Here is a 121896-nt window from a genome sequence, read left to right as displayed (position 1 = left end):
ATGATCTGATGGATAATAATAATATATGTACAACCACACTTTTATGCTAACAGGCTAAATGAGACCGTAACTCCAGAAAAACAGTGGAGTTTGTATTAAATGGAGTTAAAACTTAATGTAAACAGCATCATGTGTGTAATACTAAGGTTATGTGACAAGTGGGAGCAATAGTTACACTAAAACAGAAAGAAACAGCATGAAGTGGTACCTGCGAAGAAATATTATCAACAATCAGAATAGGATTTCTATGTAAATATAAGGAAAACAAAGAGTAATGGAAATATCATCTTTATTATTTTCCCCAACAACTTATCATGTTTCATGTCAACAATTCCTCTGTTCCTGAGTTACTGATACAAAGAGATTTTCTTGCCACGTCTTTGCCGTTCTGCTGTGCTTTTTGAAAACAAATTTAAAAGATGTTTCATACAATTTACATTGCTGTTGTACAATGGATCATTTATCTGAAAATCAAAGTAAGAATTCTTGTCAGTCAATAAGATACATATGTCAGCCTCTCATTGAGCATCAGCTATCATCCCCCTGTATGATCACTCTGTACCATCACAATCATCACTGACATCTGTATCAAAAACAACATGTTTTTAACTGAAGGTAACAACACATTTCCATTACATGCATGTGTATTTCAGTCATCTATGGCGCCAACACAGAAAGACATGACCAGCAGTAAAATATTCCACCTCAGAGAAGCAGCTTCAAATGTGATTACCAAAGTTATCTGCTTCTGTGCTTATTTTTCACGGCTAACACTACGTTTGAAGGTCATGGAACGAAGTTCTTGGCCTGCCCTACTTCTGCTTGCAGAAATTGGGCGTAAAGACGGCGAAGGAGATGGGCTTGTCGAAGGTGAATCCTGTTCCAGGCTACTACCAGTAACTGCACTTTTTTCACGTTCTTTACGCTGCATACTGAATCTTCCCATACCTGGTCTGTAGATTTCGATACTTGGTCGATCCTGCAAGGAAAATCAATTTTGCACATGATTTCATTTGTTCTCATTTGGAGAAGAAATTAATTAAAACTTTTATTCTACACTGGCATAAGCTATGCCAAAAATGCACTTCTAAGCAGAAAGAACAACCAAGGTATTGAAACTAGCCTGTCAGGATGTTTATTATTTGTGGTTTTCATCTCTTACCCTTAGGAATGCGGGATTACAACTCCATTTAAATTCTATACAAAGGAAAAAAATGCTAAAACTGTAGTCCTTTGTTACAAAACCCAACACAGAAGACAGAGAATGGCCTCTCCATCCAAACAGAAAAAAATTAACTAGTACACACAGTCCCAGCCTGCAGTTCTTTCCACTATGTTTCATCATTCTATGAATCCTTCCATTATTTTCATCATTCCCTGCCCTCCTCCAAAATCATTCCTACCCTTCCAAATCTAGACCACCATTGAGTCCGGAGATTTAAACACAAGCAATCACTGAGTTTGTAATTATGTGACAATCAACACTTCACTTCATCTTAAAAGTATCACAATCATTATTTACACTTTATAGTAAAATTAGCACACAGAGGTCTTGAATGACAGTGCTACCGAAAAAAATGTCTGTGTCCAAAAAGTAGAATCCTTATCTCAAAAGACAGACCAAATGACACAAAGAAACAGGTTTCATGCATGGGAATATTTTATTTGATGTTAAGCTGACATATTGTCTGATTTACTACGAGCTGAGTCAAATGAAAATGTAAATATATTCCTTTTTTAATTTTTATTGTACACGCATGGTGCAAAACTGTATCTCTCTACGGCATAGTCTCACCCATGCCCACTGAAAGTTCATCAGCTTTACAAAGAGCCTAAATTGTTGTATAAGAGAAATCTTTTGGGGTCTTCATAATCACATATGCTCCATGTGGCATACCTTTCCAATAGAGTGGCACTTCTTCCAACCCAGTGCTTCTCCGAGTGGATCAAACATATCAAAATAAATCTGGGAAAGATGTGGTGTTGAGTATAGTTGATGCTGAAGACACTCAAAATTCTAGTCTGCTATTGTTGTTAAATGGCCCATGCAATGTCAGGTTGCAACACAACACCTGCAGACCACAATCTACTTTGTTTCAATCTGACTGCAGATCAAAGATGATTTTTAATGTCAGCAGTTGCAAAGTTTTACCAATTTAAGGCTATTAGCGCCATTTTTTTATTTTTTACTGCTACACTTATAATTTTTATTTGACCCTCCTTCATGGAAAAGAAAGTTATTTATCATTTCGTGTTCAGAAATCTAGAAACAGAATTTTTTCAACATACCTTAACAATGAGTATTTCCACTTTGAACTTTTACATGTGTAAACTTAACCTGTGAGCCTGGGCATACACACTGGCTCTTCATATTCCTCATATGAATGTTAACAGCATATGTAATAATTGCCATTGCATTATACACTTTACTCACCTTATTTCTAATTCTTCGCTCAGCACGAGGATCTCGCTTACTTTCTGACTCTGTAATATTGCCAGATGCGTTCCCCAAAGTTGTGGAAGAGACTGAACTATCATTACTTTTTACATCTCTGGATTTGTTCACAGACTGGTCATCTCTCAGTTCACAGTTTTCACCAGCAGACATTTCATTTTCATTTATATTCTGCACACTGTCTGCTTCCTGGTCTTGATTTTCTCCATTCTCTTGATCTAGTGTCTGTTCTTTTTCTTCCTTGCAGCTGACTGCTTCTTCATCTGTGTTAATGTTATGGCTGTCTGTATCATTTTCACCACAGTCGGGAAGGAGCATGCCATTTTCTGGGTTAGTACTTCCTTTTTGTTCATTATTGTCATCAAATTGGTAGGTTTTTCTGTCTTCAGCCCTGCTAACATTCTTGGAAACAGTCTCTTCAGTTAATAAATTGTCCGGTTTATCAGTTTTTTCATGCAGTACAGTATCTATGCCCTTGCTGTTTGAATCAATACAAACATTAGTAAAATCTAGTGAATTACTTCTTTTCAGTGACTGACCAGCTTTTGTTTTTATATCAACAATTATTTTTTCATTGGCCTTAACTTGAGATGACTGGTTACTGCCATGTCCACCCACAGAACTGCTCCTCTTCACAGATTTCTTGTTATCCTGCTGACTAGCTGCTCCTTCAACAATGTCTAATTGTGCACTGTTATCTTCAACACCAGACACTGCTTCCTGTTCAGTTTCTTCATGACACTGTTCCTTATTTTCTTTGTCCTCTAAAGCACCATCAGTAGGCTCTCCAGGGTCATCGACTAGTTTCTTAGCACTGACGTCTTTTTCTTGAACTTTGCTGTCTATAGATTTTTTCCTTGTCTCTGATTCACTATGTGAATTAGATGACCTCCTGTGTTCATTACCATAGCCACTCCTCTTATGTTCTCCATCTTTTCCATATGTATATCTGTCATGTCTTCTTCCTTCATTTTCTCGATAACTTCTCCTGTTTTCTGACTCTTTAATATTTTTATCATCTTTGCTACTGTGTCTTTCACTACCACCCTTTCTATCTATATCTCTCATTTCCTTATAAGATTTTCTGGGATGTGTGTCCTTTGAAGAAACAGATTTATCGAGCTCTTGACTGGAATGAGCATCCCCAGATTTTGTATTCTGGTTCCTCTCATTTACAACCTTCTTCCGTTGGTCATCTAATAATTTTCTATGTATCCTCCCTTCAGCAAGTTTTTGTCGTTCATCTCTGTAGCTTTTTGGCCCACTTTCCCGGCTCTTCACATCACGTGTCCTGTGAAAATTGATTTACTTTTAGTGACAGGAAAAAAGACATATGAATGAAAGGGCTGTGTACAAGCGCAAAATTATCACAAACATTAACATATCATAAGTCTTGTTTTTCTTATTGATGTGAAAACACTCCACTTAACATCTTCCGTGCCAGTTTTTGTTGGCTTTTATAATATGCAGTTAATGAGTGCACTACAGCTGCCCATTTTCTGCTAATTAGTAATGATATAAAACTTGGGCTGGCTTGTTAAATAAATACAGAAAAGCCCTTCCCTTACATAGCAATTTTTGCAGGAAAAGGTGAGACTTGATGGCTTCAGATTTTCAAATCAAAATATATTTGTGTTATAACTTACAGAGATATTTGCAGCAGCCAAAGACCCGAAGGAAATTAAACTATGAACAGCACACTAGGGACAAATCTACAAAATAAAAGCCATTCAAAATCTTATAAGAATCCAACACACCAGCTTACATTACAGCACTTAGATACTGTTCTATGGTGGCTTCTAAAAGAGTACATTTAATCATGAAAATGGAATAACACTATTCTCAAGACTTGAAGAAGTGGAGAAAATGCTAAGTGTGGATTGGTCAAATAGTTAATTACGATTTAGAATTCTTAACATTCATACGGACTTTTTAATGTTGAAATAGTAGGCCCTCTTGATGTTACATTCCTATATGGTCATAAATGAGTGAGAATTACTTCCAAGAGCTGTAAGTTACCGAGTTGAAGAATATGCTACAGCTGCACCATTGTCTCCACTAAAATCAACAGTGTATGCAGTTTGTAATTGTGACAGTAACTTAAGAAATGTACACACTTAACAAAAAGAAATTATTTACAAAACTCTAGACATTACTTCAATTTACTACAGAGCAAGGTTAAAAGACTCTCTATGTCTCTGGATGGTAGAACAACCGTGCACTGCAGCTTGAGAAACAAAAACAGTTCTTCATAGATACATACAAATTGTTATCATTAGATAAGAGAAACAAGATACAGCATTTAAAGACAGGGTCTCACTTTTGCTAGTTTCAGCTTAGAATAAGTCAGAACAATATTTTTCCATAACTCACAGAAGAATCATACTTTCACTGCTTGCTCAATGTGAATAGTGCCACAGAGATACCCTATTGGTTCTGCTGCTCATACTGATAAATGTTCTCCCATCAACTGTTTCACAGACATCCCGTGACAAACTGCTGCTTCGGTGGGCACCAATTATAAGTTTTCCACCTAGACGAGTTCTTACCAAAAGTATAAAACATACGTCACTTCTTACTGCTTCTGACTGAGACGTTAGTTTTGTAGGCTCATGCCATTAAATACAATCTGCCTGTGACTTAACTCAGTGCTTACCAAATGACAAGGCTATCAAGTAACTTACTATGTGAAAGGAAACTTATGCATTAAGCAAAGTTATGTCACAGCCAGTAAGGGAAAGTACAACACTGGTCATCCATTGAAAGCTGCCTTGTTTCCCAGAAGTTCCAGCAACATCTGGAAAGTCTGACACACTTCCAGCTTCTGGGATAGTTTTATTAAGGAAGTTATTGAAATTAAATTAGCAAGTAACCTTACGAATAGAGATGGTGGTTTTTGTTTAAATTCTGTCTAGAATCCTGCTGTCTCACTTGTCAAAAAACTGAGGGACAGAATTTAAGCAACCTCATCCATTGATTCTTAATTTCACTATCGATAACTTCTGACACTGGTCATCTTCACTTTGTGATGGTGCTAGTGTTTACTGTGTGTGTGTGTGTGTGTGTGTGTGTGTGTGTGTGTGTGTGTGTGTGTTATCTTTACGGAGTTTCTCTGAAAACCGAAGTTTTAAATTAGCTTGCACAGTGCTTACTTGCTGTGGTTTTGCCTTGAAAATGGCAGGGTGTGCTCTTGTCAAAACATTGGCAGTTATCGACAATGTCACCTGCCTGCATTCCTGTAAGGTCCTTGGATGTAATACTTTTGATAGCATTGTGTACTGCGTACATTAGAGGACTGATTTGGAGACAATAATTGTTTTTATCACCATGACAATGTACCCTGTCTCAATGCAACATTTGTGAGGCACTGGGTTATGGACAATAACATTCCTGCAATAGACTGGTCTGCCCCGAGTCCTGACCTAAATTCAGAGGAATATGTTTGGGATGGGTTAGAATTTTGACTTTGCTTCAGACCCCAACGTCCAACTTTACTACCTTCTCTGGTTTTTTGAGGAAGAATGGGCTGCCATTTGTTGACAGACCCTCACTTGAAAGTGTCCTCAGCAATGCTCAAGTCACCATAAATGTGTAGGGTGGACACCCACCCACTAACAGGTGTCTTGATTCTTTTGACCCAATAGTGTTTTGCAAAAGGGTGAATGAAAATGTTTTAAAGCAAACCTTCATGACATCATTCAAAACTTGAACAACAACAACACAAGAATCAGGGACTTCTGTTATAGCTATGACTCTTGGTGTTCTAATTACATTATTCTTGAGGTGTTCTCATGTTTGTGGAATTGGTTCGCTGCTTACGTAACTTGTAAAGCTTTCGCTGATTTTTTGTGCTTGAAACATCTGTACATTGCTTTTGGTATATTAATTGGTGTTGTGAAGGAGTGAGACCTAGATTTTTGAGAGATAAGATGCAGAATTTATTTTGATATCCACAATCACTCTTGGTATCTTACAGGAGATAGCCACAGAATCTTTCAGAAGTGCCCCAAGTATGACTTTAGCGAGTGCCTGCGTTTATTTTTTACTCATCCACAGATTCTTGATCAGTGTGGTGTGTGCATATTAGTGGAAGAACACTTCTCGTTAAGAGTCTTGGAACGTCAAAGATCAAGGTCAATAATTCTCTGATGTGAAATCCACGCTGGAAGAAAGTTTTTATTTGTTGTTGAAAATTAAACCTACCTAAGGGTCACTATTGACTTCCTTACTCTTTTCAGCATTCTGCATTGGAAGGAAGGAAGATCAGGGTTTAACATATCATCGACAATGACGTCATTAGAGACTAATTCTGCACTGCAGTAGTCTAGACTGTTTTGAATCAAAGACATCCTCATCCACTTACCTAATTATTTATGATGGGTATTTTTCGCTTCTAAAGAGAAATGAGCTTTCTGTGTTTTATATGATTAAATCATGTTAATGATTCCAAAATAACTGATATTGCAATGCTGCATAAGGACAGTATATCTAGGGATTCCAAAATCCTCCAGCATGGCAGTGCTGGCTGCCCAGAATCAAAAATTCTGCTTACCTTATTGCCAAGGGTAGACAGATTATCAACTGGTGTACATTTCTGTAGTGACTGATTCCATACTTAAAAAGCAAAACAGAGTTATGAGTTAGGCCACCCATTTGCAGCAAGCTCTTCCAGTTCTGCTCCATGGGGCGGGGACACCAGCATGCACCTCTCAGGTCACCAGGGACAGGCACAGGTAGTATAGTGAAACCCCTATCCCACATTTTCATGCAGTTCAGATTTTAAAAAACGCAAAATAGAGGAAAATGAAGAATTGAGGAAAAGATGAAAACCCCCAAAATAAAAGCAAAAACATGTTTAATTGGCATATATGACCAAAAATTGTAATCCTCTCCAATACATTGTATAAAATATGTATAAGTGAAGGACATTAAATATACAAGACAATGTTTATACAATAATATGAGGTAACAAATTTCATCAGTTTTTAAAAGATCTCAGATGTGTAACAGCAAATAAAAACGCATCAAAGAACTGAAACTGATATCCACGTAAAAGGTAGTCAAGCTATTTTCCTACATAATATGAACACAAATTATATGTCAAAACACACTTTTTGTGAGCTCTTTCCTTTGAGCTCACACAGGAAAAAGCAAAAATTGATGAACATGGTGAATTAAACCAAAAACTGTGAGGTATGGTGAAAGGCGTTGGAATCTAACATGTGGTGGTGTGTGGTTTCCTTCTGTAGCTAATGGTAAAGCAGTATACTCTGGTGACAAGTGCAGTGACCTCTAGTGTACTGATTGTAAACTTTTCCTTGTTTATTGTGCTGAGTGGATGAAGTAGAGTGTTGTTACGCATTGCCAACACACACTGTTTGCACTTCAAACTCGTCGTTTGCTGTAGTGTAAACACAGCTGTTTTTGTGAAAGCATGTATATCCACAGAAGTTTTCCTTCACATACAGTACTTAAATATACCAAAGAATAGGAAATAAAGTTAAATGTGCTGTGATTTCAGTGTTTCTCTAACCCAGCAATCCATTACATTGACAGCTATCTGCCTGCCATCACAATATATTACACACCACTGAGGACTGCAACAAAGACAAAAAATGGCTCTCAGCACTATGGGACTTAACATCTGAAGTCATCAGTCCCCTAACAAAGACAAACAAGCCATTATACAACTGTTCACTGAATACACTCAGTTAATTGTAATGCTGCACATTCCAGATTCTGTCGACAGGTTCCAAACTCCACTACTGCAAGTAAAATTAATGCATGGTATTGAAGGGCATTAACTAGATAAATTAAACCTAAGTGGAAACTGCAGTAACTCCATTTGCTATAGCTTGCTGTTTATCACTCTATATGCTAGAAGCCACCACATTAGCATGACATCACCACGATATACAACTATTGGCTGCAGGTGGAAAACTAACATCCGAGATGTTACAAACATCCGAGATGTTGTAACCCAGCAGTTTTCACTGTATTTCACAGCTTTCAGTTTATTTTATCATATAGGCTATAAATTTTTGCTATTATCAAGGTGAACATAAAATAAAAGAATACTTAAAAAAATAAAAAAATATGGCGGTAGTGTGTTGGAAAATGGCTCTTAATTACCTTGTACATGATTAGCAAAAGTGATACTCTCTTCAATTACATACCCTACTGTATTACTAGTGGCAAAACTCTTCCTAAGAGGTCTTGTATCTGATGTACAATTTTGAAATTTTTTCTAGTTTGTTTATAGAATGTGATTTGGTTATGTCAATTGACATATGAGTGTTGGTAAAATTGCTACCTAGGAGGAGAAGAATTAAATTCTGGCATCAATTCACTTATAACTTGTTCAATCACTTCAATGTCAATAGGAAGATAACTAGACGAATTAGAGTGAGACATCAGCTACAACATAGAATCGAGCTAAACCTACAAGGAAGGGACGCAAATTCGGGAATTTTTAGCATTGATCACATGGGTTTTTCACAGGGGCTACAAATTTCTGGTGCAGAATCAGATAGATATAATAGGAGATCCTAAAATCGAGGTTCCAATGTATACGCTATGTGGCAGGCAGCCCTACTGCGCTGAAGAATTTTAAGATGATTAACGCAATTAAGCGGAATCACTATCAGTCTAGACAAACTGTTCTCAGAAACTTAAAGAAAGGAAGCCTTAGGATATGTATATGCTGCAGCCTCACTGCTCGCACCTTGCTCCATCTGCTGGCACATCATACCTTGCCACTCACTGGGTGCCTCAGTCATGTACACTGCAGCCTCGCTGCTCACTGCCTGCTGGGAAAATTATCCTGAAGTTGTTCACATACTGAGCAGAGTACTAGCAGAGGCAAACATCACACTTCTGGAGTAACCTCCAAGCAGCCAATCACGGCTCACATTTTAAGACATATGGTAATGGTCGTAATACGAAACACAAACCAGCTCGATATCATCGCTCGGCAAGGATCAGAGCGAGCAGTGATGGTCCAAGTTAAATGGACCAGTAAGACACAGTGGGTTTGACTCATCATCGCCATACCGTGCTTGTGAGCAGTAAGGTAGAGCAAAAATGCACCGTTACAGCAACATGTGGGCTGGCGATGGCAGCACAAATCACTGAGTCACATTGTCAAAACTTCCTTAAAAAGATATTGGTGACTAGGCAGAGTAAGAATGATGATTCCACATATGAACAGTGTATTATCACCATCAAGAAAAACACAGAAATTTGTTATCTGTCTGAACATAATGAATTTTTTATTATATTTTGTATAATATAGTGCTGGGTGTATGTAGAATTCTTTGTGACATGAATATCTCAACTTACAAATGCCATTAACAATACTTATAAAAGACTAACTTAAACTGTACTGTCTAGCAGATTCAAGAAAGATACCCTGAATTTCTAGATGATTGTGGAACTGCTGCTTAAAACTGAGGTCACCATCAACATTTCAAGGGTGTCCAGAGCAACAAGCAGAACATATTTTAGATGGCCTGTCTTAGTTACCTCACCCTACATAAATTTCTACAGTTACTGCCTCAAGCTTGTTGGTGAGACGGACAAAGAAATAATATATGTATCTTCAACTGTTACTGCCATTTTTCCCTTAACTCTGTATCCACATGTTGTCTGATGGTTTAAAATCAGTTTCTTGCAAGCACAACAAAGTGCCCCCCCTCCCCCCCCCCCCCCCCAAATGCAAATAACTTAATTTCCTGCATATGATTCAGAAAACCTTTCACATTTCACTTACTGTTATATTGGTTGTTCAAAAAGAATTGTCCTCTTCATTTTTCTTTTTATGTGAAGCATCTGAGGAAGGATATGAAACAAAAAGGGCACGTGTGTGTTCATCTGCATAGGAGTCAGGTTCATCATTCGAATGCGATAGTATTAGTTACCATACATCTGATGATTAACTGTTGTTTTTATTCTCTACTAGCTGGGTACCTGGTGTCCAAGTATGTATTTATTCCAGTCTTCTGTTTGTCCATCTCCTCTTTCACTTCCTGACTGTCCTCCTTCCCTCTCCACCTTCTTCTCCCCTTCTCTGTTTATTTCGTACTCCTCTTTTCTCTATCCATTTCCTTTTCTCACCATCCACCTCTAATACCACTTTGTATATCTCCTCCTCTTTCCACCTCTCTCTGCACATCCTCCTCCTCCACCTCTTCCCCATCTCCCCGTCCATCTCCTCCTCCCCCTTCCCCTCCTCCTGCCCATCTCCTCCCTCCTCTGTCTCCACTTCTTCCTCACCCCTATTTACCACCGTCTCCACCTCCCCCTATCTCCGACCATCTCCTCCTTCCCCCTTCAGTTTCATTTACATGCAGCTCACTGTTCGTGGTGTCTTATATTCTGAACTGTGTGTCATGCAATGAAATAATTTTACAGACACATTCAGCGGCATGTGTAGATACTGTATGCATAAAGTGTTGGGAAAAGAATTAGCAGCAAAGAAGTAATACATTGAAACTTCTACCTCAAGTGGCAGTTTTAGTGCACCAACAGTGAAAACATAGATATCTATAAACTTATTCCTTCCATCATTTTTTGGTGAATACTCATGAGAAAAAGTTTTGTAAAGATATGAAATTATGTGTAACTTTACATCTCCACTGCTTTGATATGTTGGTGATTCTTACCTCCACAATACTTCTTTCCAGGCAGTAAGCAACATTTGCACCAAATTTGGTTTGAATTGATCCATTAGTTTAGGAGGGTATGTGGAACAAACGAACAAATGAAGATACGTACATACATACATACATTTTTATAACACATATGAATGACTTGCTCTTTACCAAGGCATTTTGTTTTTGTTATGGAGTTTTAGGTTGGGAAGAAAGAGCAACTCTACTATGCACATCAGGTTTTTGTTTGAGGCTACTTCCTGCAAAATAGTACCCACATGGGAGGAGCTGTTCCTGATGCATTTACATCTCTACAGTTTACAATATCTTTACTTACACTAAAGCACTGTACCTCTCTGATATTATGGGATACTGGCACAGGCTCATGGTCCTCTGGCAGAATGCTGCTGTTTCTACCAAGTGAGTGCCATAGGACAGCTGTTTAATAACTCTGAAACTGTAAGATTTTTTCCAAAACACCTTTTCAAATGCTCCTGTTCTCTATTTATCACAAAATGAATGTTATGACACTCTTGTACACAGTAACATTCAGTAACTTTGATTTACTTATACCATTTTCTGGAGGACTAGCTTGTCAATTGGTCCTTGTTATTGTGGATTTTGGTGCTCTGTGATGATCCACCAAAGCTGTGGAGAGTTTGGTTTGGCAGAACCCATAAATCTTAACATGAGCAGCTAAGAGGAAGACAATTTATCCCAGTCCCCATTCTCTGAGACACACAATGTTTATCAGCATGTCTCATGGTGGTCAATGACACATGCCCACATTCAACAGTACTAGAGAACTGGTGGCACTTCAGATTCAGGAACCCAAAGTGCTAGAAATTTTTATATCCCCACTGAGAATGTTGATGCTGATGCTATAGATGGTGTTAGGACAAACAATCACGCCACTCTTTGGACTACTCATGAAGATCATGACAAATATATTTCATGGCTAGAGCCAGGGGCTCATGTAGCTGATTAAACATCACCATGAAGTGATGGGCAAGCAGTTCATTAACTTATACCAAACTGTTTGTCAAACATCATATTAGTTCCTTATTTACAAGCGGCCACTGTTATTTCAATTTATTTTGGAATGCTTATACTAAAGTGTACGGTTATACTAAGCAGACGACAATTTTGGTAAGTGCCTTCGAATATGATTAGGTTGATAACTTTTGACAGTCAAGTTGCATGCTCTTTTTATTTAGTGTTGCCTAGAATCTACACCCAATAACGACTTTCACTATAGAATATAATCTTGTGCATCTAGCCGCACAGGAAAGTGGTGAGAAGACCTTTATTCCATGAACATTAACGTGATCAGTTTCTTGATTTTTGCTGCCAGCAGTTAAAATAGCAACAACAGCAGCAGTAACAACAACATTAATGAAGGTGATTAAGCAGAAACTGTCAGCATAGCTTGTTCCATCTTACTTATTTGAAAGTTTTCAAATATTATTGGGTTAATTATTTACTCCATTTTCTACTCTACTGTGAAGCAAAGAAATAACATTGGTTCAACCCATGAAAGAGCTTTACAGTTGTCTTCAAATAACTACTTACATGAAGTAATCCAGAAACTAATATCACTCTTAAATCCTAGTAGCATTTTATTTTGTAATATTTGACTTACTAATCAACCAACCCCTTCAGGCATCAATCTCACAAAGTATAAGCTGGACTACATGTCAATCAATATCGTAAGAAATCAGATCAATCTCTCGCAGTCTTGGTCACAGACTTACAGTACCTCAGTTGGCAACGCTACTTTTTTTTTTTTTTTGTAAAGAATTCACGGTATGCTATGCTTTGTGACTGTCTTCTTGGTCCTTGACCTATGCCTCATTGACATTGCCGAAAAAGCTCTGTTGTGTGATGCAGCACCATAAATGCAAAAAGCAGTTGGCGATGACATAGAAATTGCTCGTAGTTCTAAAGAATAATCAAAAAAATGGCTCCGAGCACTATGGGACTTAACTTCTGAGGTCATCAGTCCCCTAGAACTCAGAACTACTTAAACCTAGCTAACCTAAGGAAATCACACACATCCATGTCCGAGGCGGGATTCAAACCTGCGACTGTAGCAGTCGCGCACTTCCAGACTGAAGCGCCTAGAACCACTCGGCCACACCGGCCGACAAGAATAATCATTAATCATTGAATGACAATAGTTCATTATCTTCTGGTTCACACAATATTGCACCAAAATAAGTCAATGGCATGTGAAACAGTTGTTAGTATGAAAATAGTAGTATCAAAACTTCATCATCATTTGATGCTCTAAGCATTGAGCAAATAAGACACTATCATTCCTATTTAACAGATGTGGCAACTGTTATGGGCTGCCTCCTCCCAAACGTTAGCGAACAGACTACCTAAGCACTGATAATCTTGATGATGAGCATCCTAAACTCAAAAACAACAACCACTACATTATCTCTATAGTTGAGGTGAAGTGTGCTATGTATGCAACAGGTAAGGACACTGATAGACACGTCTGTAAAAAATGCTATTGATAGCATTTCCCCATTATCTTTCACTGTTTGTATCAGAACTTGTGTGTATGATATTGTCACAGAAGAAGCTGAGTAGCACTGTGGTGAAGTGGATATGATACTAAACTGTTGCATCAAAGGTCGTGAGTTCAAAACACACCTGGACCATACAATTTTAATTTCTATATTCAGTTCGAGTACATTCTAGAAGTATCCACAAATGGCAAGAATCATTGCACTGGAATGTTCTGCAGTTGTATATATACTGTACGTGTTCTGGCCGGAGACAGTTCGCTCCACGCTCTTGTATGTGCAAGTGCTGAATAAACCTTCGTTACGTGAAGTTAGTGTTCGTAATTCATCTACTTCCATCTTCCTCTATGTGACACTATTCTGGTGGAGATGTTGGGCATTGGAACTTGTGATACCACACATTAGTTATGACAGAGTGGCTCCCATCAGGCCACGACAGAGCTGCCATTTACATGGCGAGAAACCTGAGTTCAATCCATTTCAATAGATCGCAATCTATCGGAGACAGAAGAAGAAGAGGACATCACGATGACAGCAACCATGTGCCAACACATGAGACATCCTTCCGGGTTCTCTGGTGACGATGGCCAAGATCCAAACAAGTGGCTGAAGGTATATGAGTGTATAGCCAAATTTAACAACTGGGATGACACCGTGTGTTTGGCTAATGTGTTTTTCTACTTGGAGGGCACTACCAAGCAATGGTATGAGATCAATGAGGAGAAGTTCACAAGCTGGCAAGGATTCCAGGCAGAACTGTGCAAGTATTTCGGTGACACACAACGACAGAAGTGCAAGGCTCAAGATATTTTAAAGTGCAGGGCACAGCATCCAGGAGAAACGACAGCATCCTACATTCAAGATGTCTTGGAGCTGTGTAAAATAGCGGATCCTCGAATGAAGGAGGAAGATAAGGTTGCACATCTCCTGAAGGGTGTTGCTGAGGACATGTACCAGGCCCTACTCCTGAAAGAGGTTTTGACAGCAGACAACTTCTTAAAATGGTGCCAGTATATCGAGACAATGCATCAAAAAGGAATTATATGCAAGAAGTTTGAATGGCTTCCAAACGTCGTATCGATGTCTGTTGTGGAGGAAGAAACTAATTTCACAAGTATTCATCAGATAGCGAGGGAGGAAGTTCAGAAGGCACTTGGATTGCACGACGAGCAAAAAACAGAGACGTTTTAAGAGGTTATAAGGGAGGAAGTGGAAAAGACATTGAACCCTATCTCTCATCCTTCATTTCCTTTTACAACGGTAAAAAAGTCGAGACCCAGGCGAAGTCACATTCCTACAATGCCGCATGAGGAACCTGTTTGGGAACCAAGAAAGACTGATGTCTGGAGGACCCAGGATAACCAACCGGTATGTTTCCACTGTGGATGACCGGGATATGTAGTGCGCTATTGTTGAGAAAGGTGGCAGATATTTGATGACGCCCACGCCAGAAGACCGATCTTAGCCGACGCCAACTCCGGGAAAACAAAGATGAATAAGAAGATGTGGGTGCAGGATGACATAGGTCACCATCACTACAAGCTACCCGCTGGAGAGGACGCTCCCCAACATGCCGATCAAGGTTTCCATCGGCGTTTAGAAGCTCCAGCCCATCACCTAGCCGCCGCAACCTGGAAAACACCTTGGAGGTGAGGCCGCCAAAGAGAAAAATCCTCCACCGTCAATCACTACAAAAATGATAGGAAACTACGTCGATATCCTAATGGATAGCCGACCAGCCCAAGCTCTTGTGGACTCTGGAGCATCATATTCAGTCATTTCGGAGAAGTACCATTACCAGTTGCAGAAAACCATATTTGTGATGGCAAAACATCTCTGCTGAAGATGGCTAATGGGAAATATGCAAAACCTACAGGAAGATGTGTCATTTGTGTGGGTATAAGTGGCCATACACAGCCCTTAGAATTCATCATCTTACATGATTGTAGTCATGACTTCATTCTCGGATGGGACTTTTTGAAAGTTTCTCAAGCTATTATAGATTGCGGTTGCTCGAAGATTATGCTGGACGAGATGAGATACGGTGGACAGGAAGATGCGTGGAGACTATGTGTACTGGATGAAGTGATCATTCCTGCAGTCAGCACTAGAAAGGTAGCTGTCATGTGTCATGCCATGCATAAACCCATGGACCTTGTAGTGGAATGTAAGGGAAGCATAACACTGAAGAATAACTTGGACACCCCAGCCTCTGTCATTTCGTTTAAGAACGGATTCGGTGAATTGTGGATAGTTAACTGTCGCCGAGATCCACAGATCCTTCCAAGACACACGTGCGTAGCAAATGCTGAGCCATTAATTGCAGAACAGCTGAATGCCGTAGAAACCTCCCAGTCTGTGGGCGAAACTGGCACTACCACTATGAGACAAGATCTTCTAGCTCGACTATCACCGATCTCACTAAGGGACAACAGGAGAAGCTACTTGCCATTCTTCAAGAGCTCTCTAAATGCTTCAATCCACAGGAGAGGAGCAAATTAGACAAATCGATGGTGACACACTGGATTAGCACTGGAGACCATCAACCAATAGGCCAGAGACCATACCAAGCATCAGCAACGGAACGTCAAATAATTTGCGATGAGGTAAAGAAAATGATGAAGAATGACATCATTCAGCCTTCACCAGTGGTTCTCCTCAGGAGGAAGGATGGCAGTTGGCGCTTTTGTGTTGATTACAGGAAACTTAATGAGATAACTATAAAAGGGACCTTTATCCTCTTCCATGAATTGATGATACACTAGATTGTTTGAAGGGGGCTAAGTTTTTCTAAACCATGGACATGTACTCCGGATACTGGCAAATCAATGTAGATGAGGGTGATTGTGAGAAAACTGCATTTGTCACCCCGGAAGGCCCTTATGAGTTTAAGGTGATGCCGTTTGGTTTGTGCAATGCACCAGCAACTTTTGAACAAAGATGTGTCTTTGTCATTTAAATGACATTATAGTGTTCTCAGGGACATTTAATGAACACATAAAAAGACTGAGGGCTATTGTTAAGTGTCTCCAACAAGCCAGTCTTAAACTTAATCCAAGAAAGTGTCTCTTTTGAGCAAAAGAAATCAAAATACTTGGGTACCTTGTGTCAAATGACACAGAAAAGGTAAGAGATATAACAGAATTTCCTATTCCTAAAAGTATTACAGGTGTGAGAAGCTTCCTCAGATTGTGTCCTTATAACCATTGTTTTATCAAAGACTTTCGTATCAAAGCCAGGCCACTCCAAGAGTTGTTAAAAGCTGATGCCAAATTTATCTGGGGTGGTGCTCAACAAGATTCTTTCAATGTGCTGCGAAAAGCTCTGACGACTGACCCTGTACTTGGTCTGTATGATGAGAGAGCACCTACAGAACTACACACAGATGCCAGTGGGTATGGGATTGGCGCTGTTTTGGTGCAGATTTTGTATGGAAAAGAAAAGGTTATAGCCTATGCTTCTAGGACACTTACAAAGGCCAAGAGAAACTACTCAACTACAGAAAGAGAATGTCTTGCTGTTATCTGGGCCATGTGCAAATTTCGACAGTATCTCTATGGAATGCCATTCACAGTTGTTACAGACCATCATTCACTTTGTTGGTTGACAGGTCTTAAGGATCTAATAGGACGACTCACCAGGTGGGTGCTATGTCTTCATGAGTATGACATTACCATAGTGTACACAGGTGGAAGAAAACACCAAGATGCCAACTGTCTCTCAAGAAACCCTGTGCAAGATCATCAAGAATTTGATGAAGATAGTGACTGTCTCGCTACACTCCAGGATATCTCAAATTATGTTTCCCTTAAATCGGTCAGAGGATGTGAAAGGACAATTTAAGGTAGTTAATGGATTACTTTGCAAGAAAAACTTTAATCCATTTGGAAAGAGGTGGCTACCGGGGATTCCTAAACACTTGCACTTAGATGTTGTACAGAAATTCCATGACACGCCTGAGGCCGGGTTTAGGATTTATTAAGGCATATGATAGGATCCACAAGAGATTTTTCAGGCCAGGTTTATTTAGGAGTGTCCGTCACTATGTGTCGCACTGTCGAGAGTGCCAGACGAGAGAAGCAGTTCCTCAGAAACCACCTGGCCAACTCATACCAATTCCACCAGCCGAAATGCCTTTCCAGTGTGTTGACATTGACCTCCTCAGATGATTTCCAAAGTTTGCTAGTGGCAATAGATGGATTATTGTTTGCATTGATTATCTGATGCATTACGCCATTACAGAAGCCGTGAAAACATTCGAAGCATTCGAGGTAGCCAAATTCACTGTGGAAGGCATTGTATTAAAACATGGTGCCCCAAGGTCGTCAATTACGGACTGAGGAAAAATTTTTTAATTGAATCTTGTGACAGAGATAAACAACATTACTCATCACATGACGACTGCCTACCATCCACAAACTAACGGGCTTACTGAATGCCTTAATAAGACCTCGGCCAACATGCTATCAATGTTCGTCAATGTTGAGCAGAGCAACTAGAATGAGGTGCTACCTTTTGTGACATTTGCCTACAACACCGCCAAACAAGACACCACAGGATTTACACCATTTTTCCTGGTGCACGGGTGTGAGGCAACGACGATGGACACTGTTTTTCCGTTATGTCCTGATGACGTGGACGACGACTACATCAGCCAGGTGTTAACCAGAGTTGACGAAGCTTGGCAGTTAGCTTGACTCCGCACACTGCAGGCTCAAGAAAACAATCGCCGAAGGTATGATGCGAGCCACCGCCCTGTTGTCTACCAGCCTGGTGACCTTGTCTGGACCTTCACTCCTGTTTGAAAGTTTGGTCTCTCCGAGGAGCTCCTTAGGCGTTACTTTGTACCTTATAATGTTACAAGACAGTTGTCTGATGTTACTTATGAAGATGAAGATTTCGACCTCGACGCAAGATGATGGATCGGAGATATGGTCCACGTCCTTCAAATGAAGCCCTTGAAGGATCCTGCAACCCAGGGTAAATTTGAAGCTCCAGCGGCAGGCAACAAGTGGAAAGGTAACAAAGAATGTAGCAGCAAAGGAAGTTCTAAGAAGATCACTGCCCGGGACGAACATCAGTCATCGAGAGTCGGAGTATGCAGGACTGATGACTCGTTCCCAGACTAGGAGGATGTAACGCCGAGATGCTGTTCTCTTAAGGAGGGAGCAATGTCACAGAAAAAGCCGAGTAGAACTGTGGTGTAGTGGATATGACACTAAACTGTTGCATCGAGTTCAAAACTCACCTGGACTGTACAATTTTAATTTCTATATTCGGTTCGAGTACATTCTAGAAGTATCCACAAATGGCAAGAATCATTGTATTGGAATGTTCTATAGCTGTATATATACTCTATTTGTTCTGGCCAGAGGCAGTTTGCTCTGCGCTCTTGTATGTGCAAGTGCTGAATAAACCTTCACTAGGTGAAGGTAGTGTTCGTCGTTCATCTACTTACACCTTCCTCTGCGTGATAATATGGTATACAGTGTATTTTTCAAATATGTGCAATTGCTGTGCAAATTCATACTTTATTCTCAGTGATAAACTATATTTGATTTAAGACATATTCTTGATAGCTTTCAAGTGTTTTGAACACTGTGCACAATACATTTCACAGTAAATCAACAGCTGCAAGCTGAACCTGTGGGTCCTGCAAAATTTTTTCAGCCATATCTAGTTCTGAAAATGCCCCTAACAGCAGTGTAAGTTCACCTGTAGTTAGTACAATACTTCCACCTTTCTTTTATGACTGCACTGTGAACATAGTCTTTACAAAGTCTACTCCTGTGGCGCAATAAAGTGTTGTGTGCACATTACAACTGTAATGTGTTCCATTTTGTTGTGCCCTTCAGTAGCAGTATAGTGAGATGCATGTACTTAGACAACTGCAAGCCAAGGGATGGCCTTATGGCGGGACCTGGTCTAAAACCGGTGGACATTTACGTAAATAAAAGTGTGATTGTAGACTAATGATTTTTCCTGACTGTGATGGTTGCTGTTCCAATCAACATTATGTGGGAAATATGTTACTAGTAATTACCACTGTACATGGAAATGAAGTTGGCTTAGTATTAAATATATATTATGGAATGTACAGGTATAACTGGTTATTATTTGGGGTAAAAGCATGCCTCTCATATGCCAAAGACATTTGGAACAGCTCATCCAAATAATACCACACTGTGTAAACTGCCTAGATGATATCACAGGAGCAGCATGTTACAAATTTAGAAGTTTCTTTCAATAGATTGCAGTCTAACTGCATTCACAGTCAACTGCAAAATAAACTTTCTTTGTTTATTGTTAAATATTTAAGCCATAACCTCAGCAAAGTGCATCTTAAGCCAGTGGCTAAGTACATCACAGAAGAGAAGAGTCTGCGAGACCATAAAAATGTAAAATAATACAATCCATCTGCAGTAAAATGGCATACAATGGAAATTTTATACCTTAGGTCACCAAAACAGAGCAACCATTGAACTGGTTGTGCAAAAAAGATATCGCCTTTTACTGGTCCACAAACTGCTAGAAGGTCTTCATATAATTAAGAAAGTGTGTTACATTTGCTTCTGCCTAGCAACCTTCATGCCATTTAAAGTGCTTGCATCATGAATAGGTGCACTGCAACATGGTACCTGCACACTGTTGATGCACTGAATGCTGATTCCATTTAACAATTGGTGGTGTATGCCTCTAAAACATTATCAATGTTGCAATAAAAATTTTACCAAATCAGAAATGGAGGCACAAGGCCTTAATTATGGAGAAAAAAGTTTCATTTATACCACTAAGGGACCAAGTCCCACCTGATTATAGGCCATAAACTACTGATCTCTCTGCTCAGCCTTCAGTCAAACAAACAGAGAGATCAGCACAGCACCTATGGATGTAGGCCTTGTTTCTTTGTAATTAGCATGATACTCATTACATGTCCAACTCTCAACATTTCGAGGCAGATGCACTCTCCCACTTGTCCAGGGCACCCGACTACAATTTTGACACATCTGAGGCACTGTGTTACCAAATAGAAGACAAGATACAATTGATGTGAATTTCTCATAATCGCTGATGAAGCAGCTCAATTCATGAGGCAAGATATAGCAATCTGAAGAGTGAGATTCTGTTCTATGGAAGTGACAATTTTTTTCTGTATGACACCTATTAAATATCAGCACTGGAGTATTACTGTGGAATACAGATGAAGCCTACTGCAAGGATTGTTCAGGCCCAAACAACATGCCCATATGAAGCTGCTCCTGTTAAGCCTTTATACGCATGGCCTAAACCACACCACCCTTGAGAGTGGGTAAATTTATATTACAGTGGATTGCTCAAGAGGGCAATTTGATTCTGTTCCACCAAATGTCCAATTCATGGGTGGTTCAACAGTGTGATCTGATGAAAAACATGATGTTGTCAGTGTCATCCAACATAGCTTTGACAAGATTCCTCGGCTATTTTAGGTCCAGCTATGGCAATGTTGTCAGCCCTGTCGTATGGGCCCAGACATTGGATGCACCCAGGCCAGAGCCCACAGATGAGGCATCATCATTACACAGGGTTGCACGTTTAGCTCAACACCGGGCTGCCATTATCAGCAACAAATGTTATAAGTCACAACTTGTCAGAGCCAGGATCTGCCAACACAATCAGCTCCAGCCATAATACTGAGAAGAGCAGAAACTTCAGCAAGCTCACCCAAAGCTGAATTGCTACACACATGTACCACTGCGTGCCAACTCCCACTTAGCCCCCCTCCAACCACCTTTCCGTCAGGTATAGGCTCAGGTCCACACATTCATATCAGCCTCTTCATTACTATAACCACTGTATGTGGCACAGGTCAGAGTGACACCTAGTTGTTGCCAGCTGTTGTCCACCTGGCACGTCACACTGAATGTTCAATATTTTAGAGGAGATACAGGCTTAGACATAAAACATGGCTGCTGGCCATAAAGTGCCAATAAAACAGGGCACACTTCAGAATTACAAGTTCTTTGTACAATCTGGCAACACTATAGGTTACCAAAGTGTCTGGAGGAAGTGTAGCCTTCCACTTGAGGTATTACAGTCCTGTATCTGCTTTCAGTCTAGTGGTAAATGTTTGCAATGTACACAAAGTCGTGAGTTCTAGCCCATGACTTCATTTATTATTTAAACTGCATTGTAGCTGTCTGCTAAAGGTAGCAATCTCACAGAACCTCAAAGATAATTTGCTTCACTTTCTAACCTACCAGTAATAGCAAAACTTTCTGCAAAAGAACTCGTGGCTGTGTCAAGATCAGGACAATTTAAACTCCAGAGTTTCCTCACTTTACAGTGGCAAGCGGCCACTGCCACTCACAATCAACCACTTAACAATGGTTGACATCCTAACAGGTGAAAATGGTGTGGAGTATCTTGAGCGCATTTCTGCTTTCACACTGGTATGCATAAAATTGTTTATTGTTTTAGTTTGATTTTCCACATGAAATAACTTTGATAAATAAAGTGATCAGTGTGCAGTACACACCACATGTTGGTTGCTATGAGAGTTTTCATCAAGTGTCATTTTCTTATCTGAAGTTCTATTATATGTCTTGCTATTAAAAATTGGAATCTGTACACTTGAGTCTTATGAAAGCCATTTAAGTGTTATAAAATAGTGTCACAAGTGAAAAAAGGTGTAACATTTGCAACATATTCACTTTGAGTTTAATGGAGAGATACAGGCAGCGAGGCACCCCAAAAGCATTTGTATTGTGTGTGGGGAGAGAGCTACTCGACAAAACACATCAGAAAAGGGTCTTCTTGTTTCAAGAAAGATCATTCTGGCAAGAATGATTTTCCACAATTAGGAAGTCTTAACAATTAAGATATGTGATGAGCTGTGACATTTGCATTCAACAGGCTCAGTGCAGAGACTGGTGTAGGTGTAACACTCGCTTAATTCAAAGCAACAAAAATCAAAGCATTGAGTGTTACTGTATTTTTGCTTGAATGTTATCTGTTTGCTCACTGAACATTCCTAAGCCACATTATAAATGGTGACGAGTTTTGATGGCTTTATGTTAATGTCTTAAGAAGAAACTAATGGCTGGGCCCTAACAAAACCCATCTCATCCCGTAAATAGTATTTGAAGAGAAAATATTTTGCACCTTTTGGCACAAAAAATGGTGTTGTGCACAACAAATTCCTCTCCAGGGATATTTCATTGCAGCTGGCGTTTTGCCAAAAACTGAGACATCTTTTGGTTGCATTATAAGAAAAACAACCAACAAAACCGCATGAAGTATTGGTACTACAAAAAAGGAGTTAGTTTTGCAAATGATCACTCTCGCACATTGTTTCATTTGAGCTTGTGCCCTCAAATGTTTAATGTTCTCACTCCTCACAAAAATTCCTTTCTGGTTGAAAATGCAATCTAATCAGACACCTTTAACTCCGAATGAGTAGGTTTCTGCAAGTGTGGAATTGGTTAACTAAAGGAGCACTGTCAGACTGTTTTACCTAATGTGAGAGAATATAAAATGCTGTTGAAATATGCAATGTACTAATACAAATGGCTTACAACTTAGCATCATAACCTTACAACAGAGGCTTATTTTAATAAAATAAAGTATCAGTAACATGAGCATGCCTAAATCAAAATGAATTAGTAAGACATTATGCACTTTGCACTTTGGAACGGTCTGTGTTTAAGTGCTGCCTGTGTCATAGTCAAGTAGTATGGAAATTTGACTGTTGGGGTAGATGCATAAAGAAGCTCTATTAAGAAATTAGTTAGTATCACAATTTCATAAATAAAATTGTGCATTCACAAAAGCCAGAAACTAAGTTGGCAGAAACAGAAACAGGAATTATCAAGTTTGCAGTATCGTAAGTTTTGTGCCCTTACTCTCTGAGGTACTGGAAGTAGTGGAAGGACTTATGATTGAGAGTTTTTAAAATATTTCCTTATTGATTTTCAATCTCGCTACTTGTAGCTCTGTTACAGGGATAAAACTTGAATTACAGCATGTAAAGAAAACATTTATTAAACTAGCATGTGCCACATCATTACGAAGTTTCATATTCATGAACTGTAGAACAAGTATTGATCTATCTAACGTAAAGTAGGTAAAAAACTGACCTCCATCACATAATGCTACAGTTTTGACTTTATGTGTTGGAAGTGCTCTGTTATGTCACATTATGAGACAGCTTGAAAGCTTAAGTAAGTATGTGAATCAGCTCCGCAATTTACAAAAGGTTGCTCATGCCTGGCACAGAGCACAATTACTAATAATAACTAGATGCACTGTCTACAAACAAACATCATAAATAACTAATCACAATAATTTACATTTTTCACTGTTAAGTGTCCTGAAAACTGAAAAGCTGATTCAATTTTTGGAGAGTCTCCACTGGTTATACCGCAAACATTATGAGCAGCAATATGTCTTTTGATTGTTACAGATTTCGAAAATATTTTCTTAAGAATACTGTCACTATCCCCAAAACAGAGGAAAACAAATGAAAAGACAACAACACAGCAGTAATAGTAAAACATGAACAAACACAGAGACATTAAAAGGCTATCAATAATATGACCTAAAAAGCAGGCTAAGAAAGCTTTGGAGAAAATTAATGTAGTAAATGTGTGCAATTCAAGTTTGATTCCACATTCTGCTATCACTAAAGGAGGAACAGTTGTCATCAGAACATGGAACAAAGAATGCAAGATGCTGACAATAATGCCTACAATAAATTAACCTTAAGCAAAATTATCATTCAGTTTATAAATACTGAAAGAATGAAAAGTATCATCTACTCATAAAGATTGCAATATAACCATTGCTTATGCTTTGTCAATGAAAGAGGAAAGCATCTATTGTATATTGAAGAACTTTTCTGCTTGCAGTGTTAAGATACAGAGAGAACCTGAAATAACAAAAAGTTTACCAACCTGAGCAAGGGAATAATTTGTTATGCAGTGCTTCACATCAGTGCAGACTTTATTAATTTAATCCCTGATGGTTTCATATGTACAACAACTATGGGCTGTCAAGATGTTCATATCAGAATTATCAAGGTGTAATGCAATGGTCTACAAGGGCAGATACCTTTAGTATGTGCCGATACTAACCACACATGCTTATTCATGATGTCCAACTATCACTATGTTGGATTATAGCCCTGACTCAAGTTTTGGCCTGTGTAAGAATTTCTCAACTGTGGGTGAATAGCATTAATACCCCGGCAACAACCACAGATACATTATATGCCAATAATCACAGCAAACTGCCCTAAGCTTGTGTCTTCCTGCCAATGAGCGTTTTTTTTCCACAGCAGACTGTCACTTCGTTGTGGAGGCGATGAAGTGTTACAGTGCTGAAGATCGCTGTGAATGGAGACATCTAGCTGAAGATGTGACTGTACAAAAAATGAATGAAAAAATGAGGTCACAACACAAAGCAATGAGTTATCCAACAAATGGTGATGACAATGATGGGCGGTCATGAATTGAGTGAGAACTATATTCCCAAAGTCATATTATTCAGATTGATGCCGATTACAAGAGACATTGTTTTCAAGTTGATGTTGAGGTGTGTTTTGCGAACAATGGTGCCCAATTTAAACTACAAAGTCTGCAATTTTTAAATTGTCAAAAATTGCTCTAAGCACTATGGGACTTAACAGCTATGGTCATCAGTCCCCTAGAACTTAGAACTACTTAAGCCTAACTAACCTAAGGACATCACACAACACCCAGTCATCACGAGGCTTTTAACTTGTCATATAACATATAATATTATGTATGAAAGGAGGTGCACAAAGAACCATTATGCTGCAAAAATGATACTACGATAGGCCTGATGAAGTATGAAGCAAGCTATATTGACTTATTTCGTGAAAAATTGCAGTTATGATCTATAAGTATGTTTTTGAGTGAACCACATTAGAAATATGTATTACAGCTACATGTGAGAAATTATGCCATTGTAAAGGTGTTATGGAAGTTTTATTTGCAATTTCTGTAAAAGTAACAAACAAAAGTTTGCACCATTGCAGAGGTGATATGTAGGCCTTTAACTTTTCATTTTTCAGCCTTTAGAATCTGTAGAATGTCTTGTTCTAGTCAAATGTATACTTCCCAGAAAGTCAGATGATAGCAATAATGGGTTAAGTAAATTTGCCACAAGCTATACACAACTTACGGTTGTAGCCAAAATTTATCTTTGCTCCCCCAGACTGAAGCTTACATTTAATTAGTCTTAACAACATTACACATATTGCGTTAACAGTATCAAAATAGTCATTAAAGACAATGGAGAAGAAATTATTAACACTGACAGTTAATGTAAGTGCCAATGACATTTCATTGCACTCACTAACTGTAAAATACGAAAACCAATGACATCATTAGAATATGAATATTTCAAGGCACATGTCACCAAAAGAACTTAAACATTCTCTCATTGCTATAGTAAATTAAGTAAAAGATGGGAGAAATCATAATTTGCTCATAAAATAATTTTTTGGCGGTCAAAGAATTAAGTTTTCTAACTCAATGCCATTTGCTGTACAAGAATTGTTCAGATTACTTCATTAAAACCACAAGTAAATATCTAGTGAACAAAGTAAGATAATTCAGCTCCAGTCCTGAAAGTTCATCAACTAAGCATTCTTTCCTTAGTCATCATTTTGTGATGCTGCCAAGCCATGTCAAATACAAGTAAAACAGAGTGCAGAGCATTCTATTTATTCAAATAAGAAGTGGTCAGTATATTTTAAAAGAGTGGAACCAGGAGTGCAGCAAACTGATTGATTAACTAGATAAAACATAAAGAACTTGTATAGTTACTGCCATTTCAGCTACACAGCAACCCGTAATATTTGTTATGCAATTATCTGCAGAATTAATGTAATTATAACAATGAACTCTGTTGTCATTTTTGTTTCATTAGTAGCTCATGAATTGAAGGCTATGTTTGTTAAGTCATTTCTCCAAGCACATCCGATGTTACCTGAATGACACCTTTCCAGGATGTTGGATTGGAAGACGAGGAGCAGTAGATAAACTTCATTACTGGTGGCCTCCCAGGTCTCCAAACCTCACACATTATGACTTTTATATGTATAGTTACATAAAAGACTGTGTTATTATCCCCCGCCCCCTTCCTAGAGCCTGACACTCTTGAGTGTCTGTGCCTTCGCACCGTTGAAGCCAGGAATTCAATAACGAAAGACCAGCTGCTTCGTGTGTGGCAGGAAATGAGCCACTGTTTTCATATTTGCCATGTAACACAAGTTGCTCACATTGAATGCATAAAAATTTGAACTTTTGTCTTTACAGGAACGTTGTAAATTTTTTTTTTTTTTTTGGAATAGCCCTGTATAGCCACTGGAGACACTCTACAAATGCAAATGTTGGGTGAATAAGCTTCCCAGTTTACAGGATGCATATGAGAGAAAAATAAAAATAACTGTGGTAATTATCAATTTGCGATGTTTAATTTACAGTTGGAGCATCTGAGTATTATTAGCCAGTACACTGTGAACACTAAACCTAGTTATGGAAATGGAAATAAAACTCGGAGATATATTCTTTTCGTTTTCTGGTCCTCGGTGGCCACATCTTTCAAATGCAAACTATAGTCACTGATGGCGTTCAAGCAAAAATACAGTAATACTGACTCATTGACTTATGTTGCTTTGAATGAGGGTGGTTTGAAAAGTTCTTGGAATCACCATGAGACGTCAACGCTTGAGCAATGACTTGTTCACGTGATATTCATTGGACTGTTGCCTGTAAATATGTGCCACCTCAGTGCTCTTGGAAGAGAGGTGTGGCGGTGATGTGGCTGTTGTTGTTCCTGCGTAGTGATTTGCAAAGATGGGGGGGGGGGGGGGGGATGGAAATTGAGATTAAGTACTTTGTAATGAAAGGTATGAAAGCAAAGGACATTCTTGACAATTTCCAGAATACATAGGAGGACTCTGCTCCTTCATATTAAACTGTTGCCATGTGGACAAAGGAATTTAAATTTGATTGGGAGAGCTTAGATGATGATCCGCGCAGTGCTCAGCCACGATGAGTCACTACTCCCTATATCATTCCAAAAGCCCACAAAATGGACATGAAGGATTGCCGAATTGAAGTGTTTACCACATTTTAACTGAAGAATTAGAAATGAACAAATTATCTGCAAGATAGGTGCGCCTGCACACATGTGCTGTCGCCATGGCAAAATTACACGAACTAAGGTATGAATTGTTTCCACACCCACCTTATTCACCTGATATGGCACTGTCAGACTTCAATCTCTTCCCAGAACTGAAAATTTTTCTTTGTGGACAAAGATTCACTTCAAACGAAGAACTGATAGCCAGAGTTGACACCTATTTTGCAGGCCTAGAGGAAACTCATTTTCAAGATGGAATCGAGGCACTGGAACATTGTTGGTCCAAGTGCATTAATCTACAAGGAGACTACATTGAAAAATAAAAAAAGGTTTCAGTGATGTAATTACTGTTTTTCTATTCCGTTCTGAGAATTTTTCAAACCACCCTTGTATTTGAGCTTACAGTACTCCCACACCCAACGCTTCCACCTAGCCTATTGAATGGAAATGTAACCATTCATGATATATCTCAATTATAGAGACTTTCTGAAGGTGGAAAATCATTCACATCAGAACGTTCTTCTTGAAACAATGAAATCCTACTTGAATGTGGTTTGTCTGACAGCACTCTCCCCACACACACTAAAAATGTATTGAGCTGCTTCCACTGCGTGCACCTCTTCATTGAACCCAAAGCAAACAATATGTCATAAATGTTAGACCTCTTTCCCATTGAGACTATTTTGTAATACTTAAACAACTTTCATAATCCTGAAGCATGAAAAACCCAATACTTAACTGTTTAATGCATACTAAAATTCAAATAAGAAAATGACACTTGAAAAATATAGTTGTAGCAATCTATGCATCCTGTGCAATAGTAAGGTGTTCACTCAATTTGTTGAAAATCACTGTAGTAGCATGAAAAACTCTCGAGTATAAACTGTTCTGATCTTCATACAGCCACAAGCTCTGTTGTACGAGGTTACGCTTTTACTGGAGGGGGCTAGAAAGCAATGCAAATCATCTTTCATGTTCCAACAGACTGATACCTTTAGCAGACAGCCAAAATGTGTTAACAATGAGGGAATGAGTGGAATCAAACTTTGTGTTTTACATTGTGTCACAGTACAATCACAAAGCTGGTGGGCTGGCCGCCAGGATTGACATCTTTCACTCTAATGCCCAGTCCCAACACTGAGATATCACTCAATCCTTACTGCATGATCACAGTGTCATTCTGCTCCTTTGTTTGCCAGTCCAGGGCAATGTCAGGAATAAGACCTATTTGGCCCAATGTAGTCATTAAATGTAGAATTGTTTTTTGCCCCAACTTAAGGTAATACAAATACGAGTGGTAAAGGTTTATGTTAAGGCAGTAATACATTCAATAGTTGGAGCCAAATGCTCACTAGTACAGGTGATATGTTCCACAGCTGGAGCCAGATGCTCACTATTAAGATTAAACATAACTGTGCAATGACAGGCACACAGTTCACTTTCTTGTACAAGACTGTTTGTTACACGACATATTAACCTGCAGTTTAAAATCCAGCTGTGTTGTTTGGATTTGCTTTGTATGGTTATATGAAGCTCGAGGTAACTTGGATCCATGACTTTTTATTTGATCATGCTTACAATTTCGCAAATTGCTCATTCCTTCTATTCATTGTTGTCTGGGGCTCACTCCTAATCACAGTCTTACTGCTGAGAATAATGAAGTTCATTCTGGACTATACTTTTGTGTATCCATTAACACTGCTTTTAACCCATACTTATGTAGAGCTGGTCATGTTTCCCAGAGTAAATCTGAAGAAGTGGAGAAAATATCTGGTTAAGAAAGAAAGTGAAGAAGGACCAGGTTGAAGGAGGACAGAGGACAAAATAGGGAGACTGAAAATACAACCCTAACATCAAATGTTGGGAAAAAGAACCTTAATAATGAAGAACATCTTGAAAGTGAAAAAGGCTGTGCATGAAAAAACAAATACTAAAAAATAAGCAGAATACCATAGAGTGACCAGTGAGAGATTAAGAACGGAACAAAGACACAGGAGGACTGAAGGAGTAAGTGGAGGAGTGTGGAGTTGAGAGACAGCAGGGAGTGAGACTAGCAATTGTCTTATCTTTGTGCATTGCAGGTGAGTAAACCACAACTGAGTGAGAAAATCGTTTCTATGAAGTGCCGAAAGTGTGCCCCAAGCCTACGCAACAATAACTGGAATTTTAAGATAATTTAAGAACATTAATGCTCTAGCACTTTAATTCAAGAGTATCTTGATTTTCAAATGCAGGCCTCCTTAAACAATTAAAATTTGAAATAAAATACAAGCATATAACCAATTACTGACGGCACAGCAAATCAACAGCAACTCAAATCTCTCTCCAAAACTAACATGAAGTATTGAATCCATGAAACAATTTTATCATAACAGCAATGACATGTCTTAATGAACAATCTATTCTTCCTCCATACCTTTAACTCTGGTATGTATTTACATGCTATTATCTATTCTTCAGTTTCTTTAAAATATTCATTTCTAGCTTTTTCCATGTTCACTTCTGTAACAGTTTCCTCCTCCTTTGATTATGATGATAATATAAAACGCTCTTATTTGCAATAACTGTTACCTGTTGTCTGGTACAGGCCTCTCTTTCTTTTTCTCTTCTCGCTGTTTTAATTTATCATCTTCTCGTCTCTTGCTACTCGGTGGTCCCTGAGGCAATGGTGACCATTCTTTCTCCTTCACCTCCTTCCCACTTTTATTGTCTTCATTATCTTCAGTTTCATGACTGCGTAACACCTGCTTGTAAAATCATTGCCAATAACATAAACAATACGTGATGTCAAAGATAACTGTATTTAATACAATAATGTGTTTCTTAAGAGAAATCACAATGGTATGTCCTTACTGCAACTGCTGTCATAGTACTACGAAGTTGATGTTTAACACTCATAATATACCTCCTTTTGTACTAATGTGATATGCAGGAGCAATCATTGCATAGCTAATCTCTGGTAGCAGAAATATCCTTTTTTTTACTTTACAACTATAATCAACCAATCCAAATGGTTCTGACAAATGTGCAACAAATTTAATTTTAATGTTAACTTTCAATGCAGTTTTCTTCTTTGACACCTAAATATTAAGCTATGCTTTGATCAAAAATAATAAATGAAAGTAAATGGTGCAGATGTATTTGTCGAGCAATAAGTTGTTACTGCCCAAACCTTTAACTTGCTCTGAGTGCCATGTGTATGGCCAACCACCTGAGACCGAGTTGCCCTTGTGACCTGTGTATCTCCCTGTGCTGAACATTTCTGGAGCACTACATACGGCAAATGATGGTACCCCTTTGGAAAATGGCAGCAAGGGATGGGAAAGGACACCAGGTGTATTCAGTATGTATGCCTGGGAGGGGCCCATTCAAAATGTTGAAGAGGCTATTCCGACAGCCACTGAAGGAACAGGGTACAACCAGCTGTAGTTTGTGGCACACATTGGAACAACTATGCCTGTCATGTGGGCTCTCAGGTCACACTTTGGTCATTTCAGTGACTGGCAGAGAATATTGAGAAGACCAGCCATATGCATGGAGTTTCCATGAAACTCATAATTTGCAGCATTGTCCCCAGAGCTGACTGTGGCCCTTTGGTTCTGATTCAAGTGGAAGGAACAAGAGATTTCAAAGATTCTGTGACAAGTTAGACGGCAATGTGCGCCAGGGGGTTGTCAGCTATGTGGTCCCCTAAATGGCTCTGTTGTGCACTAAACATCAGATGCTGCTACTCAGGCAACTGACTATGTCTCAGATGCACACAAGGGATTTTTAGATTATGCAACTATCCATCCAATCCAGATAATAATAACTGTACCAAACCCAGAAGTATCAACAAAAGAAATGCCTCCCACAGGTGTGAGTATTAAAATTCTAATGATTAACTGTCAAAGTATTTGCAACAAAGTGCCTGAGTTTGAAGTGTTCCTGAGAAGCAGCGAAGCTCACATAATACTGGGTACGGAAAGCTGGTTGAAACCTGAAATTGATAGCAGCGAGATTTTTGTGGAAAATTTGGGTGTTTGTCAAAAGGATATGCAAATGGGAAATGGAGATGGTGTATTTGTCGCAGTAGGGAAACTAAAATCTGCCGAGATAGAAATTGCTGCTGCATGTGAGACTGTTTGGGAAAGACTCAGTATCATGGATGGGCATAAAGAGATAACTGGATCCTTCTACCACTCACCAGACTCACTTCATGATGTAACCAAAAACTTCAGAGAAAATCTCAGTTCACTTGTAGATAAGTTCCCCAATCATACTACAGTCTCCAGCGAAGGTTTTATGTTTCCAACAATTAATTGGGAAAATTACAGTTTTGTTAGTGGTGTGCAAGATAAGACATCAAGTGAAACATTACTAAATGCCTTCTCTGGAAACTACCCAGAACAGACAGTTAGGAACCCCACTCATGATGGAAATATATTGGATCTAATGGAAACAAATATACCTAAACTCTTTGAGAGAGTCCACATCAAAACTGGTATTAGTGACTATGATGCTGTTGTGGCAACAATAATTACCAAAGTACAAAGGATAACTAAAACAAGCAGAAAGATATATACGTTCAGCAAGTTAGATGAAAAATCGGTAATGTCATATCTCAGTGAGAAACTTGGAACTTTCACCACAGGGCAGGAACTTTTATATGAACTATGGCACAATTTTAAAAGAACAGCTGACCATGTGCTGGATAGATACGTATCCAGTAGAACAGTTCATAATTTGATGGGACCCTCTACAGTATACAGTCACTGTAAACAAACTTCCAAAGAAACGGGAACTACTGCATAATAGGTGTACAACAAAGCAAAGGGCTATAATAAAGAGATGCTGAATAAAACGGGTTTTGCTGTCAAGAGAACAATGTATGATGACTTCAATGACTACCACAGCAGAATATTACCAAATGAGTTTCTGCAAAACCCAAAGAAATTCTGGCTGTATGTAAAGGCTGTTAGTGGCACCTAAGTTAGAATCCAGTTGCTAGTAAATCAGACAGGAACTGAAACTGAGGCTAGCAAAGCAAAAGCTGAAATGATTATCTCCATTTTCAAATGTTCCTTTACAAAGGAAAATTCAGGACTATTTCCCCAATTTAATCCTTGTACCACTGAAAAGATGAGTGCAGTAAGTATCAGTGTCAGTGGTGTTGAGAAACAGCTGAAATTATTAAAATTGAACAAAGCTCCAGGGCCCAATGAAATCCCTATGAGATTCTATACTGAATTTGCGACTGAGTTAGTCCCTCTTCTAACTATAATCTGTAATACATCCCTCTAAATAAAGCCATTCCCACTTCTTAGGAAAAAGCACAGGTCACACCTGCCCACAAGAAGGGTAGTAGAAGTGATCCTTAAAACTACCATCCCATACCCTTGAGATTGATTTGTTGTAGAATCTTAGAACAAATTCTGTGCTCAAACGTAATGAGGTATCTTGAACAGAATGACCTCCTCAATGCCAAGCAGCATGGACTCTGTAAATATTGGTCATGTTAAACCCAACTCGCACTTTTCTCACATGATGTACTGAAAGCTTTGAACCAAGGCAATCAGGTAGATGCAACCGATCTCAATTTTCGAAAACCATCTGACTCAGTACCCCCCCCCCCCACATACATTTATTGTCAAAAGTATTATATAGCGTGTAAAATGAAATTTGTGACTGGACTGAAGACTTTTTGGTTGGGAGGGCACAGCATGTTACCTTGGATGGAAAATCACTGTCCGATGTAGAACTAACTACAGTTGTGCTCCAGGAAAGTATGTTGGGACCCTTATTTTTCACATTGTATATTAATGACCTTGCAGACAATATTAATAGTAACTCAGACTTTCTGCATATGATGCAGTTACCTATAATGAAGCACAGTCTGAAAGAAGTTGCATAAGTATTCAGTCAGATCTTGATAAGATTTCAAAGTGGTGCAGAGACTGCCAACTTGCTTTAAGCGTTCAGAAACGTAAAATTGTGCACTTCACAAAATGAAAAAGAATAATATCCTCTGGCTATAATATCAATGAGTCACTGTTGGAATTGGCCAACTCATACAAGTACCTGGGTGTAACACTCTGCATGGAAATGATATGGAATTATCACACAGACTCAGTTGTGAGGTAAAGCAGGTGGTAGACTTCTGTTTATTGGTAGAATACTTGGGAAGTGCAGTCAGTTTACAAAAGAGATTGCTTACAAATCACTCGTGCGACCAGTTCAAGAATACTGTTCAAGAGCCTGTACCAAATACGACTAACAGGAGATACTGAACGTATACAGAGAAAGGCTGCAAAAATGGTCAGAGGTTTGTCTGATCCATGGGAGTGTGTCACAGAGATGCTGAAAAACCTGAACTTTCTAACTCCTGAAGATAGACGTAAACTATCCTGAAAAAGTCTGTTGACAAAGTTTCACAAACTGGCTTTACATGACGACTCTAAGAGTATACTAACATCCGCTATGTGTTGCTCACATAGGGATTGTGGGGATAAGATTAGAATAATTACTGCAAGCACAGGGGCAATCAATCAATCATTCTTCCCGCACTTCATACATGAATAGAAGTGGTGGTGTTTATATGATTTCCCTCCTATAAAGAGGTGATGTTAAGCTTCCTTAGGTTGCCTTTGTTTAGTCTAAAACATCATATTACATCACATATGGATAAATGAAGTATTCCAATCATTTGTGAGATACAGTGGTTTATAGTGGATCACATTAATAATTTTTCCAATTTATTTCTGCAGAATGAGTACCACACAAACAACAATAGCTTCATATACAATTTGTTATTTATACTATAGAAAATGGATTATTTACTCACTGGAAGAGGAAAATTTACATGGCACACATATTATGGGAAGGCAAACAGTGCAGCTACAATAAATTAAGCTCTGGATATGCATCTATACAAATTACAACTCTTCCATCAATACTTTGTTCACAAAGCAAGGACTGCATTTCATACCTTGTCCAAATTAAAGCCACTATCACAATTTATTAAATGTTCCACTAATTGAATCTCAAGTACTTCCTTGACCGGTGAGTCCCAAAATGACAATGTGGCAGCTAAAATCAACATGTTACTGTAGATGAAAGAGTAAACCACATCTATACAATGCTCTACCACTGCTGACTTGTTCGTTTGTACAATACAGGTTCATAGCTGGTGATCAATGGATCTCCCATGTTGATTGGTCAATGAATGAACAGACACAAATCTGTAAAGGAATCTGCATCTGTTTTTAGATGCAACAAGATATCTTTACATCTTGTTGTTGTTGTTGTTGGTGGTGGTGGTAGTGGTGGTGGTTTTAAACCTAAAGACTGATTTGATACAGCTCTCCATCCTAGTATTTCATATGCCAGTCTCCACGTCCCTGCATAATTACTTCAGTAACATGCATCTGAACCTGCTTACTACATTTCAGCGTTGGTCTTCCTCCCTTAATATTTACCTCCCACACTACCTATCTTATTTATTTATTCCATGTGATCTGATGGTACACAGTGTGTTACAGATGTCAGAAAATATCAGTTAACATTGTTAACATATATTAACATAAAGTATCCTAATGTATTATACTGCAAAGATCGGTTAAGTTTACTTCACTCCATTGCTCAGGATTTTCAATTTAACATAAATCGCAAGATTACTGTTCTAGGTATTCATTTATAGAGTAAAAACAGTGACACAACAAGTACGACTTCAGGGCTTTGCTAAATTATATGTTGTCTTCGATGGACTTAATACTAGTGGGAAGATTGTTGAACAGTTGGAGGCCCATGTGGAAAGCTCCATTTTTATACAGTTGAGTGTTTGTACGTAAAACATGTAGATTTGAGTTTTTCCTGATGTTGTGTTTATGTGCCCTATCAATGATTACTTCTTTTAATCAGGCTGTGCCATAAATTTCTTTTTTAACCAACCGAATTTGACATTTCTTCATTATTTATTCGATTTGCCATCTATCCTCAAGCATTATTCTATAGCACCACATTTCAAACTCTTCTATTTTCTTCTTGTCCAAACTGTTTATTGTCCATATTTCACTTCCCTACAAGGCTACAATCCAGTCAAATACATTCAGAAAATACTTCCTAATATTTAAACTTATATGCAATGTCAACAGATTTCTCTTTTTCAAAAATTCTTTTCTTGCTACTGCCAGTCTGTATTTTACATCCTATCTATTCTGGGCATCATCAGTCATTTTGCTGCCAAAATAGCAAAAATCATCTATGAGGTGCTATCTAAAATTTTCAGGACTGGTGCTGCCATCTGTTGAAAACCTCACCTTTGGACTAATGGTCATCATCACCCTCGAAGTAGTTCCCATCCGCACGTACACACCGTCCCAGCACTTCTGCCACTGGCCGAATGTTTTATGGAAGTCCTTTTCTTTGAGGGTGTTTATCACTGCCAGCAGTGCTTCTTGAATTCTCTCTAGAGTGTTGAACTGATGTCCTTTCAACTTTAGTTTCAGTTTTGGGAATAGCATGAAGTTGCAAGGTGCCAAATCTGGTAAGTACGGTGAGTGGGGCACAACCGACGTGTTGTCTTCTGCCAAAAAGGTCCTGGTGAGCAAGGACGTGTGACAGGGCACGTTGTCGTGATGCAACAGCCAGTTCCCTTCACGCCAAAGTTTGGGCCATCATCGCCACATGTTTTCACAGAGCCATCACAGTAGTGCGCGGAATTCACTGTTTGGTTGGGTGGGATGAATTTTTTGTGCACCATTCCCTTGGTATCAAAGAAGACGATGATCATGCTCTTCACTTTCCTCTTCACCTGTCTCACTTTTTTGGGTCTTGGAGAGTCCTGGCTCTTACACTGGGATGATTGTTGCTTTGTCCCCCAAACACTTGTTGAATCATTACAAGGGTGTCCATAGCACTTTTCCCGAGATTCGCACAGAATTTGATACATACACGCTGTTCTGTTTGCAGATCCATCGTAAAATCGCCACACATCAAACACAGAGTATTACAGAAATCACTGTGGATACACAACATGTCCTCCCAGCTGAATGCCACTCCGCACACTGACCCATCAGATATGCAGCTCTCGCCAGCTAGCGGTGCAAAGATCTACTACTACTACTTTTCAGATGGCAGCACCAGTCCCAAAAATTTTGGATTCCACTTCGTATTATTTTTAGTCTCATTTCCTAATCTGATGTCCTCAGCATCACCTGATCTACATTACGTTACATCTGTTTTACTTTTGTTCACATTCATCTTCCAAGATACTATACTTTTTGTTTCACTTATCTCCCAGGAATTTTTACTACAGTAACAATGTCATTGACAAAAACCTCAAAGTTATTATTTCCCAGAACTTCAATTCCCACTCCAAATCTCTTCTTGGTTCGCTACATACCTTTATCAATGTACATGGCGAATAACATCGGGGATAGGCTACTTCTCTGTCCCCTTCCCTTTCATGTCCTTTCACTCTTGTAACTGCAATCTCTGCGTTTTATCCCTGCTACCTACAGAATTGCAAAGATTGTAGTCAACATTCCCAAAATCTTTATCTAAATCTACAAATGTAATAAATGTACCTCTGCCTTTCTTTAACCCATTTTCTACATTAATCACAGAGTCAGAAACACATATTGTGTCCTACATTTCTCTGGAACCCAAACTGATCTTCTTTGATGTCTGGCTCTACCAGTTTTTTCATTCTTTCCTAACTAATTCATTTTAGTATTTTGCAACTATGGCTGGCTCCTCCCAAAGGATCTCAATAATGTCGAGGGAATTTTGTTTACTCCAACTTAGGTTTTTCAGAATTCTGTCATTACTTTTCACATTATTATATCTCCCATCTCAGCTTCCTTTACTTCCAGTTTCCTTACGAAAATGTTGTCTTCCAGTTCATTTTCCTTGTTTAGCCCTTCTGTATATTCCTTCCATCATTCATTTATATGCTTAGTCCTGCTTTTCAATCTGAGCTCTTGATATTCATACAGTCACTTCTCTAATTTTTCTATGGATGGCATCCATTTTTTCCGTATTCAAACATGTTTCCACAGCCTTGAATTTGTCCTCTAGGTGTTCCTGCTTAGCTGATTTTCACTTTCTGTCAGTCTCATTTGTTGATGTCTGTACTTCCTTTTGCCAACTTTCCCCAGTTATATTCCATATCTTGTATGGTGTTACAGGATTTAATCTGAGGTCAAATGTTTGCTCTTTTTGTCTTCTATTGCCTTCACTATTTGATCTCTAAAAGCTACTCATTTGTTTTGCACTGTATCCCTTTCTGCAGTCACAATCAATCGTTGTCTAACACTCCATTTGAAACTCTCAACAACCTCTGTTTCTTTCAATTTATCCAGGTCTCATCTCCTTAATTTCTTACCTTTCCACTGCTTCTCAGTTTCAATCTGCAGTTCATAATCAATAAATTATGGCCAGAGAAGGCAAATCATCCCCTAGAAATGCTCTTCTGTTTAAAATCTGTTTTTGAAATCTCTGTTCAACTATTAAGTAATGTATATAAAACCTTTTGGTATCGCCATGTCACTTCCAGATATATGACAAGGGTGTGCAGAAAAGTAATCCAATTTTTTATCCTGTTCTCCATACTATTTGAGGTATTACATGTCAACTTTCCCACTTTGCTGATGCAAGTTGCAACTCTCTGCTGCTAGAGGGGTCTGAACTGCAGCATGTAACATGGTACTGTGTAACGTTAACTATGCTGGTGTGTGAGAAACAGGGTGCTTCGTCCACACATGGAGTACCCCCTCCTTCAGCATGACAATGCCAGACCACACTTGAGTGCTGCTACATCTGTAACAATCTGATGCCTTGGGTTCACTGGCTTTAATCATCTTCCATACAGTCATGACTTGGTCCAATCCAATTTCCATTTTTCCCCATCGCCACGGTGACTGTGTTGAGAAATAAATGATGTAAAGAATAAAGATGTAGATTGTTAATTAAGTTTGTTTTATTTAAAAAGCTTTAACAGTTTACACTGTGTTGAGAAATAAATGGTGTAAAGAATAAAGATGTAGATTGTTAATTAAGTTTGTTTTACTTAAAAAGCTTTAACAGTTTACACATAAAATAATCGGAGATGTTACTTCAACATGCCCTTGTATCTTCTTTCATGGTTGTTAAACAAAGCATTAACAACAATTAAATTAAGCTGTGCAAAATTCTATCTGCAGGTTCCCCTTCATTCCTTTCCCTCAAACCACATACTCATACCATTTTTCCTTGTTAATTTTCCTACCACGAAATTCCAGGCCCGTCATTACATCAGTTAAAAAAAAAAAGATTCTCTTGCCTTGCACAGCCTCATTCATCAGCTTCATTAGGTGTAAACTGCCTATCATTTCATAGTTATGGTGATATTTCATGATTAAGTATGCTACTCTGCAAAACTTGAAAAGCTTGCAATGAGAAATAGGGCTCGCTATGAGTTTGCATTTGGTGCATGTTAGGTCACACAAAAGTCGTACCAAATGGAATAAACATATTGAATTATCCTTTTCTCTTGATATAAGAACTATATCTATCTCCGATCTTGAGAAAATTGATTGTATGCTGTGCATTTACTTCCACTCACGTGCAGAAACTATAGAGTGAAAGTGAAATATTCATAACATGCCTCATACCTCATAAATGGGTCAAGACATTAAATGAGCTTTTGGCAAATGACATCAAGCAAACAGAGGATATTTTGCCATATAGTTAACATGCAAAACTTTCTTATCTACTGTGCTGTGTGAAGGAGGGCAGGAAGATTACAGTTTAACATCCTCTCAACATTGTAGTTTTTGCCCGCATCTCGTGGTCGTGCGGTAGAGTTCTCGCTTCCCACACCTGGGTTCGATTCCCGATGGGGTCAGGGATTTTCTCTGCCTTGTGATGGCTGGGTGTTGTGTGATGTCCTTAGGTTAGTTAGGTTTAAGTAGTTCTAAGTTCTAGGGGACTGATGACCATAGATGTTAAGTCCCATAGTGCTCAGAGCCATCGTAGTTATTAGAGACAGGGCACAAGCTCATATTACGAAAGGATGGAAAAAGAAATTAGTTACACACTTTTCAAAGGGACCATCCCAGCATTTGCATGGAGTGATTTATGGAACACCTAACTCTGGGTGGTCAGACAGGGATTTGAACTGTCATCCTCCCACAGAAAGTCCAGTGTGCTAGTCATAACACCACCTTACCCAGTAGCAATATATAAGAAATTTCAGATCTTTTTCAGTGAAGTAATGAAATTATTTTAAGGGCCATTGACAGCTGGTAAAATAAGAATTGGTATGGGTTTGCAACAACATAAGTGAAGAAATTACAAGTTTATTTTTATACTGAGGATGAGTTATTCATTTGTTACTGAGCACATTTCTCCACGAGTGTTTGTTTGATAACAGATTGTTTCAGGACTTTGTTACAGCTGCAATTGCATTAGCATCTTAGAGAAGTGAAACCTTGTAAACATCACTGTGTTTTGGTTAATGAAATGATTCTACATGGAAACAAGAAAAAGGAAACAATGTTTACAAGTAAGGTGAAAATAAACTGCAGCTACCATTGCAGTTTCTGTGTAATCCTGTAACACAGTGTGTTTTTAACAATAAACAGTTTACTTGTTGGATTACTGACCATACTAGCATAACCTGTTAACATGGTTGTTTGCACACTTGCTAGTTGTATCTTACAAGTTCTGCTTGTGAATAACCTTCAGCTGCTGAACCGCACCTCCCCTACCACACAGCAACTGCCCACAGTGGAGGCGCCTCTCTCCCCCCACCCCCACTATAACTGCCCCCACCAATACCACACAATCTGCAGTTGAGGCCAATTTATTTAATGTGTACCTTAACCCTAACAGTTTTGCACATATTTGCTTTAGTTTGGAAAAACATATACTCAGCTGGCCAGAGATTCTACGCACTTTGTTAATTCCCACTAAATCCAACATCAATCTATTAGTTTTCATTTTAAATTCACTAACCTACCTAACTGATAAAAGAGTCTAGCTGGACACTTTTTTTACCTTCAGAATATTTTACTCAAGAGGATGCCATGATCATGAAGCCATTCGCTAGAGCTCCATGACACAGGAAAAGTAGTAGCTTTTGTTTCCCCTTGCCTTCAGCCACTCACAGTACCAGTGCAGCAAGGCCATGTTGCGTGATGTTAAAGGTCAGATCACTCAATCACCCAGCCATTTCTCCTGCAACTACTGAAACGGCTGCTGTCCTCTTCAGGAACCACAGAACCACAGGTCGGTCTGATGTCTCCACAGATAATCCTTCATTGTTGTTGCTGTTGTTGTTGCAACTATAGTACAGCTACCTGTATCGTACAGGCACATGAGTTACCACACCTCAGTAAAGTGTACGGTTCGTGAGGGCCCTACCTTTTTATTGGCCTGAATTTTGACAAAGGTATAAATAACTTCTTTGATTATGTGTTCATGTCATTTCACTGTCAATTTAAAGGTGAGTTTTATGAATGGACTGATAGAAATACCACGACAGGCCCTCTGTCCGATCTGGTGAGTAATTCACTTATTGGAACTTTGAGGACAAGGCACTGAACTTGGCAAGACTCCAACCAACAACATTCTGTAGGTACAGGAATAATACATTTGTGGTTATGGCCTCACATAAAAGATGGATTTCATCAGTTTTTGAGGCATCTGAATTCCATTAACGCAAGTATTTAATTCATCCTGGAAATCGAGAAGGATGATTGGTTCCGTTCTGCCCCCCCCCCCCCCCCTTCCCCGCACACACATACATATCTCTATTTACATGTCTGCAGTTTCCATGGCCCTTCACAAACTGCTGGGGTCCTTAAAACTTTGGTGCATAGGGTACATACGAGTTTCAGACAACGACACTCTGCAGCTTTGAGTTCTTACTCCTAAAGAGCATCTCTGAAATGAATGGATATTCCCAACAGATTCACAAAACATTTCACATGAAACCAAAAATATGTGAAACTGTAAACACTGATACACTATCAAAAAGACAAAAATATGAGGGCAAATCAAGTTAATTGCATTTCTGCCTTAAATGAGTGCACTTTCCTCAGACGCAGGTTGTATCCTAGCAAACACTGTGCAAAAGTATTCTTCCACCCTCCTATAAAGACTGCATCTATAATTGGTTCTGTGAAGGATATCTTGTTGCGTCAAACAGGAGGTATTACCAGATTCCTTGTGAGAGAATACAGACTGACCAAACACAACCAACTATTGGTGTTAGACGCCTTGAATACCATTGATAGACCTGCTTGCTCAACCAGACAAGTCAGTAGCAGCGAACTTTGTGCAGACATGGCTACTACATGGACTACAATGACATGAAGATTTTAGTTTCCACCAAATCAATTTGGCACTCAGTGTCTAAGGAAGCCACAGGGATACAATTTTTAAAACATTTAATAAATTGCAATAGACATTTTCATTTGGACATGGCTTAAAGTCTGGCCCCTGCTATAATTAAAACAGAGAGAAGTTGCTATGGTGTTGCCATCAATGAAGATAAATTGATAAAGGATTCAACCACCTGAGTGCTTTATCCATCTGCTACTGGGGAGGGTCTACACATCTGCAAGGTGTACATCTTTGCCACTGACTAGAATTTGTGTTGTAAACTTGGCTGTGTAGTACTCCACGGTATTGCATATAAAACCATTTATGGTACTGTGTTGTCAACCTCTCAGGTCACTTTAACGATGACCGGAAGATATTTTGTTGAACTATCAACTGAAGGGTTGGAATCTGTGGGGCTACACACCTTAAATTCAATGGATTATTCAGTATACCATAAAAATGTACAAATACACAGTATAATAACAACACAAGTGTTTAGAGGTTAATCAACACATCTCAAATTATTTCTTGGCCACCAGGTACTGCAGCTCAACTTCCTTTGATGATCTGATGCTTATTTTCAGTTTTTTGTATGTAACATGTAACACAGATGTCTAAGAATCCAAAATATTGAACATCTCCCATTTGATAATGTTAGTATAGTAATAGGTATACAGACTGCCTTAAAGACCGAGATGTCTGTGTGCATAAACTCTCTTTAAAAGTGTACATATGTATTCTGAGCAAAATATAGGTTGCCTCTTACACACAAGGTTACAGCAACCAGCCACTTTTTACAGTGTTATTTATTTATTTAAACAGTAGTGCTGTTACTGATTTTGAACCGATAGGGTCATCTTCAGATGTCTAATTAACGTTTTACATTAGATTTCGTCTTTTGTTTCCCCAGCTGATGAAACTTCCTTGGGGTGGTGATGTCCTACAACCGAAACAAAATGTGCGGCAACGTCTTTTTGATTGCAGTTGTGCCTCATGACGATTTTAAGTGTTGTAAACAAATTATTATTTTTATTAAATGAAAGTTGTTTTGGTTACTTACAATGGAGAATCTGTGACACTATGTTCCTGTGCAGGTTGCTTATCATCTTGCAGCATCAAAAACTGTATAATACACAAAAAAGTGCATTATACAGTTTTCGATGCTGCAAGATAATAAACAACCGGCACTGGAATGTAATGGCATGGCGTCTTCATTGTAAATAACCAAAACATCTTCCATTTAATAATAATAACTTTTACAACACTTAAAATCATCATGAGGCACAATTACAATTAAAAAGATGTTGTCTCACATCATCTTTTGGTTGTAAGGCATCACCACCCCAAGGAAGTTTCATCAGGTGGAGAAACAAAACACGCAATCTAATGTAAAACGTGAACTAGCTGTCTAAAAATGAGCCTATAGTTTCAAAACCAGTAACGAGCTGTTTAAATAAATAAATAGATAGATAACATTTTAAAAAAGTGGCTGGTTGCTATAACCTTCTGTGTAAGAATCAACCTATATTTTGTACGCAGCTATCGACTCAAAATGTCTGTTTTTTACAAAATAGCATTTTGAGCAAACACTCAGAATATATTTTGACTGGGCAACCTTAAGAGGCTAATAATCAAAACGCTGTTTGTGTGGGAATAACTTTTGTACAACAAAATCAATATTTATAATTTTTGTTTAGCTGACTTATTATACACTATGCCACACATTTTATGAACACCGCACATAAAATTGATATTACAACATATGAAATGCCTGGAATGTTTTTTGTCAGTGTAAAACTTTTCAGCTGCAGGGAAGTTTTAAAGTCAAATATTTTAAGTGTTCTAATACTTTTATATCACTGTATGTATATTTCATCCTTCTTCGTTTATAAAATGGGTCAAGTTAAAAACTTATTTTGATGTTAATTTTCTTTTCGTTTTACAAAAAATTGTCAGTACTTGTCGGTGAAATGAAATATGGTCAAAAGGCAGAGCAAACACATAGTAGCAAATTGTAAGTTATTCATGCCTATGTGGTTTCTTGGTACACTGCTGAAAGAACTGTATTTGTGCCCAGTAACATACATCTCATGGTGTTTCCATTTAAAATAACATTTCTAAAAACCTTCCAACAAACGGCTGCTCTAGGGAACAAATTTCTAAAAGTTATCTTGCCAAAGAATGATGAAAATTGCTATTGATATTTCTTTGCCCTGCGAAAGCATAAGCATGAGCATTGAGGACACACAGAAGCACAACACGGAAAAGAAATGTTACATCATTTCGTGATCAGTCAATGTAACCCCCACAGCACGTCGAATCAGCCACCTACATCAATACTCAAGTTGCAATCTATAAAAACATTACAGTCTATTGATCTTTTTATCAATATTCCTGTCAGTCTTTTCCATCCTAACAATTTCTGTGGAATAAAAGACAACACTGTACTTCTCTTTTGTCAAACCACTTTATGGAATGCATCATATTAGTTGACATCAGTTCTCTTGTAGTTTTGGCATATTGCATCTATTCTCATGAACAGTACCACATGTGAGTGTGAAGCTAGTGGGCCACATCTGAGTTTGAATACTACTTGCCAATAAAGAGCTTGTCCAATTCAAAATAGGTCTAAATGTTGCAATTATTTCATTACTTTTTCCCAAACTGTAGAACTGCATTTCCATTGTTGTGACTGTGTATACAATGGAATCTGGGAAATTTAGCCTTAAGGCCAAATATCATAAACATAAACCTCTTTTATTTGCATGGAATAAATGAACGAAGTCTATCTGACCTTTGAACAACATACTTTTATCACTGCAGAGTTTTGATGTGTTGAAAACTACTGCAGATAGCTCTTCAGTCTTTATCAGAGATATTCTAAATTTGGAATAAACTATTTTCTCTGGTACTGGTGAAATTATCATTGAAGTGAAAACTTATCTGACTTTATAGAAGGTCTTGGGACAAAATTTTGTTGAAAAGTGGAATGTTTGAAAGTATCTCTGCTGATAACCACTAATTTTCAAATTTCCCACACAAGCCATGGAAGGGAATTGTCTGAAAAAAATTCCATCAGATCATCTGTCAGAAAGATCATTAATAAAAAGATGCTGCATGAATCATTCTCTAATTAACATATGCATTCTAACAGTAACCATCACACACATGCATAAATAGGTGTAAATAAGTTATTTTTCTCAATTAAGCCTGATGGTATAAAATTCTCTTCTCAACATTATTTCAATACCACTTCTAGGCTCTTGAGATTCTGAATAAAAATCAGCTAAATCTCTCATAGAAAGGGCATATTGGTGTGTGGTATACTGATGTAAATGGCTCAGGATTGGTACTCTGAGATTCTGTAGAACTGTCATTAAGTTCATCTTATTGTTTCCTACAGTGACTTTCCAGGAGTTTGTCCTCTGCACAACAATAGCAAAGTTTAATTTTTTATGTAAATATGTAACTCATTTTAACCATACAGAGACCACAAGATTAAATGTTAGTATACACCTCAATTAAGCAGCCCAAACTTTGAACATTTACTGGGGGCAGGTGGACAGGGGCGACAAGGCCAAGGGGGGAGGGTTGATAGATATTTGAAGTTGCTTGTTAATGTGTTCACAGTACATAGGTACCAGTACAGCAGCATATCTTAAGATACCCAAAGTGCCACAGTGCTCAGAGTTGAATGATATGGCACATCTAAATGCATATATACCACCAAAAATACCTACAGCACACGTGAAATGGTGTATGTGTCAGATGTGACACACCATAACATTCAAAGGATTAATAATTTGCTCTTTATTCATAAGAATTACAATGAAGAAGCTATTAAGAAAACATAATCCTGACATATTCCATTCAAAAACAATCACTGAAAACATTGCAAGGAATTACTCATGACAGAGTTACCAATCATTTAGTCATAATTTGCATTTTGTCCAAGTATATGGTACCCACCTATAGACAATCTATAACTTATTTCAATAAGTGCTTTTAATAATGTATATGTTTTTTCCCCACCAGCTGCTACGTTTAGCAACTTGCTAAGTTGAAATTCAATTCGGACTGTAAAATTCAGTGTCCATTTACACGTGGAACAGTAGCAAAACTAAATTCTATGTGAAAGCTACTTCCCATCGCTGTCTTCACTCACATTTGATATGCTCAGTACAGTACGCATCAATACCAATCTTTCATAATTTTCGCTAACACATTACAAGGTGAGGCAGAGAAAGTACAGGTTTTTCCAATGGGTAGAGCACTGGAAGAAAAAGGGTGCAATAGTCATTCCTGTCCAGCAACCACCGCTGTAGACACTGATGTTTTAGCTCAGTAAATACTGTGCGTTTAGAGAATAGCAGTTTCTCCCTGAAAAAAAGTGAATCTGTGATGATCGTCTTCAGACAGTACTTCAATGCTACCCAGTAAGAGTGACAGCAGACTGCAACATGCTACTACAATTGGCAGATTTGCTCCAAAGTACAAAAAATGAGACAAGAGTGGAAACTACACTGCTTTACATAAAGCAATGAAAATCCAAGCAAGTACAAGCAGTGAGAATTCTAACTGTAGCGTTATGCATGGCAACATTCTGTGGCTTTATACATGTCAGGGTGGTCCCTAAAGTAGGTAGAAGTGCACATACAGTGAATTGCACTTCCACGTGTAGTTGAAGGCCACTGAATTACATAAAGAATTTTGCTCACCACTTTAAATGGAATAATACCTTACTGATAATTAGTGACAAAGCAAATATTCACCTGACTTGTGCAGAGAATAAACAGACTTGTAACCCACAACAGCTACACCAATGACATCTTCATAGCCCCAAGGTGACAATATGATGCAGCAGGTCACAAATTAGGATAATCCTGCAGTACGGTTTGAAGAGGTGGCTGTTTTTTTAACAGTTTCATCCACATGCTATAGACTTTGTGTAAACACGTTTTTTTCTGTTCTTTTTTCCCCCAATGGAACAGTGCAGCAATATACACAAAGATCACAGAGGATGGAGATACAGTACACATTCTCCCAAACGATAATCAACAGATGTGCATGATTCTAACACATACCAGATTAAGTTCATTATTTATACTCAAGAGGTAATCTGAAAGTTAGGATGTATGCAGCACAAGCAAAACCACAAAGAGTAGGAGACTAAAAAAAATGTTGTTATTCAGGACCTGGTGGAAGCACCAGTGCAAACATTAAGAGTGATCAATAGATAATTTTGCACAATGGTTATGAATTTGTGTCTCTTAATGACTGATGATATCTTAATTTTATCATTTATAAATAACTCACAGTGTTCCAGTTCAAGCTACATGAACATATCTTACTTTCTGTGTATGTACATCTGTATTTTTTTTCTTTCTTTTTAGATAAACCAAGTGCACATGTTTCAAAACAGCACGTTTCTTCTGCCCCACACTGTGTAAATCTGTTTTAGTTACAAGAAAATACTCACTTTCAAAACTGACTCTCCATCTTTCCGTCGTTTTTTTTCTTCATCCTTAATTCTCTTACGTTCCATTTCCTTCCTGCGCCTTTCTTCTCGTTTCTCATCACGTAACTTCTGCTGCTCTGCTCGCCTCTGTTTAATGTATTCCAGTAGAGGAGTTGTTGTTATTTTAGGTGCTGGCTCTGTTAAGTTTTACTGAAGTTTTACTTCAATACATTAGTTGTACAAAAACCTAATTTTTTGCCCATGCAATATACAAGAACAATGAACATCTATCACATTCTGAAACATATCTGACATCAAAAAGCACATAAAGGTCATCATAATGGCCATGAAGAAAATTATCATCTATTATTACCCATAAGATGTACCACACACAGAATTACATTTATCATCATAAAGACTGAGAAAGAAACAATGAGATGCAAACAACGTAACATTACTAAAAACTTACTTTTATTTCAACTGGATAACTGAACAGATACATCAGCCATACAAAAAGGAAATACAGTACTATAGGTGAGTCGGCATAAGCTGACCCCTGACAATTGCAGTGGACTGGGTGCAGCTGCTTCGCGTGTCTACCTCTTCAGATAATGTAACGTGATTTTGTAAACATCTCTATGGCAAAGCCTCAGTGTTGTCACAACTCTGTAAATAGCTAGTGTTTATGTCGAAAATCATTAGCACTTTGTAGTTGAAAGCTGGCAACAGTGTTGCAAGCTGTGTCAGGACTCTTCTTATGCTGTCTTGACTATAGATCAAAGGGATAGGGCCATTTGAGCGTATCAATACAAGACTTCTGCTTTTAAACATGAAATAACGATGACAATATTTATTTTGCTCCTATACTTATTGTTTATTTTTAAGATGTAATGGGTCAAAGTAGATGTATGGTATAAGTAGGTTCAATATTTCCAGACCAAATAAAGGCTGATTCACACTGAAACATTAACATTAATACAGTAGCTGTGTGCTGAGTAAAAGGTATAGTACTCTACTGTGAATTGCCTTTTTGAGCATTTTTGAGAACTTGAATAACAATTATATTGCAATTTAGTTATTGATTTCATATGTTTCTTCTATACAATGTAGAGGTCTCACCACTAACTATTTCAGTGTATCTAGTAAAAGATCTGATAAGAAGGATGTGTAACCCAAGTAACTAAGTCCCAAGCTAATGCAGAGTGTAAAAATTTTCACTATGCTACATGGTATGTGACTGAAAACACATGAATCCATATGCCTCAGTGAGCTAATAACTCTTTCAGTTCCCTTGCTATTTCTATACAGTACCTCCAGTTCCAGCTGTTGCTACAAAATTGTGTTCTTGTAAGAACTCTGCTAAACTCATATTACTAAGTAGAACACAGTGAAAGTATTTTCTCACTGGTCACTGTGTAAGCTGAGATGAGAAATAAAAGTTAAGCTGTTATATCTGTGTTTTGTGAAGCAGTTTTGGCAATGCTTGCCTAGAGGTATGCTGGGACTTCAAGAAGATCTGTCAACATTCGATTTTAAAAAACCCATTAGGGAATAGCACACACATTTCATCATCTTGAACTGGCTGTAGCCCTTCACATCCCAGTAATAGAATAATATCAGGGCATGAAATATATTTAAAAAGTGGTAGCAGGGAACTAGAGGCAGCTTCTGTAGATTGTAAAACACAGTCGCTTTGGTGGCAAAAATTTAAGCTGAACTTTGCCGTTAAAATCAACCATAACTCAACTTGAACTATGTATTCCAAGAAATGATGGAGAACAGCAAACAAGCTGTGAACAACACTAAATAGTTAATATAACTTATGGGAATACAGCTTGATGATGCCTTCAATAACCACCAGTATTTTGACAGGTGCACATCCAGTCATATTGGACGACACAAATGCAGCAAGGAATGGGTGCACACCTATCGAAATATCAGCAGTTGTCGAAGACGTCACCTGGCTGCATTCCCTTATGTTAACATTATTTCACAATATGTACAAGATTTCAATTTTGACACAAAAAACACATCACATATTGCTTGCTTCTCATAAATTATCTCAAACTATCTTCTCATTAAGCCAACATCGATGCAGTGTCAAACTACAGCTAGTAAAGGAACAGTGTCCTGTCCAGTTCTTATGCTCTCCTTAACATTGTCTGAGGAGAAGGATTCATTTTTATGTGATAATGCCAATGAAAATAAAATCTTGGATGAACAGACAGTAAATGTATTTATACACTTTTGGGACAGAATATTCTAAGTATAGACACATTGCAATAAGGCAGAAAAGTAATTAAATTCTCTTCAAATAAGAGGTTTACTTACTGTCTGGAGGTACAACCACATCAATAGTCTGCTTTGATGAGTTGGCTTCCTTTTTCTCTCTTAGTGTTTCCAAAAATGCAATATATTCAGGATCATCTTTTAATGTACCTGCTTTTAGATCTCTCTTTTTCCCCTGACGTTTTTTGGGTATCCTTTGAAACTGTGCAAACTCAACAACTGCTGGATATTCATTCCCTGAAATAAAGATGATTATATCAAATCAAAATTACTCTTGCACAGTTTTCTTTGGAAATGATGACTTTTTTAACACAATGGAATGAAAGGAAAAAGGAACTCCACAATCAAGCCTCAAGAACATCACAACATCAAACAATTGCAGTGTGATTCTCTTCCCTAACATGACACATAGCATAGGTATAGAGAGGCGTGGGCCTAGCTCAACCCTAGCCATGTCAAAAGGCTTGGATGCACCCTGCACTAATCCTCTTTCCAAGGAAGAATCCATGTCGGGACCAAGAAATAAAGCCAGATAATCCAGATGGTAGTCAGACACACTGACCAATCAGCCACACAGATTAACGATGACATAAATGTTGTAAAAGTAATTGGTGCTCTTTTCTGGGATTAACAATTGCTTTGATAAACAAGAGTATATCCTTCTACAAAAATCTTAATTTAGTTTGTGTATCAAAAACCAATATTCTGGTTGATCACAACTCTCCACATAACCATGAGGTGCATGAGTGACCATTTTCTCAAGAAAATGATGTATATCAAAAGAATGAGTGTCATGAATAACACATTTTTATCAATGTAACTTGAGGCTACTGGCTATCCCTAGGTTGGAAATTTTATTCCCAGCTATTGGAATTGGATTTTTCAATAATTCATCAGCACCATTCACTCAATAACATCTGCTTGCTGTCAAACTAAATGTGTGATGAGCAGTTGGATTATCACACAGTAGACAAAATGTCTGCACAATCACTGAGGAACTGGTTGCAACAGAAAATCGAAAACTGAAAGGTTTCAAGTTAGTTTCTGTAATGAAACTGATCTTGCCTTTATACAACTGATAAGGAATAGGAAAGTGATTCACAAACATGATTATTCAAGGGCTAATTATGAAAATTGTCCAGAACCCCATGTTAGAGAGGCACAGTAGGAAAAGTGTTGGGAAAATCAAGAACAAAATGAGAGGAATATAAGGATGACTATGATTTAATAATACACACATGCCAATATCATTAGAGACTAAGCACATACTGAGATTTGAAAAGTATTGGGAAGGAAATCACCTATGTCCTTTACAAAAGAACCACTCCGGCATTAGGCTTACACTATTCAAGGCATCCACTGAGATCAAAGGTTGAAATCTGAGGACCTTTGATATTTAAAGCAATGAAAAGAGAAAGGAAGGGCTTGTTGAAACTATACAGACAGATGAGGTAAGTACTGACACTGACATAAGTCGAAAGAATAACAAAAATATGAAAGGACAGATGCTACTCACCACATAGAGGAGGCACTGAGTGGCTGACAGGTGCACAATGAAAAAGACTGCTTGATATTATTCAGTTATCAGTCTAAATCCATAAGAAGTACACAACAAAACACTTACACATTCGTGCAAGTACAAGTCACACACATATGATCACTGTCACCTCTGGGTACTAGGTTTTGACTGCAAGTGCATCTGAGGTGAGCAGCAATCTTTGCTGGGATGGGTTGTGGGGATTCAAAGAGGTTTGGGGCAGGGAGGGATACAGAACAGGGGAGGGGAAAGATGCCTGTGCTTTTTGCAGAAGTATGCAGGGAAGTGGTGGGTTCAGGATAGTGGGTATAGGGATAGGGCAGTGGGGCAGGGCAAGGGAGAGAGATAGAGAAGGGGAAAGGATTACGCAGGCACTGGCAGGACATACATTGTGTGTCAGAGAGGGAACAAGTAAGGGGATACGAAGGTGGAGGGTGGGGACTACTGAAAGACAAGGACAAGGGATAACAGGAATGAAGGATATGTTGCAGGGAGATTTCCCACCTATGCATTTCAGAAAAGCTGAAGTTGCTGGAAAGATTGCAAAGGTTGTGAAGCAGTCGAAGTCGAGCTAATCATGTTGGGCAGCATCCTTAGCAACAGGGTGGTCCAGCTGCCTCTTGGCCATGGGTTGGAAGTGGCAAATCATCCTGACAGATAAAGTGTTGGTTGTCATGTACATGTGGAATACAGTACAGTGGTTGCAGCTAAATTGGCTGATCACATGGCTGCTTTCTCAGGTAGCTCTGACTTTGATGCAGTAAGAGATGTCTGTGACAGTGGATTAGGTGGTAGTAAGAGGACATACAGGAGAGGTCTTGCATCTGGGTCTACTGCAGGGATAAGAGCCTTGGGGTAACAGGTTGGGAGCAAGAATGGAACAGAAATGAAGACAGATACTGTGTAGGTTATGCAGGCAGTGGAATGCAGTTGAGGGAGGGGTGGTGAGGATATTTCTCATTTCAAGGCACAAAAGAGGAAGTCGAAAAAGTTATTGAGCGGTACTGAATCAAAGGAGCGGTGCTCCTATGTGGCCCAACCAAGGATATGCGGAAATGATAGGTGACCAGGGAGACAAGGTATGGTAAATCTGTTTCTGGACTTGGTATGGAGGATGAATTTAAGGAGTGAAAGACATGTACATTAATTCTCAGATTACAATAAGATGGGAGCTGTGTGAACCAAGCACATTCTGTAAATTAAGTTCTCATCTGGCACACTATAAGGCACTGGTATTTATAGGAAGAAACGAAATTTTTGTCACAAAGAAACAGTTCTGCATCATGCCAAGCAGTGATATAGAAATTGAGAAGTGTGAACATCTATTTGAGACTGACATAAATATGGAATGCAAAGTTAATACTATTGGGTCGAGCTTCTCACCCAGTAGGGCTCAATAGTGATGGGAAAAACTGGATGAAAACAAAACACTAATCTGGTTGTTGGAAAACAAACAACTCATTTGGTTGTAGTTTTATGCATCAGTTGAATTATTCATTTATTCTTTGAAGTGAAACTAGTCTGTGGGGGCAACTGAATGAAAACAACTGATTCAGTCAGTTGGACTACTCTCCATTCTTTTGAGTGAAACTAGTATGTGAGAGTAGCCGGATGGAAACAATAAAATCAGTCAGTTGTAGTTTTATGTGCCAGTAGGATGATTATAATAATAATTATTATTATTTTATTTATCATTTTTTTAAAGCAGTCTGTGGGAGTAAGCAACTGAATTTTTCATTCTTTCTTCTCGAGTGAAAACAGTTAGTAGGTTTCCTGTCAGTTGAACCACGTATTCTTTCTTTCAAGTGAAAGCACCCTTTAGTGTTATATCTGACTGACCTCCTTCTGAGTGAAGCCAGCCTGCAATAGTTTCATTAGCTGAACTCAAGCAGTGCTATATTACGCCACCAGATGGTAGCTCTACCCCAGGGGTAAGCAAAAACATCTCTCAGGGGGTATGGTGAAGTTACTTCATCTCCTCCCCCCAGCCCCCTATAATGCTACAGCATGAGTGCTCTTGTTCCAGGTGCCATTAATGCTTAGCTAATTAAGCTCACATATCACTGGGGTAGGCCTGCCATCATTTATATTGATGACCCCAGACAAAAACTTCGAAAATCCCAGCCATCTGAGTTAAATAGGATTATTTTCCCAGACACATGCAGCCTGTAAACGATAAGTTGGCCAATGGCCCTCGGAAAGTGGGGCATGAGAGGGGTAAAGCTCCCTCGCTTGTGTTTCAGTGCTGACAATGTCAGTGGGTGCTCACCTCCTACTGATCAGCAGACATAAATTACACACAAAGGTAACAAGGATTTGTGAAAGTGCATTGTGAAGATATTCATGTTCAAACATAGTACTCAATTGCTATAAGGAATATGAATGTAAATTAAGTCGGTTTTAATACAGCTCAATGAGTAGAAGGAAATGAGCTTTAAAATATCCAGTTGTCTGGTGGACAGGACAGTGTCATGGTACATGTTATTGCCAATATTCAGCAGCTTCTCACTGTCTCAGTAAAAAAGTATGGAAAATACACGATGTTTAAAAATGATCTTTACAACTCTAATCACATTTTTCAGAAATGGGGAGAGGTAGAAATGTGCAGCTTGCAACATAATGTTTATACACACCTAAGGTTCTAGTATCTGCTTAACACAGTTTACTGTGTTAAGGCAATGATATTTTCAACCAAATTGCGGCACATTAACATATTTACATATTGCAAAAAAGTCTTAATGAAATGTAATTAATGCAAACTATCCTCTTACTTTGTCACAAAAAACATATTAATTTATATTTTATTGGTATCTTGTAAGTTGAAGAAGTGTAAGCAGATATGCAGTATTTATCGATGCTGTAAATTTTCTTCAACAGCATATGTAAACATTCAATGCAAGTTTCGTCATAATTCCATCTACACTCATTAAATCTCCAGAATGAGGTTTTCACTCTGCAGCGGAGTGTGCGCTGATATGAAACTCCTTGGTAGATTAAAACTGTGTGCCGGAGTGAGACTTGAATTTGGGACCTTGCAAGTGCTCTACCAATTGAGCTACCCAAGCACGACTCACGACCTATCCTCATAGCATCAATTCTGCCAGTATCTCGTCTCCTACCTTCCAAACTTCACAGGAGCTCTTCTGTGAAACTTGCAGAACTAGCACTCCCAGAAGAAAGGATATTGTGGAGACATGGCTTACCCACAGCCTGCAAGGTTCGCAGAAGAGCTTCTGTGAAGTATGGAAGGTAGGAGACGAGGTACTGGCAGAATCGAAGATGAGAGGAAGGGTCGTGAGTCATGCTTGGGTAGCTCAGTTGGTAGAGCACTTGCCCACAAAAGGCAAAGGTCCCGAGTTCAAGTCTTGGTCCGGCACACCATTTTAATCTGCCAGGAAGTCTCATTAAATCTGCTTTAGTAGTTTCTATAACAAGCTTTGTTTTGTCACTACTCCATACATTACTTACTTGGGAAAATACCCTTTCAGTAGCAGCATACTGATACAGGTGATATGAACATCTAATTTGGGTGAATTGTTTCACAATTATTAAATCCAGAATGAGTAACTGTCCTGAATTACTTTTGAAAATATTCAGGATAGAGCTAGAAAAATCATGACTGTCACAAAAGAGGGAGAGGGAGGAGACGGATGGTTACCTTAAATTTATGCGCCATCTGTAGCACACAGGATATCTAAAAAATATTTCAGTTCCATGTCTGGCCTAATGCTTCCTCGTTAACCTGTGTTGTTGCTGCTCTGATGCGAACTCACAGTTCCTGCAGGCTCTCCCCTCCTCTGCCCCTTTAAAAAAAACTGTAACGGGGTTCTGCAGGACATGGGTGTCAGATTTGGTCTGTACAACCATTCCATACATTGTGCCAAATGCTAGATGGTGGCCAGTCAATAACTAACATGGAGGAGGGGGGAGGGGGGGGGGGGGGTTGACAGACAGTGTCTGTACCTTCCTACCCATTTCTGTTTCAGAAATATACATGATCAAAGTTGTAAAGATCATTTTGGAAAAGCCTTCAGGTGTATAGGAGAATCTAGTGTGATAGCAGCCTAAGGGCGGATGACGAGAAAGAGCTGCTGGGGGGGCATGCAGGGACGAGGTGGAGAAAGGGTAGGACAGTTAGGTGCAATAGGGAGGTTAGACAGAGGGCAGGGAAGAGAGGGTGGGCAGTTGGTGGGGAGCAGAAAAGGAGAAAGTAAAAAGACCGGGTGGGTCAGTGGAATAGAGGGGTGTGTAGCATTGGAACGAGAACAGGGAAGGACCTAGACTAACAAAGGTTGGGGCCAGGAGGGTTATAGGAACATAGGATACAGTGGAGGGAGAGTTCCCACATGCACAATTCAGAAAAACTGGCGTTGGTGGGAAGGATCTAGATGGTACAGTGTGTGAAGCAGCCACTGAAATGAAGAACATACACTCCTGGAAATGGAAAAAAGAACACATTGACACCGGTGTGTCAGACCCACCATACTTTCTCTGGACACTGCGAGAGGGCTGTACAAGCAATGATCACACGCACGGCACAGCGGACACACTCAGGAACCGCGGTGTTGGCCGTCGAATGGCGCTAGCTGCACAGCATTTGTGCACCGCCGCCGGCAGTGTCAGCCAGTTTGCCGTGGCATATGGAGCTCCATCGCAGTGTTTAACACTGGTAGCATGCCGCGACAGTGTGGACGTGAACCGTATGTGCAGTTGACGGTCTTTGAGCGAGGGCGTATAGTGGGCATGCGGGAGGCCGAGTGGACGTACCGCCGAATTGCTCAACACGTGGGGCGTGAGGTCTCCACAGTACATCGATGTTGTCGCCAGTGGTCGGCGGAAGGTGCACGTGCCCGTCGACCTGGGACTGGACCGCAGCGACGCACGGATGCACGCCAAGACCGTAGGATCCTACGCAGTGCCGTAAGGGGGCCGCACCGCCACTTCCCAGCAAATTAGGGACACTGTTGCTCCTGGGGTATCGGCAAGGACCATTCGCAACCGTCTCCATGAAGCTGGGCTACGGTCCCGCACACCGTTAGGCCGTCTTCCGCTCACGCCCCAACATCGTGCAGCCCGCCTCCAGTGGTGTCGCGACAGGCGTGAATGGAGGGACGAATGGAGACGTGTCGTCTTCAGCGATGAGAGTCGCTTCTGCCTTGGTGCCAATGATGGTCGTATGCGTGTTTGGCGCCGTGCAGGTGAGCGCCACAATCAGGACTGCATACGACCGAGGCACACAGGGCCAACACCCGGCATCATGGTGTGGGGAGCGATCTCCTACACTGGCTGTACACCTCTGGTGATCGTCGAGGGGACACTGAATAGTGCACGGTACATCCAAACCGTCATCGAACCCATCGTTATACCATTCCTAGACCGGCAAGGGAACTTGCTGTTCCAACAGGACAATGCACGTCCGCATGTATCCCGTGCCACCCAACGTGCTCTAGAAGGTGTAAGTCAACTACCCTGGCCAGCAAGATCTCCGGATCTGTCCCCCATTGAGCATGTTTGGGACTGGATGAAGCGTCGTCTCACGCGGTCTGCACGTCCAGTACGAACGCTGGTCCAACTGAGGCGCCAGGTGGAAATGGCATGGCAAGCCGTTCCACAGGACTACATCCAGCATCTCTACGATCGTCTCCATGGGAGAATAGCAGCCTGCATTGCTGCGAAAGGTGGATATACACTGTACTAGTGCCAACATTGTGCATGCTCTGTTGCCTGTGTCTATGTGCCTGTGGTTCTGTCAGTGCGATCATGTGATGTATCTGACCCCAGGAATGTGTCAATAAAGTTTCCCCTTCCTGGGACAATGAATTCACGGTGTTCTTATTTCAATTTCCAGGAGTGTAGTTTTGGGCAGCTTGGTCCAGTTGTCTGTTGGCCATGGTTTGTCGGTGGCCATTAATGCAGATATACAGCTTGTTGGTTGTCATGCCCACATAGAATGCAGCACAATGGTTGCAGCTTAGCTTGTACATCACATGACTGGTTTCACAGGTATCCTTGCCTTTGATGAGATAGGTGATGTTAGTGACCGGATTGGAGTAGGTGGTGGTGGTGGGAGGATGTATGCGGCAGGTCTTGCATCTACGTCTACTACAGGGATATGAGGCATGAGGTATGGGGCTGGGAGCACGGGTTTTGTAGGGATGGAAAAGGATATTGTATAGGTGTGGTGGACAACGGAATACCGCTATGGGGGTGGCGGGAAGGATACTGTGTAGGACACTTTTCATTCCAGGGCATGACTTGAAGTAGTTGAACCCCTGGCAGAGAATGTAATTCAGTACCTCCATCCTGGGTGGTACTGAGTCATGAGGAGAATGCTCCTTTACGGCCACAGAGTGGGACTTTGGGGAGCGGTAAGTAACTGGAAAAATAAGGCAAGGGAGATCTGTTTTTGTACAATGTTGGGGGAGTGGGAGTAATTACAATCTGCATATGCCCAGTGGGATCCTCAGCGTATTTTGAGAGGAATCACTCGTCACTGCAGATGTGACGCCACAGGTGGCCAGGCTGCATGGAAGGGACTTCTTGATGTGGAATGGGTGGCACCAGTCAAAGTGGAGGTATCATTGGTGGTTGGTAGATTTTATATGGACAGAGGTGCTGATGTAGCCATCTTATAGGTGTCCAACATCGAGAAAGGTGCGAAGCAGATTATAATGTATTAAAGTCTGCCTTCCTTCCCCACCAATTTAGAGATGAGGCCTGATAGTTCACAAAATTTCACCACTCTTGTTACACTGGAGTCAGTACCTGCAATGATGGTGAGCAGATCTCCATCAATACTGAGGGCTGCCCTAATGTCAGTATTTAGGACACACATTACCAAAATATGTTTAAGTGAAAGTGGTACACCACGAACTTCACAGAGTGGTGGATACTCCTCCCAGAGGAGGAAGCCATGTGTTAAACAGCTATGTCCAATGCGCAAACTGGTAATCAGAACCTCCTTAAAGTGGTGAGTCTGACATGCCATTGTGGTCAATTTGAGTAACCGCAGTTTGTTTTCTATCATCTGCAACCATTCAGTCTCCCACTGATGCATGATATGTCTTTCAGAAAATGGGATGATGGCATGCAACAGGATGGGACACTGATGGACAGCAGCATCTTGGCATACTTCCTTGGTGGCTTTGTTGGCCATGTCATTTCCCTGTAGCCTGATGTTGCCAGGTACCCAGCAAAAGATTACCTCCTTGCCAAGGTGTTGGAGCCGCTGTAAGGAATCACGGAAGAGCTGAATCAGCTGGTCTACTAGATACACTTGGTGAAGTGCTTGCATTGCACTAAGTGAGTCAGAACAGACAAGAAACCTCATACGGTCATGTCTGTGAACCATCTCCAGTGCCATCAGAATGCCATGTAATTCCACATCATAATTTGTGAATTGTTTAGGAAGATGCACTTTAAAAGCTCTATTATGAAAAATAGCAAAACAAAAGAGGACATTTTCTTGCTGGGATCCATCTGTATAAACAAGAATAAAACTGTGGAACATACTTAAAATAGATGAAAACAAAGTCGTAAAAAACATAATCTGGAGTACAAGTTTTCTTGTACTGTTTCAAGCTTAAAATCACTTTGGTCCTCTGAAGACATCAAGGCAGCCATGGATTTCATCCCTGAGTGTGTATTTTGGTGCCTAATAGACCGGAAAAATTTTGAAGAATGGAGGTCAAACCCTACAAGGAACCATCACATAAATGCCGAAATGTGTGAGACTCCTTTTAGTCGCCTCTTACGACAGGCAGGAATACCTCGGGCCTGTTCTTACCCCTAGATCCGCAGGGGGGGGGGGGGGGGGGGGGGGATTTGTGGAGAGACTGGAGGTCCTGCTGGATTTCTGGAATGGGGTCACTGTGGCACAGTTTATAGGTGGATGAATCTGACAGTTGGTGGAGTCCTTGATTGATCTATTCATTGATTGACAGATGACTGATGGTTTAATTGAGAGGGTTTATGGGACCAAATGGTGAGGGCACAGTCCTACGATTCTGAATTTACTCACAGAAGAAAGAGGGTCCACTAAAAGTGGACAAATCTAATCAGGTGAGTCAAATTATAAAATAATTAAGTTAAAACACACACAATAAAAGGCATAAAAGCTGAGACCGAACCTAAAAACTCGAAAAAAGGGGCTGTTTTTCCATGGGGGAGTAGCTGTGGAGTCCCAGAACGAGAAGACATGAAGAGAGATAGTAACCAAAATCACCCTTCCTCTGCTCCATGAGTAAAGCAAAATCTTATACCTTGGAATAAAAACCACTTCCACAGAGGAAATCAAGGACAAGTTCAACCATCCATGAAATGTCTGCTGATATTAAAATTAAGGAATGGGGAAGACTATACTTAGCACTAAAGGCTAAAAGCAGGGGACATTCCACCAATACGAGGGATACTGCCAATCTGGCTCCACAAACACACTATGGGGTTGGTTTGTTACACAGGAGGAAACAATGGGAGAACCTGGTATGACCAATGCGTAGACGGCTTAAAACAGTGGACTCCTTGTGAGAGGAGCAGAAGGAAGAACACCTAACTGCAGTAGACTCCTTGATTGTGCAGAGTTTATTACTATGAGCAGTAGTGCACCAGATGTGAGATTTGACATAGATCTGCAGATTCACAGCCAGAATCATGAAAAGGAATATGGGTTAAGTATCTGTTGCTGTAGCCAGGTGGTCAGCCTGTTCATTCCCTGGGATGCCCACCTGACTGGGACCCAGAGAAAGACAAATGAGCAGGCAGAAATGCCAAGGGCAGAGAGAAGGTCACGGATAGCAGAGACCAAAGGGTGATGAGAGTAGCATCGATTGATAGCCTGGAGCCTGCTCACTGAGCCTGAACAAATCAAAACAGTGTGGAGAGAGGCCTGAAAACAAAACGGAAGGCTCTGTGAATGGCTAGAAGCTCTGCTGTGAACACACTACATGATTCCAGCAATAAATGATGTTCTAAGCCAGTACGAGACATGAAAAGCATATCCCCCATTATCAATTGTCCAGGAACCAGCAGGGTAGAATACGGCAGCACCCTGGAACTCAGCAAGGATGACACATAGAAAACGCAGCAAATTGTAGGGGCGATGGAGACTTTAGGACCAGGAAAAGGCCGGTCCTAATCCATGATCTATACACCATCCAAAGGGGTGTATGCAAGGAAATACACGGGATGCATTCCTGTGAGTGGAGATGGAGATCCTAACGAGAGGATGTGAGATGCATTCCAAGCGGCAATCCCACCAGTGGGCGGTTGTGAGAGGGAGACATCCCTCGTTTGCGAAGAGGACAGGGTACATGGACTGGCCAGGAAATTGGCAAATGGCAACTGCATAAAATACCAGGAGTTGGCTCTGTCATATTTGTAGAGGGAGAATCTCCATTTCTGTGAGGAGACTGGCAATGGGACTAGTGGGAAAGGCACCAATAGCCAGATGCACCCCACAACAGTGAACAGGGTAAAGTAGTTGCAAAGTGGAACGAGCTGCTGAGCCATAAACCTGACTACCATGCTCTAGTCTGGACAAGACCAGAGTATGTTAAAGATGGAGAAGAATGGTATGGTCTGCACCCAAAGATGTGTGGGCACAGAGGGGGAGAGCATTAAGCTTCCACATGCATGTAGTCTTTAGGTGGCAAATATGGGCAGCCCTGTTAACTTTTTATCAATAATAAGGCCCAAGAAATGGGACTGTGCTACAACATCAAGGAGCAGGTCGCCTAAATAAAGTTCTAGATCAGGGCATACTGTGAGCCAACAACAAAAATGTATAACCTGCATTTTAGAGGGAGAAAAATGGAAGCCATGGGAGATTGCCCATGCAGAGGCCTATCGGATGGCACCTTGGAGCCGCACTCAACAGATGCTACTGAGTGGGAGCTGCACCAGATGCAAAATCTTCAATGTACAACACTGGGCTAACCACAGGCCCAACAGAGGTGACATGCCTGCTGGTGGCTATGAGGAAGAGTGTGACACTTAACACAGAACCCTGTGAGATACTGTTCTCCTGAAACCGAGGTGCACTGAGTGAAGTGCCAAATTGAATCCGGAAGAGCCAGTGCAATAAAAACCCTTGGATAAAAATTGGAAGCGGGCCACAGACGCCCCAGTCATGGTGGGTAATTAAAATTTGATAACACCAAGCCGTGTTGAATGCTGAATGCAGGTCAAAGAAGACCACGAAAAGGTGCCGGCGGTGAGTAAAAGCCTGTTGGATGGCTATTTCCAATCTGAGTAAATGGTCAGTTGGAGGTCGTCCTGCCCGGAAGTCACAATGATATGGGGACAAAAGGCCCCAAGATTGGAGTACCCAACATAAACTGAAGCTAACCATTCTCTTGAGCAGTTTACGAAGTACATTCGTCAGGCTAATCAGGTAGTGGCTGTCTAGAGATGTTGGGCTCTTCCCAGGCTTAGGACGGCAGTAACTACACTGTCTTGCCTTTGTGACGAGAAAGCAACTGTGAGCCAAATGCGGTTGAAGACCTTTAGGAGATGTTGCCTCAGGAGAATGTCCAAGTGTTGGATCATTTGGTTGTTGATGGAATCTGGGCGTGGGGCCATGTCTTGTGAAGAGGTAAGAGCCTGCAAGAATTCCCGTTCAACAAAGGGTTCATTATAGGGCTCAGTGGGGTGCGGGCGGAAACAGAGGAGTGTCTGTCCAATTAGGCATTTCTGCCAGAGAACGGTAGGAAGAGGACGCTGATGCCATTGCATAGTGTGTTGCTAGGTGTTCTGCAAGGACCAATGGATCAGTGGACAGAGCGCCTTGGAGGTTAAGATCCTGGACAGTCCACTTTTGCTGGTGGCCCAGAAGGCTACGGAGCTTTGACCAAACCTGTGATTAAAAGGCAAATGTCCCCAAGGAAAAAACATCGTGCCCCCAGCATTCCTTTTTTACTCTACATAATAAGGTAACGAGCCTTAGCATGAAGATGCTTAAAGGCAAGGAGGCTGGTGTTAAGGGCATCTCTTAAATCGTTACAGTGCCCGTCAGTGGTCCTGATAGCAACTGCTTCATACTTGGTCCACTACGGTACTGGTCGATGACGAGGGACACCTGTGGATAGGGGGACAGCAGTGCCAGTGGGATGAAGAAAGTGGCAGAGATGTCTTGCACGATGACATCAATGGAACTCGAGAGGGAGGTGTTGAAGTGCACAGTGGATGTATATAAAGGCCAACTGGCCTGCAGAATGCACAATGTGGGGGCCTGTCTGCCTGATGGCAGCAGGGGAATGATAGAATCACCAGAAAATAGTCACTGTCACAAAGGTCATCATGGGATGACCAAGCTAAGGAAGCAACGAGAGCAGGGGAGGAGATCGTGAGATCAATAGAAGTAAAGGTGCCATGAGCAGCACTGAAATGAGTAAGGGAACCATCATTGAGGAGAGACAAATCGAGGTCTGAAATAAGTTGGTCAATCAGGAGACCCCTACCCATTGAAGTGGCACTCCTCCACAGTGGGAGTCCACAAGGAGGAGAAATGGGAGTGGGAGTTGCTGGATTAAGGTAGATAGTTTAACGTAAGGAACCTGCCTACCTGAAGGAAGGTAGACATTGCAAATGGTGATTGCCAGAGTTGTTTGCACTCTAACCACTATTGCTTCCAAGTTGGTACATAGTGGGATTCAGTCCCTAATGACATCAGAGTGAACCAAAGTGCACACCACGCCAGATGCTACCTTGGGGCCAGCTGGAGAGTGGTCATCACAGAAAAGCGTTTCTTGAAGAGCAAGAAAGAACACAGAATAGGAGGAGACAAGATGTTGTATTTCTGGTAGTTGATGGTAGTATCCATTGCAATTCCACAGGATGATCATATGGCACGAGTCCACGTTAGACATAAAAAAGCCGAGAAAAAGTCATGTCACTCAGTCAGTGGTAGTCACCAACAAGGATGGGGTGACATCCACAAATAAGATGTGAGACTCAGGTTGCGAGGGGGAAGATGGCGCCTCCAGGGGCACCGGGGAGGGGAGGGAAGGGGGGGGCATAGTCTTAGGACTTTTCTTCTTCTTTTCTTTCAGAGGTAGAAGGGGAAAGGGCATGGAGGGAGTACAGGCATCTTCAAGATCCAGAACTGAAAGAGAACAGACAATCTTGGGGTGCACAGATAATGTCTCTCGTGGTCAAGAGGTGGTAGGAGACTTCTTGCTTGAGAGAGGAGCCCGATTGCCAGCCCGTGCCGAAGAAGGGGGCACTTCTTCGGCTGGGGAGGGGGAGCGGCTCCCAGATGAGAGGTTGTGGAAACCGCAGGGGAGAGGATGGGCAGAGGGGTACAGGGCTAGGGTAAGGAAGAGGTAGGAGGGGGGCAAAAGTTAAAGATAGTGACTCTGGATGGAGTCTCTCATATTTTTGGCGAGCCTCAGCATAAGACAGGCAATCCAGGAACTTGTATTCTTGGATCTTCTTTTTTCTCTTGTAAGCCGGACAATCCGGCGAGCGAGGGGAGTGTCGGTCCTGACAACTGACGCACACAGGTGGCAGAACACAAGGGCTTCCCTCAGGGAGTGGGTGTCCACAGCTACAACACAGAGGGCTCGGCATACAGCAGGAAGACACATGCCCAAAATGCAAGCACCGAAAGCACCATATGGGTGGTGAGACGTGCGGCTTACATCACATATGTAGCACATAACCTCGACCTCCTCTGGGAGGGTATCCCCCTCGAAAGCTAGAGCGAAGGTGCCGGTATTGGGGGGGGGGGACATTGTCCATTGTCTTTGCGACCCTTCTGTACATGTCGAACAAAATGAACACTGTGTCATTCCAGGTTAGCTCCGATTCCTCATCAGTTTGCAGGATGAGGTCCCTATGAAAAATCGCTCCCTGAATGATATGCAGAGACTGGTGGGGAAACAGACACCGGGAAATTGCCAAGATTATCACAGGCATGAAGAACTGCGGACTGGGTGGCAGAAGCAACTTTGATCAACAGGAGGGCCCTACCAAATCTTACTCAGAGACTCCACTTCACCAAACATGTCCTTGATATTTTCCACAAAAACAATGGCAGTGGCTTTGTCCCCATCAGTTGTAGTACAGACGAGGTAGTAGGGAAAGTGTTTCATCCCAAGATGGTCAGCCTGGCCCTCCTTCCAAGGTGTAGCGAGGGAAGGGAAGGCTGCTGGGTCATACGAAACAGCATTCAAGGATCCTACACCATTTGAAGAGACAGCCATTTGAGAATGGCCAGATCACTGTAGCTTGATATGCTTCATGTGCCAAGCATCTTCCCAGATACCACCCAATCCGATCTGGGGCTCTCCCCATGGGTGCCATCCAGCCACAGCAAGGGACGTCTGGCACGGCGGCTGTTTCTGGGAGTTCCAAGACAAGCAACCACTCCTTAGCATACATGGGAAGGAACAGTTCAGGTATCAGTAGTGTGATCCCTGTGTTGCCGGGGGCTCAGCCAGATGGGTACATAACAGCCCCACCACTTGGACTGGCTCCTCATGCTGGTGATCTGGCAGCGTGGAAGGGAGAGGAAATGGAAGGGGGGAGAGGAATCCACACAGTAGATGCTAGGGAGGGAGCACTTCCCCAAATGTCTCACACTAAAAACAGAAAGTTTAGAAGTGGAGATCAAACATCAAGCAAACACCTAAACACCAAAAAGGATGAAAGAACAGACAGAAGGAACGTAACTGCAAGCAATACAGGGAACCAGGTGGATAGCCAGGTCGATATAAATCAGAACACCGTGAGAGGGGACGGAGAAAGCAACAGGGAAGGAGGGAGGACAGGGAGGGAGGGCAGGGTGAAGGAAATGCAGCCAGGGAAGGAAAAATTGTTTGCAATAGCTCGGGGACCCATGTGCGCCGCATTCGATTCACAAAAGAACCGTGAGCCCCCTGGGAAAGGGGGTGAGGGTGGGGTAGTGGGGGCGCAGTCCTCCTGCCACATAATCTTTTTGCAGTTCAAGACAACAGTGGTGGAGCCTCTGTCAGCAGATAGGATATTAAGTTTGGGATCAGTTTTTAGATGGTGGATTGCAGTTTTTTTCTGTGGATCTAATGTTAATTCGCATGTTGAGGGATTTGGGGAAAGACGGTGATGCAAGGCTCAAGGTTAAGAAATTCTTGTAAGTTGACAGGGGTGTGATTTGGGGGCAGTGGGGGTAGGTCAAGGTTGGATAGAGAACTGAACTGAGACAGGCAGGCTTCAACATTGATCTTTTGTTGAATCTGACTGGTAGGGTTGGTGGTGAAAAAGTGTTTCCACTGTACGGACCTGGAGAAGGAGAGAAAATCTTTAAGAAGTCCTGCATGTTGAATTTGGTAATGGGACAAAGGGTGAGGCCCTTGGAAAGGACTGATATTTCTACAGGGATGAGGCGTTTGGAGGAAATGTTTGTGACTATGTTCCAGGTCTGCTTAGGTTCTGGATTCTTTGTCGTGTTGGGTGGGAGTATTGGAGGGTGGGTTAAAGGTAGTAGGTCTGCCAGACAAAGTTTGTCAGTTGTGAGGGGATGTGGGGGAGGTTTGGAGGTGGTTGTAGAAACAGTGGAATGTGGCAGTCCAAGGTAGGAGTAGGAAGTGAGCACAGTGGAGAGTTTTCTAAGGTGGATTCAGCTGCCAGAGACTGTGGTCATGTGCATGTGTGTTCATTTGCATGAGTGTGTGTTTCGTCTGCTTTGAGAAAGGCTTCGTTGGCTGAAAGCTTATTCTGTTGTGTGAAAGTCTTTTTGTTGTGCCACCTGTGACTCAGCATCTTAGCTGTATGGTGAGTAGCAACTATCATTTTCACAATATTGTCACATTCCATCCTGGATTTTCCACTGCCTGACAGCTTTTCTTCCACCCTAAACCAGTGCTGTTTTTCTCTGTTAGTATTTTCTAATGAACTAGTATAACCAATGTTCATCCTTCTTTCTCTTCGTTCCTGTGTTTCTCTTGTCACCTTACAAACTGCACTGCACACACAACCCACAAGCCACAATGTAACAACCATCTCACCCACGGACAACAGACAGCTACAAGACCAAGGAGATTGATGATGCAGCATCTTATATCCTACATTACTCCTGCTGATATTAATAATCCTTTACCTTGAAATTGATCTCCCTCCCTGTGTCACTCTTCCATATTTTCAAACACCTTTCCTGTGCCACACAATCCCCTATCACATCCTACCAACCCCTCCCCAACCTGTCCCCTTCTCCTCTGTATTCCAGTTTGCACCTACTAATTTCACCTAATCCAGTCACACATGCTGTCCCCTTCTTCACACTTATCCACCCACAGACCTGCAACACACAGTAACTTTTTTTAATTATATTTTTTCTTTGATCTCTTTGTGACTTCACACCTTTTGCTATTAATGTAATCTCTCAGATTTCTTCTTGTTTCCTCTCTTTACATTCTATTCGTGATTTTTCTCACACATTTGGGTGTTTTTTGAGAACTTTTTCAGACGTAATTTTACGTTATTTACATATTTTTTCGCATTTTTTCCATCACCATGGATCCTTGCTCCTTCTATCTGCATCAATACAGAACCATTTCCTTATCCGTAGCCAGAACACAGTCCCACATACTGTTCCTGCATTGTTGCTTGGTTCATGGCATCCCCCCCCCCCCCCAAAAAAATGGCCTTACCATAAAATTACCCATCTCCTTCCTTCTACAATGACCTCCATCTGTTCAGATTCCATAAAAACTTAGCCCTCACCAATACAGTCCTGTAAAACCACATCAATCAAGCCCAAACCTCCTTGCAATACATTCTCTCTAACCGCAAAATTATTGTGCTATGAAATCTCAATGACTTGTATCTAATTACACACATTGAAACTCTTGCCCTCCGGGAACTAGATCAGCATGCACAACATCACCTCAAAGAAATGCTGCATCCTGCTCACTTCCTGCTCCCACCTTGGACTACCACTGTCTACCGCCTCTACAATAACCTCCAAACCTCCTCCACATAGCTGACAAACACTGTCTCACAGACATACTACATTTATTCCACTCTCCAACACTCCCACCACCATACAGAATCAAGAACCCAAACAGACCAAAAACACAGTCATCAACATTTCCTCCAAAAGCCTTATCCCTGTAGAAATATCAGTCCTTTCCAAAGGCCTCACCTTTTGCCCCACTCCCAAATTCAATCATACAGGACTTATTAAAGGCCTTTTCTACTTCTCACAGTCCCTACAGTGGAAACACTGTTTCGTCATCAACCCTACCAATCACATTCAACTGAAGACCAATTCTGAACACTGCCTGACTAATTTCAGTCCTCTATTCAACTGTGACCCATCCCCACTGCCTCCAAATCACCCCCTGTTAAAATTCCAGAATGTCTAACCTTGAACATTGCTTCACCATCATTCCCCAAATCCTTCAACATGCAAACCAACCTTAGATCGGCAGAAAGAACTGCAATTCACCACCTAAAAACAGATACCAATCTCATAATCCTACATGCTGACAAAGGTGCCATCACTGTTGTCTTGATCCACAAGGATTATCTGGCAGAAGGACCAGCTGTCAAATTCATTCGCCAAAAAATGCACCACAGTGATCCCGTTCCAGAAATCCAGCAGGATCTGTTGTCTCTCCTCAAATCCTTAGGCCCATCCAATAATATCTTCCAGGAGTCCATCTTGCTCCTCACCCCTACCACTACCCTGCACTCCTACCTTCAACAGGCTTCCTAAAGTCCACAAACCCAACCACTCAGGACAACCTACTGTGGCCGGCTACTGTGCCCCCACTGAGAGACACTCTGCTCTTGTATACCAACACCTTCACCCTATTACTCGCAACCTATCCTCCACCGACTCCCCTCAGTACCTACTCCTTTGCCATACGGTGCCCAGCTCGTCACTATTGATGTCATCTCCCTTTACACAAACATCTCTAATGCTCTGGCCTTACTGCTATTGAACAATACCTTTCCCAACACCCAACAGATTCCAAACAAACAACCTCTTTCCTAGTCGCCATTATGAACTATATCCTAACCCATAATTACTTCTCCTTTGAAGGTGTAACCTACAAACAATTCTGGGGTACAGGTATGGGCACCCACATGGCACTATCCTATGCCAATCTATTCATGGGTCATCTAGAGGAAACCTTCCTAAACACCCAGAATCCTAAGCCCACTTGTTTCAGATTAACTAGTGTCATCTTTGTTATCTGGATTGAGGGTGAGGACACGCTATCCACATTTCTCCAGAACCTCAAATCCTTCTCCCCCATTCGCTTCACCTGGTCCCACACAACCCAACAAGCCACCTTCCTCAATGTTGACCTCCACCGCAAACATGGCTACATCAGTACCTCTGTCCATATCAAACCTACCAACCACCAACAATATGTCTACTTTGACAGCTGCTACCCATTCCATAACAAGAAGTTCCTGCCGTACAGCCTAGCCACATGTGGCTGTCGCATCTGCAGTGACAAGCGGCCCCTCTCAAAACTCACTGTAACACTGTAATTACCTCCCCCTCACAACCTTGTACAAAAACAGATCTTCCATGCCTTATCTTTCCAGTAACTACCACCTCCCAAAGTACCACAGCCTGGTCACAGAGGAGTATTCCCTTCATGACTCAGACCACACAGGACAAGGTACCGAAATATAAGGGGTGTTCAAAAAGAAATGAGCCAGAGGCATAATTACAGGAACCAGTGCCTGTATGTTAGAAGTATTGACCCTGGCTGTTGAGACACTTGCCCCACTGTGGCACAAGACAGTGAATGGCTGTTTCATAAAATTCCCAGGGCTGCGATGTTAAACATTTCCACAGGTACAGCTGGACATCATTGTCAGAGGTGAATCTTTTGTCCCTCAGAGCCATTTTAATGGGACCAAAAACAGTGTAATCACAGTAAGAAAGGTACAGACTGCATGGAGGGTGGCTGAGAACCTTCCATTTAAATTTCTGCAGGAGTGTTGCGAATGTGTTGGCCATATAAGGCTTTGCATTGTCGTGGAGCAGAATGACCCCACAGGTGAGATTACCTGGTCATTTCGATTTGATTGCTTGGCAAAGGGTGGTCAAGGTTTGCGAGTAACACTGGTCCAATGCTGCAGGAAGTGAATCAGAAAGGGGTCATCTTGGTCAAAGAAGAACATCAGCGTAACCTTTCCTACAATCGTGTGCATGGCCTTGGATCTTTTTTAGTAGTTTTGACCCTGGATGCTTCCACTGAAGACTGTTTTGAGTCTAGTTGGAAGTGATGACACTGTGACTCATCTCCAGCCACCACTCGTGCCAGGAATGCATTCCCTTCCCGAGCATAGTGCTGCAGATGAGGAAGACAGTGGGCCATTCGACATGCTTCCTGGTGTGGTTGAAGACTGTGGGGCACACACTTCGTGCATGGGCAGTTATTCCTTCATGATGGTGTGAACATCTCCAATGCTCAATTCGACCACAGCAGTTATGGCTTTCACTGTCATTCGGTGGTCCTGGGTAATGAGTGCATCCACCAGCTAGACGATGTCATTGGTAATGCAGTGTGGGGCTCCAGACAGTGCATCATCAGCTAAAACACCTGTCCTTCCCTGAAACACTTGTGCCATGCCTTGACCCTTGCAAGGGATATGCAGTGTACACTTGCGACATTCGATGACAAATGTCCATTCTTCCTACTCCTTTTGCTGTCAGGAAACCAACACCACCTCTTTGCTCTTCTGTTGACGCCTCCATGTCACTGCAATACGACTGGCAGTGTTGGATGATTTATGCATGCTGCTGCTAGCTCTGTATAGTCACGTGATGTCCACATGTGCCATCTAGCAATGGGCTGTGAACTTCCACACTCTGGTCGGAACCAAACCTCATTACACATGCCACATTATTACCCTCCTGTCACCGGTTTGCACATTCCAGACTCTGGCTCATTTCTTTTTGAACAACCCTTATATATTCCCTGCCAGCACTTCAACTACCTCCTATTGTGCACTGAAATGAGAAATGTCCTACTCACTATCCTTCCTACCACCCCTACAGTGCCACCCTCTGAACCTATACATTATCCTCATCCATACCAACAAAACCACTGCTCCTAATCCATTGGCTCATGGTTCATATCCTTGTAATTAACCTACCCGATGTGTCCTACACATTCTCCCACCACCATCTACTTCAATCTGGTCACATACATTACCAATCCCATCAAAGGCAGCACTACCTGTAAAACCAGTCATGTGATCTATAAGCTAAGTTGCAATCAATGTGATGCATTCTCCATGGACATGACAACCAACAAGCTCTGTCTGCACGAATGGCCACTGACAAACTATTGTCAAAAAACAACTGGGCCACCCTGTTGCTAAGCATGCTGCCCAACAGGACTTTCTTGATTTCAATGACTGCTTCACAGTCTTTGCCATCTGGATCCTTCCCACCAACACCAGCTTTTGCGAGCTGCACATGTAGGAACTCTCCCTGAAGTATATCCTATGTTCCTCTTGGCTTCAACCTTTGTTAGCCATTGTCCTTACCCATCTAGATTCTTCCCTGTTCCTGTTTCAATGCTACACAGCCCTCTATTCCACCAACGCACGCAGTCTTTTTAATTGACTCCTTTTCTGACCCCCCCCCCCCCCCCGACCCTCTCTCCCTGCCCTCCGTCTAACCTCCCAACTGCACCTAGCTGCCCTAACCTCCCTACACCTCGCCCTGTGTGCTACTGCAGCAGGACTTTACCGTCTACCGCCCTTCCCTGCTTTCCCTCACCCTCTTTGCTCCAGCCCCTGCCTTACCCTCACCCAGTTGCCTCTCCCATCACACTCTGCTATTTGTAGACTGGCTTCAGCTGGCAGAGACTGTGGTCATGTGTGTGTGTGTGTGTGTGTGTGTGTGTGTGTGTGTGTGTGTGTGTGTGTGTGTGTGTGTGTGCGAGTGCGGTGTTAGGGGGAGGGGGGTTGACAAAGGCCTTATTGAACAAAAACTTACTGTGTGACAGTTATTTCGTTGTGACTATCTTCGACTTCGCATCTCAGCTATATGACGAATAGCAACTATTCTTTTCAGAATGTTGCAAAATTATAGCTTTTCCCTTTAGTGAAATATATGTGTGCTCAAAGCAACATTCAATAAGTTTGTTAGAACATGGGTACAAGATGTAATTCAACTTATTAATTTTACGGCATTATTTTAAAAGTGTGACTGCTCGCTGTATGCCAGAGTTGGAGGGCAAGAGCCATTTCAGTTCGATTCCCTATAACGTCAAATTTCTTTCACCAGCTAACCTGAGCATGGTTCTTATGTAGTTTTTCCACATTCGTCTAGGTGAATGCTGAGTGAGGTACCCATTTAAGCCTCATTTACATGACACAAAAACACTTGCAATGTGAAAAACTTATCTACTTACGAACATTATTACATAGATACATTTAAACACATTTAAGACTACCTTTAGAGGTACCCTTGCCTAGTGTCGTAAAGATTATTGTGTTTCGACTATTATTAGAACTGCAAAGTTTGGAATTTATAAATTATTTTATTCATTTGTACCACTTCATAGGAAAAAAATACTGCATGTGATTCTGACGTACCAAAAGCCTGACGAAAATAAAGAAGCCTTAAATATTACATAAACATACGTACTTACGAATGACAGTCATATATACGAATGGAAGAAATCTTACAAATAAGTAAGATGTGATCCTGAAGATAAATTCATGCAATATACTATATCTGCAAAGATGGTTCATATAATGAAACAATATCAGTCAAAGAAATTCAAAGGACTTTAATGAATTACGACAAATACTTTATGTGAAAAAATATTTCTTACAAGTGGCAGTATATGATTAAAATGCAACTGATAAAAAAAAAACCATATGTGGTTTATGTCCATGTCATCTCAGCATTTACTGAAAAAGAGTGATGAGTGGGAAGACAGAAAGAGAGCTTCAATAAATCAAAAATAAATATTTTCATAAAAATCCTTTTAACATACCACATTTTTAAAATGGATAAAATATATTAAATAATTTCTCCTGATCTCATACAGATTCCTAATGCCATGCAGATAGTCCTAAAAATTTGTGCTAGTGAATTTTTAATAGGTATAACAATACTTGTAAAATTTAAAATGAAAGGCACATGCAATAGGTAATCAACGCATGAATAGTTCATCTAAGTCACTAACAGTTTTACTGCAGTTCAAATGACATGAACTGTTCAGCGGTTTTTCTGAATGACAGTTATTCTCCATACTCCTTACTATTATCTATTCCATGCATCTCACGTTTTCTGCTTTAGTTTTACAATTGTTGCCATAGCTATTAAAAACCCACAAGCACAAATTTTCAGGTCTATTTTTACAGCATTAGGAATTTGTATGGGGTGGGAGAGATTATTTAATACTTTTTAGTCCAATACAAAAATGTGTAATATTCCTATTCTTAGTCTATTGTGGGTGAAATTTATCAACTAACTTCAAAAATTTTTATGAGGTTAGAACAGATGTATCTGGTAATTTTCAATTTATTTCAGTTTCTTTTTAACCGGTTAAACCAATATATTACGTCCTCCAACATACATCTCATTAGAGAGAATTGAGCTCACACAGAAGCTTAGCAGCAATCATTCTTAACAGTGAAAATTTGCGACCGGGACAGGAAAACCAGGAAATGGCAGTGGTACACCAAATACTCTCTGCCACACGTAAGAAAACAGAGTGAATTAATACAGTTTTGTCCTCCAGTTCTGAGCTAAATTTGAAAGTTTCAATTCTTTAGCTTACCGAGAAGTTTATTCAAAATCAGTTGCAAAATTTGTACTGCACAGACAGACAGGCCAAAAAATAAATTACTTTCCACCACATACTACACTTGAAAGTAAGTCAGTATTGCAGTGTAATCCAGTTCTGAGTTGTGTTGAAAATTTCAAGTTTCTAGCTTATTGGGAAGTGGTTTAAAACCAACTGCAAAATTTGTACCAAACAAACAGACAAGAAATCGATGATAAAAATGTGTTAAAAAGTGATTGTTCATTTATATATACATAAATTTACAGTACAGCAACGGATATTAAACTTTTAAAACAAACCAAAATTGATATTTAATGCCACAAGTATGAAAGTTCGTATTTAAGTAAGTAAATGCATACATTTTTTCATCTATATCTCTTTGAAATAAGATTCTTTATTTGTTTGAAAAACATTTGTCAATCCTAGTCTTGGTTCATGTATAACCCAAAAGGCTGAAAAAGTGTGTAAATAAAATCACTCAAATAAGGAGACTGCCTGAAAACATATGGTCACAACCAACAGACTCGTATCAATCAGTTGTCCTGCGTCGAATGAAACCACTCAAACCTGGTGAGTGAGTGAAAACATTTATATAGGCCTAGCTGACATGGCCGCATAGACTATTTTCATTTGACTCATTAAACTAACTGAATGAAAAGACAAGCAACTGACCAATCAATTGTCGGTTGTCCCCTCACCAATGTGTCATTCTGGTATGGGTCACCATAAACAACTTGATGCTGGTTGCAGCCCAGTTGCACTCAATGTGTTGTTATTTAACATTCGTTTTATATTCAGTGGTGTATTCTGCTCCACTCAACAGAATTGCATAAGCACCTGCCATTTATGCTGCATGCTCTCACCCCTCGACCCCCCCCCCTCCCCAAATGCTTTTATAAATTTCAAGAGTGACGTGGTTTCTTCTGGGAACCTTGAAATGTGACCCACCCTGACTACTACTCTCCCCATGACACAGACAACAGCTTCCTGCTTTCAGCTCTCTTCAAGGTAGCAAATGATGCAGAACAAAAAAAAGCCATAAAACAATGGAGAAATGGTTAAAGGTGTTATACCTAGGATTAAAACATAAATAAAATGCCAAAGAAGCTAAAATAACAGCATAGGGAAATGAGACTGGCTGACAATATACAATATCCAAGGGTGAGCCAGTCTGTTAAATACCTCGAAGGCACTGAAACAAAGTGAAGCAAGAAATGCGAGAAAAGAGATAAAATAGCACCATAGGGAAATATGACTCACTGGCCACTTACAAAAAACATGGGTGAGCCGTCACCCAGTGTTAATGCGTTATGGACATCTTCCTAAAATTCCTGGAAACAAGTGTGACACATCACAAAATCTTAAAACTCTAGTCACATTTGTTTGAGTGTCACATAAAACAGATGGCAGGTTTGTTGGTAAATCTGCCACTGCCTTCTGGTCTAAAAATAAAATGGTTTAGTAATGTTTGGTGTACTGTGATCTGTACGCCACAAGCACCACACACTGGAGGACTCTGAGGGCCCTGTGTCTGGGGAAAAAGATCTGCATTGTTGGGCTGTGGCCTATGCAAAAACAAGTAAGGAAGACATCATCCCACCTGCTTCACTCAATGAAGAAGGTATGCCACAGCTGCATTGTGGACTATACTAGATGCAGCTTATTTTCTGTCGGTCCCATGCAGTTGGCCGGAGTGGCCAAGGGGTTCTAGGTGCTACAGTCTACTGCACGACCGCTACGGTCGCAGGTTCGAATCCTGTGTTGGGCATGGATGTGTGTGATGTCCTTAGGTTAATTAGGTTTAAGTAGTTCTAAGTTCTAGAGGACTGATGACCTCAGAAGTTAAGTCCCATAGTGCTCAGAGCCACTTGAGCCAAGTTCCATGCACTCTTTTTCCCACAGACGCATGACTCTGTACAACAGTGAGATGACAGCTTGTGGGGGGAAATGCAGACTGAACTAAGTGAGGATCACTACTCTTCCCTAGCCTTTGTTAAGTGGAGAAGGCACAATAAAATAACACACACACACACACAAACCATATCTTTTGCTCCAACATTCTCAAGATTGTGAGTAATTTGACAGCAAAGCAGTGAAATCTGGTGGCAACCAAATATGTTGAGGGCATGATTGAGAGAGGAGGGGGGGGGGGGATGGTACAGAGCAACCAGTGGAATCCTTGTGCTCTGGGTATGGACACATCCATGAATACAGCTACACGGCTGTAGGAAATTTTCATTCTAAAAGCATAAGCAGGAGAATAATCTCCCAAGTACTGCACTAAATCTAAAATTATTCTGGGCTCCGGCATCAGTTAATTCCTCATATTTGAGCAAGAATGTGCTCCACAGCACACATTTTGTGTGGACCCCAAACAGCCTTGTTACTCATGGACAACTGTTAAAGAGACAGCCCATAGCTGGATGAGCAATACCATTTGCCAACCTACAGGCACCTGGGTCTTAAATGTAGTGCTTTCCAGTTGTCTTTGAATCCACTAACCAAATGTTCTGATTTGAAACTTGCGGATACCTTAAAACTCTTTGCTGAAACGAGACACAAACTCGGAACTTTTCCGTTTCACAAAGAAATACTCAACCAGTAGAGCACTTCCCCGTAACAAGCAAAGGTACTGGATTCAAGTCTTGGTCCAGCAAACAGTTTTAATCTATCACAAAACTTTAAAAAAATAGTGTTGTGATTACACTTGCTATAAAACTTTATTCATACTCCTTTTACAGAACTTCATTTTCCAGCCCCATCACAGGTAAACCTGCAACACACAAGTGAGAGCTACAAATGACGTGACATGTTTCATATACAAAATTACATGAAACAAGTGCAGCACATTCTGCAATACAACAATTTCAACATTTGATCTTGCTTCTCCACATGGGTGACTGATTCCTCAGTATGTTTTCATCTAAGTTTTTAAGATCCACTAGCTGACATGCTTTATTCTGCCCTCTTCAATCTCCCATCTTTTTCTCGTTTACACATTTGTTTTTGCACGCTTTGACCTATTTACCCTTCCTTCCATATCAGTCACTTTGTGTAGCTTCATTTCTTTTATCACCATCACTGCATTTCTTAGTCTGATCTACTCTCGCAGTCTGTACTTCAGATATAAACACCTCACAGAATACACAATATTCCATTTCAAAGGTCTTGGGCAAGATTTAACACCTGAGGCCATAAAAAACAAACCATGATATCTCTGGATATCGAAGGAAATTATTTTCAAGTACTGATAAAATGAAGCAAGTAATAATATGCCAAGTTTGAATAATGTGTTACTGTGCCGAAAACGAACCCTACACGCTGCAAAAGACACTTATTTCAATTCCGACCATTAACACCCCAAAGAGTCCATATATCCATAGGTACTTTCCTCATCACTAAACAGACGCTGATAAGGCGATAAATTCGTTACTAAAACGTGAAACTTGAGAAAGAGATTCAGCCACCATCCTCCTTTGACGCAGATCAGTGTCGCTGCAAACAAGATATCGGCGACCGTCCATTATCACATTTTAACTCAGTAATATATGTAAGGTCTGTTTAACCTCGAGATACATGTGAACTCGCTGGCTGATAAAAATTGCAGAAAGTATAAAGGTTGGCGTCTGTAAACACAGTTCCGAAAGGTATCACATAACAGTGGTAATACATACCTTTGTTATCCATAAATACATAATTGTCGAACTGCTCATGGAAGGTAAGCAGATCTGCCATATTTACGAAATTTATGTACACCCTCGAAAATGCATTGCTGCCCAGACTCATGTCTGCAGGAACAAAGTAAATGAAATCATGCTCTGGTAGAGGCGAAACAAGGTCAACAAACACGTCGAGCGTCATCGTTGGTGGAAGCCTCCGAACAACAACCTGCAAGAGTGTCATACAGACATGGGTTCTTCAACTTAACAGCAGTGATGGTTCCAGTAAATAACACAAACTACTACAATGTAAGTAACTCAGTCTTGCCTTCGTCGGCGGACGAACACGATCTTTCTTCTCTTTCTGTTTATCAAAATCAGATGACTCGTTCTTTGTGTTCTCTCCATTCTTTGATACAGTTTTGTTGATAATGACAGGCTTTTCCTGGAAAACCACACGTTTACTCTTATTCGTTTCTTCATTAACTGCATCCTTCGATTTGGTTTTCAAGACAGATGGTAATGGATTTGGTTTAGAATCCTCCGTATCCTTCGTCTCACCAACTTTCTCTGAAGACATTTGTAACGAATCTCATTTACTAAACGTAAGCAACAACCTCTTAACCTAATCTCGTTTCGTGACACTCTCAATCATAACAAATACACGACAAGCAACACAAAACTAAGATGTACATATCAGTCCAAAGATGCTACTGATTATAAGGCAACGAAATCGATACACAGTATTCACATCTAATAGCGCAAATCTTAAAATGTTTACAGTAATTTATAAAATTCTTACAGTGTACTGTACATAGCTCCAGAAAAAACACTTAGATGTTCTTTGCTAGTTAAACAGATCAGAGTTCCCAACTGTTCGCCTTGCGGAGAAGAAAATATCGTTGAAATGCCGTAAAATGCCAAGGGCATACTTCACTAACGCAAGCGAACACTTGAACAAGGCATATCACGAAAGGCATTTAATGTATTGGATAACAGTAATCTGCAAGGGAATGATAAGAAGCAGATGTGTTCCCAGTATACAGATTGGTTCCAACGAACTTTTATTTTTTTTATTTTTGATCCAACACCAATGAATGAAGCATTATACTCAACAAAATTTTGACTGATCAAGAAGCGTCGCGAACATCGATGTCATATCTTACGAAAAGCATAAGATATGTGATTAAATTGCAAACACATTATGAATTACATTCTAGATACATACATACCAAATGAGGTAATAAAATACTGCAAATTCCCGTATTGTTTTTCCTGAATCATACCGAGAATTATGAAGAAATACAACTTGTTTATCCCTTGTTACAAAAGGGAATCGAAGAAAATATACACAAAAAACTTAATGACGACTTGTACATCCGTAGTAAGAGCCATGCTTCAAATCTGTAAACGTAACATTGATGCAGTTTTTCTAAAAAAGAAAGTATTATGCAGAACAGACAGATTCAAGGACTGGTTTAAATCATGTATAGAGTACTCGTATGTTTTAAAAGGAAATAGGAACCTTTTCTGCTCAGAAAAACTAACAGCAGTCTAGTATTTCTTAGTTATTTGACAAAAATAAAGTTTCTCTTGAAACACGTCATAAAAGAGGCAAAAATAAACGAAACTGACAAATATTATGTAATCATCAAAATGAAATTAAGTCTACGCGGAAATCTACACAGGGCTCGCAAAAATAATGTATTTGGTTATCACAATCTGGAAAAATTGTTACTGATCCTAGGACTACTGTAAACAATTTCAGTTCTAAACATAAGGCAGTTGCTGATAAATTATAGAAGGAAAAAGTTTGGAAATCCGTCTAATACAACACTTAAAGAATTTTCATGTACTGAAATAAGTAATCTATTCCTGTTTCTCGACCCAGTAGGCCAAACTGAACTCGTAAATACCATTAATGAACAGAAGAGTAAGTAATCAACTGTTGTTAATGATGTTCCAAATTAAATCATAAAAATATCAGGGCACATACCCCTACTTTATTTGACATCTTCAGTCCATTTTTATCAAATGGCATCTTACTGAAGCAACTAAAAACATCAGAAGTAACACCTCTAAATAAGAAAGTGACCAGCATTGTATGTGTAACTGCAGACATGTGTCACTACTGCTAGGGCACTAAAATTATTGAAAAAGTCTTCCTTTCACAAATAATTACATTGATCAACAAAATAATATTGTTTCTGGGTGTCGAACTGAAATGGCCACTTTCAATATGATAAACTATGTCTTAAATACAGTAGGGAATAGTAGAAAATTTCAGCATTATTCTTAGATCGAACAAGATCTTTTGGTGTGATTGATCATTCTTTGCTCCTGAGATTGCTTGAATGATATGGTGTAAGAAGTGTGCCAAATGAGTAGACTAAATCATATTTGTAAAATCGCTCTCCGGTAACTGAAGTAAAGCATACGGATGGAATGAACTCCAGGTAAATTTTTCAGAACCATATGGACTAAGTCGTGGTGTTCCACAGTGTTCATTCAGATCTATTCCTATTTCTAATATACACTAATTATTTACCATTACATGTTAGGGATTCAGAACCAGTCCTGTTTGCAGATGACATCAGTCTATTGATTGAAGGAAATAATGAAGTAGAGCTTCCTGCAGTTTTAAAAGATATTATGAAAGAATTGTCTGAATGATTCTGCAGAAATAGGTTAATAGTAATTCCCCAGAAAACATACCCATGCAATTCCACAGAGAACAAAATAAAAATGCAGTACAACCAAAAATATGTGTGAATAATCACTGTTACTGAAACTAAATTTCTTGTGGTTTTTATACAAGAAAATTTTACATGGAGCTCTCATATCACACTCCTAAACTCAAAACAACCGAAAATGAGCTATGAAGTAACAATTTTTTGCAACAGCACTATTACAGAAACAGCAAGAGCCACAAACATTGCTCAAGAGCATTCATTACTGAAGTACTGTATCATTTTTCTGTGCGAATGTACAGCAGACCAAAATAGTTTTCACGATACAAAAGGCACTTATAGGAATAATAACACAAACAAGCAGCAGAAAACCATGGAAATCTTTCTTCAAAGATCTAAATGTCTTACCTTCTCTGCTGTTATATATTGGAAGTAGTTATGCATGCCAAATAAAGTGTGCAGAGAAAAGAAAACTTTTTTTCCTCAACACAAAACTGTCCATGACTAGAGCACTGTCAGACATTGACATACATTCTACTCATTGCAACACCACATTACGCCAAAAAGATGTATATAAAGCAGGAACATAACTACGCAATAGATTACCAAGCCAATAAAATCTCTTTCTGAACTGCAATACTTTAAAATGTCTATGCATCTGATCCACTCCAAAACTGCTTTTATTCAGTTCCACGGTATATTATGGATGCAAACATGTAATTCATGCTTGTAGTTGCAGAAACGATGTAAATCTGCATGAATGGTCAAATGTGTAATTGTACAGCATATGGATTCAATTTGCTATAAAAATTTAAGTGACATATTTTTTATGGTTGTAAAACCAACAGCTAAAAAGATTTTTCTGTCCAATATCTCATGTACAATGTATGTACTGAAAAAGAAACAAATATATGGACAGATGAATAAATAAATAGAGTTCCATAATCAGATCCTGTATAGCGCTCTATCAAATAATTCTAGAAAGTTTATATCATGTCAATGAATTGATCAAGTCCTTGCATGGAATCCCTTACAGAGAAATATAATGTTGAAACTGGAGACAACGACAGAGAGCTGAAATATTAAACTTTCTATTTAATTATCAAAAATGAATGATATTGAATTAAGCACTCCACAAGTTGGTTTTGTAACACTGTTCCAGATTTAATTACAAGAAGAGAAATAACACAACAGAAGCAAATTAACAAAGTGTCAGAATTATAGTAGTACCAGAAACAACAACAATTATAATCAGTATCAGTGTGAAAGAAATGATTCTTGTTCTCATCAGTTTTATTTCCCTGTTTGTAAGCTAATGCAACAGTTTGGATGCCAAATCTTGGGATACCACAGAAATTGTTTTAGAAAATGTATGGTGTATTGCGGATCTCTGAGGCAGAGAAAAGCCATCAATCTGAAGTCTTGTATTTGGGAACTAGCAGCCAGCTCCCTAACACTCTTACCAGTACTGTCAGTAATAATTAAGCTTATAGGAATTAATGGCTGATCATAAGAATTCAGGAGATTTTGAGATATAAATTAAATACTTTGGAAAGTAAAACAATAGAAACGTACATTTAATACAACACTTTTAATACAAACAGTTTGTCAAAAGATGATGATGAAAAAGGCGCAGCAGACAGATGTGGTTGAGTAGCTAAATGAGTGGAATTGTTATACTAATCCTTGGAAGCAAACGCGAACTGTTAGGTAACATGAGAAGCCAGCAATGAGGGGTACTGGGTAGGAAAATTCCTGACAATCAGTGGAGCTGTGCTGGTTTCAGTAAGCTAGCGAAGAGTAACCATCATAGTGATTATATGTATAAGTGTACAAAGCCACCAACAGAGGATGGAGGCAACACTTGAAAGATTTCTTCAAATAATATTCTCTGGTGAAGTAACTATGACTGGGTGTCATGTATTTTAGGAGCAACAGATATATAAGGACTTGCAATTAATCTTTTACCACGAAAATTTATATTTCCAAACAGAATATAGGTACAACATATTTGGTTGCCATTGAGGAGCTCAATAGTGAAACATGTATACATTGTCTGTAGGACTTCCACCACTGTAGGAAGCAAACTAATTAATTATCAAAGACAGATGCACCTTGAATAACAAAGCAACACACAAAGTTTGTGATATACATAAGTTATAAGATACTTAAGACGAAATAATATGTGAGTGCTTACATACATCAATGGCAAATAAACCACATTTCATCTTTAATATGGGAATTAAGTGAGTTTCTCATTGAAACAGCAGGTTAGCCAAACTTTTTATGTAATCAGATTTAACAGATTTCCTAATTTGTTTAGAATATTAATCATTCGGTTTTTCAAGGAACTGTAGAATGAAAACCAACTTTAGGGTAGCATTTTAGAAGTGTCACAGGGTTGTTATTTCATTCAAAATATGTAAAAGATTTAAAGAGTAATGTTGAAATCTCTATGAGGCTGTTCACAGACGATCCTGTTTCCTATAAGAAGTGCGTACCATGGAGGCAAACCTGCAGATGGTCGATATTTGGTGCAAAGACTGGTAGTTGAGCCAGAACGTCAATAAATGTGACGTATTATGCATAAACAGGCGAAGACTTCCACTACTGTCCAAATAAATTATTGACCGTAAATCACTGGGAACAGTGATGACCATGAAACCTCTGGGGCCTCCACCTGAAGCAGGCTAATATGGAATAACCACATAAAACTAGATGAAGGTAAAATAGGTGTCTGCCTAACACACATTGGAGGAATCTTAAGGTAATGAAATTCATTCACATACAAGTGTCCTATGATACACTTCTACTGATTGTCAGTTTGGGTCTCTTACCAGTTTGCACTAACAAAAGAGATGGCAGTGGCCAACAAAGAGTCATATTTTTCGTCACAGTTTCGTTTAAGAGTCGTTAGAGTGTTACAGATATGATCAACAGTCTCCAGTGACAGATGTTACATTCCAAGGAGAGTTGTTCAACTTATTACATCCATCTTTTAAAATGGCCACAACGAGGAAATCATAGAAATTAGAATCCACACATAGGTTTGTAGACAGAATGTTCATTCCAAACATCATTTACATATGGAACAGGGACACAGGGATACAGTTAGTGATAGTAAAAGTAGGCTCCACCACATGTCACAAAGCACTTACAGAGTACTGATGTGGATGTAGATACCATTACTAGGTGGTATATGGCTGTGCATGGCTTAGAGTAATGCATTTTTTCTGCTACACACCTAAGTCTGAAGCATATCTAGCAGCATATTTAGCAGCAATGACAATGGTCTTTCCAGATGGTAATGCCACTATTTGCTGCTTACTTGATGCAATGTGGGCTCCAGAACGATCAATACACACAAATGTGTGTATTGGCTTGCAATGTTGGCTGCAGTAACATCTCTTGTGGTCGATTTACTGCAAGTATTTTCAGAATTTCATTAAATATGAATACAGTTGTTGTAATAAGTGCTATGGCAATTGTGTGTAGGAGTTGACAGTGAAGGTGTGAACAAAAATATTGGAAACATTTAATACTTAATGGGAGATGAACAAAGGGAATGTTTATCTTTCTACATAAACAAATGAAAGAAAATTCAAACAACTCTTGTAGGACTATAAAAAGAAACATAACATGCTTATTACTGTGGCCATAGGTCAGATCTGAAAAAGAAATTGCCAACTATCAGTATAAAGAAAAAACTGTCAATAACATGAAAATATATTTTTATTTTTCATTAGAATTTTTTGCAATTGGGATTTATCAGGAAAATGTATGACTCAACAGAATTTTTACACCTCAAAAGTGATTTGAGTTCATATAATTCATTTCTCAAAAATATTAATAACTGAACATACAGAATCTAACTGGATGCCACACTGTATTTGGTACAATATGATACACTATTTCCTTAGAAGGAAAATCTCGTGGAGGTGGATAATGTCATGAAACAAGTGTCATGGAGGAAACTAGGTGAAGAAGAAGCTGCAGATAATGCATTAGATTGCAAATACTGCACAAATTTCTTTTGGAAGTCAACTATGTTTTGCAGCTTTGGTTTCTTTAATAACTGCAGATGTGAAACAAGGAACAGCTCATACTCACTGGACAGATGAGAAGAGTTACAGTTCCTTTCGACACATGAATTATTTCTTTCTCAAAGTAATCGTGTCTCCTGCTCTCTTATTTCAGCCTTGAAATATACTTTCAGAAATGACGTTGTAGCTGTAGTATCGTTTCTTCAATCTGAATACTTCTGTTTTATTCATACACCTCGAGAAGTTAAATGAGCATTTCTATGTGAGTAACACTTCACAAGATTATATTTGCTAATAAACCAACTGAAACAGTTAGTCTGTGATCCCAGCCAGAGTCAGACGATTATAATATAGTACTGGAAGAGATGGAAACCTTTTTGAAGACACAAGTGCACTCCCTTCAAAGGCTACGATCTTCAGGCTGTGGTGAGTAGAACGGCAGGAAGACATCTGCCTCCTGGAGCGAAGAGACGCTAAAGCCAGCTACTTCATTTGTGTCTATGTGGTTTGTAGTATGCAGTGTGCAGTAAGCAATGACAGTATCCACTTGGACATGATGATGTGTATGGCTCTGAACTGGGCTCTGATTGGGTTATTTTTTCCCTTTTGTTTCACTTTGGCCATCAATGTAGTTGTGTATGTCTCTTTGAATTTGCTAGCAGTTTACTTTCTGTTGTTTATTATTATGTGTCTCTTGTCAAGCCTTTGTCAGATTGTCTCTGTTTAGTTGTGTAGGCCGTTTGCCTTAATAAAGTCTAGCATGCAAGCTTGAAAAGTGGGCACGTTAAGTTAGAACTTTATGTATGTCATGTTAGTCAACACAGAACAGGTTAAGTCAAAATTATTCGAATAGTAGGTTTTTTCATTATTTCGGCAGCTGAAAGAGCAGTAGAAACCGTAGAGAAAAGTCACACTGACAACCGAATCTGATACTGACCCGACTACAGTTTCACCAGGTAAACTGGCTTGTCGTTCTTCCAGGATTTCGACTGTATGACAAAAAATAAAATGACTGCACCAACTTTATGCCACCTTTCAGGTAAGCAATCCTAATTTTCTTTTTGTTATAGAGAGAACTGGAACTTTCTTTTTAAACTTTTCCATCAGACTACCCAATTAAATTGTTCTTAAATGACATCAGTAGCTCCCTAACAAACCATTTCTGATAGAAGTCCCATGTCTTATTGGTACGTTTTCACTTTCACCAGCACCAGAAAGAAAGTTCAGGATTGTGCCTTGCTTGTGAATTTGGTTTGCATAGCCTAAGTAGATTTCATTTACGAAAACCCTAAAAGTAAACAAGCACATGGATTGGATACAGTCATCTGTGAAGTATTAGCAACGTTCACTGTGGACACTGCAGTCCACAGAGCAGCCTTGAAATTCGCTGATCAGTCGTTATATAAGGTTGATCCGTTCATGTGTTTCCCACTTGGCGGTGTCTACATCTCAATAGCTGATTCCTGGCGCCTTATCTTTCAGTTTTAGCTCATTTCTCGGATTCTTTTGTGAACAGTTTTACTGTTAATAAGTAATGCATTGCTGCATCAGTCCTTTCAAAAACTTTATCATTCCATTCAAAAACTCTTTCCTTCTATTTAAAAAAATATCACACTTGCTTCTATGGCTGAAACAGAATGAACCTTAGGTCTTAAACGACTCACTGTATATATATGTATAGATAACCAATCTTTTGGGCAGTGTTCTGATTCGCGTAAGGTTTGAAAATCTCTGGGAAATACCCTGACACGAGGGGTTCATTGATCAGGGATACATCACTGATATTCTGTCGCAGCTGCATGGGCACTGCCATTATAGTACACATATATAAACAACATATATACATGTTCTGCATGGGTGAACATATGCAGCATGTTGATGCTCATGGACAAAATGAAATTGCTCAATTAAACAACACTCAGACATGACACATGTATAGTCTCATAACTGTTCACTGATCCAACCCACAATTGCACATTGGGTATGCTTGCAGCTGCTGCCATGGTGTGACATCACAGTGCTGTCATCTGTTGAAGAACCCCCATATGTCTTGTAGGATGGATCAGTCGTCTCTCCACTATTATTCTGTCCTTCACAGGGCCTACACAACATTTCAGTAAGTAATATTCACACTAGTCTTCGTAATCATTCATGGATGTGTATAGTCTTCAACCTGTTCCGGTTTCATAACGATCGAAAACTTGTCACATGTTCTTAGGAATATTTTGGTTTCTTTTCACATGTAGAATCACTCACAAATAACGTGACATTACTCCTGAATCAGCCTATATATATATATATATATATATATATATATACACACATATCAAAAAAGGTCGTGCATCACCTTGTTTCCGAGAGTTCTGGAACCTGTACAGAAAATTGGAATGGAGATCAACATAAACATAATTTACAACCTTTTTATTGCTCATAAAAAACTACATATTGCACATTGTACCACCATACAGCGAGACCTTTAGATGTGGTATTCCAGATTATTGTACACACCGGTACCTCTAATACTCAGTAGCACATCCTCTTGCATTGATGCATGCCTGTATTCGTTGTGGCATACTATCCACAAGTTCATCAAGGCACTGTTGGTCCAGATTGTCCTACTCCACCACGGCGATTCGGCGTAGATCCCTCAGAATAGTTGGTGGGTCACGTCGTCCATAAGCAGCCCTTTTCAATCTATCCCAGACGTGTTCGATAGCATTTATATCTGGAGAACATGCTGGCCCTTCTAGTCGAGGGATGTCGTTATCCTGAAGGAAGTAATTCACAAGATGTGCACGATGGAGGCGAGAATTGTCGTCCGTGAGCAGCAGGAAACGTTGCTGCACTCGCTGTACAGTGTGTCTAAGAGGTTCAGCCTGACTGGTTTTGCCTTGAAACAGGTCTCCGGCGATTGTCTGATTGAAGGCATATGCGACGCTCATCGGTGAAGAGAACGTGATGCCAATCTTCAGTGGGTCATACGGCATGTTGTTGGGTCCATCTGTACTGCGCTGCATGGTATCGTGGGTGCAAAGATGGACCTCGCCATGGACGTCGGGAGTGAAGTTGCGCATCATGCAGCCTATTGCGCACAGTTTGAGTCGTAATACGACGTCCTGTGGCTGCACGAGAAGCATTATTCAAAATGGTAGTGTTGCTGTCAGTGTTCCTCGGAGCCATAATCCATGCACAGTATTGACTGTCTAGGCATGGTTGAACTAGAGACAACACGAGCCGTGAACCTACTACCTTTGTGGAATGACTGAAGCTGGACCCCCTACATCTAGTAGGCGCTGCTCATGCATGACTGCTCACATCTTTGGGCTGGTTTATTTACATCTCTGAACAGTCAAATGGGCTGTGTCTGTGATACAATATTGAAAGTCAACGTCTGTCTTCAGAAGCTCTGGGAACAGGGGTGATACAAAACTTTTTTTGATGTGTGTATATACACTCCTGGAAATGGAAAAAAGAACACATTGACACCGGTGTGTCAGACCCACCATACTTGCTCCGGACACTGTGAGAGGGCTGTACAAGCAATGATCACACGCACGACACAGCGGACACACCAGGAACCGCGGTGTCGGCCGTCGAATGGCGCTAGCTGCACAGCATTTGTGCACCACCGCCGTCAGTGTCAGCCAGTTTGCCGTGGCATACGGAGCTCCATCGCAGTCTTTAACACTGGTAGCATGCCGCGACAGCGTGGACGTGACGTATGTGCAGTTGACGGACTTTGAGCGAGGGCGTATAGTGGGCATGCGGGAGGCCGGGTGGACGTACCGCCGAATTGCTCAACACGTGGGGCGTGAGGTCTCCACAGTACATCGATGTTGTCGCCAGTGGTCGGCGGAAGGTGCACGTGCCCGTCGACCTGCGACCGGACCACAGCCACGCACGGATTCACGCCAAGACCGTAGGATCCTACGCAGTGCCGTAGGGGACCGCACCGCCACTTCCCAGCAAATTAGGGACACTGTTGCTCCTGGGGTATCGGCGAGGACCATTCGCAACCGTCTCCATGAAGCTGGGCTACGGTCCCGCACACCGTTAGGCCGTCTTCCGCTCACGCCCCAACATCGTGCAGCCCGCCTCCAGTGGTGTCGCGACAGGCGTGAATGGAGGGACGAATGGAGACGTGTCGTCTTCAGCGATGAGAGTCGCTTCTGCCTTGGTGCCAATGATGGTCGTATGCGTGTTTGGCGCCGTGCAGGTGAGCGCCACAATCAGGACTGCATACGACCGAGGCACACAGGGCCAACACCCGGCATCATGGTGTGGGGAGCGATCTCCTACACTGGCCGTACACCTCTGGTGATCGTCGAGGGGACACTGAATAGTGCACGGTACATCCAAACCGTCATCGAACCCATCGTTATACCATTCCTAGACCGGCAAGGGAACTTGCTCTTCCAACAGGACAATGCACGTCCGCATGTATCCCGTGCCACCCAACGTGCTCTAGAAGGTGTAAGTCAACTACCCTGGCCAGCAAGATCTCCGGATCTGTCCCCCATTGAGCATGTTTGGGACTGGATGAAGCGTCGTCTCACGCGGTCTGCACGTCCAGCACGAACGCTGGTCCAACTGAGGCGCCAGGTGGAAATAACATGGCAAGCCGTTCCACAGGACTACATCCAGCATCTCTACGATCGTCTCCATGGGAGAATAGCAGCCTGCATTGCTGCGAAAGGTGGATATACACTGTACTAGTGCCGACATTGTGCATGCTCTGTTGCCTGTGTCTATGTGCGTGTGGTTCTGTCAGTGTGATCATGTGATGTATCTGACGCCAGGAATGTGTCAATAAAGTTTCCCCTTCCTGGGACAATGAATTCACGGTATTCTTATTTCAATTTCCAGGAGTGTATATCACTCAGGGTGTCTTGAAAGGTACAGGATAAATTTACTTTGCTACTGCCTCCAAACTAATTAAGATACACACGCCAGTTTAAAGATGAGAGTCTTAGGTGACATGTACAATATCCAGCCTGTATTCGAGCTCTATCGACAGTTAGTGCCACAAATCTGTATCAACTGTGGCTATGGCAGCAATGATTTCGTTCTTCAAATCACTGATGTGCCTGACAGGGGTTTGGTAGAATCTGCCTGTGCCATAACCTGACAGAAATAAGTACATCAATGTAATGTCAGGTGACCTAGGACGAAAGGAAATTGGGCTACCTCTGTCAATCCGCCGACCTGGAAACACATGGTCTGGTTTCAATGTGTACAACAGTTGCAGTCGGTATGGACACACCTATAACGTTTCTGAAGGAGCGAGTGCAGGGCCATGCTAGGGCCTTGCAGCTCCTGTAACACTCTTCTGAACAGAATTCTGCTGTGAATGTTGAAAAGCCAGCTGTATCCGCCCTGTATCGTCTTTTCTTGTTTCAGGTTATCCAGTGTGATGTTTTACACTGACAGTTCCCGTCAGCATAAAATTCCTGTACACAGGTGTATCAATGACTGTAAAGGTGGTTGCTTCCTATACCATAGTTCGAAGTTCCTTTTTAACCTGTGTGTCCAAATAAAATGGTTCAAATGGTTCTGAGCACTATGGGACTTAACTTCTGAGGTCATCAGTCCCCTAGAACTTAGAACTAATTAAACATAACTAACCTAAGGACATCACCCACATCCATGCCCGAGGCAGGATTCGAACCTGCGACCATAGAGGTAGCGTGGTTCCAGACTGAAGCGCCTAGAACCGCTCGGCCACCCCGGCCGGCCTGTGTGTCCAATCTCGTCTGAATAAACAATTCTACACACTAAACCTTTTCGCCTTGTGATAGTCTTACTAATTCTCTGACAGATCAGAAAATGGAGCGATCAGTAACAATCTTAGATGTAGTATATCATGATGTATTAGTTAAAAGGGCTGATATGGACCACCTGATGGGAATAATTTAGTGGATAAAGGTACAAATTTAGTATAGTTACTGTGATTTTCATTTGCCAGTGGAACTTATTATTGGTTAATAATAGAGACTGTAAGGTGTAATACGTTTCTCAAAGTGATGAGGAACACTGCTTGAACCTAACAAGCTTACCATTAGATTAGAGAGTGTTAGCGTTGTATCAAGCCTTCAATCTAGACCAACAGTAAGTGGAGAAAACTGCTCAAATTAGAACGTTTTTATAAAACGATTTGCATTTACCTATGTATCGACGAACGTCATGTCAGCACATGGCGAAAATGTGCTAATATCTGTATAATTGTGAGTTTGTTTTGAACGCAGTCTAGTGACACAATACTGAACACTATAGCACTAGCAAAGGAAAATGAAATTTTCACTCTCAAGGGCCATAGACAGTAGCTTAGTGTGGCGATCTTGAGTCTTAAGGCTTTTTAGTTAAACTGACACGGGAGCTGTGATGCAACAATCACATGTGGAACTGATAATGTATCAAGGCAATGTGGTGGCAGGTAATGAAGGGTGTGACGTCACGCTGTGTATAAACAGTGACAGTGGATGATAGAACTTGAAGCAACTGGGGCAATAACCTATCATCGCATTAGTTGTGGCCTAAGTGGCGTAAACCTCTATATGTCAATACATAAGATAAGCTCAAAGTGGCAGCAAGATCCTTTATGGACGCTCTGTACAGCTTATTAGACCTCTAATAGTGGAGAAATGCTTTGTAATTGATTTGTTGAATTTTGAATAATGTGCCTCTCTCCTTAGGAAAGCATTTGATAAATGTTACACATTTATATTTGCACCTAATCACGCAAGACTCACGTTTATTCCAGGTAGTACAGCAAATTATTTATTTATATCTGTTACTATAGGTTATCCATTCTGAGCTGACTGCAATCTAATTAAAAAGAATTGCTGCAGATGCGTTTCGTTTTTATTTATAAAGCATCTTCCGTGGTTATTGGCGTTTCTTTGCATATTGTGCTGTTTCCATCCTTGCTAGCAGCGGTTGGTGTCGAAAGGCTTAATTTCATATCTGTACTTGGCGGTTTTTGGCATTATGCAGTATGTCCTGTGCTGCACTATTTACAATTCAGTTTCTTAAACTGTTTCTCATTCTGCACACATTTCTTCATACTCTACTTTATACAAACATCATCTAACTAACTTCTGTTGTTTCATTTATTTCTGTCTGAGAGCTGAGGATGAAGATTATGACAGAAAGAAGACTCGGATGACAGAAAAACGATCCAGAAGTCAAGATCATATAATTGTGACAAACTACCGATCTCAGGGATTGCAATATGGCAGAGCGACCAAGAGGTGTGGTTTGGGAGAGAAGGGTGACTCACGCCGAAGCATGCAGAGAAACACCGACAAATGTGTGATTGACTTTATTGCATCGAAGGTAGACAGTGGAGGTTCCATTGTCGATAGTGCCGCACAGCGTGCATGCATGAGCGAGCGCCAGTGCCAATCTGTAGCATCGGCGGCCGGTCGCCCAGCCTTGCAGATGTAGAGCTCCTGCTCACACCACAGCTAAGTGGCCGCTGCTTGCATTAGCTGCACCAACAGCGCAGAACACAGCTGACTGCTCCTTCAAGTACGACTCGTGGACCCCATGTAGAGCGCCAAAGCGAAACTGCCGACCGCCATCGTTGTAGTGAGCCTGACCATCTATCCAGGCCAGCTCGTTCAGTGACCAAAGACAGCTCTGCAACCAAAAAACCGCGAGTTCGCGGCCCAGCCCCCTCCTGCGGCAGGTAGCTTGCAGTCCGCTGGATGATCTCATCCAGAGAGCGGAGGCCAGCAGCCCTTCTCATGCTGGTGCAACTCCAAGGGCGGCTGGCCTTGCTACAGCTATGATACGTCCGTGCAGCTCTGCAACCAAAAAACCGCGAGTTCGCGGCCCAGCCCCCTCCTGCGGCAGGTAGCTTGCAGTCCGCTGGATGATCTCATCCAGAGAGCGGAGGCCAGCAGCCCTTCTCATGCTGGTGCAACTCCAAGGGCGGCTGGCCTTGCTACAGCTATGATACGTCCGTGCAGCAAAGGTTGGAAATAGTTTCCGTGGGCCGGTTGGCCATCACCAAAAGATCGTCGTGGTTGGCCTGCAACATAAACAATCGTCTTCTTTCTGGATCTAGATGCGGACAGAATGGCGACACATCTGCCTGATTTGAGCCTCCAGGCTCGCTTCTTTATATGTTTTTCCCTACCCCTCTGACATAGCTCATCTGGAGGGGATAAGTGGAGTACTCTTTAATAATTACAACGTCACCTTCCCTCAGCCCACTTCAGCTCGTACACACAGGTCGCTAGGGGCTGTTGTAACTGCAGCTTATGTGTTCTTCACGGCACGTAGCTGCCCTTTGCTACCCTGATTACTTCATAATTGTATATAGTGCCCTCCAGTTCGTGGGCCAGCCAGAACGGCCGTGCGGTTCTAGGCGCTACAGTCTGGAGCCGAGCGACCGCTACGGTCGCACGTTCGAATCCTGCCTCGGGCATGGATGTGTGTGATGTCCTTAGGTTAGTTAGGTTTCATTAGTTCAAAGTTCTAGGCGACTGATGATCTCAGAAGCTAAGTCGCATAGTTCTCAGAGCCATTTGAACCAGTTCGTGAGTGGTGTTGTACACCTGCCTTGCAGAATCATTTACAAAATATCAACATCGACCGTGCCTGCCATCTGATGTAGGGATTGGACCCTACCTTCCAGCCACAGCTCCCCAAAATTTACGAGAATTTCCCAAATTCATGCCTGACTTATTTGTGGTGCAGCAATACGTATACACAGGGTATAAAAAAATTATTCAGTATTTCAAGGGATGATAATATCATGCATGGAAACAAGGCAAAAAGTCTTCTGACCATGGGTTCTACAAAGCATACATTCTAACATATGACATATGAGCACATGTTTATGGGAGGTGCTCTTGCGATTCACCAATGGCAATGCATTACTTGTCCTGCTACAGACGACTACCCAATAAATAACGTTAATTACAGCCCCTGGCATTGAATACTGCGAGGTAGGAAGGCATCACAAAAATGTGGTTGCAGATACACTACTGTCCATTAAAATTGCTACGCCAAGAAGAAATGCGCATGATAAACGAGTATTAATTGTACAAATATGTTATACTAGAACTGACATGTGGTTACATTTTAACGCAATTTAGGTGCATAGATCCTGAGAAATCAGTACCCAGAAAAACCACCTCTGGCCGTAATAACGGCCTTGATACGCCTCGGCATTGAGTGAACCAGAGCTTGGATGGCGTGTACAGGTGCAGCTACCCATGCAGCTTCAACACGATACCACAGTTCATCAAGAGTAGTGACTGGCGTATTGTGACGAGCCAGACGATTTCAATTTGTGAGAGATCTGGAGAATGTGCTGCCCAGGGCAGCAGACGAACATTTTCTGTATACAGAAAGGCCCGTACAGGACCTGCAACATGCGGTCGTGCATTATCCTGCTGAAATGTAGGGTTTCGCAGGGATCGAATGAAGGATCGTAACACATCTGAAATGTAACGTCCACTGTCCAAAGTGCGGTCAATGCGAACAAGAGGTGACCGAGACGTGTAACCAATGGCACCCCATAACATCACGCCGGGTGATACGCCAGTATAGCGATGACGAATAAACGCTTCCAATGTGCGTTCACCGCGATGTCGCCAAATACGGATGCGACCATCATGATGCTGTAAACAGAACTTGGATTCATCCGAAAAAATGACGTTTTACCATTCGTGCACGGAGGGTCGTCGTTGAGTACACCATCGCAGGCGCTCCTGTCTGTGATGCAGCGTCAAGGGTAACCGCAGCCATGGTCTCCGAGCTGATAGTCCATGCTGCTGCAAACGTCGTCGAACTGTTCGTGCAGATGATTGTTGTCTTGTAAACGTCCCCATCTGTTGACTCTGGAATCGAGACGTGGTTGCTCGATCCGTTACAGTCATGCGGATAAGATGCCTGTCATCTCGACTGCTAGTGATACGAGGCGGTTGGGATCCAGCACGTCGTTCCGTTTTACCCTCCTGAACCCACCGATTCCATGTTCTGCTAACAGTCATTGGATCTCGACCAAATCGAGCAGCAACGTCGTGATACGATAAACCACAATCGCAATAGGCTACAATCCGACATTTATCGAAGTCGGAAACGCGATGGTACGCATTTCTCCACCTTACACGAGGCATCACAACAACGTTTCACCAGGCAACGCCGGTCAACTGCTGTTTGTGTACGAGAAATCGGTTGGAAACTTTCCTCATGTCGGCACGTTGTAGGTGTCGCCACCGGCGCCAACCTTCTGTGAATGCTCTGAAAAGCTAATCATTGGCATATCACAGCATCTTCTTTCTGTCGGTTAAATTTCGCGTCTGTAGCACGTCATCGTCGTGGTGTAGCAATTTTAATGGCCAGTAGTGTATAAGCACCATAGATCCATTTGTGGTCCATATCATACCAGGATCAACAGCGTGCTGGGATATTGCCATGCTGCATTATTGACATAAACATTAGTTGGCTCAGTGGTGTGCAGTGAGTTGTTCCGTTTACATTGTATGATTGTACTGTGGTCTTGTTACATCTGTTTACGTTCGTGTACACTTCTCCTATCTCCAGGGGCATACCGTGGTGTTTGGCCTACTTACAGGTCAGGTTTGAAGTACATGTTATTGTGATGTTTTCTCTCTTGCAGATACTCTGACGCAACCTGGCAATGGAAACCTTTTATTTCACACGGGAAATGGCAGACATGATTTACTGCTGTGGTTTAGCAGCTGGACTTGACCCTAAATAACGAAAATTGTGAGGTCATCCACATGAGTGCTAAAAGGAACTCGTTAAACTTCGGTTACACGATAAATCAGTCTAATCTAAAATCCATAAATTCAACTAAATACCTAGGTATTACAATTACGAACAACTTACATTGGAAGGAACAAATAGAAAATGTTGTGGGGAAGGCTAACCAAAGACTGCGTTTTTGACAGGACACCTAGAAAATGTAACAGATCTATTAACGAGACTGCCTACACTACGCTTGTCCGTCCTCTTTAAGAATACTGCTGCGCGGTGCGGGATCCTTACCAGGTAGGACCGACGGAGTACATCGAAAAAGTTCAAAGAAAGGCAGCACGTTTTGTATTATCGCGAAATATGGGAGAGTGTGTCACAAAATGATACAGGATTTGGGCTGGAAATCATTAAGAGAAAGGCGTTTTTCGTGGCGACGGAATCTTCTCACGAAATTCAAACCACCAGCTTTCTCCTCCGAATGCGAAAGTATTTTGTTGACACCGACCTACATAGGGAGGAACGATCACCACTATAAAATAAGGTAAAACAGAGCTCATACGGAAAGATGCAGATGTTTATTCTTTCCGCGCGCTACACGAGATTGGAATAATAGAGAATTGTGAAGGTGGTTGGATGAACCCTCTGCCAGGCACTTAAACGTGATTTGCACAGTATCCGTGTAGATGTAGATGTAGATGAGAGCCTCTAAACTTTACACTGAACGATTTACGGCACGCAGGATGGTGTCTGTTACACTGTTCATCTGATTGTTTCAGCGTCTTGAGGAAACAGATTCCATATCAGCCAACAAAGTAGACAGTGGAAAGCCTTGTTCAGTTCACACACCTGATATGGAGGAACATGTTCTAGATGTTGTGGACGGCAATCCTGGAAGCAGTGTGCGACGAATAGCAGCAGGTAATGGTGTTAGTCGTTTTCTGGTCTGGGTAGTACTGCATGAGCAATTGTTGCGTCAGTACCACGTTCAGAGCGTCCAACTCCTTAGGGCACAAGACGATCCTGCGAGAGTACAGTTCTGCCAATGGTTCTTGCAGCAGAGTGGGGCAGATCCACAATTTGCTCCACGATTTTGACTACTGCTGAGGGAGGGCTTACACGAGATGGCACTGTAAATTTCCACAATCAGCATGTGTGGTCCGATGAAAATCCCCATGCAGTTCGAGAAACAAGGCAGCAGCATCGATTCTCAATGAATGTACGGGTAGGCGTTTTTGGCGTCAGATTCCTAGGGCCATACGTGCTACCACAGAGATTAACCGGTGATCACTATCGCCGCCTTCTGAAGAACGTGCTTCCTATCTTTCTGAAGGACGTGTCATGTCAGGACAGACTACGGGTGTGACTCATGCATAGTGACGCACCAGCACATTTTCTGTGCATTGTTCGTTGGTACCTGAGGAGGACACCTGAAAATTGGTGGATTGGCCTGGGAGGTCCCATACCGTGGCCTGTTCGTTATCCGGGCCTAAATCCACTAGACTTCTGATTAAGTGGACATTTGAAGCAGTTGGTCTATGCCACTCCAATACACGATGTAGAGACACTATACAATTTTATCTTCTGTGCATTTCACCACATTCAGAACCAACCAGTGTATTTTCTCTAATGTTTCAGCGAATATTTAAAATTTTCTTTTTACAATATGTGGCTGGTATCAACCCAGACAAATACTGCTCATGCCCACTCTTCTGTGACATCTGCTGCCAAAGGAAAACGATTTTTTTTTCTGTTACAAACCACATGATTTTTAAAACGAAATACCGGGTGATCAAAAAGTCAGTATAAATTTGAAAACTTAATATACCACGGAATAATGTAGAGAGGTAAAAATTGACACACATGCTCGGAATGACATGGGGTTTTATTAGAACGAAAAAAACAAAGTTCACAAAATATGCGACAGATGGCGCTGGACAGCAGGTAACTGCTACCGTGACGGGTGAGAGGTACCCCGATGTGTTACAGAATCGCATCATCCCCAGCCTGGCTGATAAACACCAGCTGCAACGTACGATGTTTATGCAGGATGGTGCTCCACCGCATATTGCTAGACGCGTGAAAGATCTCTTGCGCGCGTCGTTTGGTGACGATCGTGTGCTCAGCCGCCACTTTCGCCATGCTTGGCCTCCCAGGTCCCCAGACATCAGTTCGTGGGATTATTGGCTTTGGGGTTACCTGAAGTCGCAGTGCATCGTGATCGACCGACATCTCTAGGGATGCTGAAAGTCAACATCCGACACCAGTGCCTCACCATAACTCTGGACATGCTTTACAGTGCTATTCACAACATTGTTCCTCGACTAAAGCTATTGTTGAGGAATTATGGTGGACATATTGACCATTTCCTGTAAAGAACATTATCTTTGCTATGTCTTACTTTGTTATGCTAATTATTGCTATACTTCTCAGATGAAGCGCTATCTGTCGGACATTTTTTGAACTTTTGTATTTTATTGGTTCTAATAAAACCCCATGTCATTCCAAGAATGTGTGTCAATTTGCACCTACTATCTACATTATTCCGTGATTTATTCAGTTTTCAAATGTATACTAACTTTCTGATCACCTTGTATAACGAACTCATTCGACAGAGCGATTACAAATTAGTCCAGTGTGATTTTGGTTTATCGGCATGTATTAACATGGGCAGTAAAACACGAAGAATAACCAGAACTCCAGCAACAGCTGAGTTCCCCTGCTGCATGGCAGTAGCAGACGGCGGGACAGGTTGGGCAAGGAAGACGTGTGTGCTGTGGATATCGACTGCATTAGAGACAGGTCGAGAGTAACCTACATAGGCACAGCAGAAGTGGAGGTGCATATTCCTACCACGAAAATATCTACTGAATTTTGCGAAGGTTTAAGAGTAAACACAGCACAGAGAAGACGTAACACCTTTAATTTAGCTTAATTACCACACATGCTGAGTGGCAAGAGTATACATTTGCAATGCAATTCCCGACCAACAAAACAGTCAATGAATTATGTAGTTGCTACCAAAGCAATTTTCTGGAGCTGTCTTGCACTTCATATTCAATATTGAGCTTATTTTGTTACTTTATTATTGATTCTTCATTGTGCACAGATGATCCATTAATAGTCATGTAACATAAAAAAGAAGCCCAAAGTATACTCAGAGTAAAGTAGGCAACAGACGTTTAGAGTAAAATAAACTAAAAAAAAGGGGATCAGAAGAAGAGAAAACCAAAATTAAGCACAATTTCATTGGGTCGGTCCCTTACTTTAGGTGTTCAGACAAACCGGTGTTTTGTTCTCAACACTGTTCCAGCCTAGAATGGATGCTAGCACTAGCACACGCTACATCATATGACCTATCAAATGCAGAGAAGACCTTCCTGATGCGACTTTTCATCTCGTCTCCCTTTTCACATTGCCTAGCGTACACAATGTCCTTTTTGACCACCAGAAATAAAAATCGAGTACAGACAGATCAGGCGACATATCTTGCTATTCAGTATCTACAGTATAACTCTGTCTACACTCCTGGAAATTGAAATAAGAACACCGTGAATTCATTGTCCCAGGAGGGGGAAACTTTATTGACACATTCCTGGGGTCAGATACATCACATGATCACACTTACAGAACCGCAGGCACATAGACACAGGCAACAGAGCATGCACAATGTCGGCACTAGTACAGTGTATATCCACCTTTCGCAGCAATGCAGGCTGCTATTCTCCCATGGAGACGATCGTAGAGATGCTGGATGTAGTCCTGTGGAACGGCTTGCTATGCCATTTCCACCTGGCGCCTCAGTTGGACCAGCGTTCGTGCTGGACGTGCAGACCGCGTAAGACGACGCTTCATCCAGTCCCAAACATGCTCAATGGGGGACAGATCCGGAGATCTTGCTGGCCAGGGTAGTTGACTTACACCTTCTAGAGCACGTTGGGTGGCACGGGATACATGCGGACGTGCATTGTCCTGTTGGAACAGCAAGTTCCCTTGCCGGTCTAGGAATGGTAGAACGATGGGTTCGATGACGGTTTGGATGTACCGTGCACTATTCAGTGTCCCCTCGACGATCACCAGAGGTGTACGGCCAGTGTAGGAGATCGCTCCCCACACCATGATGCCGGGTGTTGGCCCTGTGTGCCTCGGTCGTATGCAGTCCTGATTGTGGCGCTCACCTGCACGGCGCCAAACACGCATACGACCATCATTAGCACCAAGGCAGAAGCGACTCTCATCGCTGAAGACGACACGTCTCCATTCGTCCCTCCATTCATGCCTGTCGCGTCACCACTGGAGGCGGGCTGCACGATGTTGGGGCGTGAGCGGAAGACGGCCTAACGGTGTGCGGGACCGTAGCCCAGCTTCATGGAGACGGTTGCGAATGATCCTCGCCGATACCCCAGGAGCAACAGTGTCCCTAATTTGCTGGGAAGTGGCGGTGCGGTCCCCTACGGCACTGCGTAGGATCCTACGGTCTTGGCGTGCATCCGTGCGTCGCTGCGGTCCGGTCCCAGGTCGACGGGCACGTGCACCTTCCGCCGACCACTGGCGACAACATCGATGTACTGTGGAGACCTCACGCCCCACGTGTTGAGCAATTCGGCGGTACGTCCACCCGGCCTCCCGCATGCCCACTATACGCCCTCGCTCAAAGTCCGTCAACTGCACATACGGTTCACGTCCACGCTGTCGCGGCATGCTACCAGTGTTAAAGACTGCGATGGAGCTCCGTATGCCACGGCAAACTGGCTGCGGTGCACAAATGCTGCGCAGCTAGCGCCATTCGACGGCCGACACCGCGGTTCCTGGTGTGTCCGCTGTGCCGTGCGTGTGATCATTGCTTGTACAGCCCTCTCAAGTGTCCGGAGCAAGTATGGTGGGTCTGACAGACCGGTGTCAATGTGTTCTTTTTTCCATTTCCAGGAGTGTATGTTTTATTGGGAAAAAGACCCGAGCTGCTTGGCACACAGATGCAGTGCACTGGCTATGTGTACCATCCTGTTGCACCCACGCCACTTGACTCGTGCTTAAATCATTATCGTCAGTCAGAGCAGGCAGTTCGTTCCGAAGGAGAATCTTTCTATTCTTCCCCTCAATCTATCTAAAAACAAAAGGGAACCAACAACTCGCTTACCGATAAAAGCACCCTAGCAATTGACATGATCTGCCACATCGGACCAATGGATGTTCATGGAGACCATTGGTGTTTGGCAATACAATCTGGCATACGTGTGCTGCAATACGTTAGCTCGTCTGTGAGTAGAGTCTCTCTAAAAACTCAGTAGCTTGGCTTGATTCCCACTCCCACAAGATTATCCTATCGGCGTTGTCCTCTACTATAGCCTCTAGAGAATGTGTCGGCGGAATGGATGCATGTTTGAGCCTTTCAAAATGCGATGCACCGTGCTACGCGAGTTTTTTAAGTCCCTGGTTAACGTCCTTGTACTACTGTGTGGATCTGTGTGTACCTTATCAAACGCAATGGCATTGGTTCGATTTTGCATAGGCGTGTTTCGCTGGCGTTTCGCCAGGCACAAATCCCCTGTGTCTCGAGCTTATTGTGTGAGGGCTCTTCAACAAAGAATAATCATAATTTTTTTTTTTTTGACGACATACCTTTACTCATCCTCATAATTTTCTTGGGACTTCTCAAAGTAGTCTCCCAAGAATGCGATGCACTTGTCCTAGAGTTTCTGTGAGTCTTCAAATAAATACTAGACACCATTTTTTGAGAAGTCCTTCAAAAATGCCTCCGCAGCCTTCACCACAGGTTCTGATGATTGATAATGCCTCCCACGAAGGTGTTTCTGTTAAAGTAAATAAATTAGAACTGTGTTTCCTCTCCTCTGCTACGGTGGTGCTTGGTTCTGTGTTGTGAATTTATTTGCTCCTAAGAGTTTCTTTTGTTTTCCATGTTTTTACTCTTGGAAGTTTTTGTTGTTGCTATGAGTCATCTTTGAGATATTAAAGGAAGAAGACCACTGTTCCTAAAAGTGTTGTGTTCTTGCTATAACATTATATCCTAAGTTCATCCACAAGAGGTTATGGGCCCAGATTTGAACACTTCAGGCTCTGAGAATTATAGTATTCGTTCGTGAGACTGTTTTTCCGTTTACTAGGATTTTTGTGAGACTGCAAAATTTTTGGAATGGCACACACAGCGCTTCAGTTGAGTGATGATATTAGTCGTACAAAGATTCGCAAACTGTCAAGTGTAGATCAGTGGGAAACATGGAAAATTTGTTTAAAGGAACATTTTATTTATGCGATTATAGACCGTACATGTCAGTGTCCGTCATTAGCGGAAGGAGAAGAACCATCCGATGCATATCGGCGCTGGCAACGGGACAATGTTCGGGCAGCTCGTATCCGGTGCTTGATGAGTAACCTGCTATTCATGTAAAAAAAGAAGACTAACGCAAAAGAAAATTGTGATACCCTTATGTCAGTATATGAACAATCTTCATTGCAGCGACTATATACGTTCTTCGAATGTTTCTTTGAAACGCCAAAAGATGACGTCAGTCTATAACAAAACACATGTCGCTAGTTGCGAAAATTTTCCATGAGTTGTGCAGTGAACTGAACAAAATTAATTCAACTGCAACTTTGCCCTTTTCACTGCTCCACCATCGTATTTTTAAAACATTAGGACTGAAGTATCAGTTTTACAGGTCGACCTGGTATTGTGTTCCTGATTCTGAGCAGACGACACAGCCTCTAATTGAGAATTTGCTTTCGATTGAGAATTCGCTAGCTACACAGGCAGCTGGTGTTTTCTACGCAAAATCGAATGAGCAATATCAAAAACAGAAAAAATTGCAACAGACGGGAGTAAGTCAAAGAAGAAAGAAAGACGTACGTGTCTGTATTGCAAGAAAGCTGGAAATATTATCGTGAACTGCCGAAAGTGCACATCATATTTCGCCAAATAAACGGCATTTCGCTATATTCAAAAAGTTTCAGATTCTACAGTGTGTGCAGACAATTGGCAAAGAAGTTATTTTTGCACATGGGACTGGCAGTATTCATACTGAAATATTCATAAACAAAAGGTGGACACCTGCTTTGCTTGAAAATGTCTGGTATGTACTTGATGTCACACCAACCTTTCTCTGTCCGTCATGCTACACAACGTGGATACAATGATATAATGATAACAAAGGTGTTATCATTTGGCGACGTAGTGAAACAGTTGCAACAGGAAGACTAGTTAGTTCAGTATACATTATGAACATGTGAGTTTGACCTCCAGAGTTACAAGTAATGATTAACTTAGCAACTTCTGAAGAATAACTACAATGTTGGCATGAGAGGCTCGGTCATCAAAAATGTTCAAATGTGTGTGAATTCCTATGGGACCAAACTGTTGAGGTCATCGTTCCCTAAACTTACACACTACTTGAACTAACTTACGCTAAGAACAACTCACACACCCATACCCGAGGGAGGACTCGAACCTCCTGCAGCAGGGAGCTCGGTCATCAAGATAAACGTCATGTACGAGATGTGCTCTCTCGTTTCGGTATATCAGTTAAGTGGCCTGATGTGATGGATGTGTTCTGGGCAAACCGCACCGTAAACCATTTAGCCATCGCAGAGATCGTCCACAAACTGTCGGTGAGCTGATCAATGCAGACGTTAATAGATCAATGTCTGGTGACTCTATAAATGGTTTTCGTTACTACGTAATTTTCAAAGATGATTTTTCACGTTTCGTGCGGATGTATTTCACGCGAAATAAATCTGAAGTGGCTAACAATTTGAGAACGTTTTGAAGGAGTGTGATGCTATTGGTCATAGGGTAAAAGTATTTCGGTTTGGCGATGAAAGAGAGCTCAATTGTAACGTGGTAGCTGCTGTTCTACGGGGTCGAGCTACTGAGTTTCGTCTTACGTGTCCAGACAATGCTGAGCAAAATCGTGTTGCTGAACAAGAAAATCGACATATACGCGTAGTTTAATTAGCTCGCTCTTTGTTAACATCTAGCAAGTTACCTAAATCATTTTGGACTCATGCATGTGACGCAGCTGTTTTTCTGCTCAGTCGTGCAGGGAAGTCAAGTGTTGAATGTAAAACACCTTTCGAATTGCGTACTAGCAAAGTGTTAAACAGATTTAACTATCTACGAATTTTTGGAACAAAATGCTTTCATTTTGGATCAAAATGCTTTGTTTATTTGTCAAAGAAATTTCGTTCTAAGTTCAAAGAAAAGGTTATACCTGGTCATATCATTGGCTACATGAATGACAAAAGATGGTTACAAAGTATGTATTCCATCAAACAATCCTGTGATGAAATCACGCAATGTTGATTTTCAACCAGAAAAGCTACGTACAGCTGGAAATTCGATTGAATTGTAATTTAATTCCGTACCTGAAGGAACAGAAAAGAAAAGTCAATGTACTATTGATCAGATTGAAACTAATGACCAAGAATATTTCAATGAGTTACCAAATCGACGTCAAGTTCGTGAAATACGTCCCTCAGTAAAATTTATGACTACGAATTAGGATACCAGCCCCACCACTCTCAAGAAGCTAATGCATCAGTATGCCTGACAAAAGCAATCCACGAAGAGCTTGCAACAACAGATTTCAACGAAGCTATGGAAAGCAGTAATTCTAATGGATGGTTTAATGTGATGAAAGAGTAAATGAAGGTATTTGAAGAAAATGATACCTGGGATTTGGTAGAAATGCCTAAAGGAAAAGGTATTATCGATAATCCATGGGTGCTTCGCATTAAATATAAACCTGATGGATCGATTGATCGATACTGTGCTTGCTTCGCTGTGCGCGGTATGTTTCAACGTGCCGGACTTGATTATGATGAAACGTTTAGTCCAGTTGGTCGTTATGGCGCTATTCGTGCTGTAATAGCGACAGCAGCTGAAGAAAATTTGAAACTTGCTCAGTTCGACGTTATAATTGGATTTTTATATGATGCCTTGGATACAGAAATATACATGGCTCAACCAGAAGGTTTCGATGACGGGTCAGGTCGTATTTGTCGACGCAAGAAATCATTGTATAGAAGCATTCACCTCGTTGCCGGAATAATAAGTTTCATTCATTCGTGAGAAAAATTGGCTGTTTTAGTTCAACAGTAGATCCTTGCATTTACATTCGACAAAGCAAAACAGAAAAAATGCTGATTGCTATTTATGTCGATGATGGACTAATCGCAGGATCAACTGAAAGTGCGCTGAATTCATTTTTAAGTATTTTAAAGTCTGAACTTAAAACAACAGTGGAATCCTGAGACTCATTTTTAGGTACGCAAATAGAGCAACGAGAGTATGGCTTTTTATTTCACAGCGAGCATACGCAGAGAAGATTCTACATCGTTTTAACATGGCTGATTCAAAACCATTAAAACTCCGTGTGATAATAATTCTTCTGACTGGAACGCCGTAAAACGTATTTTCAGATATCTTTGTGATACTTCAGACTTAGGTCTCTTCTACTCATCGCCTGGATGTAATCTTTGTGCCTATGCTGATGCTGACTTTGCTGGTAACACTAAAACAAGATGATCAATAAATGGTTTTTGTTTCAATGATTGGTGATACGGCTGTATCCCGAACATCTCAACTGCCGAAATCAGTTTCATTATCAACCACTGAAGCTGAGTTTGTTATTGCAAGTGAAGGAGCTAAGGAGTTAGTATGGCTCAACAGGCTGCTGTTGGAGATAGTGGAAAAAGAAACAAGCCCGTATTGTTAATTGACAACGCAAGTGCGATTAAATTAGTGAAAAACACAGAATTCCTAAAACGTTCTACGCACATCGACGTACGGTATTATTTTGTGAGTGAACTCTATCAAAATGGGGATATCAATGTAGAATATGTGTGTTCTGAAAATGAATTTGGTGACATGTTTACAAACCCTTCAAATTCAAACATATTTAAACCAATGTGTATTAAGATAGGACTTCGTAGCTAATGTGTTTTGACCTCTTATTTTTTATATAAAAGATTTTCAGTGCACCACAGTTTGATTGGGGGGGGGGGGGAGTGTTAAAGTTTATAAATCAGAGCTGTGCTTCTTCTCCTCTGCTACGGTGGTGCTTGGTTCTGTGTTGTGAATTTCTTTACTCTAAGAGTTTGTTTTGTTTTCCATGTTTTTATTCTTTGAAGTTTTTGTTGTTGCTGTGAGTTATCTTTGGGATATTAAAGGAAGAAGATCACTTTTCCTAAAAGCGTTGTGTTCTTTCTATAAAATATCCCTAATTCATCCACAACAGTTCCTTCATTTTAGGGAATAGAAAAAAGTCACGTGGGGCTACATCCGGACTACAGGGAGGGTGAGGGGTGCACTTCTCTTTGATTCACTGCAAAATATTCAGCAACAACATTAGCAATATGCTGCCGCTCATTATCGTGGTGCAGCATCCAGCCTGCTTCATGGAAATGTGGTCTTTTGCGTCTGGTACGGACTTGCAATGTTTTCAGGACATCCCTGTAGTATTGTCCAGTTACTGATGTCTGTGTAGGTACAACATGCTGATAAACCATTCCATGAATATCAAAGAATGAGATGACCATAACTTTCCCAGCAGAAGCAATCACTTTTGGTTTTTGGGGGGTTGGTGATGACGGAGATTTCCACACTGAACTTTGGTGTTTGCTCTCAGGATCAAAATGATGTAGCCGAGTTTCATCAGCAGTGATTACATTTGAAAGAAACTCCGAATCTTCCCCTAACAACAACTTTAACTTCTTTCAAACCTACACGCAAATATCCTTTTGTACGGGAATCAACAGTCTTGGAACCCATCGCTCACAAACACGTGTCATATGTAATTTTTCTGTCAACAACATGTGGGTGGCACCCAATGAAATGTTCAGCATTTCAGAAAGTGATCTTAAGATAATTCGTCGATCCTCTCTCACAATGACAGCAGCAGTGTTGATGTTTTCTTCTGTACGAGCAGTAACTGGAGCACTGGATCCACCTTCCTTTGAAATTGATTGTCTCCCTTCTTTAAACATTTTAAACCACCTTCGAATTGTGCTGTAGGGAAGAACTGACACTCTACAGGCCTCCTCTAATATTGTATAGACCTCAACGGAAGATTTGTTGAGACGAAAGCAGAATTTCAAAGCCACATATTGTTCCTCTCGTGTTATCTCCATTGCAGCAGAAAGCGATACTGAACATGTCTGACCTGGCTTGCCTCTCACAGGAGCCCCAACAATGAAACTACTACGGCGTGTTTGTTGCACATGAATCTAACACAAGCCGGCCGCGGTGACCATGCGGTTCTAGGCGCTGCAGTCCGGACCGCCTGACCGCTACGGTCGCAGGTTCGAATCCTGCCTCGGGCATGGATGTGTGTGATGTCCTTAGGTTAGTTAGGTTTAGTTAGTTCTAAGTTCTAGGGGACTGATGACCTAAGATTTTAAGTCCCATAGTGCTCAGAGTCATTTGAACCATTTGAATCTAACACACTATCATACGATAAAATTTTAGCGCGAGAAATTATGGCCAAAAAAGTTGTGATCGTTCTTTATTGAACAGCCCTCAGTCTGTAACGTGTCTGCATAAGAATTTCATTCTGGTTTCAGCGTACATCCAAGCTGTATTCCTGGCAGTTTCATTACACATGACTAAAAAAAAAAAATCGTAGTACGGGATCGAGTCAGAAAGATCCACTACACCAACAACAAGGAAACAGGATGCTAGTACAGGTATGCCTTAGCAGCACTTACCCATTATCAGAATCATGTCTGTTTTATTGTGTACAGTATTCTGTAGTGTGGCATAAAGAAGACTGAGATGCCTCTATTTCCAGCTACAATGTCCTATAGCATTTTTCATATCGGGAAATATTTGTTTGGCGCATCTTCCTTGTCCGATTGCCTCGTTTCGTTTACCGCCGTAACACACTGTGTCCGCTAACGCCATGCAATAGTGCTACTCAGGCGCTGCTGGAGTATTGATTCTTCATGTTCTGTTCCTCTTAAAACATATCGATGAACCGAATATCCCACTAGACTAATTTCGGATTGACCTATCGAATGGGCTCCTTAAATTCCACTTTAAAAATCATGTTGTTTGTAACGGAAAAAGTTCACGTTTTCCACTGATACTAGGCGTCGCCGGAAATTGGTGTGGGCAGCACTTGTCTGGTCTGACTCCAGCTACACATAGCAATAACGAAATTGCAAATATCTGCCGAAACTCCGGAGAAAATACGCCTTACGGCTCCTAGGAGGGGCACCCTGTATGTACGAGGTGTGTGAGAAAATTAATGATACTGAAAACACTGGGAGAGATGTGAAAACGCTGCGTTGTTCTACTTGTGTATACCGGTATGTTCATTCGTTTCAGATTCTCAGTCGAAGTTTCAATTCCCTGGAGCCGTCACATGATTTTTCATAGCAACATCTGTGAAGTTGTATTTTTGTCGTGTGTTACGAAAATGGAACAACAAAATTTAGAGCAACGTTATGCTGTGAGCTTATGTGTAAAACTTTGGAAATCCGTGAGTGTGACCTTTGAAAAGTCGAAATAGGTCTATGGGAAAAATTTCTTATCAAGAACACAAGTTTTTCGCTGGCGAAAATCATTTTTGGAAGGACTAGAACATTTTAAAAATGAACCTCGCTCAGGGATATTTTCAACTTCAAAAACAGATGAAAATGTCGAACGTGTGCGTGCGCTTGTGAGACCGGCCCAACGTTGAACAACAAGGATGATGAGTGACTTGTTAAACTTGAACACTTTCCTCGTACATCAGATTTTGACTGAAAATTTGCACGTGTCAAAGGTTTGTGTCAAAATGGTGCTGTAACACCTCACACCTAAGCAGAAGGACAGTGTGCGTTGATCTTATTGAGAGGATTGACAATGACCATGAAAAGTTCAATCAAGCGATCAGAGCGGAATAATCATGGATTTTTTTAGTACGACTCTGAGACAAAGCGGCAAAGTGGGGTGTGGCACATTGAGACATCTTCTCGACTAAAAAAAGCTCTAATGAGTTAATCAAAGATCAAAACATTGCTGATCTGATTTAATAACGGTAGGTATAATGTGCATAACGAATTTGTTCCTCCAAGACAAACGGTCAACCAAGAGTTTTACAAAATTGTTCTTGAACGGCTCAGGAAACAGGCAAATCGAGTGAGATTGGACATTTCAGACAAGTGGATGTTGCATCATGAGAACGCCGGAAGTAAGCCAACTGGAGCACATCTCTAGGACCCCACGCATGGGCTAACGGCGCTGGAAATCGTAAGTAACACTGAACGATAGTTTCACTTCGCAAACAGTCGATTCCTAAAAAACATTACAAAATGTAACAGCAGCATATAGGATATGATTATTATTGTATAAAAAGAAACATGTATTACAGGCCACTGAAGATGTTCCACAAATAAAAGAAGTGAATCGCATGTAGCAATAAACAAACTGCCTTCAGGTAGTTACAAAGACAGAACATACCTCCTCAAATATTCATTAGTCCTTAAGAAGACCCACAGTAAGTTTGTGCTAGTAAGGTCATTGTTTGCTGTCGGTGGATATGTATTTGACTATACCCTACTGAACAAAACATGTTATTGGTCGCTTTGGAGCACATAATCTGTGCACAATACCATGGCCAGTAGATGTGCAGGTGGCACACATTGGGAGAGCGGTGGTGGTGGGCGCTTCAAACATGCACTGTAGGGGACACGCCAAGTACTGGAGAGGAAGTGACATTCTAAATTGAAACCTACACTCAGACCCATTGTAAATATTCAGTGAGGCCCCTCCTTGCTTATACTTGTATGATGACCATTCAAAAAAGTCAGCTCTGCTTTGGTTCGTATCTACGAAGGAATTCCGCCGAAAATGCACCGATTTATTTTCGTGTGGCTTGTTAATCATTTGTAATTTTCAGAATAGTGTCACAAGTAGCGAATTTTGAGTAAAACCTGCAAATTTCTCTTGTGTCCTGTTAAAATTTGCTTCTTTCGCGAAAACACAGTGGAGTTTACACTGTCTCACCTCAATAATGTGTTATGCGTGAAATTGCGAGAGAATTCTGAAACAGTGATTTATAAGTCTATTAAGTGAGGAACTGAGGAAAAGTAAGGTCAGTATCTTATGAAGAAGCACCCCTACTCCAGGCAGTCTGTGCAGGTGGTGTGACAGGATGGTGGATGGCACATGCTTCGTGATCGAAGGATTTTTAACAGTGTAATTACGTGTGACGAGTGTTTCATAACGGTACTCCTTGCACTATCGGAATTTTAAAAAAGCGATCGATTGAATTACTTCTTTTCGAGGTGTTTTACAAGACCAGCAACTTCGCAAACAGCAGACAATGATGGACAAGAGAGATCTAACCACTGAAAACTGAATTTTTTTTAAAGCAACAATATACCTAGTGAAATGTAATTGAATTTCCTGTCATGAGAACCTTCATCTCGAGCACAAAGCTGCTAATTCCAGGTTCGAATCCGGCCTCAGCTATGGATGTGTGTGATGCCCTTAGGATAGGTTTAAGTAGTTCTAAGTTCTAGGGGACTGATGACCTCAGATGTTAAGTCCCATAGTGCTCAGAGCCATTTCAACCATTTTTTTGCTAATTCCACTAATTTCCAGGTAGGGGAGGGGTGGAGGGGAGGGGAGGGTTTGGGTTTACAAAAGGGGGAGGGTTAATTAATTGATCAATTTAATTATGTAGTCAATGAAATTGAGATGAGTGAGAGGGGCTATTCAAATAACTGATGCCCGAAAGTGTACATTATCAGTGACGGGGAGGGGGAGGGTTGGAAGTTTCCTGTGGGGTTAGGGGGAAGAAGGGGAGAGGGGAAATAGATTAAGGACATGTTAATCAAAGGGAAGGATTGTCACCTGGGGTCATAATCCTCTTAGCAGAATAATAGCTTAAGGATCTGTCAATCAAAAGAGAACAATACGTTTGTTCCTGAATGTATGCTTGCCCCCAAGGTAGGCAACCCGCACTAACGAATTGTGCTCATGCCCCTGCTGCCCCACAACAATAGCATTTGTCTTTTCATTGGCTCTCAATGGCCCTTAAAAATCACATTCTATTGTCAGAAAAATCTGCAGTTAGTGTAATAGTACAACAGTAGACAACGAAGTTTTGCATAATAACTATATGCAAAATACTCTCCTCTTTGCGTGATATCGTTCCCCAAAATCTCATTTCGATATTTCAAACCATTTATGAAATATGAGAAATGTTGTATTTCGCTATTGCTTTATCTCTGGCGTGACTCGGTCGCAAATGGGTGTGTTACGTCAGATTAATGTTGTCGAAACCAAAGTCGAAATAAGAAAACCAATACGTTAGCTAAACTTCATACAAAGCAAAATACTATGTAATATGCACCAAACGCAAAATTATAGCGACCCCCATTTTTCTTTGCAACGTTTTCAAATTTCGCACAGTATCTTACTTCCAAGTAAATATCACAATAAATATGACCATTAACTAAATGATGTGCACATCAAAATGAACCTGACACATAAAGCTATATGTAACGCAAAGATGAATGTTTCTTAACTAATAGTTTCTGTAAAATCGTTTGAGAAATACTGCAGGGTGTGCGCCTCGATTTGTCATTGTTGACTGGCCAAAAGGTGCCAGGCAGTGCTGGGCCTCCTCTTCCGAACAAACGAGTGAACTCGCGCAACCTTTTGGACGAAAATTGGTCACTGTGCATCAGTCACTGTATCCTCCATGGACTCTAGAATTGGTACAAAGCAGTCATATGATCCTTCACTGCTGATGTAATTCACAGTATAACTCGAGTCACGACCGACAGTGGTCGAGTTAAGCCTTGTTCTGCGTACCTACGTCACGGATTCCCCGAAAGCCAATGAACTTTCAGTAGTGTTCTGTGTGCTCTGCTATGAATGTTGTAGCCAATACATGGAACAAGCGTGACCGTAGTGAGTAATTTAGTGACTTTTTCCCATTTGTTATCGCTGATGGTAGTGGTAAGCGAAAAATGCTACATAAAAAAGAGAGAGAAATATTTTGCCGAATATACGCCAGTAGCAGGACTAAGGGAGCACCACCCCTTATTGCATTCTTGCCAAATTTATTCAAGATGGCTGATCTAAGATGTGGCGACAGATGTGGCAATCTCGCAATTATGTCATGGTGGGATGTTCAAATTTTGGCAGGAAAATAGGTCAATTGAGTTACCTACACTGATCTAAACGCCCTCCCCTCCCCTCCCTTCCCATCCCTACCATCCCCTGCCTCAGAAAATTCCGCGAAAATTTTGGCAAGACAAAAGGTTAGTTTGGCTACCTCCACTAACCTAAGTCATCTAACAAACACCAGTTCGGTGGAACTAGCAGAAAAAAGGTGGTGGTGGTTAGTGTTTAACGTCCCGTCGACAACGAGGTCATTAGAGACGGAGCAGAAGCTCGGGTTAGGGAAGGATTGGGAAGGAAATCGGCCGTGCCCTTTCAAAGGAACCATCCCGGCATTTGTCTGAAACGATTTCGAAATCACGGAAAACCTAAATCAGGATGGCCGGAGACGGGATTGAACCGTCGTTCTCCCGAATGCGAGTCCAGTGTGCTAACCACTGCGCCACCTCGCTTAGTGGCAGAAAAAGGGCTCAGCTTATGCTGGGCTGCTGGACAGGATGGACACAAGTCTTTATTTTGTATGCAGTGTTTATTTAAACAATTTCATTTGTCATAGGCAGTAGCTCCATCCAGTACACAGTACTGCCACCAGATGGTGCTGTCGTCCCATGGCAGTCCGGGGAAAAATGGCGGGAAAAGGACTCAGTCTGCGTCCAGCTGCTAGAGAGATGAAAGAGTATACTTCATTTATTTATTTTCAGTCGGAAGTTGGAACAATTTATACTTAGGAACGGATTTAACATAGTTTGTTTGTCACACTGATACAGAACACTCGCCCTGATGTGCTTGGGGTTACAGTAAATAGCCTACAGACCTACAAACTACTCGTAAATTACCGAATTATTACAGTACACTGATGTGCAGACACGCAGACAGCTCGTAAATTGTCAAAATAATGCATGTATAACGCTTTGCAGAAACGCTCACTAATTGCAAACTGTCGAAATAACGCAGAGCACAGCATACAGACCTCCAAACTGCTCGTAAATAACCGAAGTTATGCAGTACACAGATGTAAAGATTCGCAAAAAGCTTGTAAATTGTCAAAATAGCGCATGTATAACGCTCTGCGAACACGTTCACCAATTTCAAACTGTCGAAATACTGCATTGCACAGCATACAGAGAAGTTCATAAAATAATCCAACAGACACGTTCACTTAGCATAAAATTGGCTGAATAATGTATGTATAACGCCCTGCAAACACCCTGAAAACGCTTAAACAGCCGATAACAATGCATTGCACAAACATTCATTGCATGTAAAAACGCTTTCGAACTGTCGTTAAGATATTCGACGGTGACGTATCAGTGAACTGTACCTTGCAGAATTCCAAGGCGCCATGAGAACTGGATGCATTTTTCCTGGTAATATTAACTGCTGAAAGCTTTCATAGCTGCAGGTCCAACACCAAACGAGGTGTTTCCACAGCGGCCCACTCGCGGAGGTGTAGCTAAAAGGTTTTCAGTGTTATACTGACGTCACATGTCTACGTAAATAAGAGCCAAGACTCCCTCTTGGAAATTGTAAAGTGTCACAGATATACAAGGGTTAGAACTTTAATAGTGGCAACTATTCATTTAAAGCTTGTACAAAATAGATATGTGTTTCAAAGTTTTACAGACCTTCAAAGTAGTCACTAGCATTATGTATAACCCGTAACCAGTGGTGTGGAAGTCGTAGGATACTCTTAGCAGTGCCAGTTGTGTTGACAGTTCGAGCTGCGTGGTTTATTGCTCGACGAATTTGTAGCGGTTCTGAAGTGAAGGCTGTGAAGTGTTTCCTTCAGTTTAGAAATGATTTGAACTCTCCAGGACCTAAGTCAGGGGAGTGCAGTAGGTGGTATACTACTTAGCAGCTCCATCAGTCAAATCAGTAACAGCTGTATGTGTTTGAGCATTGTCTTGCAAAATGATGGTCAGGTCCTGCAGAAAGTCTCACCACTTATGTCTCTAAGCTGTTCGTAGGTTGTGTTCCAAAAATGAACAGCATTCGTCGGGCAATTAGAGCGCGCGCTCGAACACTGTCAACACAACTGGCACCACTAAAAGTATCCTACAACTTCCACATAGCTGGCAATGGGTTATACACAATGCTGGTGACTACTCTGAAGGTCGGTAAAACTTTGAAACAAGTATCCATTTTGTATGAGATGTAAATAAATAGTTGCCGCTATTAAAGTTCCAAGCCTCGTAGTTAATGGTTGCTTTTCTGGTTGTATGATCTTTCGTGATGTCTCTGCTAGCCTGCATGGAAATTCTTGTCCCAACAGGACCTGTTTCGACAATAGCCCAGAATAACGCAGCCTGCATTGTCCCTGATGGTCCTAATTATGTACCCCGTCCATCACATGTTACCCTTTCTGGAAATCGTAATGTCATGCTTTCTGTTGTATCCCGCCTGGAACGCTGTGCATGGGTAGGAGCAGAAAAGGTGAAAATCTCTCGGCACTGCAGTGTGAATTAAAATCTCATTTACTTTAGCAACAAGAGTAATACATAACTTTGCCCTGAAGTGCGAAGCTGAAGCGAAGTGTCTCGGCTGACTGCTCTTGATCAAATGGGGAGAATTAGGAGCGGAGCTTGTAGATTTCTCCCACTCCGGCTAGAGTGCGCTGTCGTCGGTGTCTGTCGTAGTGCCAACTTTAGATCTTGTATTTATGCCGTGGCATCTTTGCAATCGATACCACATCCCTTCCCCCGTGAAACGACTCGCCGTCTTTGAGTACGGCTTCTGACTGCGGGTGGAAGGACCCAGGGGCGGCGCAGCTGGGGGGGGGGGGGGGGGGGCGGACAGTGGAACTTCTGGGGCGCGCTGTCCGCCCGCGACACCGAGTTACTCCCGAGGAAAACACCCCGTGGAAAACCTGCCCAGGCCTCATACTGCCACTGGGTAAGCTCGGATTAGGGGGCGCAGAAGCGACCTCCATAGGCGGCGGCTGCGTGACGGCAGCCTCAGCGTCCATCGGTTGCGGCGGAGGCGGCGGCGGCAAGAGGCGGCCATCCAGTACAGGTGACCGGACCGGCAGCGGCGCGAGCGGCGGATGCGCCGTCGTTGGAGTCGTGGGCTGAGGTGGCGGAAGCCGCGAAGCCTCCAATTCTGCCGGAAAACATCGAGCGGCAGAAAACCGAGGACGGCACAAACGGATCTGGTTCCGGTGTCGCTTGACAGTGCTGAAGGGACCAGAAATGACAAATAAGGAGCGGCAAAGCTGGCAAAGAATGCGGCCTCGCTACCAGCGCTGCCTGCCAGAGAAAACGCGATAGAACACTAAATCATGCGGCGACTAGCCAGAACGAGGCGAAGCAACGGGAGCGAGCGGCGGCGGGTGCAATAGCTGCAGGAGCGACCGATGGCCGCGGCCATGTAGCAATTCTGCTGGGGAATGGATGCAGTGCGGCTCAGTGCTACAGGAAATACCAGAGAGCGCGCTCACGAGAGTGCGTGGTGCACAACTTCCTCATCTGTGACTTAAACATATGCACAAAACGTTCAGCCTCGCCGTTCGACTGGGGGTGGAACGGGGCTGACGTCAGATGGCATATGCCATTAGCAGCACAGAACGCTTCAAACTCTGAGGACACGAATTGGGGGCCAGTGTCAGAGACAATAACTTCAGGAAGGCCCTCAATGCAAAAAAATATACGTCAATTCCCGAATAGTACTCGCAGATGTAGTAGATGACATTGGGACAACAAAAGGGAAGTTGCTGTATGCATCAGCAACTATTAACCAGCGGGTGTCCCAGAAAGGACCTGCAAAATCAATATGAACGGGCTGCCAAGGCGCAGCAGGAGTCGGCCACGCAAAGAAGCGCTGGCGGAGAGCAGAGTGATGCTCTGCGCAAGAGCGACAGTTAGCAAGCAAATTCTCAGTTTGTTTATCAATGCCGACCCAAGTGCAGTGACGACGCGCTAATTGCTTCGTCTGCACTATACCCCAATGACCAGCGTGCAGTAAACGGAGGATTTACAACTGCAACGAACGAGGTACAACCACACAAAGACTGATCATTGCCAGTTCGTAACAAGAAACACCGTGGTGTACAGACAAGTTGTGACGTTGCGCAAAGTAACGTCGAACTAGTGGATCGCGAATCTGCGAAGCAGATTGAGGCCATTGAATATCAATGCACTGCAAAAGAATCTGCAAAGAAGCATCGGCGGCTGTCGAGTGTTCAGAAGAATCAAACACTCCGTCAGGAGCGATAGGCCGACGAGACAAAGCATCAGAATTGCCTTGCTGGGCCGTAGGCCGAAACAAAATTTCGTAATTGTAGATGGACAAAAACAAAGACCAACGTTGCAACTTTTGTGCAGTACGGGCCAGAACTGGCTTTGACGGTTGGAACAACGACGTCAAAGGCTTATGGCTGGTGACCAAATAGAAATATAGACAAAATGTCATGAAACTTAGTTACTCCATATACAATAGCTGAAGCTTCTTTCTAGATTTGAGAATAGTTTTGCTGGGCAGAATTGAGCAACTTAGACGCGAAAGCGATCGGGCGATCGACAGAATGAATGCGGCGTGAGAACCGCTCCGATGCCGTGAGACGATGCATCGACAGCCAAAACTGGTTTGGAGGGATTGAAAGGAATCAAACAGCGATCGCGCAACAAAGCAGATCTGAGCTTGTGGAAAGCAGCGTCAAATTCCGAAGACCAAACAAAGGGAACGTTATTACGCCGAAGGCGATGCAAAGGCGCTGCAATCTGGTGCATTTGGTATAAACCGAATACAATATGTAATTTTCTCCAAGACCAACTTAAGTTCTTACAAGTTCCTGGGCGCTGGCAAGTCTCTAATCGCACTGAGTTGTGACGGCGAGGGGTGGATACCCTGTCCGTTAATCATATGTCCTAAATAGTGAATCTCTGTTTGGAAAAATTTGCACTTGTCCCTGTTACACTTTAGTTCTGCCTGTAGAAGTACATTAAATAAGGCACGCAAATTCTGCAAAAGTACGTCAGGGGTGCGACCTGATACAACTATATCGTCCAGATAATTGGAACAACCAGGTACAGTGGCACACAACTGCTGCAAATAAGACTGAAAAATAGCAAGAGCCGAAGCCCAACCGAACGGAAGGCGGCGAAACTTGAACAATCCAAGGTGTGTGTTGATCACAAAATGGCGCTGCGACTGTTCGTCGAGCGGAATCTGAAAGTATGCGTCTCACAACTCAATCGTGGAAAAGAGTTTTCCCGCACGAAGCTTATCAAAAATGTCTTCAGGACGCAGTAAGGGAAACGTATCTACCACTGTCTGGGGATTTACTGTTGACTTAAAGTCAGCACAAACAACGGAGACGACCGTTTGGTTTCTTCATACACACGATAGGCGAAGCCCATGGCGAAGCAGAAACAGGTTCAATTACACCACTGCCTTGCAAATGCTAAAGTTCAGAAGCTACGGCGTCGCGCAATGCGTGCAGTACCGGGCGTGCGCCCCGGAAAATAGGTATGGCATTGTATTTAACTACAACATGCGCTGCAAAGTCTGTGGCACAACCACGGCCATCACAAAAGAGTTCAGCAACATAATCGCATAGTGCGGCAACACAGTCTGCATGGTCACTAGCGCTGATGCAAAGTACAATGTCCCGAATTGCGAGGCCAAAAAGTTCAAATACGTCCATGCCAAAAATGTTTGTAGCATCACTAGAGCGCGGCACATGGAAAGACACTGTACGTTTCGTTGCATCATACGTGGCTTGCAAACTGCTCACGCCGAGCACAGATTTCCTGTCCAGTAAATGCAGTCAGTATGGAATGTGAACGGCGCAGCGGGGGCGAACCAAGCAAGTCATAAGTTGACTTGTTCAGTAAGGAAACTGACGCACTAGTGTCCAGCTGCATGCGAACAGAACGGCCACAAATGTTCAGAGTCACAAAAAGTTTCCTCGCATCGCGCTGAGTGCGAAGGGAAGTGTCTGGCAAAACTTGAGTCACACGACGATCTGTCGAAGCACGTGAAGCAGGAGGCTTGGAATAAATGGCATTAACGTCCATAGGCTGATGTACATCATGGTCACGGCGGTCTCCGTTGCGGTGATGCCCAAGAGAGTCACGCGAACGGCAGACAAGTTGTGAATTAGAGTTTCTCTTACTGCAGACAGCTTGCACATGTCTTTTTTTATTACAAAAATAACACTGTGCTTGACGGGATGGGCAACTGTCCCGTGGGTGGGCACGAAAGCAGTTCGGACATGATTTCAGTTTCTTAGAGGGTGCCTGGTTTGAACCATATTTACGTACGCGCGAGCGGCGCGGCGTGGCTGGCAGGGAGGGCCCGTGTTGTGCCGCGCTAACAATACACGCACAGGGTCACGTCGAACGTGGAAGTAGCCATGTCTAAAGTATCTTGTCTGTCTAGCAAGTCCAATACTTCCTGCAAAGACGCGTTCTTAAATCTGAGGATTTGTTCGCGGATGCAGTGATCCGCCACATTCTGCGCAGTAGCGTCTGTAAGCATTAAATCCGCAGATGAGCGTCCACACGAGCAATTAAAGTCACAATCAGAAGTTAGTCCCTGACGGTCCGCTAACCAACATTTATTCGACTGAGTAGGACCACGCCGGAGGCGAAAGCATTTGTAGCGTGCAGCTACCACATTTACACTGTCACGGAAGTGGGAGATCAAAGCATCAATCACTTCGTCGTAAGTTTTAGTTTCCGGGCGGGTGGTGGTAAACAATTTCACGAGGACACGGTACAACACAACACCCGTGTTGGCAATGAAAAAGGCAAGCCGCTCTGTGCTTGGTATGTTGTATGGTACGAAGTATGCCTCGAGCTGTGCGATGTATTCTGGCCAGCGTTCAACGCCAGGATCGAAGGCACGAAATGGAGGCGCCGTCGGCGACGGCGTCGGTACAGGCGGTGGCGTCGGTGGCGCCGAAGTAGCTGCAGTTTGTAGTGTGACCAGGCCATTTATGCCAGCAAGCAGCTGCGTCATTTGCTGAGCCTGAGAACGTACAAGATCGGACAGCGAAGCCTGTTCCTGTGGCGAGGCCATGGTTTACACAAATGAAAGTGTTATACTGAGGCTAGCACGAAAAGAAAGCAGTACCAAGCAAAGAAGGGAAATTATAAGAGAGGAAAAAAAAATTAATCCCTGATCGTCGCCAACTTTTGTATCCCGTCTGGAAGGCGGTGCGTGGGTAGGAGCAGGAAAAGGTGAAAATCTCTCGGTACTGCAGTGTGAATTACACTACTGCCTATTAAATTTGCTACACCACGAAGATGACGTGCTACAGACGCGAAATTTAACCGACACGAAGAAGATGCTGTGATATGCAAATGATTAGCTTTTCAGAGTATTCACACAAGGTTGGCGCGGGTGGCGACACCTACAACGTTCTGACATGATTAAAGTTTCCAACCGATTTCTCATACACAAACATCAGTTGACTGGCGTTGCCTGGTGTAACGTTGTTGTGATGCTTCTTGTACGGAGGAGAAATACGTACCATCACGTTTCCGACTTTTATAAAGGTCGGATTGCAGCCTATCGCGATTGCTGTTTCTTGTATCACGACATTGCTGCTCGCTTTGGTCGAGATCCAATGGCTGTTAGCAGAATACGGAATCTGTGGGTTCAGGAGGGTAAAACGGAACGCCGTGCTGGATCCCAACCGCCTCGTATCACTAGCAGTCGAGATGACAGGCATCTTATCCGCATGGCTGTAACGGATTGTGCAGCCACGTCTCGATCCTTGAGTCAACAGATGGGGACGTTTGCAAGACAACAACCATCTGCACGAACAGTTCGAGGACGCTCGCAGCAGCATGGACTATCAGCTAGGAGACCATGGCTGCGGTTACCCTTGACGCTGCATCACAGACAGGAGCGCCTGCGATGGTGTACTCAACGACGACCCTCCGTGCACGAATGGCAAAACGTCATTTTTTCGGATGAAACCAGGTTCTGTTTACAGCATCATGGTGGTCGCATCCGTGTTTGGCGACATCGCGGTGAACGCACATTGGAAGCGTGTATTCGTCATCGCCATACTGGCGTATCACCCGGCGTGATGGTATGGGGTGCCATTGGTTCCACATCTCGGTCACCTCTTGTTCGCATTGACGGCACTTTAAACAGTGAACGTTACATTTCGGATGTGTTACGACCCGTGGCTGTACCCTTCATTCGATCCCTGCGAAAACCTACATTTCAGCAGCATAACGATGTTACAGGTCCTGTACGGGCCTTTCTGGATACAGAAAATGTTCGCCTTTTGCCCTGGCCAGCACATTTTCCAGATCTCTCACCAATTGAAATCGTCTGGTCAATGGTGGGCGAGCAACTGGCTCATCACAATACGCCAGTGACTACTCTTGATAAACTGTGGTATCGTGTTGAAGCTGCATGGGCAGCTGTACCTGTACACCCCATTCAAGCTCTGTTTGACTCAATGCCGAGGCGTATCAAGGCCATTATTACGGCCAGAGGTGGTTGTTCTGAGTACTAATTTCTCAGGATCTATGCACCCAAATTTCGTGAAAATGTAATCACATATCAGTTCTAATATAATATATTTGTCCAATGAATACCCGTTTATCATCTGCATTTCTTCTTGGTGTAGTTATTTTAATGGCCAGTAGTGTAAAATCGCCTTTACTTTAGCAACAAGAGTAATACATAACTTTGCCCTGAGGTGCGAAGCTGAAGGGAAGTGTGCCAGCCGTCTAAGTAGATCTCTCCCGCTCCGGCTAGAGTGCGCTGTCGTCGGTGTCTACCATAGTGCCAACTTGTATTTACGCCGTGGCATCGTTGCTGTCGATACCACACTTTCAACACATGTCTCAGAAACGGTTAACGTTATCGTTGTTAAAGGCCTTCATCACGTCTGTGCATGCCTGTAGAAACACTACTAATCATAAAAGTATTCTTTGTAAAGACAGCACTGTCTAAGCACAGACGGGAAATCAGAACAATTACGCAAACAGAATTCGAAGCGCTGTCTTACAAAAGAAAAAAATGGGGGGAATTTTCGGTGGCCTACAGCTACTGGTGTGGAGATGTTCTAATGGGAAAATGGTGGATGAGGGACAGCACCCGTCTGCTGCAACTTTGAACACTTGAACAAAGAAAACATAATATTACTCTCAGAATTTTTCTATAGATATCTTGCACCCCCCATCTTGTTCGTACCAGTCTGTAGACGCTCCTATGTTCCGCCATAAAGGATGTCTTGTAAATGAATGGAGCATTCTGATTGGCTTTCACTGAATTTACCCGCCAAGTTACTGATGCTGCCAGTGTGGGAACACTGACCGTCATTTTTTTCTATAAATCAGACTTTCAACGGCAAAACCGTTGCAGCACTAGATATTTCCCAAGAGGTCGGTAAGTCATCCACCACAGCAGACGGTCACAAGTCATCTGCCCCAAACACGCACTGGCTGGACGCATCTTCGGCAAACCGAAGTCACTCTCAGAATTGTTGTAGAAAGGCTGGGCCGGTTCCCTTTGACACATAGGAATTATTGTTCCTGGTCACGACCTGCTTACTTCCTTGCTTTCTACATCCATTATCAAACTCTGAGATTGTTGTTGTTGTTGTGGTCTTCAGTCCTGAGACTGGTTTGATGCAGCTCTCCATGCTACTCTGTCCTGTGCAAGCTTCTTCATCTCCCAGTACTTACTGCAACATACATCCTTCTGAATCTGCTTAGTGTATTCATCTCTTGGTCTCCCTCTACGATTTTTACCCTCCACTCTGCCCTCCAATGCTAAATTTGTGATCCCTTGATGCCTCAAAACATGACCTACCAACCGGTCCCTTCTTTTTGTCAAGTTGTGCCACAAACTGCTCTTCTTCCCAATTCTATTCAATACCTCCTCATTAGTTATGTGATCTACCCATCTAATCTTCAGCATTCTTCAGTAGCACCACATGTTGAGAGCTTCTATTCTCTTCTTGTCTAAACTCTTCACTTCCATACATAGTTACACTCCATACAAATACTTTCAGAAACGACTTCCTGACACTTAAATCTATACTCGATGTTAACAAATTTCTCTTCTTCAGAAACGCTTTCCTATTCATTGCCAGTCTACATGTTATATCCTCTCTACTTCGCCCATCATCAGTTATTTTACTCCCTAAATAGCAAAACTCCTTTACTACTTTATGTGTCTCATTTCCTAATCTAATTCCCTCAGAATCACCCGATTTAATTTGACTACATTCCATTATCCTCGTTTTGCTTTTGTTGATGTTCATCTTATATCCTCCTTTTAAGACACTGTCCATTCCGTTCAACTGCTCTTCCAAGTCCTTTGCTGTCTCTGACAGAATTACAATGTCATCGGCGAACCTCAAAGTTTTTTCTTGTTCTCCACGAATTTTAATACCTACTACGAACTTTTCTTTTGTTTCATTTACTGCTTGCTCAATATACAGATTGAATAACATCGGGGAGAGGCTACAACTCTGTCTCACTCCCTTCCCAACCACTGCTTCCCTTTCATGTCCTTCGACTCTTATAACTGCCATCTGGTTTCTGTACAAATTGTAAATAGCCTTTCGCTCACTGTATTTTACCCCTGCCACCTTTAGAATTTGAAAGAGAGTATTCCAGTCAACATTGTCAAAAGCTTTCTCTGAGTCTACAAATGCTAGAAACGTAGGTTTGCCTTTTCTTAATCTTTCTTCTAAGATAAGTCGTAAGGTCAGTATTGCCTCACGTGTTCCAGTATTTGTACGGAATCCAAACTGATATTCCCCGAGGTCGGCTTCTACTAGTTTTTCCATTCGTCTGTAAAGAATTCACGTTAGTAATTTGCAGCTGTGACTTATTAAACTGATAGTTCGGTAATTTTCACATGTGTCAACACCTGCTTTCTTTGGGATTGGAATTATTATATTCTTATTGAAGTCTGAGGGTATTTCGCCTGTCTCATAAATCTTGCTGACCAGATGGTAGAGTTTTGTCATGACTGGTTCTCCCAAGGCCGTCAGTAGTTCTAATGGAATGTTGTCTACTCCCAGGGCCTTGTTTCGACTCAGGTCTTTCAGTGCTCTGTCAAACTCTTCCCGCAGTATTGTTTCTCCCATTTCATCTTCATCTGCATCCTCTTCCTTTTCAAGTACATCGCCCTTGTATAAACCTTCAATATACTCCTTCCACCTTTCCGCCTTCCCTTCTTTGCTTAGAACTGGGTTTCCATCTGAGCTCTTGATATTCATACAAGTGGCTCTCTTTTCTCCAAAGGTCTCTTTAATTTTCCTGTAGGCAGTATCTATCTTACCCCTAGTGAGACAGGCCTCTACATCCTTACATTTGTCCTCTAGCCATCCCTGCTTAGCCATTTTGCACTTCCTGTCGATCTCATTTTTGAGGCATTTGTATTCCTTTTTGCCTGCTTCATTTACTGCATTTTTATATTTTCTCCTTTCATCAATTAAATTCAATATTTCTTCTGTTACCCACGGATTTCTA

The 121896-nt window shown here is 41.5% G+C and overlaps 1 protein-coding gene across 2 annotated transcripts; it reads right to left on the bottom strand.

Annotated features, from left to right (window-relative positions):
• Window positions 1-272: 272 nt before the first annotated feature.
• LOC126345561 (trichohyalin-like) lies at window positions 273-77694 on the bottom strand. Of its 2 annotated transcripts, none has more exons than XM_050002112.1 (7): window positions 77170-77694; window positions 76857-77070; window positions 49933-50127; window positions 47623-47798; window positions 30366-30538; window positions 2435-3746; window positions 273-979 (listed from the first exon to the last, which is right to left on the bottom strand). In XM_050002112.1, exons 1-7 carry the CDS (start codon window positions 77419-77421, stop codon window positions 755-757), a joined length of 2547 nt encoding a protein of 848 aa, XP_049858069.1. In that variant the 5' UTR covers window positions 77422-77694; the 3' UTR covers window positions 273-754. The 2 variants fall into 2 exon arrangements, with proteins under 2 accessions (XP_049858069.1, XP_049858068.1); XM_050002111.1 differs by having other exon boundaries at window positions 30366-30541; window positions 77170-77671.
• Between the last annotated feature and the right edge of the window lie 44202 nt (window positions 77695-121896).

This window comes from Schistocerca gregaria, chromosome 1 (genome assembly GCF_023897955.1).
Source record: "Schistocerca gregaria isolate iqSchGreg1 chromosome 1, iqSchGreg1.2, whole genome shotgun sequence".
In the NCBI taxonomy this organism is placed as follows: Eukaryota; Metazoa; Arthropoda; class Insecta; order Orthoptera; family Acrididae; genus Schistocerca; species Schistocerca gregaria.
This window is presented reverse-complemented; position numbering and strand designations above follow the sequence as displayed.

Coding starts and splice junctions, on each gene's coding strand:
- LOC126345561 (XM_050002111.1), bottom strand. CDS start 77,421: ATGTCTTCAGAGAAAGTTGGTGAGACGAAGGATACGGAGGATTCTAAA. Junction 50,128..76,856: donor TGTATTTATGGATAACAAAG/GTATGTATTACC, acceptor TCTTTATTTCAG/GGAATGAATATCCAGCAGTT. Junction 3,747..30,365: donor AGGCCTGTACCAGACAACAG/GTAACAGTTATT, acceptor CAATTTTCACAG/GACACGTGATGTGAAGAGCC.